The sequence below is a fragment of the Geotrypetes seraphini genome, chromosome 18 (genome assembly GCF_902459505.1).
Source record: "Geotrypetes seraphini chromosome 18, aGeoSer1.1, whole genome shotgun sequence".
NCBI classification, from domain to species: domain Eukaryota; kingdom Metazoa; phylum Chordata; class Amphibia; order Gymnophiona; family Dermophiidae; genus Geotrypetes; species Geotrypetes seraphini.
The window spans coordinates 2,403,771-2,547,949 of NC_047101.1; the positions used below are offsets into that span (position 1 = coordinate 2,403,771).

Here is a 144,179-nt window from a genome sequence, read left to right on the forward strand (position 1 = left end):
ACGGTAAAATCAGTGTGTTTTTCAAGGGATAGGTGTTTGTCTAGGGTGACTCACAGTATTTTTAGGGTTTGTTCTAGGGGGAAGTCCAATCCATTCACTTGAATTGAAGTATCTTTGATTTTTTTGTTGGGGGAGGCCAAGAAGAATTTGGTTTTGTCAGAGTTTAGTTTTAATCTATAGGATAGCATCCAGAGTTCTATCTGCCTGAGTAAGTGTGATAGAGAGTTAAGCAGCTCTAGAATGAAACTGGTTAGTGGGATGACTATTGTGATGTCATCTGCGTAAATGAAGAATTTGAGCTTGACGCTGTGCAGGAGGTTTCCCAGGGAGACGAGATAGACGTTGAATAGGGTGGGGGATAGGGGTGAGCCCTGGGGAACCCAACAGGAATTGTCCCAGCTGTGGGAGAAAGAGTTGTTCTTGATCACCCTGTAAGATCTATTTCTTAGGAACCCGTGGAACCAGTTGAGAACCTGGCTGGAGTTGCCGATGTGTGCAAGGCAGTCTAGGAGAATAGTGTGGTCGACTAGGTCGAAGGCACTGCTTAGGTCAAGTTGCAAGATCAGGGCGCTGGAACCCTGGCTGAAGTGTGAGTGCAAGTGGTCAAGTAGAGAGGCTATGATGGTTTCGGTGCTATGGCCAGCGCGAAAGCCCAATTGGTTGTCGTGTAAGATGTCGAATTTGTCCAGATATGTGGTGAGTTCTGCATTTACCGCCCCTTCTGTTATTTTGGTGACTAGCGGGATGCTGGCGATAGGTCTGTAATTAGATGGGATGTTGGGAGGTTCTTTTGAGTTTTTTATAATTGGAGTTATCAAGATGTGGCCTTGCTCTGCTGGGAAATTTCCTGCGGATAGTAAAGCGTTGACCCATGCCAGCATGTTGACTTTGAAGTGGATAGGAGCAGATTTCATGACATTTGGGGGGCAGGTGTCCAGTTTGCAGTAGGAGTTATTATATTTGTTGTAGTGTATGTTGAAGGATCGCCAGTCTATGGTTTTGAAATGGTTCCAACTTAGGTCGGTTCTGGACCCTAGGTCAGAGTTGGATTGTTTGTGTCATGGAGGATTGGAAAGTACCCGTGCGGATTGGCAGGGGCAGTTATTGACGATCTTAATTTTTGTATCTTGGAATTGAAGAAGTCTGCTAGGGTGCTGGCTGTTAAAGTGGATTCCTCCCGGGTGTCAGTGAGTGTCTCGAGGTTGTTGAGGTCGTTGACCAGATTTAAAAGGTTTCTACTGTTGTTTGTAATGTTTCCTATTTTTTGGGCGTAGAAATTTTTTCGTTTTTCCTTGGTGAGGTTTTTGTAGATTTTTACTTTTGATCTCCACACAGCCCTGTGCTCCTGAGTACCAGATTTAGTCCATAATCTTTCTGACTTTCTCAGGTCCCTCTTTAGCAGTAGTAGCTCAGAATCAAACCATCCCTCTAGATTTGTGGTTCTAATTATGCAGATTTTTAAAGGGGCAATTTTGTTTAGAATGTTAGTGCTGTCATTAGACCAGGAGGACATCAATTGATCTGTTTCTACGTTCTGTTTTGTGATATTCTCATAGTGGGACCAGAATTCTGTCGGGTCGATCTTACCTCTGGAAGTATGAGTTTTGTTATTTCTTGTTTTATTGTTTTTGTTAGTTTTTTGCTGGCAGTCAATAATGAGGTTGCATAGTCTATGGTCAGACCATAGGGAATCTGACCAGTTATCTTCTTTCCAGTAGAGTTTGGGGTTGGTTGGTTCTTTAGAGGAGAAAGTCACCAGGTTTAACTGATGACCTTTTTGATGGGTTTTGGTTGGAGGTGGTATGAAGTAGCCTAATTGGGAGATAAGTAACCAAAAATCTGATATTTCTGGATGGTCTGTTTCCTCTAGGTGAATGTTGATATCTCCACATAGTAAGTTGTATGGGCTTGCTAATGAGTTGGTTATTAAAAATTCCGCGAAGTCCTCCTTGGCTAGGTTCCATTTTTTTGGTGGGACATAAAACAGAATAGTTGTTAGAGAGGCTGTTAGGGATTTTGAAGTGAGCGATATTGATAATATCTCTAAGTTGGGCGAGGATTCAGAGTTAAGAACAGCGCAATTTAAGTGATCTCTGAAGATTATTGCTAATCCTCCTCCCCTTCCCTAGGTTCTGGCTAGCGTTAGAATCTTGAAGCCTGGGGGAAGACAGTCTTTGATAATGATGTCGTTATCTGATAGTAGCCAAGTTTCTGTGAGTAGAAAAAAGTCCGGGTTAGTTTCATTCAGCCAATCCTTGATCAGGATGGATTTGTTTCTCATCGATCTTATGTTTAGGTAGAAACCTCGTAGGTTCTGGTGGGTGGTGAGTTCGTTTGGAAAGTAGTGGGAGTAGGCTAGTTTTTTTAGTGATCATTGTTTTATAGTGCGGGACTTGGATGAAGTGCGGGGGGATGGTGGAGTTGGGATTGGGAGTTGACCTACCTCTGGGTAGTCGTGTGGCTTATAGGGTGGGAATGGTGAGAATTTGGCCTTGGCCGCGCGGTGTGAGGTATAGTGAATTGGGATTGGAGCTAGGTATAGTGGGTTGGCTGTACAGATTCTGATGCAGACAAGATAGAGTAGGAGCAACAGTGCGCATTGATGAGAGTTTGGCAGAGCCATGGCTCAGGGCTCCGGAGGAAGGGGGGGGATTATCTAGAATAGGAAGAAGAGGTCAGAGGGGGTGAGGTGGATTATAGGGGGAAGGTGGATGAAATTTGGGAGTGGGTGGGTGGCGGGGAAAAACAGTACTTGTCTGGTAATACCAGTCTTGATAGACACGTAAGGTTTGTCAGGCTGTTAGACTTATCTGGCTATACAAGGCTTAACAGGCTATTACACCTGTCTAGTTATACAGTACTTGACCGGCTATACAATACTAGTCAGGCTATGCAATACTTGTCAGGCTATACAATAGTTGTCTGGCTATACCATGCTTGTTCTTTGGTAGACTATATAGATTATTTATGAAATTTAGTGATACTTATCCGATTGGTCTGCTGGGTCTGGATCTGTAGTGCAGGGTGCCCAGACTGTGTCTGGTCCGGACGGTGAGATCTGGGACTGCCGTGGGAGTGGGCCAAATCCAGCGGGGTTGGAGGTTCAAGTTTTCCGCTGGAGGTGTCCAGTTTGTGTCAGGTCCGGTCTAGCGAAGTGGCCCTGCTGTGGATATTGGCCAATGTCACTGAGGATCTGAGTGTCTAGGGTTTGGTTTCCTGATCAAAAGCCTAGCGCTTCCCCTGCAAAAGTTAATATAGTCCCTAGCGCCGTTTATTTAATGGCGCCTTTCAATCAAAAAGCACTGTTCACTTTATAGAAAAGTTCATTCGCAGTAAAAGAACCTGAAAATAATACTCGGCAAATGCCAAAAGCATAAGATAAATGTTACCAGTCGATGGATATCATCACTCATACCAAAATCACACATGGGATCGATGTCACCAATCAATGAATATCACCACTCAACAGAGCTCTGTTTTGCCTCTTCGTCAGGAGTGGAGATTGCTTGCAAAAAGGTGAAGAAACCGACATCAGCTACTTGGGCCTGTCGATCCAAGGTTCCACAGCATACGACAATCAAAACGCTGGAACAAGAAAGGAGAGAAGAATGGCATCTTCAGGATTTAAGAACGCCTTGGAGACCCTGCGCGGACAACGCCCTCGAGTATACGTGATGACGTGAAAACCGTCATCACGTGAGAGCATGCCAAAAACAAATAAGGAGATGCGGAAACTGCTGTAGAAAAAAAGTTAAAAAGAAAAAATATATATAAAAAAATGCAAAAAAATAGAAAAAGGAGAGAGGCCCCAAAAGAGGGGTTATGACCTGTAAATCACCATCTACCAGGAGAATCAATTAGTAAAACATTTGTCTACATTTTCATTGAGTCCAATGGGGGAATATGATTGGAGGTAAAAAATCCAAAAGTTTTCCCGCTTGAGAAGGTAAGTATATCTATCCCCATCGAAATTTGTAGAGATCTGTTCTAAGATACACCAACGGAGTTGAGAAAAACTATGTTGGTAAGTCATATTGTGGGACATCATAGCGCAGTGGATTTACCTGTTTTTAAACAACTACGATGTTCAATTAACCTAGTCCTTATACTGCGAATGGTGCAACCCACATATATGAGCCTACAAGGGCAGGAAACATATATCACAAACTTAGACTCACAGGTGGTGCGAGACCTAAGTTGGAAAACTTTCTTAGTAATGGGATGGACCCACTGATTTCCAGAAAAAGACATATCGCATACAGAGCATTTGCCACAGGGGGAGTGCTGACCCGAACCTCGAGTAAACTTATGGTAAAAGCACCCTTGCTCTTTGACATCTCCCTATGGCAGGGGAAGTCTCCAAGGCCTCCTCACCTGATTTTCTCCTCCAATTCTGTTGTCATGTTTTCTCCAGGACCAGGCGCTTCTACTTATGTACCTCGCAATTGCAGTATTACAAATCCGCCTTAACCAAGAACAACTGCTTCAGGGATTGCCTGTTTGTGGTTTATGGTTTATTCAGTATTTATCCAACAAGAAAAAACCAAGAATGATAAACCCACTAATAGAAAAGTTGACTAATTAGTTGACCCACTAATTACTGTTGACTAACAATATTCGATTATGGGAGGAAAAGACCTCAAGTGTGCCAAATTATTTCTTGCCTTATGCGTATGGTGCCAGCCATCAATTGATATGATTTCCATATGCTCAGAGATGTGATGCTCTAATGGGGAGTGTTTGCCCCCCTCGTGGAGTTTTCTGTCCAGTCATAGCTTATGTTGTACTGATTTCAATCAATCTCTGCTTTTCATTATTTCTATGTTGTAAATATCCTTTTTTTCTTTTTCATTTGTATGTTTTATTTGCTTTTTCTAATATTTTATAGCCTGCCTGGAATTTAATGTATGTCAATAAATTAACAGACAAGTGAAGTAACCAATGTCACTTATCTTGAATGCAGTTAGGGGTCTCAACGTGGCCCCATTTTGAAATCTGCTTCAGGAGACCCACTTCAAAATGTCCAATGCTCTTTACAATTAGACAAAGTTAGTGGCGAAAACTTTGCTGTGTCTTGGCAAACTGGTTGTTAAACGGATCTGTGAACAACAGAAACAACTTCTTAAACCTTCTTTCAAGACTTGTTACACAGACATAAAAACTACTAAAGGCGTCAGGGGAGAGAATTGCAAAGGAATAATTACACTCCACATTAATCTCTTTCTTAAATAATTAAATGCACACTGTTTGCTTCTCTGAAGACAATGTCCTAAATCCGAGAGTTGGATGCTCTAGCTTTTGCTGGCAGGACATGTACCTTACCCAGTCCTACCGGTATAGATTTAATGAGCTTTGAGATGCCTGTGATTGTCTTGGCTGGATTCTGCAGGAAATCATTCTAAGTCTCTTTCATACACTAAGGCAACAAATTCACTTAATATGTCTTTGCTTTTCTTTAATGAACTATCAAAAACATTTCAGCAACCTAAGGGGCAAGTTATCAAAGTGACTACTTGGGAGCTAAATTAGCTGGAGTTAGTGGTAACCCCCTCCCCCAACCCAAACACAATCTTAAGAGTAGCCCACATTGATAACTTCCCCCCTAAGTACCCACAGAGGAAATAGCTCTGTCTTCTACTCGACTTCAAAGTTGGGGCAATATTTTCACTTCTCTGGCCTCTTCCCATCTCCAAAGATACTCTGTGATGTATCACACACACATTTCCCGGTAGCTAAACATGGCCCCTACGTTACCCGGCACACAGACAAACAGTGGCCACGTTACTTACATAAGCACATGTCATCTTGATGTGGCTTAAGTCTAGTTTTTGTTCAAAGGCATTATCTTGTCTGTTAATTGACGAACTGAAGACTGGTCATCCTTAACAGAGTCTAAAGTTCTCGCATTGCTCCACAACAGCTCTATCTTTTGCTGAATTTATGTGAGGTGAACTATTTTCCTTCGGAAAAAGTAGCCAATATTTGCGAATGCACTTTTGCTTTGAAAATCAGGGCAAACTCTTTAGGCAGAAAGTACCACAGACTTTGTTTCTATCTGGTCAGTTGTAAATGTCTATCAAACTCGTTACTGAGCAATCCAAAAGCCTAGTTTCACCAACCAGATGCCGCACTGAAAACATGGAACTAACTAGAAGACCGGCCACTATTTGAAACCAGGCACTCGACATGGGAGCAATGAACCACAGATCAGATTGTGAGGCATCTCCTAATGTACTGAGGGTGAATACACTCCAGGCACTGGACCATACACCAACTGCACCCTACGTAGCAAGCCCAAAGTAAGCGTTCCCCAGTGACTACAGAAGGAAGACCTGCAATTGGTTGGAAACCCATAAAAACCCATACCATGCCCAATCACTAGCCCGGGGGGAAGAACCCGCCAGTAGGAAACTACCCCAATGCCAAATCATGAACCCAGCAGTACAAGCGATCCAGCATCACCGTTGATCCCATGTAGTGTGCCAGCCAGGAACCATATCCACGATGTGATACACCCCAGTGTGGAGACTCCCGAGCAATGAAACCCACCACCCACAATGCAACATCTCCCAAGATTCCAGTTGCTGAACTGGAGAATTCTCAGCCGACAAAGCCAGCCCCCCAAACAAGAAGCCCCTTGCACCCACCAACAAGCAATGCAGCCACTCAAGAGCTGGTTACCCACCTGACCAACAGGACATAGAAACATAGAACATGACGGCAGAAAAGGGCCAAGGCCCATCTAGTCTGCCTACACTAATGGCCCCTAACTACCTCCATGAAGAGATCCCACATGCCAATCCCATCTTTTCTTAAAATCTGGCACGCTGCTGGCCTCAATTACCTGCTGTGGAAGATTATTCCAGCGATCAACCACCCTTTCGGGGAAGAAATATTTTCTGATGTCGTCATGAAATTTCCCACCCCTGATTTTCAATGGATGCCCTCTTGTTGCCATGGGTCCTTTAAGGAAAAAGAGATCCTCTTCCACCTCGATACAGCCTGTGACATATTTGAACATCTCGATCATGTCTCCCCTCTCTCTGCGTTCCTCAAAGTTTCAAAGTTTCAAAGTTTATTATTTTCTTGATTAATCGCTTTATCTAATTCAAAGCGATGTACATAATAAAAATTTAAAGAAAACATATAATACATACAATACAGACTTTAAATACTAACAATGGATAATATAAACTACATTACATTGGGAAAGAGGGGTTTAAGAAATACATTTGTTAAATAAAAGAAATACATAGGAAAAACACAAAAGGGGAAACATTAAAACGATTGGTATAAAAATAATGGAATTATTGATTTGAATATGATTAAATTAAGTATTAAAAGCATCATTGAATAAAAATGTTTTTAATTGTATTTTAAATTTTACCAAGTCTTGTTCATTACGTATAAAAATTGGAAGAGCATTCCAGGTTTGTGGGGCTGTTACAGAAAAAATATATTGTCGTCTGGTGTTTATAAATTTTAATGAAGGAACTGTAAGTAAATTTTGATCAATAGATCTTAATGTTCTAGTTGGTTGGTACGGTATTAACAATTTATAAATGAAAGCAGGTGTCTTATATAGTAATGTCTTGAACGTGAGTAGACAAAGTTTATACAATATTCGGTGGATGACAGGAAGCCAATGAGCGTTTTTTAGCAGAGGGGTAACGTGATCGAATTTTTTAGATTTAGTTATGAGTTTTATGGCGACATTCTGGATAATTTGTAAACGTTTAAGTTCAGTTTGTGTTATACCTTTAAAGAGAGCATTGCAGTAATCAAGTTTGGCTATTACTCGAGTGAGTACAGCTGCAACTTACCCAGTCGTTTCTCATACGGGAGATCCTTGAGACCTGAGACCATCCTGGTGGCCATTCGCTGAACTGACTCAACTCTCCGCACATCTTTTTGATAATGCGGCCTCCAGAATTGTACACAGTATTCCAGATGAGGGTTTCACCATGGATCTGTACAACGGCATTATGACCTTGGGCTTACGGATGATGAAACTTCTACGGATAGAGCCCATGATTTGTCTAGCCCTGGATGAAGCTTTCTCCACTTGATTGGCAGTCTTCATATCTTCGCTAATGATCACCCCCAAGTCACGTTCTGCTACAGTCCTTGCTAGGATCTCTCCATTTAGGGTGTAAGTCCTGCATGGATTTTTGCCGCCAAGGTGCATAACCTTGAATTTTTTGGCATTGAAACTTAGTTGCCAAGTCTTTGACCAATGCTTCAGCAGGAGTAGGTCCTGCGCCATATTGTCGGGCATTGAGCTTTTGTGGGGAACTGTGCTTTCATCTGTTGTGCGGTTGCCTATCATGTTGCATCATTGGCGAATAATGTAATTTTACCTCAAAGCTCCTCAGCCAAGTCTCTTACAAAGATGTTAAAGAGGATGACGTGCTTGATAACACTACTGACTAACCTCCAGTACTACCTGGCTCCATTTAGCCGAACTGCCCTACTAGCCTGACAAACTACCAAAGCAACAACACAACAGAAGCCTGAGAACGCCGGCCTGCCTGCACCAAGAAGGAAAGTCAATTCCTTGGTGCCAGAAGGCTGTATATACGAGAGAACAAATATGGAAAATACAACTGGCAGCAGAGATTCCCGAACCCCAGATTACCAATGAATCAATCACAGTCCTTGCACTGGCTAGACAAACAAATATAAGCGTTCCCCCCTTCCCCCCACATGCTTGAATGGAAATATCCCATAAGCCAGACCCAAAATGCCCAGCAGAAAATGAACCGTGGAAAGAAAGCCGTGATAGAGCTTCCCTAACACGTAGCTAAACTCTTCCCACCAACACCCACAGTACCTAAACATAGCCGACAAGGTGCATTTCTTACTCTTTTCTTCCCTTCCTCGCCATCATATTTGCAGTATATCATCTCTCCCCTTCTCCTCCTCCATGTTTAGAATTTCTCCACTCTCCTACTGTCTTTCCTCCCACCTACCCACCCACCCGTCTAGACTTACCAACTCTTTCCATCTCCCACAGTCCAACATTGCCCCCCTCTCCCTTCCCCCAAGGCAAGTCCAACATTTCTCCTCCACCTTCTGCCACCCTCCCGCTGCTGCTCGACACCAGCACTAATTTCAGAGATGAAAAGCCTTTGATTTCATGTGCTCGGGGAAGGCCCTGTTGACTCCGGAAAGAGGTTATACCAAAAGGGCTTCATGAGCGGATAGGCCCAACGTGTTAGTAAAACCATAGCCATGTCCAGCATATCCATTTCTGCTATTCTAAGGCCAGTACTTGGCAGACTTGCACAGTCTGTGTCTGTATATGGCCATTTGGTGGAGCATGGGCTGGGGAGGGTTTCAATGGCTGGGAGGGTGTACCGTGTTTTCACCCATATATCATGCACCCGTGTAAAACGCGCACACGGGTATAGCGCGCGGGGAACAGAAATTTATGTAAAAAATTTTTACTATAGCGCGCACACACGTATACCGCGCATGCCGCCCCGACTCTCCTCTCACCGCCCCGACTCTCTGTTCACCACCCCGACTCTCCTCTCACCGCCCCGACTCTCTGTTCGCCACCCCGACTCTCCTCTTGCCGCCCCGACTCTCCTCTCGCCGCCCCGACTCTCCTCTCGCCCGCCCCGACTCTCCTTTCCGAAGGACCGCTCGCACCCACACCCGAAGGACCACTCGCACCCCCAAAGCCTCCCCCCTCCCCCTCCCGCATGGAGAAGCTGCCTACTGTTGTTTCCGGATGCCAGTGAGCCCAGCTGCTATCTCTGCCGGCGGTCCCGCCCCTTCTCTGAGCCCTGCGCTACGCTGCTTCCTCTTCTGGTAGTCCCGCCCTTTCACTGACGTCAGAGAAAGGGCAGGACCGCCGGAAGAGGAAGCAGCACAGCGCAGGGCTCAGAGAAGGGGCAGGACCATCGGCAGAGGAAGCAGCGCAGCGCAGGGCTCAGAGAAGGGGCAGGACCGCTGGCAGAGGAAGCAGTTGGGCTCACTGGCATCCAGAAACAACGGTAGGCAGCTTCTGCATGCGGGAGGAGGAGGGGGGGAGGCTGTGGGGGTTCGAGCGGTCCTTCGGGTGGGGTGCGAGCGGTCCTTCAGGGGGGGTGCGAGCGGTCCTTTGGGGGGATGAATCGGACGTCGGTGGGGGGAAACTATGTAAAAAAAATTTGTACAACGCGCTCACGCGTATAACGCGCATAACGCACATGGTTATGCACGGTTTGTAAAATCGTGTATAACACGCGCGTTATATGCGTGAAAATACGGTAGATGGGCTGGAATAAGTCTTAACGGAGATTTCAGTAGTTGGAACCCAAGCACAATACCGGGTAAAGCTTTGGATTCTTGCCCAGAAATAGCTAAGAAAAAAAAATTAAAAAATTTAGATTGAATCAGGTTGGGCAGACTGGATGGACAAAGTGCTCTTACTTACTATGTTGCATAGTTTGGCGTCATCGGCGAATAATGTGATTTTACCTTGAAGCCCCTGAGTCAGGTCTCCTACGAATAAGTTGAAAAGGATCAGGCTCAAGACCGAGCCCTGCGGCACTCCATTGGTCATCTCCAACAAAACTACTTTGGCTCGGCCCAAAATTAGACCAATTACCCTCCTCCATTCCATTGTTCTCCGGCTCCACACTATAGCTTGAGTTTTCAAGCAAAGTTCTGGGCATCACCTTGGACTCTTCACTATCCTTCAATGACCATCTCAACTCTTTGGTAAAAAAATGCTTTTTTAGCCTTCATATGCTGAGGAAAGTGAGATTCTGCTTTCATCAAAAACACTTTGCCGTCCTTGTACAATCCATCATCGTCTCCAGATTGGACTATTGCAACTCTGTCTACCTAAGCCTAACTTAGAAAAGCCTCCATAGACTTCAGCAGATTCAGAATGCCGCGGCTAAGCTTATTTTTGCAAAAAGTAAATTTGACCATGTCTCACCACTCCTGTCCAAGTTTCACTGGCTCCCAGTAATCTCCAGGGTTCACTTTAAATGTGCCTGCCTAACTTTCAAGATCTTACACGGCATCCTTCCTCCCGTTATTCCATTATATTGGAATTCCTCAATTCCTAATTCCACCAAATCCTCTCAAATACTAAAACTATCCTTCCCTTCTATAAAAGGTATATCCCATGCAGGAAAACTAGGGACATCCCTCCCCTTTAGAATCACTGAGCTCTGGAATAATCTTACCTCCCTGCTCCGAAACTCAAGCTCCCTCCAACTTTTCCGTAAACATCTGAAAACTTGGCTATTCTCAAAAATGTAACACTCCCTCTCTTGTATCTTCTACCCATCTAACCCTTCTTTACACTTAATCCTATAACCCTCCATTGGAGTTCCTTTCCATCCCAGCTCCTGTAAACTGTGCGGAGCTCTACGTTTGCAGAGATGGTGCAGTATACAAACCTAAGGTTTAATTTAGTTTAGTCTGCTGAGTGGCCAGATTAGGCCTCTCTGCTGAGTGTCAGTGGGTCTCGTTGGTTCCAGAAATTCATGTATGTCCAGGTCTGGATTGGTCGATAGGAGCACTAGGCCTATGTCTAAAGCTGCAAAGATCTGGGTGTGAGAAATGAACAGAAGATTTCTGGTCTCATTCAGCAAATAACAGCTTCAATGAGGGGAGGGCATGTGTGTCTGTGTGTCAGTGGGTGGAATACATGTGTGAAGGAGTCTGTATCTGAATGGCTTACAAGTGATTGAATGTGAAAAGGTTGGAAGGATGGAGGAGGCGGCCAGAATCTAGGAGAATGTAGAGAGGTGAGGAGGGTCTGCATTCTTTCTGAATTTCTAGAGAGTTCTTTTAGTGGGAAGTATCTTAGAAGCACATACTTTTGTGCACTAATATTGAGAGATGAATTCTTAATTTGGGCTAGCCTTAAGAAATGTTCTCTTAGCACTAACTTATACTATTTTAGCATAAGTCCCATTTAATGCAATGGGATCTAGTGGGTAATAGAAGCTTCCTATTTGCTGTCACTAGCTTTCTAAGCGAGTGAGGCCACTCTTAATGTAATCCTACCTACCCAGATAGTTCTCAAGGAACCAACACTGAATTCAGCAGATATATTCCAAGCAAAGCTAGATTCAGGTTAGCAGCACCTGCTTAAAAGAACTCTGAAATAGAAGCTTGGCTTTCAAGTTTGAAATGTCTCTGAAAGACCAAGACATGAATATTTATGGTTTATGGTTTGTTCATTTATAATCTGCCTTTTTCAAGGCAAAGTACAACAGCCCACACATAATAGTACTTCACAGACATTTCAGAAAACTTAAAAAAAAAAATAAAAACCCAATATACATCATATTCAGCATAAAATCAAAATAAAATACCAGCCTGACAATAATAGCATTACAGTCACTTTTCTTATACCAAGAATCAATCTCAAGCAACCTAACACAACTCAGATTTTCACCGACCAACATTTGATGCTGTGTATTTCATACAATAAAACAGATGTCTTTTCAATAGTTTCTTAAAGACATCCAAATTATTTTGATGTTTAATGTAATTCGGGAGTCTAATCCACTCTTCTGGACCACAACATGAAAAGGCCTCCACTCTCACAGCCTGAAGGCTCAGTTCTTTCTTGATGGAATCATCAGGTCATGTTGTGTTGACGAGCACAGCTTTTGCAACTCGATGTTAGGAAATACACTATAACTTATAACACTACAAGTAGGGGGTACACAAAGAGACTTTCTAGCATCACATGTCAAACAAACAGAAGGACCACATATAAAATTCATGCAAGATCACCATCTCATAACATTCATTCTGGTTATTTAAAGAATCTTCGGAAGTTAGTGCAGTAATTCTTCTGCTAAAGTCGTCATCAATCTTTCATCATTTTTTTTAGTTTTTGTACATTTTTCTTTTTATTTATTTATAAATTTTTGAAATTTTAACAAGCATACAATCTTGTACAGAAAAGTGCAATCAAGAAAACATATCATTGATTATTCTCAAACTTACATAAAAGGTAATAAATCCAACTTAATCGTACACTAGTCCTCAACAATGGATCCAGGATTAAGGAATTAGGAGTAAATATAGTACAATAACAAAATTAACCAAATCACGTCATCTGTGCTGAAAGAGAGCTTAAATTAATTATTAAGACACTGATGTTTCTCCTTTTTCAAGGCGCTTCATGGAGAGGAAAGCAGTCAAATGAGACGGTTCAAAGAAAATATATTTGAGGGAATTATACCTAATTACACACTTACAAGAGTATCTAAGAAAAAATAATCCCCCCATCTGGGTCACACCTGGTTTTAACAATAAAAATTCCCTCCTTCTTTTCTGAGTTTCTCTCGAAACATCAGGAAAAACTTGAATATGGAAGCCAAGGAAATCTCTGGATCTATTTTTAAAGAAAAGTTTAAGAATCCAATCTATGTCTGGAGCCAAAGCTACAGTCAGTAAGAGAGTGGCTGGACTAGCCACCTCTCTATCAGGTTGTTCCAATAAAGCAGTAACATCCAAAGGATTTTCCTGTGGTCTACCATCCTCATCTTTTTTTTGAGAATCCTGATTTTTTTTATTGGGCAAATAGTACACTCTTGACAATGGTGGCAATGAACTCTCAGGAATTTTTAAATTTTCCAGAAAGTAACATTTTATCATTTCTCCTGGAGGAATTGACACAACTTTTGGAAAATTAATCAAGCGCAAATTGTTAAACCGACTATTATTTTCAAGTACTTCTAATTTTCTTCTCATATTAAGATTATCTTTCACAATCAAATCTTGGTTGCTCTTAAATATTTTTAAGTCCTTCTTTTCTTCTTGAATCTCAGTTTTTATGACTACAATGTCCTGTTTCACAATTTTAATTTCTTCTTTCTGAAATTCTAATTCTTTTTCCAAGTTCTTTATCTGAGGATTGAGAGAATTACCCAGACTAGAAACCAAATCCCATAACAATTCCAGTGTAACCTCTGGGGGTCGGATAGGGGCAAAGGAAAGTACTTGTGCAATGTTAGTTGGTTCATCTGAGTGTTTTACCTCCCCTGTGCCTTGTGGACCCTTAAGCACAGTTGTCCTGGTCGCTGGTTCTTTTACAAGGAGAAATTCCCCTTGTGCTGTTCCCTGCAGCGAGCCCTCCACTTCACTGGCCTCTCGAGAAGAAAACTCTGCCTCTTCGGACATGCTCTCCTCCCTCGGAGAGCTAGCTCCCAGCAGCAACAGCTGTAGGGGAGGCGTCCTGACTACGTGGGTGTAGTCTACAGACCTCCGACTCAATCGCAGCAAATTGATAAGGATCTGATTGTGGATATCCAAAAGTTTGGAAGGAAAGAGGAGGTTCTGCTGTTGGGAGATTTCAACCTGCCGGATGAGGACTGGAATGTTCCGTCTGCGAAATCGGAAAGAAGTAGGGAGATTGTGGATGCCTTTCAAGAGGCTCTGCTCAGACAAATGGTGATGGAACCCACAAGGGAAAAAGCGATATTGGATCTGGTCCTCACAAATGGAGAGAGTATCTCTAATGTTCGAGTGGGTGCTCACCTGGGTAGTAGCGATCATCAAACGGTTTGGTTTGATATAACGGCTAAAGTGGAGAGCGGCCGCACGATACTTAAAGTCCTAGATTTCAAACGTACGGACTTTAATGCAATGGGAAAGTACCTGAAGGAAGAGCTGTTAGGATGGGAGGACATAAGAGAAGTGGAAAGACAGTGGTCTAAGCTGAAAGGAGCGATAAAAATGGCTACGGACCTTTATGTGAAGAAAATCAATAAAAACAAGAGAAAAAGGAAGCCGATATGGTTCTCCAACCTAGTGGCTGAGAAAATAAAGGCGAAAGAGTTGGCGTTCATGAAATATAAAAAAACCCAAGAAGAGGAGAGCAGAAAGGACTACAGGGTGAAACTGAAAGAAGCCAAGAGAGAGATACGTTTGGCGAAGGCACAGGCGTAAGAACAAATGGCTAAAAATGTAAAAAAGGGAGATAAAATTTTTTTCACATATATTAGTGAAAGGAGGAAGATAAAAAATGGAATTGCTAGGCTAAAAGATGCTGGGAACAAATATGTGGAGAGTGATGAGGAGAAAGCAAATGTGCTAAACAAATACTTCTGTTCTGTGTTCACAGAAGAAAATCCTGGAGAAGGACCGAGATTGTCTGGCAAAGTTACACGAGAAAATGGAGTAGATTCTGCGCCTTTCACGGAGGAGGGTGTTTATGAGCAACTTGAAAAACTGAAGGTGGACAAAGCGATGGGACCAGACGGGATCCATCCCAGGATACTAAGGGAACTCAGAGAGGTTCTGGCGAGTCCTATTAAAGATTTGTTCAACAAATCTCTGGAGACGGGAGTGATTCCTGGGGATTGGAGGAGAGCAGATGTGGTCCCTATTCATAAAAGTGGTCACAGGGATGAAGCAGGAAACTACAGGCCGGTGAGCCTCACTTCAGTTGTTGGAAAAATAATGGAAGTGTTGCTGAAAGAAAGGATAGTGTATTTCCTTGAATCTAATGGGTTACAGGATCCGAGGCAACATGGCTTTACAAAAGGTAAATCGTGCCAAACGAACCTGATTGAATTTTTTGATTGGGTGACCAGAGAGCTGGATCGAGGACATATGCTAGATGTAATTTACTTGGATTTCAGCAAAGCCTTTGATACAGTTCCTCATAGGAGGCTGTTGAACAAACTTGAAGGGCTGAAGTTAGGACCCAAAGTGGTGAACTGGGTCAGAAACTGGCTGTCGGACAGACGCCAGAGGGTGGTGGTTAATGGAAGTCGCTCGAAGGAAGGAAAGGTGACTAGTGGAGTCCCTCAGGGTTCGGTGCTGGGGCCAATCCTGTTCAATATGTATGTAAGTGACATTGCTGAAGGGTTAGAAGGAAAAGTGTGCCTTTTTGCAGATGATACCAAGATTTGTAACAGAGTGGACACCAAAGAGGAAGTGGAAAATATGAAAAAGGATCTGCAAAAGTTAGAGGAATGGTCTAATGCCTGGCAACTAAAATTCAATGCAAAGAAATGCAGAGTAATGCATTTGGGGATTAATAATAGGAAGGAACCGTATATGCTGGGAGGAGAGAAGCTGATATGCACAGACGGGAAGAGGGACCTTGGGGTGATAGTGTCCGAAGATCTAAAGGTGAAAAAACAGTGTGACAAGGCAGTGGCTGCTGCCAGAAGGATTCTGGGCTGTATAAAGAGAGGCGTAGTCAGTAGAAGGAAGAAGGTGTTGATGCCCCTGTACAGGTCATTGGTGAGGCCCCATTTGGAGTATTGTGTTCAGTTTTGGAGACCGTATCTGGCGAAAGACGTAAGAAGACTTGAGGCGGTCCAGAGGAGGGCGATGAAAATGATAGGAGGCTTGCGCCAGAAGACGTATGAGGAGAGACTGGAAGCCCTGAATATGTATACCCTAGAGGAAAGGAGAGACAGGGGAGATATGATTCAGACGTTCAAATACTTTTAAGGGTATTAACGTAGAACAAAATCTTTTCCAGAGAAAGGAAAATGGTAAAACCAGAGGACATAATTTGAGGTTGAGGGGTGGTAGATTCAGGGGCAATGTTAGGAAATTCTACTTTACGGAGAGGGTGGTGGATGCCTGGAATGCGCTCCCGAGAGAGGTGGTAGAGAGTAAAACTGTGACTGAGTTCAAAGAAGCGTGAGATGAACACAGTAGATTTAGAATCAGAAAATAATATTAAAGATTGAACTAGGCCAGTTACTGGGCAGACTTGTACGGTCTGTGTCTGTGCATGGCCGTTTGGAGGAGGATGGGCAGGGGAGGGCTTCAATGGCTGGGAGGGTGTAGATGGGCTGGAGTAAGTCTTAACAGAGATTTCGGCAGTTGGAACCCAAGCACAGTACCGGGTAAAGCTTTGGATTCTCGCCCAGAAATAGATAAGAAGGAAAAAAAAAAAAAAAAATTTAAATTGAATCAGGTTGGGCAGACTGGATGGACCATTTGGGTCTTTATCTGCCGTCATCTACTATGGGGCTCAGCGTGACGTCCAGCCCGGGGGTATCCGCCGAGACACTCCTCTCAGCCGGCGCTCCCAACGGGCGATTCCCCAAGCGACTTGACTCTCTTTGAAGACGCCGGAAAATGTCGTCGACAGTGAGAACTGCGGGGCTCGAGCACTGGGAGGCTCCACCAACGCTCCTACCCCTTCTCTTCGGCATTATTCTGGTAGGTAAGAAAGACACTCTCCAGCGTCTTGTCAGCAACAGATAGCGGCAGCCATCTTTGTACATTTTTCTTTAGATAAATAAGTTAAATAGTTTAGTAGACTTTTAGAATTTTAAGCTGAGTCAGTACGGTGAAACATGTCGGTAGAAGTCCCCAGCCGACAGAGCTAAGCCTAAAAAGATGTGACTCAGCTTAAAATTCTAAAAGTCTACTAAATAACTTATTTATCTAAAGAACATAAGAACATAAGCAATGCCTCTGCTGGGTCAGACCAGAGGTCCATCGTGCCCAGCAGTCCGCACACGCGGCGGCCCAACAGGTCCAGGACCTGTGCAGAATCATCTATCTATACCCTTCTATCCCCTTTTCCAGCAGGAAATTGTCCAATCCTTTCTTAAACCCCTGTACTGTACTCTGCCCTATTACGCCCTCTGGAAGCGCATTCCAGGTGTCCACCACTCGTTGGGTAAAGAAGAACTTCCTAGCATTCGTTTTAAATCTGTCCCTTTTCAACTTTTCCAAGTGTCCTCTTGTTCTTTTATTTTTCGAAAGTTTGAAGAATCTGTCCTTCTCTACTCTCTCTATGCCCTTCATGATCTTATAAGTCTCTATCATATCCCCTCTAAGTCTCCTCTTCTCCAGGGAAAAGAGACCCAGTTTCTCCAATCTCTCAGCGTATGAGAGGTTTTCCATCCCTTTTATCAAGCGTGTCGCTCTCCTCTGAACCCTCTCGAGTAACGCCATATCCTTCCTAAGGTACGGAGACCAATATTGGACGCAGTATTCCAGATGCGGGCGCACCATCGCCCGATACAATGGCAGGATAACTTCTTTTGTCCTTGTCGTAATACCCTTCTTGATTATGCCTAGCATTCTATTTGCTTTCTTAGCGGCTGTTGCGCACTGTGCCGTCGGCTTCATTGTCATGTCCACCATTACCCCCAAGTCCCTTTCTTGGTTACTCTCATTCAATAATATCCCTCCCATCGTATAGTTGTACCTCGGGTTTCTGTTTCCAACATGCAATACTTTACATTTCTCAACGTTGAACTTCATCTGCCATCTCGCCGCCCATTCCCCCAATTTGTTCAAGTCCCTTTGCAATTCTTCACATTCCTCTTTAGTCCCAGCTCCACTAAATAGTTTTGTATCGTCCGCAAATTTTATTATCTCACACTTCGTGCCTGTTTCTAGATCATTTATGAATATATTAAATAGCAGCGGCCCGAGCACTGAGCCCTGCGGAACACCACTCGTGACCCTCATCCAGTCCGAGTAGTGGCCTTTCACCCCTACCCTCTGCTTCCTACCCGCCAACCAGTTTCTGATCCATCTATGTATGTCTCCGTCCACTCCATGGTTCTTCAGTTTCCGGAGTAGACGTTCGTGAGGCACCTTGTCAAAGGCTTTTTGGAAATCAAGGTATATGATGTCTATGGGGTCTCCTCTGTCCATCCGTTTGTTAATTCCTTCGAAGAAGTGCAATAAGTTCGTTAGGCACGATCTCCCCCTGCAGAAACTATGTTGGGTTGTTTTCAAAAGTTCGTTTCTTTCCAGATGTTCATCGATGTGTTCTTTAATCAGTGCTTCCGCCAGTTTCCCCGGAACCGAGGTCAAACTCACTGGTCTGTAGTTTCCCGGGTCACCTCTTGATCCCTTTTTAAAGATGGGCGTGACATTGGCTATCTTCCAATCCTCCGGGATCATGCCTGTTTTCAAGGATAGGTTGCAAATTTGCTGCAGTAGTTTCGCTATCTCCTCCTTTAATTCCTTCAGAACCCTGGGATGGATTCCGTCCGGACCCGGGGATTTGTCAGTTTTAAGTTTTTCTATCTGCCTGTGTACATCATCAAGGCTCACTTCCATGGATGTTAATTTTTCTGCTTGATTTCCATTAAAGAAAAATGTACAAAAACTAAAAAATGATGAAAGATATTATTAAGGATTGATGACGATTTTAATTACTGCGCTAACTTCTGAAGATCCTTAAAATAACCGGAATGAAAGTTATGAGATGGTAATCATGCATGAATTTTATATGTAGTCCTAAGAGCTTGAATGTAATAAAATAATTCAGTGCCTAAATCCTTAACTTGATAAAACAAACAGAAGGAAGCATTCTTCACAAAGAGCAGAATTACAATATCCTGTGGAAACCAAAGAGAATGACCCCAAAATATCCGCAGAGAAGAAAATCCAGAAGAAACCAAAAGAAACTCTGTGGAATGACGATGTTCCTTAAATGGACTTATTTGAATATGTCAACGTTCCAAATGTACACTAAAATCATCCACATAAAAGTAAAGTATTTTACATGAAAACCTTAAAATACCTAGTCCGCTAGGGACGCAGGACCCAACACGGTTCGCGTTTCGACAAAAAAGTCTTCTTCAGGGGTCCCTGAGAGTCCTATAATGATGAATACATGGAGAAGCTATCATGTGGTGAACCGTCGTGAGTGAGACACTGCTTACATTCAAAGTGAATAGGTGTTCATGTGGAATACTTTACTTTTATGTGGATGATTTTAGTGTACCTTTGGAACTTTGACATATTCAAATAAAGTCCATTTAAGGAACATTGTCATTCTACAAAGTTTCTTTTAATATCCTACGGAACCCATGGCCATACAGTGCTCTGGAGTCAAAATTAATGGGGTTCATAACTGAGGTTAAGAACAATAGATTGATCTCCCTTTCTGTAGTCAGTCCAACCCTAAAGCACGGCACATGTCTTCTTTCATATCCTTTCTGTAAGCATCACTTGCTTTCCACTCTCAGATACTGGAGATCAAGCAAGATACACCTTTCATCTAGCCCAGTTTGGAAATTCTTATATTCTTAAACAAATTAGACTTCTAACAGTCTTCAACCTTCAGAAGCAGCCAGGGCCTGAGCTGCTCCAGTCCATGGTAGGGGGGGAGAGTGTGGCATAGTGGTTAAAGCTACAGCCTCAGCACCCTGGAGTTGTGGGTTCAAACCCTCACTGCTCCTTGTGACCCTGGGCAAGTCACTTAATCCCCCCATTGCCCCAGGTACATTAGATAGATTGTGAGCCCACCAGGACAGACAAGGAAAAATGTCTGAGTACCTGAATAAACTCATGTAAACCATTATGAGCTCTCCTGAGAGAATGGTACAGAAAATCGAATAAATAAAATTATCTTTACGGAGAAGCAGCCAAGAAATGGGGAGGGGTGAAAGTTCATTAACAGATATTAAAAGAAGAAGAATGTTCATTCAGTAAATATAATTAATGTCAAGAGCTGGGCCACATGCAAACAGGATCTTGGATTCAAGGCTCAGTTGAAAAACAATACAGAGGAAATGCTGGCATTTGGTCATGAGAGGAGGATATTTACCCCCCAAAAGTAAATGCTAGAATGTTCTCAGGCTGTTTCTGGCAGTCAGTGAGATTTGTAGGAGATCTACAGCAAGTGAATAGAAAGACAGAGAAGTTCCAATAAGGACAAGTCCAAAACCTTGTCTTCGTTGAACTGAAAGAAAGCCTAACGTGGCCATGTTGGAAACTTCTTTGTCAGGGTTATCACTACCATCAAATCAAAATGTAGAAATACAAATCGAAAAGAAAGAGTAAAAGAAACAAAGAAGAAATCAAAGTACCAAATCATAAATAATTCTTAGGCAATGCATTACAAAGTTTATTAATATATGGGAGCTTATACTAAGATGAGTTATGCATCAATGTGAGCTTCCCACAAAATACGTAAACGCATCTGTCATTAAATGACCTGCCAGCACATGCTTATAATGTGTTCTATATATTTTTAATAATATTTTCAGGAGAGGTGGATGTGGAATGGGTGTGGAAATGTCATCCAACTAGTGCGCTCTGATTTGAAATGTGGACATAACCAGGGAGCACGCAGCACTTGCTAGATAGGATGCAGTAAGTTCACCCACATTATTATTTTTATAAATACTGTATCCTAATGGAAAAAAAAATCTTTATTGGCATGTGGAAAAGTCCCCCATTAAAACACATTAAGACGGTCTCCATAATGAATTATCAGCACATTAAAAATTAAAAATGTCGATATGAATCATTGAGACAACACAACCATGACTGATACAAATATAACTAGGAAAGGTTTAGAGTCAAACCTCCCATATACCACTCTCTATATATGTGATAATTCATGCAGTACTTTCCGGCCCTCAGAGGTACCACCAAACGTTCAATTTCTTTCACAACGTATGGCTTTATGTACCAAATCGTCACCGGGTCATTTTTTTTTTAGAGTAGTTTATATATATAATTTATATTAATGCTTTAGATATAAGAATTGTACTTAGCTTGGGTAGTAGGTCTGGAGGGATGGAGGGAATATTTGGTCCCTTAATTAATCTTAAAAACTCTAAACCCTCAAGTTCTTTATTTGAATAAAGCTCAGAATATAAAGCTTTATAAAAGTTGAAAAATTGTTTAAAAATAGATCCAATTTGAGAATGAGTATCACCCTTCTCATCTATAATAGCCACAATTTTGTTTTGCTGTGAGGTAATTAGTTAATAATCTTCCCGCTTTATTTGAGTTTCCATAATACAGAGCATGTTGAGAAAACAAATCTTTCCTAACCAGTTGAGAGGAAATCTCATTGTATTCATATTTAGCTTTTAAGAGGGAAGAAGAGGGTATTAAATATTTAGGTATTTGGATTCAGAAAACGCTGGACGAGACTATGAAAGTAAATGAAAAATCCTTATTGCTAAAGGTCTCAGAATTGTGTGAGCAATGGAACCCACTACATCTGTCTTGGGGGGGGGAGAGTCCAAACAGTTAAGATGATGATTTTGCCTGTGGTTTGCTACCAAATGGGTATGTTGCCAGTTTATTTTCAGGGATCCTTTTAGAAGAAGCTAAATAGCATTCTTACCAAATTGATTTGGCTAGGTAAAACTGCTAAAATTGCTTTAGTATCTTTACAAAAACCAATTACAAAGGGTGGGGTAAATTTCCCAAACTTTTATAGATATCATCAGGCCTATATACTGCGTCAGGGTATGTATTGGGTCCTTCCTGAGCTCATGGAACATCTTCCTGATTGGCTGCACGGAATACAACTTGTCAAGGAAAATACGAGAGGAAATGCAATTCTGGATTTAATTGTAAATGGACTATAAGAACCGGCGCTAGGTGTAGAAGTAGAAGGGACGCTGGGAAGCAGTGATCACAATATGATCCGCTTCAACCTGGACACAGGGGCAAAACATCGATCTAGAATGATGGCCAAGGCACTGATTTTCTGAAAAGGGAATTATGAAGGGATGAGACTTATGCTGGGGAAGAAGATTAAGAAGAGGATAAGCACTGTAGAAACACTAGAGCAAGCATGGTCGGTCTTTAAGGACACATTCACTGAGGCACAAAATCTATATATACCGTGTATCTACAAGGGATCCAAGAGGAAAAAGAATAAGGAACTAGCATGGCTCACTGTAGCGGTGAGGGAAGCGATCAGAGACAAGAAGACTTTATTTAAGGAATGGAAAAGCTCAAAAACGGAAAAAACTGGAAAAAGCACAAACAACATCAAAGCAGGCATCATAAGGCAGTAAGATGGGCCAAGAGAGACTATGAGGAAAAAAATAGTCAAGGAGGCGAAAAACTTCAGGCCGTTCTTTCGATATATTAAAGAGCAATGACCCTTTAAGGAAGCGGTGGGGCCATTGGATGACCATGGAATAAAGGGAGTGCTAAAGGAGGACAAAGCCATTGCCGACAAACTGAACACATTTTTTGGGTCTGTATTTAACGAGGAGGATACACACAACATACAGGAAGCCAACAGGCTATACGCAGGAAACGAAGACAGAAAACTGACAGAGTTGACAGTCAGTCTAGAAGAGGTATGCAGGCAGATTGATAGGCTTAAAAACAATAAATCCCCGGGACCGGATGGCATCCATCCGAGGGTAATCAAGGAACTGGAAGGGGTTATAGCTGAACTCCTTCAACTAATAGCCAATCTATCGATTAAATCAGGAAATCAGGAAGGATTCCGGATGACTGGAAAGTGGCGAATGTTACATTGATCTTCAAAAAAGTTTCAAGGAGAGATCCGGGAAACTACAGACCGGTGAGTCTGACCTCGCAACCGGGAAATATGGTAGAGGCGCTGATAAAGGACCACATCATTGATCACCTTGATGGACACGGCTTCAGCAAAGGAAGATCTTGCTTTGATGAACTTGCTGCACTTCTTCGAGAGAGCAAACAGGCAGATAGACAATGGTGACCCAGTCGACATTGTATATCTGGATTTTCAGAAGGCATTCGACAAGGTCTCACATAAACAACTACTTAGAAAAATTGCGAGCCATGGAATCGAGGGTGAAATACGTGGATTAAAAACTGGTTGGCGGATAGGAAACAGAGAGTGGGGGTAAATGGACAATACTCGGACTGGAAAAGCATCACGAGTGGAGTGCCACTGGGTTTGGTGCTTGGACCCGTGCCCTTCAAATATTTATAAACGACCTGGAAATTAGTACGACGAGCGAGGCAATTAAATTTGCAGACAATACGAAGTTATTCAGAGTAGTGAAGACGCAGAACGATTGTGAAGACCTGCAATGTGACATAAACATGCTCAAGAAATGGGCCGTGACATGGCAAATGTGGTTTAACGTGGATAAGAGTAAGGTGATGCATGTCAGTAACAAAAATCTTATACACGAATACAGGATGACCAATGCAGTACTTGGAGAGATTCCCCAGGAAAAAGACTTGGGAATACTGATTGACAAGTCGATGAAGCCGTCCATTCAATGTGCGGTGGTGGCAAAAAGGGCAAACAAAATGCTAGGAATGATTAGGAATGAGATCACGAACAGATCAGAGAAGGTTATCATGCTGCTGTACTGGGCCATCATACGCCCTCACCTGGAATACAGTGTCTAGCACTGGTCGCCGTACTTGAAGAAGGACACAGTATTACTCAAAAGGGTCCAGAAAAGAGCAACTAAAATGGTTAAGGGGCTGGAGGAGTTGCTGTACAGTGAGAGATTAGAGATATTGGGCCTGAGACAGAGAGGAGACATGATTGAAATGTTAACGATAATGAAGGGAATAGACTTAGTAGATAACGACAGGTTGGTCACCCTCTACCATTTTGCCCAGCACTGACATCAGCCTCACTGGTTTATAATTTCCCAGAACACCTCTGGAACACTTTTTAAAAATCAGTATTAGGTTGGCCACCCTCTAGTTTTCTGGTATTATGCTGGATTTTAATGAAGAATTACAAATTACCAACAATAGCTCTGCAATTTCATTTTTTACTTTTATCTGCAATCTGGGATGTATACCATCCAGTCCAGTTGATTTGCTACAGTTCAGTTTGTCAAACACGCCCATTACATCATCTAGAGTTACAGAGATTTGTATGAAAATCTCTGATTCATCAGAACTGAACACCATATCTTGCACCAGTAATGCATAGGCCAAAAGAACCAAAGTTAAAAGGGAATAGATTCTTTACAAACGTAAGGAAGTTCTTCACCCAGAGAGAGGTGGAAAACTGGAACGCTTTTCCGGAGGCAGTTATAGGGGAAAACACCCTCCAGGGATTCAAGACAAAGTTGGACAAGTTCCAGCTGAAACAGAACTTACGCAGGTAAGACTAGACTCATGGCACTGGTCATTGATCTCAGGGCCACCGCGGGAGTGGACTGCTGGGCACAATGGACCACTGGTCTGACCCAGCAGCGGCAATTCTTAGGGAGGTTCTGGGAACTTTCAAATACATCCAAAATTGAGGTTCAAACCTAGCAAAATATTAGATGTGCCTTGTACACGTCTTTCCTTTGATTTACAAATACAAGTAAATCAGGACATTACCTGTTTTCTTTTCTCACAGAAAGTCTTAAGCAGATTTAGAAGATTGGCACTTGTACAAGATTTGGTGCATGGTCAAAGTCAAATGACCTAAAAAATGATGCCAGAAGCTGAGCTGTCACCGGAGATCCTGGGCGGAGCGAGGAGGATATTCACAGTATATACATGAGCTGAGCGCAGGGCTCTCTACCTACATTCCTTTGTCTGTTGAAGCTCAAGACTCAATATACAAACAACCCAGCCATGAAGATCACAGTAGTTTTTCTGCTGGTGGCTCTGAGCTGCTGCTACCAGAGTAAGTAACCTTGAAATTATTACAGAACTTTGAGCAGAAGCCTACATATTTACTGTAAATACCCAGAAGACTTTATGGCAGACATCTCCCTCCCATGTTAGAGGGGTGCATGGGGAGACACAGGTGTTGTTTATATACTAAATGTGATTAATTGTAAGAACATTATACCCACTGACAATTTTCCACTGGGAAAGAGGTGGCTTGCAAAGAAATTGTCACAGAGAATCATTACACAGTTATGTTGGGCACATCAGTCCCACAGGCATCTTGAACTTAATTAATGAATTTGCCTTAGAATACCAAACAATACTAGCAACAACATTAAATTCAAGCTCTTCTTTGACAGGCACTACAGCTCAAGAAACTATTAATCATGTAAGTTTAAACTTTTGTTCTTGGTATTTGTTCATCTCAACTCCTGCAGAAGTAAAAAGTATTAAATTGATGTTACTATATCAGAAAATTTTGCACTTTTGCATCCACTGTGTCTACCTCTGTCTGTATTTGCATGTCTGTGTTCATTTATGTGTCTGTATCTGTGAACAAATCAAATTTTAAATAAACTTCAACTTGATCAAATGGCTCACCTTTATCCGCATATTCATTCACACCTTCAAAGAAATGCAGCAGATTGACTAAATCCATGTTGGCTTTCTTTCATTAATCCATGCATAAAATATTTTGTTATTTTGTTCTTTATAATAATCTCTACCATTTTTCCCAGCACTGACATCAGCCTCACAGGTCTATACTTTACCAGAACACCTTTGGAACACTTTTTAAAAATCAGCATTAAGTTGGCCACCCTCTATTTTCTGGTACTATGCTGCATTTTAATGAAAAATTACAAATTACCAACAATAGATCTGTAATTTCATTTTTCATTTTTATCAGCACTCTGGGACGTATACCATCCAGTCCAGTTGATTTGCTACTGTTCAGTTTGTCCAACAGGCCCATTATATCACCTAGAGTTACAGAGATTTGTTTGAAAATCTCAGATTCATCCGAACTGAACACCATATCTTGCACCAGTAATGCTTAAGACAAAAGAACAAAATCCAAAATGTTACACAAAGGAGATGAAGCAGCAAAACAATAAAAACATTGTAGATATAGCATTGAAGATATAACATTGTTGATATAGCAGTCCCCAAATGACTTTAAAACAATAATCTTAAAAACCATCCAAAAAGGATATACAGTATATAGTCAAAGGTGACACACAAGATAAAAGCCAAACACAGGCCAACTTCTAGAAAAATGCCTTCCTCAGGGGTTTTATTGGGTCCTTGGCTTTCTTAATATAAAAAACATTAACAGTCACCAATAATCTTCTTCTTTGGCAGCCACTGTGTCTACCTCTATTGATAGATGCCAATATAGTGACTCACTGCTCTCATTCTTATTCATTTAAAAAATTTTCCTAGGCGGCCTTACAAGAGTAACATACACAAAATGGAACAAACAAGGCATTTAGAAATATCTTAAATTACAGATGAGTAGTTACATCTTAAAACGCCATAGTTTCGTAGACCCTCACAGTACAGTTCATCATAAAACCAGCATTAGGCAATACATCTTTTATTGAAATGCTTCTCTAAATAGTGTAGTTTTAAGCATTTTGTGAACTTCTGAATATCAGATAGAGCCGTTAGCGGTCCAGTTAATTAGTTCCGCAGCGTTACTCCAATGATGGAAATAGCAGAAGTTCTTTTATTCTCATAATGCATTTACAATCAGGGTACTGACATTATGGTAAACCTAATCTTTTGGTGCTACTGTATCCAGAAATCTTGTTCTTTTAGCCACGGTATCTACATCTGTGTGTGTGTGCCGTGTCTGTATCTGTGAACATATATATGCCTACCTCTTTGTGTGTGTTCATATGTTTGTCTGTCTCTATTGACTGATCTCAACTTTGCTGCTTTGTGAGTTTCCTGTGAGAAATTCTTCTCTAAAATCAATGATCTCATTCTTCTATTTAGACTAACACCACAGGTGCCGGTCAAGTAAGTCCAAACTTGATTTCTTCTGATCTATTGCAAAAGTATAAAGTATTAAACTGATGTTACTTTATCAGAAAATATAGATCTCTGTAGCCACTGTGTCTATCTCTGTGTGAATTTGCATATCTGGGTTTATATCTATGTAGGAGTGGGTGAGCATATGTGTGTCTACCTCTATTGATTGATGCCATTAAAGTGACTTTGCTGCTCTAGGACTTTCACATGAGAAGTTCTTCTCTAAAATCACTGCTCTAAATCTTCTCTTTAGGCTCCTGGTGCTTCTGGTAATGTCAGTGCAAGCTTTTGTTTTTTTGAACTATTGCCGACGTCAAAAGAATCAAATTGATTTTATTGTGTAAGAAAATGTTGCTCTTTGTAGCCACTCTGTCTACCTCTGTGTAAATTTGCGTGTCTGGGTTCATAGCTGTGTCTATATCGGTGAGCATATATGTGTCTATTTGTATTGATTGATGCCAGTAAAGTGACTTTGCTGCTCTAGGACTTTCACCGTGAGAAGTTCTTGTCTACAATCACTGCTCTCATTCTATAATTCAACATCTATTTTTCGTACCCTCATTAAAGATTATCAGTACTCGTCGTAGGACAAGATTCTCAATGACCGTTCCCAAGATTTGAAACTCCATGCCTTTACACATAAGAGTGGAAACAAATTTAGAGAAATTTAAAGGGGCATTGAAATGTTTCATTTTTAAAGATGCTTCTGTACATTAATCTTACTTTTTCTTTTTTAACTTCTTTCTTCTTTTTATTCCTGTCAAAATGTATTCAGCAGTATTGAATTTGTTTCCCTTTATTCCCATTTTTTTTTTTTTTTGTTAATGTCTTCTGGCCTAAACTTTATTGTGGTTCCTGCTCTTTCCCTCTTGTTATTTGTCATTTTTCGCTTTGTATTTAGTTTGTATATGGCTTTGTTTTAATTTTGTATTCCCCCTTTTTTTACTATTGTATTTTATCTAGAATTCAAGATAGGCGTTTAATCAAATTTTAAATAAACTTCAACTTGATCAAATGGCTCACCTTTATCCGCATATTCATTCATACCTTCAAAGAAATGCAGCAGATTGACTAAATCCATGTTGGCTTTCTTTCATTAATCCATGCATACAAGATTTTGTCATTTTGTTCTTTATAATAATCTCTACCATTTTGCCCAGCACTGACATCAGCCTCACAGGCCTATAGTTTCCCAGAACACCTTGGAAAACATTTTAAAAATCAGCATTAAGTTGGCCACCCTCTATTTTCTGGTACTATGCTGCATTTTAATGAAAAATTGCAAATTACCAACAATAGATCTGCAATTTCATTTTTCATTTTTATCAGCACTCTGGGATGTATACCAACCGGTCCAGTTGATTTGCTACTGTTCAGTTTGTCCAAGAGGCCCATTTCATCACCTAGAGTTACAGAGATTTGTTTGAAAATCTCAGATTCATCAGAACTGAACACCATATCTTGCACCAGTAATGGTTAAGACAAAAGAACAAAATGTTACACAAAGGAGATGAAGCAGCAAAACAACAAAAACATTGTAGATATAGCATTGAAGATATAACATTGTAGATATAGCAGTCCCCAAATGACTTCAAAACAATAATCTTAAAAACCATCCAAAAAGGATATATATAGTCACAAGTGACACACAAGATAAAAGCCAAACACAGGCCAACTTCTAGAAAAATGCCTTCCTCAGGGGTTTTATTGGGTCCTTGGCTTTCTTAATATAAAAAACATTAACAGTCACCAATAATCTTCCTCTTTGGCAGCCACTCTGTCTACCTCTATTGATGAATGTCAATAAAGTGATTCACTGCTCTCATTCTTATTTATTTAAAAAATTTTCCTAGGCGGCCTTACAAGAGTAACATACACAAAATGGAACAAACAAGGCTTTTAGAAATATCTTAAATTACTAGATGAGTAGTTACATCTTAAAACGCCATAGTTTCGTAGACCCTCACAGTACAGTTCATCATAAAACCAGCATTATGGCAATACATCTTTTATTGAAATGCTTCTCTAAATAGTGTAGTTTTAAGCATTTTGTGAACTTCTGAATATCAGATAGAGCCGTTAGCGGTCCAGTTAATTAGTTCCGCAGCGTTACTCCAATGATGGAAATAGCAGAAGTTCTTTTATTCTCATAATGCATTTACAATCAGGGTACTGACATTGTGATAAGCCTAATCTTTTGGTGTTACTGTATCCAGAAATCTTGTCCTTTTAGCAACGGTATCTACATCTGTGTGTGTGTGCCGTGTCTGTATCTGTGAACATATATGTGCCTACCTCTTTGTGTGTGTTCATATGTTTGTCTGTCTCTATTGACTGATCTCAACTTTGCTGCTTTGTGAGTTTCCTGTGAGAAATTCTTCTCTAAAATCAATGATCTCATTCTTCTATTTAGACTAACACCACAGGTGCCGGTCAAGTAAGTCCAAACTTGATTTCTTCTGATCTATTGCAAAAGTATAAAGTATTAAACTGATGTTACTTTATCAGAAAATATAGATCTCTGTAGCCACTGTGTCTATCTCTGTGTGAATTTGCATATCTGGGTTCATATCTATGTCGGAGTGGGTGAGCATATGTGTGTCTACCTCTATTGTTTGATGCCATTAAAGTGACTTTGCTGCTCTAGGACTTTCACATGAGAAGTTCTTCTCTAAAATCACTGCTCTAAATCTTCTCTTAGGCTCCTGCTGCTTCTGGTAATGTAAGTGCAAGCTTTTGTTTTTCTGAACTATTGCCGACGTCAAAAGAATCAAATTGGTTTTATTGTGTCAGTAAATGTTGCTCTTTGTAGCCAATCTGTCTACCTCTGTGTAAATTTGCGTGTCTGTGTTCATATCTGTGTCTATATCGGTGAGCATATATGTGTCTATTTCTATTGATTGATGCCATTAAAATTACTTTGCTGCTCTAGGACTTTCCCATGAGAAGTTCTTGTCTACAATCACTGCTCTCATTCTACAACTCAACATCTATTTTTCGTACCCTCATTAAAGATTATCAGTACTCGTCGTAGGACAAGATTCTCAATGACCGTTCTCATGATTTGAAACTCCTTGCTTTTACACATAAGAGCGGAAACAAATTTAGAGAAATTTAAAGGGGCATTGAAATGTTTCATTTTTAAAGACGCTTTTGTACATTAATCTTACTTTTTCTTTTTTAACTTCTTTCTTCTTTTTATTCCTGTCAAAATGTATTCAGCAGTATTGAATTTGTTTTCCTTTATTCCCATTGTTTTTTTTTGTTAATGTCTTCTTGCCTAAACTTTATTGTGGTTCCTGCTCTTTCCCTCTTGTTATTTGTCATTTTTCGCTTTGTATTTAGTTTGTATATGGCTTTGTTTTAATTTTGTATTCCCCCTTTTTTTACTATTGTATTTTATCTAGAATTCAAGATAGGCGTTTAATCAAATTTTAAATAAACTTCAACTTGATCAAATGGCTCACCTTTATCCGCATATTCATTCATACCTTCAAAGAAATGCAGCAGATTGACTAAATCCATGTTGGCTTTCTTTCATTAATCCATGCATACAAGATTTTGTCATTTTGTTCTTTATAATAATCTCTACCATTTTGCCCAGCACTGACATCAGCCTCACAGGCCTATAGTTTCCCAGAACACCTTGGAAAACATTTTAAAAATCAGCATTAAGTTGGCCACCCTCTATTTTCTGGTACTATGCTGCATTTTAATGAAAAATTGCAAATTACCAACAATAGATCTGCAATTTCATTTTTCATTTTTATCAGCACTCTGGGATGTATACCAACCGGTCCAGTTGATTTGCTACTGTTCAGTTTGTCCAAGAGGCCCATTTCATCACCTAGAGTTACAGAGATTTGTTTGAAAATCTCAGATTCATCAGAACTGAACACCATATCTTGCACCAGTAATGGTTAAGACAAAAGAACAAAATGTTACACAAAGGAGATGAAGCAGCAAAACAACAAAAACATTGTAGATATAGCATTGAAGATATAACATTGTAGATATAGCAGTCCCCAAATGACTTCAAAACAATAATCTTAAAAACCATCCAAAAAGGATATATATAGTCACAAGTGACACACAAGATAAAAGCCAACACAGGCCAACTTCTAGAAAAATGCCTTCCTCAGGGGTTTTATTGGGTCCTTGGCTTTCTTAATATAAAAAACATTAACAGTCACCAATAATCTTCTTCTTTGGCAGCCACTGTGTCTACCTCTATTGATGAATGTCAATAAAGTGATTCACTGCTCTCATTCTTATTTATTTAAAAAATTTTCCTAGGCGGCCTTACAAGAGTAACATACACAAAATGGAACAAACAAGGCATTTAGAAATATCTTAAATTACAGATGAGTAGTTACATCTTAAAACGCCATAGTTTCGTAGACCCTCACAGTACAGTTCATCATAAAACCAGCATTATGGCAATACATCTTTTATTGAAATGCTTCTCTAAATAGTGTAGTTTTAAGCATTTTGTGAACTTCTGAATATCAGATAGAGCCGTTAGCGGTCCAGTTAATTAGTTCCGCAGCGTTACTCCAATGATGGAAATAGCAGAAGTTCTTTTATTCTCATAATGCATTTACAATCAGGGTACTGACATTATGGTAAACCTAATCTTTTGGTGCTACTGTATCCAGAAATCTTGTTCTTTTAGCCACGGTATCTACATCTGTGTGTGTGTGCCGTGTCTGTATCTGTGAACATATATATGCCTACCTCTTTGTGTGTGTTCATATGTTTGTCTGTCTCTATTGACTGATCTCAACTTTGCTGCTTTGTGAGTTTCCTGTGAGAAATTCTTCTCTAAAATCAATGATCTCATTCTTCTATTTAGACTAACACCACAGGTGCCGGTCAAGTAAGTCCAAACTTGATTTCTTCTGATCTATTGCAAAAGTATAAAGTATTAAACAGATGGAACTTTATCAGAAAATATAGATCTCTGTAGCCACTGTGTCTATCTCTGTGTGAATTTGCATATCTGGGTTCATATCTATGTCGGAGTGGGTGAGCATATGTGTGTCTACCTCTATTGTTTGATGCCATTAAAGTGACTTTGCTGCTCTAGGACTTTCACATGAGAAGTTCTTCTCTAAAATCACTGCTCTAAATCTTCTCTTAGGCTCCTGCTGCTTCTGGTAATGTAAGTGCAAGCTTTTGTTTTTCTGAACTATTGCCGACGTCAAAAGAATCAAATTGGTTTTATTGTGTCAGTAAATGTTGCTCTTTGTAGCCAATCTGTCTACCTCTGTGTAAATTTGCGTGTCTGTGTTCATATCTGTGTCTATATCGGTGAGCATATATGTGTCTATTTCTATTGATTGATGCCATTAAAATTACTTTGCTGCTCTAGGACTTTCCCATGAGAAGTTCTTGTCTACAATCACTGCTCTCATTCTACAACTCAACATCTATTTTTTGTACCCTCATTAAAGATTATCAGTACTCGTCGTAGGACAAGATTCTCAATGACCGTTCTCATGATTTGAAACTCCTTGCTTTTACACATAAGAGCGGAAACAAATTTAGAGAAATTTAAAGGGGCATTGAAATGTTTCATTTTTAAAGACGCTTTTGTACATTAATCTTACTTTTTCTTTTTTAACTTCTTTCTTCTTTTTATTCCTGTCAAAATGTATTCAGCAGTATTGAATTTGTCTTCCTTTATTCCCATTGTTTTTTTTGTTAATGTCTTCTTGCCTAAACTTTATTGTGGTTCCTGCTCTTTCCCTCTTGTTATTTGTCATTTTTCGCTTTGTATTTAGTTTGTATATGGCTTTGTTTTAATTTTGTATTCCCCCTTTTTTTACTATTGTATTTTATCTAGAATTCAAGATAGGCGTTTAATCAAATTTTAAATAAACTTCAACTTGATCAAATGGCTCACCTTTATCCGCATATTCATTCATACCTTCAAAGAAATGCAGCAGATTGACTAAATCCATGTTGGCTTTCTTTCATTAATCCATGCATACAAGATTTTGTCATTTTGTTCTTTATAATAATCTCTACCATTTTGCCCAGCACTGACATCAGCCTCACAGGCCTATAGTTTCCCAGAACACCTTGGAAAACATTTTAAAAATCAGCATTAAGTTGGCCACCCTCTATTTTCTGGTACTATGCTGCATTTTAATGAAAAATTGCAAATTACCAACAATAGATCTGCAATTTCATTTTTCATTTTTATCAGCACTCTGGGATGTATACCAACCGGTCCAGTTGATTTGCTACTGTTCAGTTTGTCCAAGAGGCCCATTTCATCACCTAGAGTTACAGAGATTTGTTTGAAAATCTCAGATTCATCAGAACTGAACACCATATCTTGCACCAGTAATGGTTAAGACAAAAGAACAAAATGTTACACAAAGGAGATGAAGCAGCAAAACAACAAAAACATTGTAGATATAGCATTGAAGATATAACATTGTAGATATAGCAGTCCCCAAATGACTTCAAAACAATAATCTTAAAAACCATCCAAAAAGGATATATATAGTCACAAGTGACACACAAGATAAAAGCCAACACAGGCCAACTTCTAGAAAAATGCCTTCCTCAGGGGTTTTATTGGGTCCTTGGCTTTCTTAATATAAAAAACATTAACAGTCACCAATAATCTTCTTCTTTGGCAGCCACTGTGTCTACCTCTATTGATGAATGTCAATAAAGTGATTCACTGCTCTCATTCTTATTTATTTAAAAAATTTTCCTAGGCGGCCTTACAAGAGTAACATACACAAAATGGAACAAACAAGGCATTTAGAAATATCTTAAATTACAGATGAGTAGTTACATCTTAAAACGCCATAGTTTCGTAGACCCTCACAGTACAGTTCATCATAAAACCAGCATTAGGCAATACATCTTTTATTGAAATGCTTCTCTAAATAGTGTAGTTTTAAGCATTTTGTGAACTTCTGAATATCAGATAGAGCCGTTAGCGGTCCAGTTAATTAGTTCCGCAGCGTTACTCCAATGATGGAAATAGCAGAAGTTCTTTTATTCTCATAATGCATTTACAATCAGGGTACTGACATTATGGTAAACCTAATCTTTTGGTGCTACTGTATCCAGAAATCTTGTTCTTTTAGCCACGGTATCTACATCTGTGTGTGTGTGCCGTGTCTGTATCTGTGAACATATATATGCCTACCTCTTTGTGTGTGTTCATATGTTTGTCTGTCTCTATTGACTGATCTCAACTTTGCTGCTTTGTGAGTTTCCTGTGAGAAATTCTTCTCTAAAATCAATGATCTCATTCTTCTATTTAGACTAACACCACAGGTGCCGGTCAAGTAAGTCCAAACTTGATTTCTTCTGATCTATTGCAAAAGTATAAAGTATTAAACAGATGGAACTTTATCAGAAAATATAGATCTCTGTAGCCACTGTGTCTATCTCTGTGTGAATTTGCATATCTGGGTTCATATCTATGTCGGAGTGGGTGAGCATATGTGTGTCTACCTCTATTGTTTGATGCCATTAAAGTGACTTTGCTGCTCTAGGACTTTCACATGAGAAGTTCTTCTCTAAAATCACTGCTCTAAATCTTCTCTTAGGCTCCTGCTGCTTCTGGTAATGTAAGTGCAAGCTTTTGTTTTTCTGAACTATTGCCGACGTCAAAAGAATCAAATTGGTTTTATTGTGTCAGTAAATGTTGCTCTTTGTAGCCAATCTGTCTACCTCTGTGTAAATTTGCGTGTCTGTGTTCATATCTGTGTCTATATCGGTGAGCATATATGTGTCTATTTCTATTGATTGATGCCATTAAAATTACTTTGCTGCTCTAGGACTTTCCCATGAGAAGTTCTTGTCTACAATCACTGCTCTCATTCTACAACTCAACATCTATTTTTTGTACCCTCATTAAAGATTATCAGTACTCGTCGTAGGACAAGATTCTCAATGACCGTTCTCATGATTTGAAACTCCTTGCTTTTACACATAAGAGCGGAAACAAATTTAGAGAAATTTAAAGGGGCATTGAAATGTTTCATTTTTAAAGACGCTTTTGTACATTAATCTTACTTTTTCTTTTTTAACTTCTTTCTTCTTTTTATTCCTGTCAAAATGTATTCAGCAGTATTGAATTTGTCTTCCTTTATTCCCATTGTTTTTTTTGTTAATGTCTTCTTGCCTAAACTTTATTGTGGTTCCTGCTCTTTCCCTCTTGTTATTTGTCATTTTTCGCTTTGTATTTAGTTTGTATATGGCTTTGTTTTAATTTTGTATTCCCCCTTTTTTTACTATTGTATTTTATCTAGAATTCAAGATAGGCGTTTAATCAAATTTTAAATAAACTTCAACTTGATCAAATGGCTCACCTTTATCCGCATATTCATTCATACCTTCAAAGAAATGCAGCAGATTGACTAAATCCATGTTGGCTTTCTTTCATTAATCCATGCATACAAGATTTTGTCATTTTGTTCTTTATAATAATCTCTACCATTTTGCCCAGCACTGACATCAGCCTCACAGGCCTATAGTTTCCCAGAACACCTTGGAAAACATTTTAAAAATCAGCATTAAGTTGGCCACCCTCTATTTTCTGGTACTATGCTGCATTTTAATGAAAAATTGCAAATTACCAACAATAGATCTGCAATTTCATTTTTCATTTTTATCAGCACTCTGGGATGTATACCAACCGGTCCAGTTGATTTGCTACTGTTCAGTTTGTCCAAGAGGCCCATTTCATCACCTAGAGTTACAGAGATTTGTTTGAAAATCTCAGATTCATCAGAACTGAACACCATATCTTGCACCAGTAATGGTTAAGACAAAAGAACAAAATGTTACACAAAGGAGATGAAGCAGCAAAACAACAAAAACATTGTAGATATAGCATTGAAGATATAACATTGTAGATATAGCAGTCCCCAAATGACTTCAAAACAATAATCTTAAAAACCATCCAAAAAGGATATATATAGTCACAAGTGACACACAAGATAAAAGCCAACACAGGCCAACTTCTAGAAAAATGCCTTCCTCAGGGGTTTTATTGGGTCCTTGGCTTTCTTAATATAAAAAACATTAACAGTCACCAATAATCTTCTTCTTTGGCAGCCACTGTGTCTACCTCTATTGATGAATGTCAATAAAGTGATTCACTGCTCTCATTCTTATTTATTTAAAAAATTTTCCTAGGCGGCCTTACAAGAGTAACATACACAAAATGGAACAAACAAGGCATTTAGAAATATCTTAAATTACAGATGAGTAGTTACATCTTAAAACGCCATAGTTTCGTAGACCCTCACAGTACAGTTCATCATAAAACCAGCATTAGGCAATACATCTTTTATTGAAATGCTTCTCTAAATAGTGTAGTTTTAAGCATTTTGTGAACTTCTGAATATCAGATAGAGCCGTTAGCGGTCCAGTTAATTAGTTCCGCAGCGTTACTCCAATGATGGAAATAGCAGAAGTTCTTTTATTCTCATAATGCATTTACAATCAGGGTACTGACATTATGGTAAACCTAATCTTTTGGTGCTACTGTATCCAGAAATCTTGTTCTTTTAGCCACGGTATCTACATCTGTGTGTGTGTGCCGTGTCTGTATCTGTGAACATATATATGCCTACCTCTTTGTGTGTGTTCATATGTTTGTCTGTCTCTATTGACTGATCTCAACTTTGCTGCTTTGTGAGTTTCCTGTGAGAAATTCTTCTCTAAAATCAATGATCTCATTCTTCTATTTAGACTAACACCACAGGTGCCGGTCAAGTAAGTCCAAACTTGATTTCTTCTGATCTATTGCAAAAGTATAAAGTATTAAACAGATGGAACTTTATCAGAAAATATAGATCTCTGTAGCCACTGTGTCTATCTCTGTGTGAATTTGCATATCTGGGTTCATATCTATGTCGGAGTGGGTGAGCATATGTGTGTCTACCTCTATTGTTTGATGCCATTAAAGTGACTTTGCTGCTCTAGGACTTTCACATGAGAAGTTCTTCTCTAAAATCACTGCTCTAAATCTTCTCTTAGGCTCCTGCTGCTTCTGGTAATGTAAGTGCAAGCTTTTGTTTTTCTGAACTATTGCCGACGTCAAAAGAATCAAATTGGTTTTATTGTGTCAGTAAATGTTGCTCTTTGTAGCCAATCTGTCTACCTCTGTGTAAATTTGCGTGTCTGTGTTCATATCTGTGTCTATATCGGTGAGCATATATGTGTCTATTTCTATTGATTGATGCCATTAAAATTACTTTGCTGCTCTAGGACTTTCCCATGAGAAGTTCTTGTCTACAATCACTGCTCTCATTCTACAACTCAACATCTATTTTTTGTACCCTCATTAAAGATTATCAGTACTCGTCGTAGGACAAGATTCTCAATGACCGTTCTCATGATTTGAAACTCCTTGCTTTTACACATAAGAGCGGAAACAAATTTAGAGAAATTTAAAGGGGCATTGAAATGTTTCATTTTTAAAGACGCTTTTGTACATTAATCTTACTTTTTCTTTTTTAACTTCTTTCTTCTTTTTATTCCTGTCAAAATGTATTCAGCAGTATTGAATTTGTCTTCCTTTATTCCCATTGTTTTTTTTGTTAATGTCTTCTTGCCTAAACTTTATTGTGGTTCCTGCTCTTTCCCTCTTGTTATTTGTCATTTTTCGCTTTGTATTTAGTTTGTATATGGCTTTGTTTTAATTTTGTATTCCCCCTTTTTTTACTATTGTATTTTATCTAGAATTCAAGATAGGCGTTTAATCAAATTTTAAATAAACTTCAACTTGATCAAATGGCTCACCTTTATCCGCATATTCATTCATACCTTCAAAGAAATGCAGCAGATTGACTAAATCCATGTTGGCTTTCTTTCATTAATCCATGCATACAAGATTTTGTCATTTTGTTCTTTATAATAATCTCTACCATTTTGCCCAGCACTGACATCAGCCTCACAGGCCTATAGTTTCCCAGAACACCTTGGAAAACATTTTAAAAATCAGCATTAAGTTGGCCACCCTCTATTTTCTGGTACTATGCTGCATTTTAATGAAAAATTGCAAATTACCAACAATAGATCTGCAATTTCATTTTTCATTTTTATCAGCACTCTGGGATGTATACCAACCGGTCCAGTTGATTTGCTACTGTTCAGTTTGTCCAAGAGGCCCATTTCATCACCTAGAGTTACAGAGATTTGTTTGAAAATCTCAGATTCATCAGAACTGAACACCATATCTTGCACCAGTAATGGTTAAGACAAAAGAACAAAATGTTACACAAAGGAGATGAAGCAGCAAAACAACAAAAACATTGTAGATATAGCATTGAAGATATAACATTGTAGATATAGCAGTCCCCAAATGACTTCAAAACAATAATCTTAAAAACCATCCAAAAAGGATATATATAGTCACAAGTGACACACAAGATAAAAGCCAACACAGGCCAACTTCTAGAAAAATGCCTTCCTCAGGGGTTTTATTGGGTCCTTGGCTTTCTTAATATAAAAAACATTAACAGTCACCAATAATCTTCTTCTTTGGCAGCCACTGTGTCTACCTCTATTGATGAATGTCAATAAAGTGATTCACTGCTCTCATTCTTATTTATTTAAAAAATTTTCCTAGGCGGCCTTACAAGAGTAACATACACAAAATGGAACAAACAAGGCATTTAGAAATATCTTAAATTACAGATGAGTAGTTACATCTTAAAACGCCATAGTTTCGTAGACCCTCACAGTACAGTTCATCATAAAACCAGCATTAGGCAATACATCTTTTATTGAAATGCTTCTCTAAATAGTGTAGTTTTAAGCATTTTGTGAACTTCTGAATATCAGATAGAGCCGTTAGCGGTCCAGTTAATTAGTTCCGCAGCGTTACTCCAATGATGGAAATAGCAGAAGTTCTTTTATTCTCATAATGCATTTACAATCAGGGTACTGACATTATGGTAAACCTAATCTTTTGGTGCTACTGTATCCAGAAATCTTGTTCTTTTAGCCACGGTATCTACATCTGTGTGTGTGTGCCGTGTCTGTATCTGTGAACATATATATGCCTACCTCTTTGTGTGTGTTCATATGTTTGTCTGTCTCTATTGACTGATCTCAACTTTGCTGCTTTGTGAGTTTCCTGTGAGAAATTCTTCTCTAAAATCAATGATCTCATTCTTCTATTTAGACTAACACCACAGGTGCCGGTCAAGTAAGTCCAAACTTGATTTCTTCTGATCTATTGCAAAAGTATAAAGTATTAAACAGATGGAACTTTATCAGAAAATATAGATCTCTGTAGCCACTGTGTCTATCTCTGTGTGAATTTGCATATCTGGGTTCATATCTATGTCGGAGTGGGTGAGCATATGTGTGTCTACCTCTATTGTTTGATGCCATTAAAGTGACTTTGCTGCTCTAGGACTTTCACATGAGAAGTTCTTCTCTAAAATCACTGCTCTAAATCTTCTCTTAGGCTCCTGCTGCTTCTGGTAATGTAAGTGCAAGCTTTTGTTTTTCTGAACTATTGCCGACGTCAAAAGAATCAAATTGGTTTTATTGTGTCAGTAAATGTTGCTCTTTGTAGCCAATCTGTCTACCTCTGTGTAAATTTGCGTGTCTGTGTTCATATCTGTGTCTATATCGGTGAGCATATATGTGTCTATTTCTATTGATTGATGCCATTAAAATTACTTTGCTGCTCTAGGACTTTCCCATGAGAAGTTCTTGTCTACAATCACTGCTCTCATTCTACAACTCAACATCTATTTTTTGTACCCTCATTAAAGATTATCAGTACTCGTCGTAGGACAAGATTCTCAATGACCGTTCTCATGATTTGAAACTCCTTGCTTTTACACATAAGAGCGGAAACAAATTTAGAGAAATTTAAAGGGGCATTGAAATGTTTCATTTTTAAAGACGCTTTTGTACATTAATCTTACTTTTTCTTTTTTAACTTCTTTCTTCTTTTTATTCCTGTCAAAATGTATTCAGCAGTATTGAATTTGTCTTCCTTTATTCCCATTGTTTTTTTTTGTTAATGTCTTCTTGCCTAAACTTTATTGTGGTTCCTGCTCTTTCCCTCTTGTTATTTGTCATTTTTCGCTTTGTATTTAGTTTGTATATGGCTTTGTTTTAATTTTGTATTCCCCCTTTTTTTACTATTGTATTTTATCTAGAATTCAAGATAGGCGTTTAATCAAATTTTAAATAAACTTCAACTTGATCAAATGGCTCACCTTTATCCGCATATTCATTCATACCTTCAAAGAAATGCAGCAGATTGACTAAATCCATGTTGGCTTTCTTTCATTAATCCATGCATACAAGATTTTGTCATTTTGTTCTTTATAATAATCTCTACCATTTTGCCCAGCACTGACATCAGCCTCACAGGCCTATAGTTTCCCAGAACACCTTGGAAAACATTTTAAAAATCAGCATTAAGTTGGCCACCCTCTATTTTCTGGTACTATGCTGCATTTTAATGAAAAATTGCAAATTACCAACAATAGATCTGCAATTTCATTTTTCATTTTTATCAGCACTCTGGGATGTATACCAACCGGTCCAGTTGATTTGCTACTGTTCAGTTTGTCCAAGAGGCCCATTTCATCACCTAGAGTTACAGAGATTTGTTTGAAAATCTCAGATTCATCAGAACTGAACACCATATCTTGCACCAGTAATGGTTAAGACAAAAGAACAAAATGTTACACAAAGGAGATGAAGCAGCAAAACAACAAAAACATTGTAGATATAGCATTGAAGATATAACATTGTAGATATAGCAGTCCCCAAATGACTTCAAAACAATAATCTTAAAAACCATCCAAAAAGGATATATATAGTCACAAGTGACACACAAGATAAAAGCCAACACAGGCCAACTTCTAGAAAAATGCCTTCCTCAGGGGTTTTATTGGGTCCTTGGCTTTCTTAATATAAAAAACATTAACAGTCACCAATAATCTTCTTCTTTGGCAGCCACTGTGTCTACCTCTATTGATGAATGTCAATAAAGTGATTCACTGCTCTCATTCTTATTTATTTAAAAAATTTTCCTAGGCGGCCTTACAAGAGTAACATACACAAAATGGAACAAACAAGGCATTTAGAAATATCTTAAATTACAGATGAGTAGTTACATCTTAAAACGCCATAGTTTCGTAGACCCTCACAGTACAGTTCATCATAAAACCAGCATTAGGCAATACATCTTTTATTGAAATGCTTCTCTAAATAGTGTAGTTTTAAGCATTTTGTGAACTTCTGAATATCAGATAGAGCCGTTAGCGGTCCAGTTAATTAGTTCCGCAGCGTTACTCCAATGATGGAAATAGCAGAAGTTCTTTTATTCTCATAATGCATTTACAATCAGGGTACTGACATTATGGTAAACCTAATCTTTTGGTGCTACTGTATCCAGAAATCTTGTTCTTTTAGCCACGGTATCTACATCTGTGTGTGTGTGCCGTGTCTGTATCTGTGAACATATATATGCCTACCTCTTTGTGTGTGTTCATATGTTTGTCTGTCTCTATTGACTGATCTCAACTTTGCTGCTTTGTGAGTTTCCTGTGAGAAATTCTTCTCTAAAATCAATGATCTCATTCTTCTATTTAGACTAACACCACAGGTGCCGGTCAAGTAAGTCCAAACTTGATTTCTTCTGATCTATTGCAAAAGTATAAAGTATTAAACAGATGGAACTTTATCAGAAAATATAGATCTCTGTAGCCACTGTGTCTATCTCTGTGTGAATTTGCATATCTGGGTTCATATCTATGTCGGAGTGGGTGAGCATATGTGTGTCTACCTCTATTGTTTGATGCCATTAAAGTGACTTTGCTGCTCTAGGACTTTCACATGAGAAGTTCTTCTCTAAAATCACTGCTCTAAATCTTCTCTTAGGCTCCTGCTGCTTCTGGTAATGTAAGTGCAAGCTTTTGTTTTTCTGAACTATTGCCGACGTCAAAAGAATCAAATTGGTTTTATTGTGTCAGTAAATGTTGCTCTTTGTAGCCAATCTGTCTACCTCTGTGTAAATTTGCGTGTCTGTGTTCATATCTGTGTCTATATCGGTGAGCATATATGTGTCTATTTCTATTGATTGATGCCATTAAAATTACTTTGCTGCTCTAGGACTTTCCCATGAGAAGTTCTTGTCTACAATCACTGCTCTCATTCTACAACTCAACATCTATTTTTTGTACCCTCATTAAAGATTATCAGTACTCGTCGTAGGACAAGATTCTCAATGACCGTTCTCATGATTTGAAACTCCTTGCTTTTACACATAAGAGCGGAAACAAATTTAGAGAAATTTAAAGGGGCATTGAAATGTTTCATTTTTAAAGACGCTTTTGTACATTAATCTTACTTTTTCTTTTTTAACTTCTTTCTTCTTTTTATTCCTGTCAAAATGTATTCAGCAGTATTGAATTTGTCTTCCTTTATTCCCATTGTTTTTTTTGTTAATGTCTTCTTGCCTAAACTTTATTGTGGTTCCTGCTCTTTCCCTCTTGTTATTTGTCATTTTTCGCTTTGTATTTAGTTTGTATATGGCTTTGTTTTAATTTTGTATTCCCCCTTTTTTTACTATTGTATTTTATCTAGAATTCAAGATAGGCGTTTAATCAAATTTTAAATAAACTTCAACTTGATCAAATGGCTCACCTTTATCCGCATATTCATTCATACCTTCAAAGAAATGCAGCAGATTGACTAAATCCATGTTGGCTTTCTTTCATTAATCCATGCATACAAGATTTTGTCATTTTGTTCTTTATAATAATCTCTACCATTTTGCCCAGCACTGACATCAGCCTCACAGGCCTATAGTTTCCCAGAACACCTTGGAAAACATTTTAAAAATCAGCATTAAGTTGGCCACCCTCTATTTTCTGGTACTATGCTGCATTTTAATGAAAAATTGCAAATTACCAACAATAGATCTGCAATTTCATTTTTCATTTTTATCAGCACTCTGGGATGTATACCAACCGGTCCAGTTGATTTGCTACTGTTCAGTTTGTCCAAGAGGCCCATTTCATCACCTAGAGTTACAGAGATTTGTTTGAAAATCTCAGATTCATCAGAACTGAACACCATATCTTGCACCAGTAATGGTTAAGACAAAAGAACAAAATGTTACACAAAGGAGATGAAGCAGCAAAACAACAAAAACATTGTAGATATAGCATTGAAGATATAACATTGTAGATATAGCAGTCCCCAAATGACTTCAAAACAATAATCTTAAAAACCATCCAAAAAGGATATATATAGTCACAAGTGACACACAAGATAAAAGCCAACACAGGCCAACTTCTAGAAAAATGCCTTCCTCAGGGGTTTTATTGGGTCCTTGGCTTTCTTAATATAAAAAACATTAACAGTCACCAATAATCTTCTTCTTTGGCAGCCACTGTGTCTACCTCTATTGATGAATGTCAATAAAGTGATTCACTGCTCTCATTCTTATTTATTTAAAAAATTTTCCTAGGCGGCCTTACAAGAGTAACATACACAAAATGGAACAAACAAGGCATTTAGAAATATCTTAAATTACAGATGAGTAGTTACATCTTAAAACGCCATAGTTTCGTAGACCCTCACAGTACAGTTCATCATAAAACCAGCATTAGGCAATACATCTTTTATTGAAATGCTTCTCTAAATAGTGTAGTTTTAAGCATTTTGTGAACTTCTGAATATCAGATAGAGCCGTTAGCGGTCCAGTTAATTAGTTCCGCAGCGTTACTCCAATGATGGAAATAGCAGAAGTTCTTTTATTCTCATAATGCATTTACAATCAGGGTACTGACATTATGGTAAACCTAATCTTTTGGTGCTACTGTATCCAGAAATCTTGTTCTTTTAGCCACGGTATCTACATCTGTGTGTGTGTGCCGTGTCTGTATCTGTGAACATATATATGCCTACCTCTTTGTGTGTGTTCATATGTTTGTCTGTCTCTATTGACTGATCTCAACTTTGCTGCTTTGTGAGTTTCCTGTGAGAAATTCTTCTCTAAAATCAATGATCTCATTCTTCTATTTAGACTAACACCACAGGTGCCGGTCAAGTAAGTCCAAACTTGATTTCTTCTGATCTATTGCAAAAGTATAAAGTATTAAACAGATGGAACTTTATCAGAAAATATAGATCTCTGTAGCCACTGTGTCTATCTCTGTGTGAATTTGCATATCTGGGTTCATATCTATGTCGGAGTGGGTGAGCATATGTGTGTCTACCTCTATTGTTTGATGCCATTAAAGTGACTTTGCTGCTCTAGGACTTTCACATGAGAAGTTCTTCTCTAAAATCACTGCTCTAAATCTTCTCTTAGGCTCCTGCTGCTTCTGGTAATGTAAGTGCAAGCTTTTGTTTTTCTGAACTATTGCCGACGTCAAAAGAATCAAATTGGTTTTATTGTGTCAGTAAATGTTGCTCTTTGTAGCCAATCTGTCTACCTCTGTGTAAATTTGCGTGTCTGTGTTCATATCTGTGTCTATATCGGTGAGCATATATGTGTCTATTTCTATTGATTGATGCCATTAAAATTACTTTGCTGCTCTAGGACTTTCCCATGAGAAGTTCTTGTCTACAATCACTGCTCTCATTCTACAACTCAACATCTATTTTTTGTACCCTCATTAAAGATTATCAGTACTCGTCGTAGGACAAGATTCTCAATGACCGTTCTCATGATTTGAAACTCCTTGCTTTTACACATAAGAGCGGAAACAAATTTAGAGAAATTTAAAGGGGCATTGAAATGTTTCATTTTTAAAGACGCTTTTGTACATTAATCTTACTTTTTCTTTTTTAACTTCTTTCTTCTTTTTATTCCTGTCAAAATGTATTCAGCAGTATTGAATTTGTCTTCCTTTATTCCCATTGTTTTTTTTTGTTAATGTCTTCTTGCCTAAACTTTATTGTGGTTCCTGCTCTTTCCCTCTTGTTATTTGTCATTTTTCGCTTTGTATTTAGTTTGTATATGGCTTTGTTTTAATTTTGTATTCCCCCTTTTTTTACTATTGTATTTTATCTAGAATTCAAGATAGGCGTTTAATCAAATTTTAAATAAACTTCAACTTGATCAAATGGCTCACCTTTATCCGCATATTCATTCATACCTTCAAAGAAATGCAGCAGATTGACTAAATCCATGTTGGCTTTCTTTCATTAATCCATGCATACAAGATTTTGTCATTTTGTTCTTTATAATAATCTCTACCATTTTGCCCAGCACTGACATCAGCCTCACAGGCCTATAGTTTCCCAGAACACCTTGGAAAACATTTTAAAAATCAGCATTAAGTTGGCCACCCTCTATTTTCTGGTACTATGCTGCATTTTAATGAAAAATTGCAAATTACCAACAATAGATCTGCAATTTCATTTTTCATTTTTATCAGCACTCTGGGATGTATACCAACCGGTCCAGTTGATTTGCTACTGTTCAGTTTGTCCAAGAGGCCCATTTCATCACCTAGAGTTACAGAGATTTGTTTGAAAATCTCAGATTCATCAGAACTGAACACCATATCTTGCACCAGTAATGGTTAAGACAAAAGAACAAAATGTTACACAAAGGAGATGAAGCAGCAAAACAACAAAAACATTGTAGATATAGCATTGAAGATATAACATTGTAGATATAGCAGTCCCCAAATGACTTCAAAACAATAATCTTAAAAACCATCCAAAAAGGATATATATAGTCACAAGTGACACACAAGATAAAAGCCAACACAGGCCAACTTCTAGAAAAATGCCTTCCTCAGGGGTTTTATTGGGTCCTTGGCTTTCTTAATATAAAAAACATTAACAGTCACCAATAATCTTCTTCTTTGGCAGCCACTGTGTCTACCTCTATTGATGAATGTCAATAAAGTGATTCACTGCTCTCATTCTTATTTATTTAAAAAATTTTCCTAGGCGGCCTTACAAGAGTAACATACACAAAATGGAACAAACAAGGCATTTAGAAATATCTTAAATTACAGATGAGTAGTTACATCTTAAAACGCCATAGTTTCGTAGACCCTCACAGTACAGTTCATCATAAAACCAGCATTAGGCAATACATCTTTTATTGAAATGCTTCTCTAAATAGTGTAGTTTTAAGCATTTTGTGAACTTCTGAATATCAGATAGAGCCGTTAGCGGTCCAGTTAATTAGTTCCGCAGCGTTACTCCAATGATGGAAATAGCAGAAGTTCTTTTATTCTCATAATGCATTTACAATCAGGGTACTGACATTATGGTAAACCTAATCTTTTGGTGCTACTGTATCCAGAAATCTTGTTCTTTTAGCCACGGTATCTACATCTGTGTGTGTGTGCCGTGTCTGTATCTGTGAACATATATATGCCTACCTCTTTGTGTGTGTTCATATGTTTGTCTGTCTCTATTGACTGATCTCAACTTTGCTGCTTTGTGAGTTTCCTGTGAGAAATTCTTCTCTAAAATCAATGATCTCATTCTTCTATTTAGACTAACACCACAGGTGCCGGTCAAGTAAGTCCAAACTTGATTTCTTCTGATCTATTGCAAAAGTATAAAGTATTAAACAGATGGAACTTTATTCAGAAAATATAGATCTCTGTAGCCACTGTGTCTATCTCTGTGTGAATTTTGCATATCTGGGTTCATATCTATGTCGGATAGTGGGTGAGCTATGTGTGTCTACCTCTATTGTTCTGATGCCATTAAAGTGACTTTGCTGCCTCCTAGGACTTTCACATGAGAAGTTCTTCTCTAAAATCACTGCTCTAAATCTTCTCTTAGGCTCCTGCTGCTTTTGGTAATGTAAGTGCAAGCTTTTGTCTTTTCTGAACTATTGCCGACGTCAAAAGAATCAAATTTGGTTTTATTGTGTCAGTAACTGTTGCTCTTTGTAGCCAATCTGTCTACCTCTGTGTAAATTTGCGTGTCTGTGTTCATATCTGTGTCTATATCGGTGAGCATATATGTGTCTATTTCTATTGATTGATGCCATTAAAATTACTTTGCTGCTCTAGGACTTTCCCATGAGAAGTTCTTGTCTACAATCACCTGCTCTCACTTCTACAACTCAACATCTATTTTTTTGTACCCTCATTAAGATTATCAGTACTCGTCGTAGGACAAGATTCTCAATGACCGTTCTCATGATTTGAAACTCCTTGCTTTTACACATAAGAGCGGAAACAAATTTAGAGAAATTTAAAGGGGCATTGAAATGTTTCATTTTTTAAAGACGCTTTTGTACATTAATCTTACTTTTTCTTTTTTAACTTCTTTCTTCTTTTTATTCCTGTCAAAATGTATTCAGCAGTATTGAATTTGTCCTTCTTTATTCCCATTGTTTTTGTTTTGTTAATGTCTTCTTGCCTAAACTTTATTGTGGTTCCTGCTCTTTCCCTCTTGTTATTTGTCATATTTTCGCTTTGTATTTAGTTTGTATTGGCTTTGCTTTTAATTTTGTATTCCCCCTTTTTTTACTCTTGTATTTTATCTAGAATTCAAGATAGGCGTTTAATCAAATTTTTATAATAAACTTCAACTTGATCAAATGGCCTCACCTTTATCCGCATATTCATTCATACCTTCAAGAAATGCAGCAGACTTGACTAAATCCATGTTGGCTTTCTTTCATTACTCATGCATACAAGATTTTGTCATTTTGTTCTTTCTATACTAATCTCTACCATTTTGCCAGCACTGACATCAGCCTCACAGGCCTATAGTTTCCCCGAACACCCTTGGAAACATTTTAAAATCAGCATTAAGTTGGCCACCCTCTATTTTCTGGTACTATGCTGCATTTTAATGAAAAATTGCAAATTACCAACAATAGATCTGCAATTTCATTTTTCATTTTTATCAGCACTCTGGGATGTATACCAACCGGTCCAGTTGATTTGCTACTGTTCAGTTTGTCCAAGAGGCCCATTTCATCACCTAGAGTTACAGAGATTTGTTTGAAAATCTCAGATTCATCAGAACTGAACACCATATCTTGCACCAGTAATGGTTAAGACAAAAGAACAAAATGTTACACAAAGGAGATGAAGCAGCAAAACAACAAAAACATTGTAGATATAGCATTGAAGATATAACATTGTAGATATAGCAGTCCCCAAATGACTTCAAAACAATAATCTTAAAAACCATCCAAAAAGGATATATATAGTCACAAGTGACACACAAGATAAAAGCCAAACACAAGCCAACTTCTAGAAAAATGCCTTCCTCAGGGGTTTTATTGGGTCCTTGGCTTTCTTAATATAAAAAACATTAACAGTCACCAATAATCTTCTTCTTTGGCAGCCACTGTGTCTACCTCTATTGATGAATGTCAATAAAGTGATTCACTGCTCTCATTCTTATTTATTTAAAAAATTTTCCTAGGCGGCCTTACAAGAGTAACATACACAAAATGGAACAAACAAGGCATTTGGAAATATCTTAAATTACAGATGAGTAGTTACATCTTAAAACGCCATAGTTTCGTAGACCCTCACAGTACAGTTCATCATAAAACCAGCATATGGCAATACATCTTTTATTGAAATGCTTCTCTAAATAGTGTAGTTTTAAGCATTTTGTGAACTTCTGAATATCAGATAGAGCCGTTAGCGGTCCAGTTAATTAGTTCCGCAGCGTTACTCCAATGATGGAAATAGCAGAAGTTCTTTTATTCTCATAATGCATTTACAATCAGGGTACTGACATTATGGTAAACCTAATCTTTTGGTGCTACTGTATCCAGAAATCTTGTTCTTTTAGCCACGGTATCTACATCTGTGTGTGTGTGCCGTGTCTGTATCTGTGAACATATATATGCCTACCTCTTTGTGTGTGTTCATATGTTTGTCTGTCTCTATTGACTGATCTCAACTTTGCTGCTTTGTGAGTTTCCTGTGAGAAATTCTTCTCTAAAATCAATGATCTCATTCTTCTATTTAGACTAACACCACAGGTACCGGTCAAGTAAGTCCAAACTTGATTTTCTTCTGATCTATTGCAAAAGTATAAAGTATTAAACAGATGGAACTTTATCAGAAAATATAGATCTCTGTAGCCACTGTGTCTATCTCTGTGTGAATTTGCATATCTGGGTTCATATCTATGTCGGAGTGGGTGAGCATATGTGTGTCTACCTCTATTGTTTGATGCCATTAAAGTGACTTTGCTGCTCTAGGACTTTCACATGAGAAGTTCTTCTCTAAAATCACTGCTCTAAATCTTCTCTTAGGCTCCTGCTGCTTCTGGTAATGTAAGTGCAAGCTTTTGTTTTTTCTGAACTATTGCCGACGTCAAAAGAATCAAATTGGTTTTATTGTGTCAGTAAATGTTGCTCTTTGTAGCCAATCTGTCTACCTCTGTGTAAATTTGCGTGTCTGTGTTCATATCTGTGTCTATTTCTATTGATTGATGCCATTAAAATTACTTTGCTGCTCTAGGACTTTCCCATGAGAAGTTCTTGTCTACAATCACTGCTCTCATTCTACAACTCAACATCTATTTTTCGTACCCTCATTAAAGATTATCAGTACTCGTCGTAGGACAAGATTCTCAATGACCGTTCTCATGATTTGAAACTCCTTGCTTTTACACATAAGAGCGGAAACAAATTTAGAGAAATTTAAAGGGGCATTGAAATGTTTCATTTTTAAAGACGCTTTTGTACATTAATCTTACTTTTTCTTTTTTAACTTCTTTCTTCTTTTTATTCCTGTCAAAATGTATTCAGCAGTATTGAATTTGTTTTCCTTTATTCCCATTGTTTTTTTTTTGTTAATGTCTTCTTGCCTAAACTTTATTGTGGTTCCTGCTCTTTCCCTCTTGTTATTTGTCATTTTTCGCTTTGTATTTAGTTTGTATATGGCTTTGTTTTAATTTTGTATTCCCCCTTTTTTTACTATTGTATTTTATCTAGAATTCAAGATAGGCGTTTAATCAAATTTTAAATAAACTTCAACTTGATCAAATGGCTCACCTTTATCCGCATATTCATTCATACCTTCAAAGAAATGCAGCAGATTGACTAAATCCATGTTGGCTTTCTTTCATTAATCCATGCATACAAGATTTTGTCATTTTGTTCTTTATAATAATCTCTACCATTTTGCCCAGCACTGACATCAGCCTCACAGGCCTATAGTTTCCCAGAACACCTTGGAAAACATTTTAAAAATCAGCATTAAGTTGGCCACCCTCTATTTTCTGGTACTATGCTGCATTTTAATGAAAAATTGCAAATTACCAACAATAGATCTGCAATTTCATTTTTCATTTTTATCAGCACTCTGGGATGTATACCAACCGGTCCAGTTGATTTGCTACTGTTCAGTTTGTCCAAGAGGCCCATTTCATCACCTAGAGTTACAGAGATTTGTTTGAAAATCTCAGATTCATCAGAACTGAACACCATATCTTGCACCAGTAATGGTTAAGACAAAAGAACAAAATGTTACACAAAGGAGATGAAGCAGCAAAACAACAAAAACATTGTAGATATAGCATTGAAGATATAACATTGTAGATATAGCAGTCCCCAAATGACTTCAAAACAATAATCTTAAAACCATCCAAAAAGGATATATATAGTCACAAGTGACACACAAGATAAAAGCCAACACAGGCCAACTTCTAGAAAAATGCCTTCCTCAGGGGTTTTATTGGGTCCTTGGCTTTCTTAATATAAAAAACATTAACAGTCACCAATAATCTTCTTCTTTGGCAGCCACTGTGTCTACCTCTATTGATGAATGTCAATAAAGTGATTCACTGCTCTCATTCTTATTTATTTAAAAAATTTTCCTAGGCGGCCTTACAAGAGTAACATACACAAAATGGAACAAACAAGGCATTTGGAAATATCTTAAATTACAGATGAGTAGTTACATCTTAAAACGCCATAGTTTCGTAGACCCTCACAGTACAGTTCATCATAAAACCAGCATATGGCAATACATCTTTTATTGAAATGCTTCTCTAAATAGTGTAGTTTTAAGCATTTTGTGAACTTCTGAATATCAGATAGAGCCGTTAGCGGTCCAGTTAATTAGTTCCGCAGCGTTACTCCAATGATGGAAATAGCAGAAGTTCTTTTATTCTCATAATGCATTTACAATCAGGGTACTGACATTATGGTAAACCTAATCTTTTGGTGCTACTGTATCCAGAAATCTTGTTCTTTTAGCCACGGTATCTACATCTGTGTGTGTGTGCCGTGTCTGTATCTGTGAACATATATATGCCTACCTCTTTGTGTGTGTTCATATGTTTGTCTGTCTCTATTGACTGATCTCAACTTTGCTGCTTTGTGAGTTTCCTGTGAGAAATTCTTCTCTAAAATCAATGATCTCATTCTTCTATTTAGACTAACACCACAGGTACCGGTCAAGTAAGTCCAAACTTGATTTCTTCTGATCTATTGCAAAAGTATAAAGTATTAAACAGATGGAACTTTATCAGAAAATATAGATCTCTGTAGCCACTGTGTCTATCTCTGTGTGAATTTGCATATCTGGGTTCATATCTATGTCGGAGTGGGTGAGCATATGTGTGTCTACCTCTATTGTTTGATGCCATTAAAGTGACTTTGCTGCTCTAGGACTTTCACATGAGAAGTTCTTCTCTAAAATCACTGCTCTAAATCTTCTCTTAGGCTCCTGCTGCTTCTGGTAATGTAAGTGCAAGCTTTTGTTTTTCTGAACTATTGCCGACGTCAAAAGAATCAAATTGGTTTTATTGTGTCAGTAAATGTTGCTCTTTGTAGCCAATCTGTCTACCTCTGTGTAAATTTGCGTGTCTGTGTTCATATCTGTGTCTATTTCTATTGATTGATGCCATTAAAATTACTTTGCTGCTCTAGGACTTTCCCATGAGAAGTTCTTGTCTACAATCACTGCTCTCATTCTACAACTCAACATCTATTTTTCGTACCCTCATTAAAGATTATCAGTACTCGTCGTAGGACAAGATTCTCAATGACCGTTCTCATGATTTGAAACTCCTTGCTTTTACACATAAGAGCGGAAACAAATTTAGAGAAATTTAAAGGGGCATTGAAATGTTTCATTTTTAAAGACGCTTTTGTACATTAATCTTACTTTTTCTTTTTTAACTACTTTCTTCTTTTTATTCCTGTCAAAATGTATTCAGCAGTATTGAATTTGTTTTCCTTTATTCCCATTGTTTTTTTTTGTTAATGTCTTCTTGCCTAAACTTTATTGTGGTTCCTGCTCTTTCCCTCTTGTTATTTGTCATTTTTCGCTTTGTATTTAGTTTGTATATGGCTTTGTTTTAATTTTGTATTCCCCCTTTTTTTACTATTGTATTTTATCTAGAATTCAAGATAGGCGTTTAATCAAATTTTAAATAAACTTCAACTTGATCAAATGGCTCACCTTTATCCGCATATTCATTCATACCTTCAAAGAAATGCAGCAGATTGACTAAATCCATGTTGGCTTTCTTTCATTAATCCATGCATACAAGATTTTGTCATTTTGTTCTTTATAATAATCTCTACCATTTTGCCCAGCACTGACATCAGCCTCACAGGCCTATAGTTTCCCAGAACACCTTGGAAAACATTTTAAAAATCAGCATTAAGTTGGCCACCCTCTATTTTCTGGTACTATGCTGCATTTTAATGAAAAATTGCAAATTACCAACAATAGATCTGCAATTTCATTTTTCATTTTTATCAGCACTCTGGGATGTATACCAACCGGTCCAGTTGATTTGCTACTGTTCAGTTTGTCCAAGAGGCCCATTTCATCACCTAGAGTTACAGAGATTTGTTTGAAAATCTCAGATTCATCAGAACTGAACACCATATCTTGCACCAGTAATGGTTAAGACAAAAGAACAAAATGTTACACAAAGGAGATGAAGCAGCAAAACAACAAAAACATTGTAGATATAGCATTGAAGATATAACATTGTAGATATAGCAGTCCCCAAATGACTTCAAAACAATAATCTTAAAAACCATCCAAAAAGGATATATATAGTCACAAGTGACACACAAGATAAAAGCCAACACAGGCCAACTTCTAGAAAAATGCCTTCCTCAGGGGTTTTATTGGGTCCTTGGCTTTCTTAATATAAAAAACATTAACAGTCACCAATAATCTTCTTCTTTGGCAGCCACTGTGTCTACCTCTATTGATGAATGTCAATAAAGTGATTCACTGCTCTCATTCTTATTTATTTAAAAAATTTTCCTAGGCGGCCTTACAAGAGTAACATACACAAAATGGAACAAACAAGGCATTTGTAAATATCTTAAATTACAGATGAGTAGTTACATCTTAAAACGCCATAGTTTCGTAGACCCTCACAGTACAGTTCATCATAAAACCAGCATATGGCAATACATCTTTTATTGAAATGCTTCTCTAAATAGTGTAGTTTTAAGCATTTTGTGAACTTCTGAATATCAGATAGAGCCGTTAGCGGTCCAGTTAATTAGTTCCGCAGCGTTACTCCAATGATGGAAATAGCAGAAGTTCTTTTATTCTCATAATGCATTTACAATCAGGGTACTGACATTATGGTAAACCTAATCTTTTGGTGCTACTGTATCCAGAAATCTTGTTCTTTTAGCCACGGTATCTACATCTGTGTGTGTGTGCCGTGTCTGTATCTGTGAACATATATATGCCTACCTCTTTGTGTGTGTTCATATGTTTGTCTGTCTCTATTGACTGATCTCAACTTTGCTGCTTTGTGAGTTTCCTGTGAGAAATTCTTCTCTAAAATCAATGATCTCATTCTTCTATTTAGACTAACACCACAGGTACCGGTCAAGTAAGTCCAAACTTGATTTCTTCTGATCTATTGCAAAAGTATAAAGTATTAAACAGATGGAACTTTATCAGAAAATATAGATCTCTGTAGCCACTGTGTCTATCTCTGTGTGAATTTGCATATCTGGGTTCATATCTATGTCGGAGTGGGTGAGCATATGTGTGTCTACCTCTATTGTTTGATGCCATTAAAGTGACTTTGCTGCTCTAGGACTTTCACATGAGAAGTTCTTCTCTAAAATCACTGCTCTAAATCTTCTCTTAGGCTCCTGCTGCTTCTGGTAATGTAAGTGCAAGCTTTTGTTTTTCTGAACTATTGCCGACGTCAAAAGAATCAAATTGGTTTTATTGTGTCAGTAAATGTTGCTCTTTGTAGCCAATCTGTCTACCTCTGTGTAAATTTGCGTGTCTGTGTTCATATCTGTGTCTATATCGGTGAGCATATATGTGTCTATTTCTATTGATTGATGCCATTAAAATTACTTTGCTGCTCTAGGACTTTCCCATGAGAAGTTCTTGTCTACAATCACTGCTCTCATTCTACAACTCAACATCTATTTTTCGTACCCTCATTAAAGATTATCAGTACTCGTCGTAGGACAAGATTCTCAATGACCGTTCTCATGATTTGAAACTCCTTGCTTTTACACATAAGAGCGGAAACAAATTTAGAGAAATTTAAAGGGGCATTGAAATGTTTCATTTTTAAAGACGCTTTTGTACATTAATCTTACTTTTTCTTTTTTAACTTCTTTCTTCTTTTTATTCCTGTCAAAATGTATTCAGCAGTATTGAATTTGTTTTCCTTTATTCCCATTGTTTTTTTTGTTAATGTCTTCTGGCCTAAACTTTATTGTGGTTCCTGCTCTTTCCCTCTTGTTATTTGTCATTTTTCGCTTTGTATTTAGTTTGTATATGGCTTTGTTTTAATTTTGTATTCCCCCTTTTTTTTACTATTGTATTTTATCTAGAATTCAAGATAGGCGTTTAATCAAATTTTAAATAAACTTCAACTTGATCAAATGGCTCACCTTTATCCGCATATTCATTCATACCTTCAAAGAAATGCAGCAGATTGTCTAAATCCATGTTGGCTTTCTTTCATTAATCCATGCATACAAGATTTTGTCATTTTGTTCTTTATAATAATCTCTACCATTTTGCCCAGCACTGACATCAGCCTCACAGGTCTATACTTTACCAGAACACCTTTGGAACACTTTTTAAAAATCAGCATTAAGTTGGCCACCCTCTATTTTCTGGTACTATGCTGCATTTTAATGAAAAATTACAAATTACCAACAATAGATTTGAAATTTCATTTTTCATTTTTATCAGCACTCTGGGTATATCATCCAGTCCAGTTGATTTGCTACTGTTCAGTTTGTCCAAGAGGCCCATTACATCACCTAGAGTTACAGAGATTTGTTTGAAAATCTCAGATTCATCAGAACTGAACACCATATCTTGCACCAGTAATGGTTAGGACAAAAGAACAAAATGTTACAGAAAGGAGATGAAGCAGCAAAACAACAAAAACATTGTAGATATAGCATTGAAGATATAACATTGTAGATATAGCAGTCCCCAAATGACTTCAAAACAATAATCTTTAAAACCATCCAAAAAGGATATATATAGTCACAAGTGACACACAAGATAAAAGCCAAACACAGGCCAACTTCTAGAAAAATGCCTTCCTCAGGGGTTTTATTGGGTCCTTGGCTTTCTTAATATAAAAAACATTAACAGTCACCAATAATCTTCCTCTTTGGCAGCCACTCTGTCTACCTCTATTGATGAATGTCAATAAAGTGATTCACTGCTCTCATTCTTATTTATTTAAAAAATTTTCCTAGGCGGCCTTACAAGAGTAACATACACAAAATGGAACAAACAAGGCTTTTAGAAATATCTTAAAGTATAGATGAGTAGTTACATCTTAAAACGCCATAGTTTCGTAGACCCTCACAGTACAGTTCATCATAAAACCAGCATTAGGCAATACATCTTTTATTGAAATGCTTCTCTAGATAGTGTAGTTATAAGCATTTTGTGAACTTCTGAATATCAGATAGAGCCCTTAGCGGTCCAGTTAATTTGTTCCGCAGTGTTACTCCAATGATGGAAATAGCAGAAGTTCTTTTATTCTCATAATGCATTTACAATCAGGGTACTGACATTGTGGTAAGCCTAATCTTTTGGTGTTACTGTATCCAGAAATCTTGTTCTTTTAGCCATGGTATCTACATCTGTGAGTGTGTGCCGTGTCTGTATCTGTGAACATATATGTGCCTACCTCTTTGTGTGTGTTCATATGTTTGTCTGCCTCTGTTGTTTGATCCAAATACAATGAGTTGCTGCTTTGTAACGTTCACATGAGAGGTTATTCTCTAAAATCACAACTGTAAATCTTCTCTTTAGCATCAAGCTGTTCCTTTTCACACAAGTCCAAGCTTTTGTTTTTCTGAAGTATTGCCAAAGTCAAAAGTATTGAATTGGTGTTATTCTATCAGAAAATCTTGCTCTTTGTAGCCACTCTATCTACATCTCTGTGTGTTTTAGTGTCTGGGTTCATATTTGTGTCTGTGAGCAAATGTTTGTACCTCTAGTGTGTACATCTGTGTTCATATGTTTGTCTGTCTCTATTGTTGCTCTATGACACTCCCATGAGATGTTCTTCTCTAATATCACTGTTCACATTCTTCCCTTTAGGGTGGAAAAGGGGTAAGTCCAAGCTTTTGTTTTTCTGAAGTATTGTCAAAGTCAAAAGTATTGAATTGGTGTTATTCTATCAGAAAATCTTGCTCTTTGTAGCCACTCTATCTACATCTCTGTGTGTTTTAGTGTCTGGGTTCATATTTGTGTCTGTGAGCAGATGTTTGTACCTCCAGTGTGTACATCTGTGTTCATATGTTTGTCTATCTCTATTGTTGCTCTATCACACTCCCATGAGATATTATTCTCTAATATCACTGTTCACATTCTTCCCTTTAGCATGACCATAAGGTAAGTCCAAGCTTTTGTTTTTCTGAAGTATTGCCAAAGTCAACAGTATTGAATTGGTGTTATTTGTGTCTGTGAGCAGATGTTTGTACCTTCTGTGTGTACATCTGTGTTTATATGTTAGTCTATCTCTATTGTTGCTCTATCACACTCCCATGAGATATTATTCTCTAATATCACTGTTCACATTCTTCCCTTTAGCATGACCGTAAGGTAAGTCCAAGCTTTTGTTTTTCTGAAGTATTGCCAAAGTCAACAGTATTGAATTGGTGTTATTTGTGTCTGTGAGCAGATGTTTGTACCTTCTGTGTGTACATCTGTGTTTATATGTTAGTCTATCTCTATTGTTGCTCTATCACACTCCCATGAGATATTATTCTCTAATATCACTGTTCACATTCTTCCCTTTAGCATGACCATAAGGTAAGTCCAAGCTTTTGTTTTTCTGAAGTATTGCCAAAGTCAACAGTATTGAATTGGTGTTATTCTATCAGAAAATCTTGCTCTTTGTAGCCACGGTACATCTCTCTCTGTGTGTGTGAGTGTCTGGCTTCATATCTGTGTCTGTATCTGTGATTGTATGTCTGTCTAAATCTCTGTGTGTGTTCATTTGTTTGTCTGCCTCAGTTGATTGATCCTAATACAGTGGGCTGCTGCTTTGTAACGTTCTTCTCTAAAATCTCTGCTCTAAATCTTCTCTTTAGCCTCATCCTCCTCAGATAAGTCCAAGCTTTTGTGTTTTTGAACTATTGTTAAAGTCAAAAGTATTGAACTGGTGTTATTGTATCAGAAAATCTTGCTCTTTGTAGCCACGGTATCTACATCTGTGTGTGTGTGTGTGTGAGTGTCTGGCTTCATATCTGAGTCTGTATCTGTGATTGTATGTCTGTCTAAATCTATGTGTGTATTCATTTGTTTGTCTGCCTCTGTTGATTGATCCCAATACAGTGAGTTTCTACTTTGTAACGTTCCCATGAGAGGTTCTGCTCTAAAATTACTGATAGTTCTTCCCTTTAGGGTGTGTGGCAGGGACATTTGGTTCGGCCAGAGTGACACACTCAGGGCCCCGTGCCACAAGAAGTAAATGTTTGTGAACTGGACTCCGCAGGTGGTTTCCACACCCACTGCTGTTTTCTTAGCTGAGTGCATAAATAAAGTTCACCACACTGGGTTTCAAAACAAAAACCAGTTCTCAGTTTAATTCATGTGGCTTCATCAAAGTCAAATTCATGTCAGATGGCAAAAATGAGCAATAATCAAAAATAGGATTCTTGTGCTTTAGTGCTCTCAATAGTTCAAATAAGAATCTAGTTTCCAGGCTCAGGCAAACTTACAAACTTTGCCATACACAGAAGAAAAAGAAAAAAAAAAGCAAACCTAGAAGATCTGGGTTTTTTCCACACACAGTGCTAATACAGCAGCCCCGTCCTGGGCTTGCCGGTGGCTCTGCTCTTCAGGAGAGAAAAAAAAACATAATCCAAAACAGAGATATCACTCCCCTTCTGTAAGGCTTCACTGCTGTAATCTTTCATAGAACAGTCCTGGGGGCAAGCAGTGCTGAAGAAACAGCTCTGATCCCAGAGGAAAAAAAATAAAACCCAAAGAAACTTTTCCTTTCCCTGGAACCCTCCCCAGAGCTCCAGTTCTCACAGGTGTGTCAATTTGAAAGACCAGTTCTGGGTTTGTAGCCACTTCCCTGGGTCACACAATCCCCAAGCATAAAACATACAAAAAGGCAAAAAACACAGGCTTTCCTTTTCCTCCTGTTCCTCAGGTGCTAGCACAACACACTCACAAAACAAAGTATAATTCTAAAAAAATTAGGAAACTTCCCACCTGCTGTGCTGGGGTTACAACTCCATGCTGTCCTCTCCCTCCAGCTCTGAAGGTGAGCTGCTTTTCCACTGCATGGGGACGTGTGAACAAGTTTTCTCCCCAGAACTCCCTGGCTCTGGGCTAACGTCTTCCATTTCCCAATCAGCCAGCTGGTGTGGGATAGCCATTGAGGGCTCCCTGCTGCTTCCCCTGCCTCTGGTTGCTATCGGAGTAAAAGGGTTTGCCTTAACATACCCCACCCTCGTAGCTGGTTGCCCCAGTCCCTTGGGTGGCGCTTGTTTGCATCGGAGTTATTGCACTGTTGTGAGCTCTGGGGCCCTGACTGCTGCTAGCATGCTGTTGTTGGGTCGACTGTCTCCTTAACCTTGTCTCTGAACAGGTTATCTCCTGTGCATGGTGCAATTGCTAGAGACTCGTGGTAGTCATCATGAAGCGCCGGGGCACAAAGCTAGGCTAAGCGCTGGGCTAGGATGGCTGCTCCCCCTGTGCGGCTGGATTTTTCAAAGATGTCAAAGGCTGCCTTGAAGAGGTGCTTGCTGCATTCCTCTAACTCATGGAGGAGGGGTGAGAGAGTCTACTGGACTACTGGTGGCGACCTGGAGGCCCTGTTTTATATTTCTCTCTATGGCCTCCTGATAAAGCTGCATCTGGATCTGGCGTTGGAGGGGGGTCATGCTGTCTTGTTTCTCTTGAGCGCCGAGGCTACCAAAATGGACTTGTGTGAATGCTGTGGTTTGTCGAATCCTGGGACCAGAAGGATGTGGTACTTCACTTCCAGTCTCTTAGATGTTGGTTGCCCTGAGGAAGAGGTCTGCCAAATCTTGTCTAAACTGAACTAAACTAAACCTTAAGTTTGTATACCGCATCATCTCCATGGAAGTAGAGCTCGACACGGTTTACAGGAATTACTAAAGAAAGGAACTCCAAAGGGAAGAAGAAGGGCTTGGTGGAAAGGAAAGAAGGAGGGGACTAAGTAGGGTGGAGAGGGAGGGAGTGGTTACATTTTAGAGAAAAGCCAAGTTTTCAAATGTTTTCTGAAGCGTTGGAGGGAGGGCGAACTTCGAAGAGGGGCAGATAAGCTGTTCCATAGCTCGGTGATCTTGAAGAAGAGGGATGTTCCAAGTTTTCCTGTATGGGAGATGCCTTTTAAAGAGGGGAATGATAGTATGAATTTGTCTCTGCAGTCCAGGAGGTTTTTGAGGACCAGAATCTCCACTGCCTGCCTCGAGTTGTCCAGGCATTGTAGGAGTCTGTCTTGGGTTCTGGTGGTCCACCCACATGGATCTGGAGAAGGGCTGTGAGTTTCTAGAGGAACTTGGGTTAGGTTAGGTCCTCATTTTTTTTTTTGGGGGGAGGGGGTTGTGGGTTGTGACTCGTGGGCATGGCTGAAGGCTGGTTTGCTGCTCCTTGTTCTGTCTGCTGATTGGCTGTTCCTCTGTTGCTTAGGTGCATGGCTTTCCACTGGAACATGCCATGCTGTTGGGCATTGGGGGAGTGTTGCCCGCTGAGAGAGGAGCTGGGTCAGCAGGAGGATTAACTGCTGCTGCTGGACCAACTCTGGTGGTTTGCAGGTTCATGTGCTGCTCCGCTTGACTGGTTGGGTGGCTCTACATACCCTGCTGACATTCTCTGGGGTCATTCCTGTGAGTGGCTGAGCCTGCAGAGAGGGGCAGGATGCACCCCTTGTCTGTGCCAGTGTCCCTGGCTACATTATCTGCTATGCCTGGAGGCAGAGGAAGAATGGTGATGGTGCCTCTTGCGTGGGCTTCTACTGCTGTGATTGTAAACTTTTCTGAGCAGGGACTGTCTATTGTAAGTTAAACTGTACAGCGCTGCATACGCCTTTACTTCTGGCTGTGAGCTGTGGAAAAGCACTTTCTGCCCAAGTTCCTGAGGCTGAGGAGTTTCAACCCCCATCATTGGGGAGGCGTGGTCTGACATGCCGCATCACTGATGACATCAGCGCCCACACTCTGTGGAGAGCTCCCCGGGACTGCCCCTGTTGCCAGGGAGGAAGGGAAAGTCTGTGCTGCAATTGGTTGCCAGCAGTTTCCATCATGGCTGGTGGTTGAGGAAGGAAGGAGGGACACTTCTGGAATTGGTTGCCAACTGCCCTGCACATGGCTGAACTCCGGAGCTTAATGGAGTTCTCAGAGAGGGAAGAAATAGGGAAAGGCAGACTCAGGTGCTGCAGAGGTTTTTCCCGACATGAGGGTCATCCCAGGGATGGGGGTGGTTTCAGGGAGGTGGTAGAGGTCTGCTGGTCCCCATGAGGGAAAGAAACATTGAGTTTCTTTTTTTCAGATCGGGAGGTTGGAGGGGCATAACCCTCATGGCTGCAGGAGTTCTCAGAAGTTTTCCAAAGCAGGCAGATAGGGGGAACCGCTATCGTCTGCATACAGGGACTTACCTTGTTCATCTGCCTGCAGGGGCTCAGGGCAGGATGCAGACAGTGGGGGAGTTGCTGGGCCAGGACATCCTGGAGGCTCCTAACCTCTGCCGATTTTACATCACCCGTTGCTGCCTTCCGATCAGGCTGGCTCGTGCAGGCTGATTTGCAGGCTTCTCTCCTTTTCATGGAGTTTCTCAATGCCCTCTTCCTCAGCATGCTTGCTCGCGAAAACAGGCTGGCACAATGCAAGAAGGGCTGGTCTTCGTGCGCCAGATCCAATCAGCGGACGTACAATTCATGAGGATCCAGTGCATTCATCCTTCTCCTGCATCCCAGGCATTTCTTTGATGATTCAGGCATCTTCAAGTGATGAGTAGAAAAGTTGTAATGGAGATCTGTAGAAAATCCCACCAATGGGAACGGGTGGAGACTAAAGACTGGGGATTATGGGGAAGCAGGAGGAAATGGGTGGTGCTCGGGCCTGCCCAGTGGGGCCCTGGACACTGCACGTGTTCAGAGAGAGAAAAAAATCTCTGTAAGCTATAGGAGAGCTTATCCGAAAATGGGAGCTGATGGGACATTACCCATATATGACTGACTCATCCTGCTTGTCCTAGGACAGGGAGGACAGGGGTAGGCAATTCCGGTCCTCGAGAGCCAGAGCCAGGTCAGGTTCTCAGGATATCCACAATGAATATGTATGAGACGGATTTGCATGCACTGCCTCCTTGAGATGCAAATCTATCTCATGCATATTTATTGTGGATATCCTGAAGACCTGATCTGGCTTCGGCCCTACCCCTATCCTAGGTAGTGGCGTACCCCTTCTTCTCTAAAATCACAACTCTAAATCTTCTCTTTAGCCTCAAGCTGTTCCTTTTCATATAAGTTCACGTTCTCTCCGAGATCTCCGAGAATCTCAGAGAGAGCGTGAACTCACAAGCCTTGAGCATGCGCAGATGCTCAAGGCCCAGCAAGAAGAGGAGGCCGATCTTCGGGCACCGGCACCAACGCACAGGACATGCAGGTGCCGGTGCGGTGCCCAGGCCCGGATGACAGTAAGAAGCGGCGGGGGGGGGGTGCCCAATCGTGATGGGGGTGCTGAATCATGACGGGGGGGTGCAGAATCACGACGGGGGGGGGGTGCTGAATCGCGGGGGGGGGGGGCGGATAGCAGGAAGGGGAGGGGGCTGGATTGCGGGGGGGAGGGTGCCGGATCGCAGTGGTGGCCTTCAGGGGGAATAATGGCGGTTCTCGTGGGGGAGGATAGAGCAGCGCCGCTGGCCTCGGGGGGTGGGAACGTATCAAAGCGAGTTTCCATTATTTCCTATGGGAAACTCGCTTTGATAAACGAGCATTTTGGATTACCTGCATGCTCCTGGAACGGATTATGCTCGTAATCCAAGGTACCACTGTATATATCTAGCATGCACACTCTCGCCGCGTGTTCCCTGATCCCTGATATGCGCGGCTGCTCGAGTTGTTCCATCTTCTCCTCTCCTGCAACTTCCTGTTTCCGGTTGCGTCAGAGGAGAATATTGAACAACTGAGCAGCGGCTTTTTGAACACGTGCGGCTGGGCGATAAAGAAAACCGGCAAACTCTGCATCTGAAGTGAGGTGCAGGGAGGGAGATGGCAGAACGCAGCGATTGGGTGGATGGGGGCTGCTGGACCACGTGATCGCGCGTGTTCCTGGCTCTTATGCTTGTCTATTTCCTTGTATAAAACTGACAAAAGATTGTAAGCCCACTTTTGCCAGCCAGAGATGAATGCCAGCTCACTACAGTTATAACTTATTTTAGAAAGAACATGGGGATAAGAGAGAGGTTAGACACATGTAAAATACCTCTGAGCATATTATCACTATACCATACGAAGTATGTTAGAGGTTTCAATTGCCCTGGACTTATGTGAACTCATGTTGCTCCCTACTCGATGGCTTTTCTCTCCCTATAGTTAGCTAAGTCTGTGTAATCTTACCTGCACTTCTGTAATGTGCTTTACATTGGGATCCCAATAAATTCAATTGGTATCTGCAGTCTGTATAAAATCTTGCAGTGTACGGTGCTGAGTATGCCTAGTACTATAGCAATGATAAGTAGTAGCAGTAGCACAAATCATGTACTTCCACAAGCCAGTTAAAGAATCTTTATCCTTCACAAACAACAATCCAGTCAATCTCCCTCTCCCATGCATGCCAATTAGTGATCAACCAGCCCTTACCCCTTGCAACTACTCCCTCCATTTCCCAGCTAGGCCTCAGACTCACTTACCTTCTTTTCTAGGGTCATAGAAGTGGGAGCCTTTCCTCCTTGCACTGTGTGGCTCTTTGTGAATCTGAGCTACACAGTGCAGGAACTCTCACAGTAGTCTCAGGTTTTCAAATCACACAACACTAACTTGAGAATCCCTGCAATGCACAACACAACACAGCGCAGCACAATGCACTGAGCAAAAGCTCCTGTTCTAGTAGCTAAAAAAAATCATTTCTTTTTATTTTTAAAGTAAGAGGGAGGAAGGTAGATAGATAGATAGGCCGCGCGCGAGGAGCTGAAGGGTGGTAGAAAGAACAGATGGTGAAGTAGGAAGGAAGTATGGTGGTAGAAAGGAATAGAACAGACATTGAAGGAGGGTGGACAGGAACAGACCCTGAAGGGAAATGTGGAAGACAGAGTGGGGAGAAGACAGATGCCAGACTATGGGGGAGCGGAGGGAAGAAGATGGGTGCCAGACAAATTGGGGGGAGGGGTGAAGGGAGAGGCATAGTAACGGAGCAAATGGCAGACGCAGAGAGAAGACACACAGTGGATGGAAGGAATTGAATGAGAAGATGAGTAAAGCAGAAACCAGACAACAAAGGTTGAAAATTTATTTTATTTATTTTCTTTTTTTTTTTTTTTTTTTGCTTTAGGATAAAGTAGTATATTAGTTGTGTTGATAAAAATTTATAAACAAAGCCCTGCCAGTTGAACATCTCTTTCTCTAGTTCAGCAGCCAGAACTTTGATTTATAAGGAAGGCATAAGCTAAATATTGCAGTACTTATATGGATGCTGCGGGGACGGTGACGGGGCGGTGAAGGGGATGGTGGTGACAGTGCCGGGCAGTGAAGGGAATGGCGGGGACGGGGTGGTGAAGGGGACGGTGGGCTGGGGACGGGGCAGTGACGGGGTCAAATTTTTTCCCCGTGTCTAAACTAAACTAAACTAAATCTTGGGTTTATATACCGCATCATCTCCGCAGATGGAGCTCGACATGGTTTACAAGGTTAGGGAAGGAACGGAACTCCAATGGAATTATATAAGTAAGAAAGAAGAGAGGTTAGGTGTGAGAGTGCCACGAAGGGGACGGGGTTATGTTTTGGAGAAGAGCCAGGTCTTCAGTGTCATTCTCTAGTTCTTCTCTAAAATCACAATTCTAAATCTTCTCTTTAGCATCAAGCTGTTCCTTTTCACGCAAGTCCAAGCTTTTGTTTTTCTGAAGTATTGCCAAAGTCAAAAGTACTGAACTGGTGATATTCTATCAGAAAATCTTGCTCTTTGTAGCCACTCTATCTACATCTCTGTGTGTGTGAGTGTCTGGGTTCATATTTGTGTCTGTGAGCAGATGTTTGTACCTTCTGTGTGTACATCTGTGTTCATATGTTAGTCTGTCTCTATTGTTGCTCTATGACACTCCCATGAGATGTTCTTCTCTAATATCACTGTTCACATTCTTCCCTTTAGGTTAAGGTAAGTCCAAACTTTTGTTTTTCTGAAGTATTGCCAAAGTCAAAAGTATTGAATTGGTGTTATTCTATCAGAAAATCTTGCTCTTTGTAGCCACTCTATCTACATCTCTGTGTGTGTGTGTGAGTGTCTGGCTTCATATCTGTGTCTGTATCTGTGATTGAATGTGTGTCTAACCTCTGTGTGTGTTCATTTGTTTGTCTGCCTCTGTTGATTGATCCCAATACAGTGAGTTGCTGCTTTGTAACGTTACCATGAAATGTTCTTCTCTAATATCACTGTTCACATTCTTCCCTTTAGCATCAAGCTGGGGTAAGTCCAAGCTTTTGTTTTTCTGAAGTATTGCCAAAGTCAACAGTATTGAATTGGTGTTATTCTATCAGAAAATCTTGCTCTTTGTAGCCACTCTATCTACATCTCTGTGTGTGTGTGTGAGTGTCTGGCTTCATATCTGTGTCTGTATCTGTGATTGAATGTGTGTCTAACTCTCTGTGTGTGTTCATTTGTTTATCTGCCTCTGTTGATTGATCCCAATACAGTGAGTTGCTGCTTTGTAACGTTACCATGAAATGTTCTTCTCTAAAATCTCTGCTCTAAATCTTCTCTTTAGTCTCGTCTTCCTCAGGTAAGTCCAAGCTTTTGTTTTTTTGAACTATCGTTAAAGTCAAAAGTATTGAATTGGTGTTATTCTATCAGGAAATCATGCTCTTTGTAGCCATGGTATCTACATCTGTGTGTGTGTGTGTGTATGTATGTATGTGTGAGTGTCTGGCTTCATATCTGTGTCTGTATCTGTGATTGTATGTGTGTCTAACTCTCTGTGTGTGTTCATTTGTTTGTCTGCCTCTGTTGATTGATCCCAATACAGTGAGTTGCTGCTTTGTAACGTTACCATGAAATGTTCTTCTCTAAAATCTCTGCTCTAAATCTTCTCTTTAGTCTCATCTTTTTCAGGTAAGTCCAAGCTTTTGTTTTTTTGAACTATCGTTAAAGTCAAAAGTATTGAATTGGTGTTATTGTATCAGAAAATCTTGCTCTTTGTAGCCACTCTATCTACATCTCTGTGTGTGTGAGTGTCTGGGTTCATATTTGTGTCTGTGAGCAGATGTTTGTACCTTCTGTGTGTACATCTGTGTTCATATGTTTGTCTGTCTCTATTGTTGCTCTATGACACTCCCATGAGATGTTCTTCTCTAATATCACTGTTCACATTCTTCCCTTTAGGGTGGACAAGGGGTAAGTCCAAGCTTTTGTTTTTCTGAAGTATTGCCAAAGTCAAAAGTACTGAACTGGTGATATTCTATCAGAAAATCTTGCTCTTTGTAGCCACTCTATCTACATCTGTGTGTGTGTGTGTGTGTGTGTAAGTGTCTGGCTTCATATCTGTGTCTGTATCTGTGATTGTATGTGTGTCTAACTCTCTGTGTGTGTTCATTTGTTTGTCTGCCTCTGTTGATTGATCCCAATACAGTGAGTTGCTGCTTTGTAACATTCCCATGAAAGGTTCTGCTCTAAAATTACTGATAGTTCTTCCCTTTAGGGTGTGTGGCAGGGACATTTGAGCTAGGCCAGAGTGACCCACTTGGGGTCCTGTGCCACAAGAAGTAAATGTTTGTGAACTGGACTCCGCCAGTGGTTTCCACGCCCAATGCTGTTTTCTTAGCTGAATGCATAAATAAAGTTCACCACACTGGGTTTCAAAACAAAAACCGGTTCTCAGTTTAATTCATGTGGCTTCATCAAACTCAAATTCATGTCAGATGGCAAAAATGAGCAATAATCAAAAATAGGATTCTTGTGCTTTAGTGCTCTCAATAGTTCAAATAAGAATCTAGTTTCCAGGCTCAGGCAAACTTACAAACTTTGCCATACACAGAAGAAAAAGAAAAAAAAAAGCAAACCTAGAAGATCTGGGTTTTTTCCACACACAGTGCTAATACAGCAGCCCCGTCCTGGGCTTGCCGGTGGCTCTGCTCTCCAGGAGAGAAAAAAAAACATAATCCAAAACAGAGATATCAATCCCCCCCTCTGCAAGGCTTCACTGCTGTAGTCTTTCATAGAACAGTCCTGGGGGCAAGCAGTGCTGAAGAAACAGCTCTGATCCCAGAGGAAAAAAAATAAAACCCAAAGAAACTTTTCCATTCCCTGGAACCCTCCCCAGAGCTTCAGTTCTCACAGGTGTGTCAATTTGAAAGACCAGTTCTGGGTTTGTAGCCACTTCACTGGGTCACACAATCCCCAAGCATAAAACATACAAAAAAGGCAAAAAGCACAGGCTTTCCTTTTCCTCCTGTTCCTCAGGTGCTAGCACAACACACTCACAAAACAAAGTATAATTCTAAAAAAATTAGGAAACTTCCCACCTGCTGTGCTGGGGTTACAACTCCATGCTGTCCTCTCCCTCCAGCTCTGAAGGTGAGCTGCTTTTCCACTGCATGGGGACGTGTGAACAAGTTTTCTCCCCAGAACTCCCTGGCTCTGGGCTAACGTCTTCCATTTCCCAATCAGCCAGCTGGTGTGGGAGAGCCATTGAGGGCTCCCTGCTGCTTCCCCTGCCTCTGGCTGCTATCGGAGTAAAAGGATTTGCCTTAACACGCATAGGAGTGATGAAGATGAAAAGTGAGGCAACTTGGAAAGTTCCACGACGACTATGAACCTCACTGAATTAATTTAAAAATATATAAGCTAGTATCTGGATTCGCTCCTTCTGTTGAGAAGGACTCAAATTGAGAGGGTTGAGTTAAAATTGTACCCACCAAATCTTGCTCTTTGCAGCCAATCTACCTACCTCTGTGTGCGTGTGAGTGTCTAGGTTCATTTATCTGTCTGCATTTGTCAGCATTTGTGTGTTGATATGTTTGTCTGCCTCTATCGATCGATGCCAATAAAGTGACTTTACTGCTCTGCTACTATTTATTATTATTTCTATTACACTGAAAGGCGTACGTGACGCTATACATTTTAACATACAATAGACAGTCCCTGCGCAGAAGAGTTTGCAATCTAATTTAGGCAGGACATTTCAGGGTTGGGGAGAGTATAGTGGGTCTAGGTATCTGACAGCGGTGAGGAGGAGTTAAGAGTTGAAAGCAGTTTCAAAAAAGTGGGCCTTTACTTTGGATTTGAACGCTGCCAGGGACGGAGCATGACGTATTGTTTCAGGCAGCCTGTTCCAGGCATATGGTGATGCAAAAAAGAAGGGATGGAGTCTGGAGTTGGCAGTGAAAGAGAAGCGTACAGATAAGAGGGGCTTGCCCAATGAATGGAGATCACGGGGGGTGGGGGGGTGGGGAGCATAGGGGGAGATGAGTGAAGATAGATATTGGGGGGCTTCAGAGTGAATGCACTTGTAAGTCAGCAAGAGGAGTTTCCCCCCTCCCACCGCTGCAGTCAGTGGGAGAGAATACGAGAGAGAGATAAAAATATATATATAATATATTAGATCATAACATATTAGATCACAACATATGAAATAATCATCAAGTCCAAGACTATTCAGTACAACCTCTTCTAAACATTACTTTAAGTAGAGTTCAAATTAGAAATGCATAAAACACATAACAGATCCATTTAACATTACAGGTGACATGAAAAAGCTGAAGAACTAAATCATTCAGTCTTGTGTCAGCAGGAAATAATAATAAGCATCATTCCAGCCTTAAAATAAATGCAAAGAAATAAAACAAACTCGTTTTAAGTCTGAATATAAAAGTTAATCTACCTATCTTACAATTTCTCCTCAAAGACTCAATTATGTAACCAGCCCCTTAAATTGTAACTTTCCTGGAAATGTCTAGTTATCTTCCGATATAACCCGCCTAGAACTGCAAGGTACAGGTGGAATAGAAGTCACTAATATAATGTATGCAATATGTAATACATTGTCTGAAGGAATCCTTGAACTCAAAATAAGAAATAATGCCAAAGGAAATAAGTTTTAGTAATCTAAGCTGTCTTACTACAAAAATTATTCAGTTCTCTATACCGTTCTCTCAAAAGAGCTCAGTTCAGTTTACCTGGACTTTATTTAGGTACCCAAACACTGTCCCTGTCTGTCCGAGGGGGTCCACAATCTGTCTAATAAGAACATAAGAACATAAGAAATGCCTTCACCGGATCAGACCTTTGGTCCATCTAGTCCGGCGACCCGCACACGCGGAGGCCAATCTAGGTGTTCCCTGATGGAGACCTAGGTGTTCCCTGATGAAGAACTTATTTACCCGTATCCCTCAATGTGATTTGCAAGGAGGTGTGCATCCAACTTGCGTTTGAATCCCATAGTGGAGGTTTCCGTCACAACCTCCTCAGGTAGAGCTTCCCAAGCGTCCACCACTCGCTGTGTGAAACAGAACTTCCTGATATTTGTCCTGGGCCTGTCGCCCTTCAATTTCAGTCCATGACCTCTTGTCCAAGTCACATTTGACAACATGAATAAAGATGCTTCTTGCTCTATTTTGTCGAAAAGGAGAGGAGTGAAAAGAAGTCATAACTTTTTTCAACTGAGGATACAAGTTCCAATTACATATTACCTATTGAGTTAAAGTTTTAACAATCTTCTTCTTTTTTTAAAAATGCCCCTTAAACAGGATCTCTAAATAGAAAGTGGGGGTGCCATAATGGCAAAAAGAGGGAATACAGAAAGGAAAAAGGTGTGTTTTAGAGGCCCTCCAGAATATTTTATAACAAAATGACTCCCTTATTGGAGGAAGATGAATTAGAGCCTGACGCAGACAGCATTTTGATAAGAAACCGGCAACATACCACGGCAGTAGTATGGGAATCCAGGTTCCATCCCACACTCATCCACCCCGTACATTTAAACCCTTGTCTTGGATTGTTACTCATAAACCCAATGCGTTTTCTACGGCTTTCATGGGAAGTCTGAGCCATGCGCTGGGACAGAATCCATTGCTGTGTTGGGTGGATAAATTACATTTTCAGAGACCAAAATATCTATTTTGCCCTTGGAAAACTAAAATACCTTCAAATAACAGAACTAACCCAACTCAGTCTAGTTCAGTGCTTAGAAGGGAAAAGGGGAACTCAAATCTTGATTTATTAAGGCTCAGATGCAGGGTAATAAATATTTACTGATAAAATATTTTCTTCTACTCATCTCAATATCATAAAATCCCCAAAGCTCATAAGGGTAGTAGCAAAGATATTATACACTCTTCATTAAATGAACACACATTCTCATAAAGAGCCCATAAAGAATCTTTGAGGCACTTAAACATAGTAACATAGTAGATGATGGCAGATAAAGACCCGAATAGTCCATCCAGTCTACCCAACCTGATTCAATTTAAATTTTTAAAAATATTTTTTCTTAGCTATTTCTAGGCAAGAATCCAAAGCTCTACCCTTGGTTTCCAACTGTGCTTGGTTTCCAACTGCCGAAATCTCCGTCAAAACCTACTTCCAGCCATTGAAGCCCTTCCTAGCCCATCCTCAACCAAAAGGCCATATACAGACACAGACTGTGCAAGTCTGCCCAGTACTGGCCTTAGTTCAATATTTAATATTATTTTCTGATTCTAGATCCTCTGTGTTCATCCCACGCTTCTTTGAATTATGTCACCGTTTTCCTCTCCACCACCTCTCTCAGGAACGAATTCCAGGCATCCACCACCCTCTCCGTAAAGAATTTCCTAACATTGCTCTTGAATCTACCACCCCTCAACCTAAAATTATGTCCTCTGGTTTTCCTTTTTCTGGAAAAGATTTTGTTATACATTAATGCTCTTCAAATATTTGAACATTTGAATCATATCTCCCCTGTCCCTCCTTTCCTTTAAGGCAGTGGTCGACAAACCATGGCTTGCGAGCTGATCTTTAGCCACTTGAGTGCAGCTCATGACTCGTCTAGAGCAGAGGTGCCCAACCTGCTTCCCTTCCCCGTAGAGAGGACGTTGAAGCGCTGGGCCGACCAACCTTAGTCACCCAACGTCAATTCTGACATCAGAGAGGAAGTTCTGGGCCAGCCAATCGCTGCCTGGCTGGCCCGGAAGTTTCTCTCCGATGTTAAAATTGATTTCAGGTGGGGAAGGGTGGTCGGCCCGGTGCTTCAGCATCCTCTTTACGGGGAAGGCAAGCAAGGCGAGCTCAGAACCCGGCAGTGGCCTGTTCCCTAATGGCGGCGGTGGCGGCCTGTTCCTTGGAGGCTGTGGCAGCCTGTTCCCCAATGGCTGTGGCTTGGGGGAGGGCATGAAAAAAGAAAGAAAGGGAGACAGAAAGAAGGGAGATGGGAGACAGAAAGACAGGGAGACAGACAGAGAGGGTACATGGAGAGAAAAAAATAGGGAGACAGACAGAAAGGGGGCATGGAGAGAGAAAGAAAGAAAGGGGCAGAGAGAGAGAAAGACAGACATACTGAAAGGGGGCAGGATGAAAGAAAGAAAAAGTTGGGGGAGGGAATGAGGTCTGGAGGAGAGGAAGCATACAGGAGGCTGAAAGAAAGGAAGAAATATTGGATGCACGGTCAGAAGAAGAAAGTGCAACCAGAGACTGATGAAATTACCAGACAGCTAAGGTAGGAAAAATGATTTTATTTTCAATTTAGTAATCAAAATGTGTCCGTTTTAAGAATTTATATTTGCTGTCTATATTTTGCACTATGGCCCCCTTTTACTAAACTCAATAGCGGTTTTTAGTGTAGGGAGCCTATGAGCATCGAGAGTAACGCAGGGCATACAGCGCAGCTCCTTGCGCTAAAAACCGCTATCTTGGTTTAGTAAAAAGGGAGGAGGTATATTTGTCTATTTTTGTATAATTATTATGAGGTGACATTGCATAGAGTCATCTGCCTTGACCTCTTTGAAAAACCTTCAGAATATGTATGATAATTAACATTTTCTCTGCCATTCAGTGTGCTTTGTGGGTTTTTTTTAAAATTTTATTGTTGGTAGATGATTTTGACTTGGTCATTTTAAAAGTAGCTCACAAGCCCAAAAAGTGTGGGCACCCCTGCCTTAGATCCTCAACCCGGGGTATTATTTTTTTTTTTTTGGGGGGGGGGGGTTTCTAATCACAGTGTTGCTGCAAAACAGACCAGCAAGTAAAACATAAATTTCTCCAGCCATATCTTATTCCCAGATATGAAGACTAGGAGCAACCTGACACAAAATATTGAGTGCTATTAAGAGATGGGCATGAGAAGTCCCTTTAAATCATCCTTACCCCGATCGGTCAAAGCCAAATAAACCCTGTGGCTTTTCTTAATATCTTTAAACAAACTTCAGTTCCTCATAATATCTCCCACAGTTGTTTCCAGTCAAACTGCTTAAAAAAACACAAACTACGGTCTTTCTCTGAGATAGAACAGAGCATGGCACCAAGCTGGTTGGCTGAAGTAATCATATAAATAGGCTTTCCACCTCAGTTCTTAATTCTATTTCAGTTAAAAATAGTCAAAGCTTTGAGAAGTGTTTCTGCATCCTCTAAAATCTTCAGAAAGGCTTCCCCAGTACAGGTGACTGGGCCATTTTATTGGCATCATTAATTAATTCATTATTAAACATACGTAGGTGGTACATCTTCCAATCACAATCCTTTCACACATTGAAGTCACATTGAAGGCTTCTTAATTTTACTTTGCTAGTAATTTCCTTAGCAACAGTGACTTAAAACCCATCACATGCTTTTTGTCACCTCTGTCAGTAGTAGAAGGAAGTGGACAACATGCTGAGGTCACGCTGACCCTTCAGACATGCAGCCTGTTTTACAAAGCCACGCGGCAACAGCCCCAAAGCCCTTTAAATCTCTAAAACAGGCCCATGGTCTCTTCTATTGCAAATATGTTTTTATAAACTGATGTGCAAATCATCTAAAGAACTACTGGAAGAAAAATATGGTTTTATAAACAAATGTGTTAGTGTGACTTTCAGCTCATTTGCAGGGCCTGTTATGTTGTGGCTCCATTTTGTTCCAAATATATATTCAGGAATAATTAATTACCCCAAGTGCATTAAAATGCAAACAGATAACTATAAGTGCACACAGGTGATTTTAACACACACCTTCTAACACTTCTCAGAGAACCGCTTTTAGCTTATGAGACCGCTGGATAAGCAAAATTTTTAGCCCACTACTGATACGGCTCAATTCTCAATCATTGCACTGGTCCCGGTAATATCTACAAATATAATATTCTCTTACTTTTTATCTTTTTAAAAAATCTCTTTTAAATACTTTTTGTCTTTTTAAGTGCTCAACTTCAAAACAGACTTAGCTTTTCATGCAGGGGCAGCATTACGTTTGTGCTGATGCGGGTTCTCTGAGGCAGCATGGCGAAACGCGTTAGAACCCGTTGAACCCCTGCATGAAAAGCTAAGTCTGTTTTGAAGTTGAGCATTTAAAAAGACAAAAAGTATTTAAAAGAGGTTTTAAAAAAAGTGAGAATTATATTTATAGCTATTACAGGGACCAGTGCAATGATTGAGAATTGAGCCGTATCAGTAGTGGGCTAAAAATTGTGCTTACCCAGCGGTCTCATAAGCTAAAAGCGGTTCTCTGAGCACTGAGAAGTGTTAGAAGGTGTGTGTTAAAAATCACCTGTGTGCACATATAGTTATATTCATTTTGTTCCAGACATTAAACCAAAATATTTCGTTCTATAAAGGAAAAATCTGTACTCTGCGAACTCTGCTGTTTATACTTTGCTGTGTGTGTGAAGGATTTCTATTATTCAGCTACAATATTAGTGTCTTTTAAAGCCTTAACTAAAATTGTATCTAATACATATTGGTTATGGGGGCCCCCCTTAAATTCTGCACAATACAACTATCCTCATCAGATGGGGAACCAATGAAGTGACTTGAGGAGAGGGGTAATGTGAGAACAGCAGCTCTCACGGAATATGAGTCGTGCAGCAGAATTTTGAACGGATGGAAGAGGTGACAGAAGGATGCGCAGGAGACCTGAGATAAGTATGTTGCAGTAGTCTAAGTGCAAGGTGATGAGCGTGACTTTCTGTGACTGTCAAATGACATGTTCTTCTATAATATTCTTCCATTGACAATCAGGGTGGTGACATTGTGGTAAGCCTAAACAAAGGGTAGGGTTAAATGGTAATTTTTCTCAATGGAGGACAGTAAACAGTGGAGTGCCACAGGGGTCTGTACTAGAACCAGTGCTATTTAACTTATTTATAAATGATTTGGAAATTGGAACGACGAGTGTGGTGATTAAATTTGTAGATGACACTAAACTGTTCAAAGTTGTTAAAATGCATGCGGATAATGAAAAATTGCAGGCGGACCTTAAAATAATTGGAGAACTGGGCAAACAAATGGAAGATGAAATTTAATGTGGACAAATGCAAAGTGATGCATATTAGAAAGAATAACCTGAATTACAGTTACCGGATGCTAGGGTCCACCTTGGGGATTAGAACCCAAGAAAAGGATCTGGGTGTCATCATAGACAATACGATGAAATTTTCCACTCAATGTGTGGTGGCGGCCAAAAAAGCAAACAGGATGCTGGGAATTGTTAATCATCCCTTTTTTAATAAGACTAAGAATGTTATAATGCCCCTGTATCGCTCCATGGTGCAACCTCATCTGGAGTATTGCATTCAATCCTGGTCTCCTTATCTCAAGAAAGATATAGTGGCAGTAGAAAAGGTTCAAAGAAGAACGACCAAGATGGTAAAGGGGATGGAACTCCTCTCGTATGAGGAAAAATTTAAACGGTTAGGGCTCTTCAGCTTGGAAAAGAGATGGCTGAGGGGAGATATGATTGAAGTCTACAAAATCCTGAGTGAAGTAGAACAAGTACAAGTGGATCGATTTTTCACTCCATCAAAAATTACAATGACTAGGAGACACTCGATGAAGTTACAGGGAAATACTCTTAAAACCAACAGGAGGAATTTTTTTTTTCACTCAGGGAATAGTTAAGCTCATCTTTTGTGAACCACCTAGAACTATTTGGTTAAGCGGTCTAGAAATTGATTTATGTTTATGTTTAAACACAGCTTCAAATAACTGGGCTTTCAGCCTGGATTTGAATACCGTCAGAGATGGAGCCTGATGTAACCAGGCAGGCAGATTGTTCCAGGCATGCATCACAGCAAGGTAGAAGGGACGGATATGGGAGTTGGCAGTAGAGGAGAAGGGTACCGACAGGAGGGACTTGTCTGATGAATGGAGTTCCTGGGGGAGAGTATAGGGAGTAATAAGAGAGGAAAGATGCTGAGAAACTGCAGAGCGAGTAAGGGGCATTTGAATTGTATGAGGAGATGACAGGGAGCCAGTGAAGCAATCTAAGGAGAGGAGTAATGTGGGTATAATGTCCCCGACAGAATATGAGGTAAGCAGCAGCATTTTAAACAGGTTGAACAGGAGAGAAATGGCTTAGCAGGAGACCCGCAGGAAGCGCAATGCAGTAATCCAGATGAGAGGTGACGAGAGCATGGATGAGGATCTTGGCAGCGTACTCGGAAAGAAAAGGATGGATTTTTAACTATATATATATATATATAAATCTTTATTCAGTTTAAAACTAACAATAAGTGTAACATAATATAGAAACCTTTTACACTTTAACAGCACTTAATATTCTATCAAATTTTATTTCATATCAAATGTTAATATCAATCCCTCCCATATATACCCAACAGTATATATGGGGGGAACCATAAGTAAATCAAAGTATCCCCCCCACTCACCTTGGACGTGTATTTTTAGCAATATTATAAAGAAATGACAAGTTTTAACAGTCTGTTGGATATGCAAGGAGAAGGAGAGCGGCAAGTCAAAGGTGATCCCCAAGGTTGAAAGCTGAAGAGCTGGGAGGATAAAAGTGTTATCCACTGATATAGATAATGGGGGAAGAGGAGAGGTGGGTTTAGGAGGAAAGAAAAGGAGTTCAGTAATGACCATGTTTAATTTTAGATGGTGATGAGACATCTAGGTAAGAATGTCAGAGAGGCAGGCCTGGATTCCTGTAGAAATTTCAGGTGTAGAGAGGTAGATTTGTAAGCCATCAGAGGTGGTACTGGAACAGGTGGGAAAAATTAGAGAACTGAGAGGAGAAAAGAAGAGGTCCTAGTGGCGGATAATGAAAGTCAGTCAGGGCTGGAGTTTGACACACCTTACAGGACATGTCAAGGGAGAAGTGAGGATGTCCAGTGTGGAGGAGACAACAGTATTATAGGAAGACTTGCTTCATTTACAGATTTACATAGTGTAGGTCTTGAGATGGGGGGGGAGGGGAGAGAGAGAGACCATGGCAAAGAGAGTACATAGGTCAATAGACTAAAGATTCCTGAAATTATTGGTGAGGATCGATCATCCCTGGGGGTCAGGGTGATAAATCATGAAGGTTATAAAATCATGGTCAGAGAGGGGAAGAGTTTAGGTAGAGAAGTTGGCAATGGAGTAGTTGGAGAGAGGGACAAGATCAAGGCGGTGGCCTTTTTGGTGTATAGGGCTGCTGGAGCACAGTTGAAAGTTGAAAGAGGATATTGAGCGCAAGGAACTTTGAGATGTAGGAGTTGGTAGTGTTCTCAGGATGAATGTTAATAATCGCCAAGGATGAGGGAAGGTGACCAAGGTTCAAGAAAAATGGAGAGCCAGGAGTCAACATAACGTAACAAATTCACTTATATACCACAGTAACCTCTCAATTCAACAAGGTTAATAACAATCAAAAGACTGTACAGGCCCACATTCAGAAAAATTTCTCAAATAAGTAGGTCTTTAGCATTTTTCTTAAAGGAAAGATTGGAGTTAGAAAAAGGTTCATCCCATGATTCATCTAGAAAAGATGAAATTCTATGGAAAAATCTTTTGTATATGTAACCTTTTACAGTAGGAAATGTAAATAATCTAAAATGCTGAGAAAAACAATTTCTGTCAGTAAATTTAAAGTGATCTTTAATTTAATCAGGTCTAAGGCCAAACAATGTCTTATAACAGATACAACCTAACTTGACTAATATTCTTGCCTCAACTGGGAGCTGACTTAGCTTCGGATGGAATTTAGTTACATGATCAAATTTTTTCAAGATGAAATCAACCGAACAGCCATGTTCTAAATGATTTGCAACTTTTTGATATTCATTTTACTGGAGGCTAGATAAATGATGTTACAATAATCCAGGGAACTCAAAATCAATGATTATACCAGTAGTCTAAATGAGGAAGGATCAAACTAGTACATTCATGTGAGCATTGGATGATAGATTTTGATTTAAATAAACCCCTAAAAGGTCAGTGAGAAAGGAAAAAAGATATTTCTCAGGGGGTCAATAAATGACTGCTATTGGGATAGGTAGGGGCAAATAGACGGACTGAGTGTACCTCAAAGGAGAAGCAGTGAGGTAGAAAAGGGATTGAAAACTACAGAAGGGGGAGAGTAACAATCCATTTCCGCTTCCACGGCCAACCGGGTGAGACATATGGGAGAAGTGGTAACTTACATTTATGACATAGGACAGCGACTGAAGCAGAGTCTTCAGGGCTGAGCCAGGTTTCAGCTAGTCAGCTAGTGCAAGTAGGTGGAAAGAATGAGAAATAGAGAGGTCATGGACATAAGCGATCTAGCTGGAGATAGAGCGAAAATTCCAGATGGCACATGAGAAAGGTAGAGAAGGAGAAGAGAGGAACAGAAATAAGATTGGAGATGTTGTGGTGTGATCTGACTAGGAGAGTTGACTAGGAGAGTTGACTAGGAGGGCCAGGATTGGGGTTGATGTCTCCAGTAGTGAGCAGAAGGAGGAGTAGGAGAGTACGGAGCAGAGTAGGAGAGGTGCAATGAAGGTGACGTAGGTGAGGTGGTCAGACAATATGGGGAGGATTGAATGAGGGGGAGAAACTGTTAGAGTTTTAGAGCTATGAAGAAGGTGGGTGAAAGAAGAGATGGGGAAGTGGTGAATTTACCGAGTGGAAACACAAAAACAGAGCCAACAACCCCGTGGTTAATTCCAACAAAAGAAAGTGGGGAGGGAACTATATACATCAACCTGTGACAGAGTTTGAGTTTCAAATCATTTATTAGAAACAACTTGGCAAATTTATTTACCACAAAAGGAAATGTCATATGGACTGATATTTATTCATTTATATATGTGTTGTATCTAATAAATGAATTTATCAAGTGGACCATGTGGATTTGAGGAATCCAGTGGTTTGTGCTTGGAAGGGGAGGTTGGTTAAGGTCAGGAACAAGAAAAGAAGGTGAAATGGGTGAGGAAGATCAGGTAGGTCTGGAGGAAGAGTCAGGTGGTGCATTGTAAGATCTGCGGGTAGGGAGGGTGGTTGAGGTACAGAGGTTACTTTGACTTAGGAGTAAAAGGGTGAGGGAATGGGATTTATATATTATATTCTTGTGGTTCCCTGTTCAAAGTGGATGATAGTAGAGGGTTAAGTGACCTGCCGGAGTTTGATATCACAGCCTTTGGGTACTTGAGGCAGAGGCTCTACCACTAGGCCAAATTAGTTTCTAGGTTGAATAGGTGATAGTCAAGAGGGTCAATTGGTTAGAGGTTTGGTTGGAGGAGCCTTAATTAGTGATGATATTTACTTGTGTGTATCAGCTGGAGGATTGACGAGGGTGATTAGTGGATGTATAAGAGTAATGTGAACCAAGGGATGGGTGGATGAGGGGCAGGTTGAGAAGATCTAAGCACAGGATTGAGAGCACACCATGGCTATGAATCCAATCTCCAAAGTTGACTCCAGAAGACAGTTCCAGAAGCAGGGGGAGGTAACTGAGTCTTTATAGTTGCCATATGTCAGGAAGAAGTAATAGTTAAAAGCACCTTTTAAAAGGTGGAGTGGGGAGATCCCAGGATTTTCAAGACCATTGGCTTGGAAATTAGCAGCTCTATAAGGAATAGACAAGCTAGAAGCCAGTAGCCACTGTAGTGCTGCCCAATTCAGGGAAAACAATTTTGATTCAATTCAATTTGGCCAGCTGAATCGATTTTTCAATTCGATTCAATTTCACAGCTTTTTAAATTTACACATTTTATTTAACCAAGGCAATATCATGTCAAAGTCAGGAACATCCAATTCTATTCTTATGTTGCATATGTGCAAAATCTCTCCCTCTCTTCTGCATGCTTCTCTTGTGCCCCTCTACCATATGCAGGATTTCTCCCTCTCACCCCTTTCTACCTCTTTGTTGTATCTCTCCCTTCCTCTTCTCCATCCCATGTCCAACAATTCTTCTTCTTTCCTCCCTCCATCCCATCCCTTTCAGTAGCAGCTTTTCATCCCTCGCTCTCAGCCCTGTGTGCAGTAGCTTTTCATCTCTCCTATCTCGCTGTGCAGAACCTCCTGACCAAACCACCACCACCACCACAATCGCCACCATTGTGAAATCTGGGCTCCCCAAAGCAACAGCAGCGGTGGTGGTGAGTAGTCAGCTGCTTGAGGCCTGCCCCAAGGCTTCCCTCTGCTGCATCATCAGTGACATGGCAGATGGAAGGCCCCGACATAGCAGGCTGCAAGCAGCCTGTTCAGAGGGCTACCTCTGCCGGACGGCCACCGCCACTGCTGCTGCTGCTTTAGGAGGTTTGGAGGAATGTCAGGTCTCACAAGTGGGGGGTGGGGGTGATCACTGAATCAATGATTTACTTGAAGAATGAATTAATTTCAATCGATTCACCAAAGTGAATCAGTGAATTGATTTGAATCGGTCAGCAGTGGTAACTGGTAGCCAGAACATTTTAAAAGGTGGGGTGGGGAGAACCGAGGATTTCCGAGACTGTTGGCTTAAAAATTAGCAGCTCTGTGAGGAGCCAGGAGCCAGAACCGGACAGGGTTGAGAGCACCCTGTGGCTATGAAAACAATCTCCAAAGTTGACCCCAGAAGAGGCATAGTCAGTTCCAGAAGCAGAGAAGAAAGAAAGAGGAGATGACTGTGCAAAATGTAAAGATAGCACATGCCAGGGATGGTGTTAGAGGAATGAAACTAGTGCAATTGCCCTTGACCCCATGGTCAGACAGAGCCACAAGCCCACTGGAAGCTGAAGGCAGCTCAACATGGTAATGATCTTTGTGGTCCCCAGCTATGTCTTACACCACTCTGGCAACAAATACAATAAAACCTGACACATTCTAATCACAAAATAAAAAAGATTATTTTTTTTCTTTTTTTAAATCTTTTGTTCTGTGTTCATTTTATTTTTCAAATCAAGTTGGTCTCAGTCTCTGATTTCTGCTTCCCTCTATCATCTCTTAGCTCACTCACCAGGATCTCCTGCCCATTTGACATTTCTTCTCTCTCCATGTTCATCCTCCATCTCCCTGGCACCCATAATTCACTGAAACACCATGGTGGGGTGAGGGAGGAAAAAGGACTGAGACTGATTTAATCCTTTGTAACTGGTGTGCACTACCTCTGGGTGGGCTTTGGGTCCTTCCGTGGCTATGCTCCCAGTACATGTGTCTGTTCTTGTCTGCATTCACTATTTGTTAGCATTTGTGTGTGGGCACAGACGTGTTCATAGGTGTCTGCATGCCTCCATTAATTGATGCCTTTGCTGACAGAACAGTGACTTTGCTCAACTCAACTGTTGTAGATTTCAAAACTGCTTCTTTTTGGTGTTATTGTATCAGCAAAACTTGCTCTTCGTAGCAACTGTGTACATGTGTGTTCATGTGTATGTATGTTTATGTATGTTTATGTGTGTCTGGTGTGTGCATGTACGAGTGTTGCTGTGTGGATATCTGTGAGCATGTTTGTGCCTCTGTTGGTTGATCCCTTTGAAGTGACTTTGCTGCTTTTCTCTAGAATCTCTCTCTCTCTTCTTCTTCCTTTGTAGCTACTGTACCTGGTTTGTTTCTTTTTTCTTGCAGGGTCACCATTAAAGAAATCCCATGGGACATTATTGCAGGTAAATCCAACTTCCTCTTGTTAGGTATATTAGCAATCTGAGCATAGGTAAAAGACAGCAATTAACAATCATTTGGCCACCTCTTTCTTTCTGGTTTTCTATCACTTTGAGGAAACATATAAACATAGAACATGACGAAAAGGGCCACGGCCCATCTAGTCTGACCACACTAATGGCCCACCCCCTAACTCCCTCCATGAAGAGATCCTACATGCCAATCCCATCTTTTCTTAAAATCTGGCACGCTGCTGGCCTCAATTACCTGTTGTGGAAGATTATTCCAGCGATCAACCACCCTTTCGGTGAAGAAATATTTTCTGGTGTCGCCATGAAATTTCCCACCCCTGATTTTCAATGGATGCCCTCTTGTTGCCGTGGGTCCTTTAAGGAAAAAGAGATCCTCTTCCACCTCGATACGGTCTGTGACAATATACTGTACAGTATATTGTTTCAAACATTCATCTTGGTCTCTGATTCCCCTCCTCTCTCTGGTCTATGAAATAATCTTTATTAAAATGATCCCACGTGTTGGCAGAAGGTGGCAGTGTTGCGTCCATGAACCACAACATTATGCAGCTTTGCAGGAGACCTGAGCTTCAAAGCCATGGCATATGAATCAACCTGCTGGCTCTGGGAGCAGCCCTGAAGGAAGTGTTTTCTCTGCGTCTGTGAGCACTGCAGAGGGATTGGGGAAAGGAGGTAGAGCAGTGGCTTTCAACCCAGTCCTCAGGGACATCCTGGCCAGTCGGTGCACCCACAATGAATATGCATGAGAGATATTTGCATGCAATGGAGAAAGGGTGTGCTAAATATATGAGGGATCTTCAAAAGATTTCCGCACGTTTAACTTTTTAAACACTAGTTATTAAATATCTCAAAAGGAAATTACATCACTCTACCACATAATCACCCTGTTTTATGATACATTTTCTCCAGCATCCTATTAACTTCTTAAAGCCATCAGAAACGAATTTTAAAAAATATGGAAATATGAAAGTGCAGAAACCTTTTGAAGAACCCTCCTATCTCTTGTATTTTCATTATGGATTTCCTGAAAACTCAACTGGCCAGGTGGTCCCCGAGGACTGAGTCCAAATCCACTGAGGTAGGAAACAAACCTGGCTCTTCTAGCAGCCTCCTTCCCCAGAACTAATCACCTCTAGTTTTTCGATGTTAGTACAGTGAAGGGGAAGGAAGGCCACATCGTTTCTCCTCACTGCACCAGATCCTGCTCCCTGCCTGCTTCTTCGGCAGGAAGCCTCGTCCACTTTTAACTCGTGCACTCTTCAGCCCTCTCTCAGCAATATTAAGGGGCACAGATGGCCACTGCGTGGTCCAGAGCCCAGCACTGCCCTGCAGAACAACAAGGCAGAGGAAGGTTCCCTCCATCTTGTCCCTCCATCCTCCGCCCGACGCCACTCCTGACGCGAGGATCGGGCCTGGCTCTGCCCACAGCAGAGTTCCAGCTCTTCCTCAGCCCTATTTGAGGGCATCTGAAAAGTTTCATCGCAGAACAGCAAGGCAGAGGAAGGAGAAAGGTTCCCTCCATCTTGCCCCTCCCTCCTCCGCCCGACGCTGCTCCAGTCCCCCCTAGAACAAAAAATAATCCTACCCATACCAAAAAAAAGAAAACCCCAAAAGAAATACAACTCACTCCAAAACTTCCTCACATACACACCAAGCAACCTACACCTCTCAACTCCACAAAATGAAGATAACAAAACAGAAGCAAATAGTCATCTTCCTGTTACTCTTGATCCTAACAAACTGGAAAGCAAAAGGAAACTTTAACTCTCCAATTCCAGTTTTAATAACAAGTAATAGAAACAACCACCCAGCAGGGAGATACCATATAAACGTGGTTGACTGCTCCTCCTGCATGCACCACAGTATCCCCCAGACTTGGGGGAGAAGACCTACAAACGCCTCCCGAAACCATACCAGGAACAAACCCACCCCCCAAGCAAACAACCTCTTCTACCCAAAAACTTCAAGTAACACTAAAACAGAATTTACATCAATAAAATGCGCATACATGAACATCAAACGGTAGCAAAAACGGTAGCAGAACGAGACTTGGGGGTAATCGTCAGTGAGGACATGAAGTCTGCCAATCAAGTGGAGCAGGCTTCGTCCAAGGCAAGACAAATCATGGGCTGCATACGAAGGGGTTTCGTCAGTCGTAAGGCGGAAGTCATTATGCCATTGTATAGATCCATGGTGAGGCCCCACCTGGAATACTGTGTGCAATTCTGGAGGCCGCATTATCGCAAGGATGTGCTGAGACTGGAGTCAGTGCAAAGAATGGCCACTCGGATGGTCTCGGGACTCAAGGATCTACCATACGAAAAACGGCTTGACAAATTACAGCTATACTCGCTCGAGGAGCGCAGAGAGAGGGGGGACATGATCGAGACGTTCAAGTATCTTACGGGCCGCATCGAGGCGGAGGAAGATATCTTCTTTTTCAAGGGTCCCACGACAACAAGAGGGCATCCGTTGAAAATCAGGGGCGGGAAACTACGAGGTTTCACCAGGAAATTCTTTTTCACTGAAAGAGTGGTTGATCGCTGGAATAGTCTTCCACTACAGGTGATTGAGGCCAGCAGCGTGCCTGATTTTAAGGCCAAATGGGATCGCTACATGGGATCTATTCACAGGGCAAAGGTAGGGGAGGGACATTAAGGTGGGCAGACTAGATGGGCCGTGGGCCCTTATCTGCCGTCTATTTCTATGTTTCTATCAGATCCCTAGGCCCAAAAACTGAGATTATAAGGGACTGGATAGAAACAGATAAACTAGGATGTCTCTTCCTCACAGAAACATGGCTAATATCAGACGCCGACCCCAGAATTACAGAAGTGTGTCCACAAGTAGTTTGCAGAGACAAAAAACGAGGGGGAGAACCAGCCATCCTAGCCCAAAACACTCTAAATATAGTCCTACAGGACAAAGCCTCCACCCCACACATGAATCTACTCGCATGCCAACTATTGAGCCCCACATTCAAAGGAACATTAACATGCCTACTTTGCTACATAACACCAGGAAAATGGAATGTAGCAAAATCAGAATTTGAAGAATTTATTCTCAGAAACTCCTTCACATCAACATACAACCTAATCCTGGGCGATTTTAACCTGCACCTAGAAGACAAATCTTCCAATCAAACAGAAAACCTCCTTGCATTCCTCAAAACCCTTTCCCACAGAATCCTGGACCCACAAACCACACACGAAAAGGGCCACCAACTCGACATAGCTGTCTTCATGTCCCAAACATCCACCACACAAGAAATACACACCACAAACGGAACTTGGTCTTGCACCCTCTGGTCAGACCACTACAGATACACCTTCAAAATCAAATGGACACAGGGCAAAACCAAACAAAATAACGAAAGCTTAACATACAAAACACACAAAAAGATCGACCCACATAAATTCTGGAACAAAGTAGACACCATGATCCAAGATGGCAACCCCATGGATTTCCTAAACCATTGGCGCACTCTAAGCACAGCCATCCTTGAAGACATGACACAACCACAAATAAAAACCAGAATCTGCAGACGCTCAGACAAATGGTTTGACAACGAACTACTACAACTTAAACGACAATGCAGATGTCTTGAAAGAGAATGGAGAAAAGACAACCAAGAACACACAAAAACAACCAGGAGAATACTGAACAAACAATACAAACAAAAGCTAGAATAAAAAAGAAAATCATACTACACCAATCAGATAGGCACAGAAATCCAAGACACCAAAAAACTTTTCAAACTACTAAAGGAACTCACAGACACCAAACCCTATCTAGCCACCAATACTGCCCCTCCCCCCACAGCAAACCAACTGGATGAATTCTTCAAAAACAAAATCTCAACAGCCAGAAACACTTTCACCGGGACCCCAAGCCATCTCAATGAAATCTCACTACCACCCTTAGAAAAAGAGGCCTACGCAGCGGACAGAAACTGGTCAGACTTACAATGGCCCAACCTAGAAAGACTCTACAACAAATAAAATCATGCAGCCTGTGACCTCAACCACTGCCCCCCATATCTGTTAATAGCAGCCAGCACTAAATTCAGCACCCACCTCATGCGGTGGATCAGTTACATGCTAACAGAAGGCAGACCTATCCAAAATCATCATAACCCCTATCCTGAAAGACCCAAAGGGAGCTATAGATCAGCAATCCAATTATAGACCTATAGCCTCCATACCGCTTTACGTCAAGCTAATAGAAGGCCTCGTAGCAAACCTTCTCACCGAATACTTAGAAAACCACAACATACTCCACCCCTCACAATCAGGCTTCAGTGGCAACTACAGCACAGAAACACTACTAGTCTCCCTCTTAGACACAGCCAAACAACACCTAAGTAAAGGCAAAAAAAATGCTACTCAAACAACTCGATCTCACAGTGGCATTTGACTTAGTAGATCACAACATCCTACTACAAACACCGGAGGCAATAGGGATCACAGGCAGAGTCTACAATTGGTTTGAAGGAATGCTCCGCTCAAGAAAATATAGAGTTAAAGCAAACAAGGAACAGTCAGAATCCTGGAACAACCCCTGCAGAGTCCCCCAAGGCTCTCCACTATCTCCAACACTCTTCAACCTTTACACAGCCACATTTGGCACATGCTTAGATGAAATAGGCATAACTTCATACAGCTATGCAGATGACATCACCATCCTCCTGCCTTTCAACCAAACCAACCCCAACACAATGAACAAACTACACACTGCACTAGAAACAGTGTCAAAATGGATGAGAGACCACAAATTAAAGCTGAATCAAGACAAAACCAATTTCTTACTTCTAGAAAAAAACAAAACCACAACCATAACAAACCTAGAAATAGACTCCATCACATACTCCATACAACCCAACCTAAAACTGCTGGGAATAATGATAGACAAAGGCTGCATCATGCAACTTCAAATCAGCAAAACTATCCAGAAGGCATTCGCAACCATGCACAACCTAAGTTATATCCTAAAATACTTCAACAACGAACAATTCAAACTCTTGGTACAAGCGCTAATCCTAGGACTCCTGGACTATTGTAACATCCTATACCTGTCATGCCCAACCAACATGCTAAAACAATTACAAACAGTCCAAAATACAGCTCTTAGACTGATTTACTCGCTGAAAAAATATGACCACATTACCACCACCTTCTGAGATTCATACTGGCTCCCAGTACAAGCACGCATACAATACAAATTTTACTGCACCCTATTCAAAGCCCTAAATGGAAACGGACCAAGATATCTGAGCAACCGCCTAAACAGGAAAAACACATCCAGACCAAGGAGAACTCATGCACACTTTACCCACCCTCCAATCAAAGATATACAAGCAAAAAAAATATACGATGAATATTAGCCACCAGAGCAACGAAAATAGAACGCCACCTCTCCAATCTGCTGACTATAACACACAACTACAAACATTCAGGGAAGAACTTAAAACCTTTCAATTCAAGAAATTTATCAAATGATCTAACTAAACCTGATCGACCCTCCACAGATCCCGACGCATACTACATCTATTAACCATGTATTCTCCCTGGAAATGCCCAGGCCAACTCTTGTTGTAAACTGCCTAGAACTGAAAGGTATTGGCTTGATAGAAGACATCAATGTAATGTAATGTACAGAGCAGGAAAGAAACCGGTCTTTATTAGAGATCTACTGTATGAACACCAGGAGCACGAAAAAACAGGAAGTAACCATGTTATCCAAAGTAAAAGTTCTGCATTCAGACCTAAACAGCACCTAATTAATGTGTTCTTGAAGCAACTCCCACTTTAATACTGAGCACGATAATCCTTTCAGAAAGATTTTGTATTTTTTTGTATTTTCACGCTCTCATCATCCTACTTCAATTTTAGAAAACTGGTAAAAACGAATTTGTTCAATTGATTTGTAAACTAAGAATCTCCACATCTCTGCTTATTCAACCAGTAACCCTAAGAACTATATAGCTTTCAAATTCTTTCATTATGTAAGATTGTATTGCTGACTTTGATTGTAACCTCTTCGCTGATTGTCTAGCACTTCTTGCTGTAAACCGCCTTGAACTTCTATGGCTTTGGCGGTATATAAGAATAAAATTATTATTACTAATTGTCTTTTCTGCTCTTCTAGAAGGTCTTGGCCTCGCTATCAGCCAATGGAATGTGCCAAATGGCTATCGTAGAATCCTCTCTGTACTCTTCTCTTCCATACAAGGGATCTTCTTCCATATCATCCAGCACTTGAAGCTTATTATCCTGTAGAGATGTCTCATGATTCAGCTGTCCCTTGTATCGCTTCCTCAATAAAGTAAAAGCATTCAAATTCCTGGTTCTACTTCCTTCATCTTTTGAGACATGAGTTATCACAATTACAATTACATTATTCCATAAGTTCTGTGTGGATTACAGAGAAGAAAGCGGGTCAACCTGAATAAAACATGAATTTTTGCAGACTGGTGAACACATTTCCCCCTTTAACCCTGGTTTATAGCGTAATAGAGAATTGGTGAGGTTCTTGTCTCAAATATGTAGCCACCCCCTTTGTTAGTGGAAAGGGCAGTGGGGTCATGTATCCTGCTTAGGAGATCCCAGAGTTTGAAATCACCCTCCCTCTCCAGGGGGCAAAACATGTCACACACCAGACTGGGCTTCCCAAATACTTATGTTTATAGCTTCATTGGGTAAGCAGCTGTAGAGATTTAAATGAAAGGTTATAGTAGACACTCTGTTTAGTCAAGCAGGTAAATAGAGCCGTCCACTCAAGATGGATGGCCTACACTGAAACATCTTGAAAGGATTTTCTTAAGAAATTTTACTCCACAGGTGACCCTTGAGGGGAAGAATTCTGGCCTAGTGTGTTTTTGTAGACAATATGATGAAACCTTTTGCCCAATATATGGCGGCAGACAAAAAAGCAAACAAGATGCTAGGAATTATTTAAAAATGGCTGGTAAACAAGACTAACGATATTATAATGCCTCTGTATTGTTCCAGGTGGGATCTTACCTGGAGTATTTATAAACAATATTCAGGGAAAAAGGTATAAAAAAAATACATCAATTATAAAAATGAAAAAATAGGGAGTGAAAAAGTTTGTGTAATCAAAAAACACTTCCCTGGATATGCAATCGTAATGATTTGATAATGCTATACATATGTAAAGATCAGCTCAGAGATTTGGAGAGGCTTTTACAAAAGGCAAAACCCCCCTTATACCACCTCACCACCCAATCATTGCTGTATCTTCCATACTTTGAAGCATAAATAGTGCCAGTTCATGCCAAATTAATATCAAATCAGTGTGAACAAATAAAAAAAATTAAAGTTGCTTAACTTAAAGCTTGGTTTCAACGGTTCGTGCTCCTGCTTCAGGAAACCACAAAGCTTAGAATTCAGCCGCACTCATCAGAATGTGCTGGGTGGCAATGGGTACTTGAAATCTTCAATGCAGCTTGAATGTTCAAAAAGATGCTCCACAATCTCTACCACTGTTCACTTAAAGCCTACTCTTGTTAAAAACTTGATGCTAAACACTGAAAAGATGAAAAACCAAAACCAAAATACTAAAGAGACAAAATACTGAAAAGGGCCAGTCACACAAATTGTAGAAAAAAATTGGACTGTAAAAGTAATTTTCATTCTCACAGCACCACCTAGTGGCGATCTTAAGCAATGTCATAGTAACATAATAATAATAATAATTTTATTCTTATATACCGCCATACCCACCGAGTTCTAGGCGGTTTACATCAGTTAGATTAGGATCTATGTTTACAAGCAGATTTACAACAATTTATCAAATGTGTAACAAATATAACCGAAATTGAGAGAGGATGGCGGGAGCTTGTAGAAGAAAGGGAAGAGAGAAGCTATTATGAGGGGGGAGAAGAGCAGGAGGGGGGAAGAAGGGGGGGCGAAGTGTTAATGTGAGCGGGTGGGGCCATTAGGGGTCTTGTTTGCTGAATAGGTAAGTTTTGAGTGATTTTCTGAAGTCGAGGTAGGAGGGGGCTCGAGTATCATTTGGGCCAGCCATGGGTTGAGCTTGGCTGGCGAAGGTTTTGTCTATCAATCTTTTAAAATGACAGTTTTATCGAGGGGAAGGCGAACAATATGTTACATAGTAACATAGTAGATGACGGCAGATAAAGACCCGAATGGTCCATCCAACCTGACTAACCTGATTCAATTTTAATTTTTTTAATTTTTTCTTCTTAGCTATATCTGGGCAAGAATCCAAACCTCTACCCAGTACTGTGCTTGGGTTCTAACTGCCGAAATCTCCGTTAAAACCCATTTAAAACCCTCCCAGCCATTGAAGCCCTCTCCAGCCCATCCTCCCCCAAACGGCCATATATACAGACACAGACCATGCAAGTCTGCCAAGTACTGGCCTTAGTTCAATATTTACTATTATTTTCTGATTCTAGATCCTCTGTGTTCATCCCACGCTTCTTTGAACTCAGTCACAGTTTTACTCTCCACCACCTCTCTTGGGAGCGCATTCCAGGCATCCACTACCCTCTCCGTAAAGTAGAATTTCCTAACATTGCTCTTGAATCTACCACCCCTCAACCTCAAATTATATCCTCTGGTTTTACTATTTCCCTTTCTCTGGAACAGATTTTGTTCTACGTTAATACCCTTCAAGTATCTGAACGTCTGAATCATATCTCCCCTGTCCCTCCTTTCCTCTAGGGTATACATATTCAGGGCTTATTCAGCATAGGACATATTCATGTTCTATTCTGAATTCCTACAAAAAGGCTTGCCATTCAAGCTCACTGTTTAAATCAGCAGGAACTAAAGTGTGTAGTTTAAAGATCCAATGTTGCTCTTTATTCCACAAGGCATGTGCATGATTGCCACCTCGTGGTAGTTGTGGTACTTCCAATACTGAAAAAGAGAGGGATTCAATCGGATGTTGTAAATCCATCCAATGCTGGACTAAAGGAGCCGATAGGACTTGTGTCTTAATTCTGCTTAGATGTTCGGTGGTTCGTGAACGGATAGTTCTCGTTGTGTGTCCCACATAAAGTTCTGGGCAGGGACATTGTATTATGTAAACTACTCCACTAGTGGTGCAGTCTGAAGAATATTTTTGCTGTGATGCCCACTGAGGCAGACATAAAGCTTGTAAAGGAACACTGTGCTTGCAAATTTTACATTTGTCACAGGTGACATGTCCTTGTATAGGCAGTCTAGAGCCTTCATCGATGGATTTATATTGTTCTTTCATTAAATGATTGTGCATATTACGCCCCTTGGAGAAAGCATAAGAACATAAGAATTGCCGCTGCTGGGTCAGACTAGTGGTTCATCCTGCCCAGTAGTCCACTCACATGGCGGCCCCAAGGTCAAGACCAGTGCTCCAAATGAGTCCAGTCTCACCAGTTTAGCATGAACTTGTCCAACTTTGTCTTGAAACCCTGGAGGGTTTTTTCCCCTATAACAGACTCCGGAAGAGCGTTCCAGTTTTCTACCACTCTTTGGGTAAAGAAGAACTTCCTTATGTTTGTACGGAATCTATCCCCTTTCAACTTTAGAGAGTGCCCTTTCGTTCTCCCTACCTTGGAGAGGGTGAACAGTCTGTCTCATTTTCCCTACTTTGGAGAGGGTGAACAGGGGTGGCTCCTGAAACACTGCTTGATGTGCTTGTTCTTGAATGCATTGTACAAATATGGTAAAACACCTACTACTGCTGGATCCGTGGCCTTAGCTGCAGATGTAAGCAACGTGTCACGTTGACCATATAGTGCTCTTTTAAATGCTTTCTTTACTATGGACTATGGATATCCCGGGTTAAGAATCTCGCTTTCATTTCTTCCACTTTTACTTGGAAGTCTTGGTTGGAAGAACAAATCCTACGTAAACGTAGGAACTGTCCTACAGGGATGTTGTCCCGTAGGTGTCTGGGGTGATGACTATCATATCGTAAAACATTGTTACGGTCAGTAGATTTTCTGTAAATTGTTGTACTAAATTTATAATTGTCCACAGAAATCAACAAATCCAAAAATGGTAGATGCTGAGGATGAAAGGCAGCAGTAAAAGTTAAAATGGAGTCACATTGATTGATCCACAGTAAAAACTGGTCCAATTCCAATCGAGTACCCAACCATAGTATGAAAATATCATCAATGTATCGCTTCCAAAATAACATCTTAGAATAATGTTCCGAGAGGTACAAAAATGTTTCCTCAAATTCAGATACATATAAGCATGCCACTGTAGGTGCCATTTTAGCCCCATTGCCATTCCTCTGATTTCAATATAAAATTTGTCATCAAATTGAAAATTGTTTTTACTTAGCGCTATGCGGGCTAATGTGACTAAAAAATCAATTCTTGCATTGGATAGTTCCAATAGATGTAAATGCTTCTCAATAATGTCCAATGCTGCTCATTGCAGTATGTGTGCGTATGAAGATGTAATATCTAAAGATACAAGTAAAGTTTGAGAAGGAACTTTTTGATACTGTTCCAAAAATAGAATCATGCTAGCAGTATCTTTAACATAAGATGCAATTTTCAGGACCTGATCTTTCAATTGCAAATCCAAAAATTCAGATAATGGTTCTAACACAGAACTGATACCTGCCACAATGCGCCAGCAAGGAGGATTTAACAACGACTTGCGAACTTTTGGTACAAAGTAAATTACAGGAAGCATTGGATATTTACAGTGCAAGAACTTATATTCGCCATCCGTAATTATGCCAGCTTCCAAAGCCTGTAGAAGTATATGCGCTATGGAAATACAGTACTTAATTTAAGAGCTGGATCATAATCAATTTCAGTATAATAAGTGCTGTCAATCAGTTGTTTCAGGGCTTCACTCACATATGCTTGAGCATCCATCACCACCAGACCTCCTCCCTTATCAGCCGGTCGAATGACTATAATAGGATCCAAGCCTAAAGTTTTTACTGCACTTTGTTGAGCCTTTGTAAGATTATATTTGACTTTGATATTTTGATTTTCCATAGCATAAGAACATAAGAACATAAGCAGTGCCTCTGCCGGGTCAGACCATAGGTCCATCCTGCCCAGCAGTCCGCTCCTGCGGCGGCCCAAACAGGTCACGACCTGTCTGTATCACCAGAAGGGGCTCCCTTGCCACCTTGGTTTCTCATTTAAGTCCTGTCTTCCTATCGAAGTCCTAACCCTCCGGTCTTGCACATGCACGACCTGGTTTGGTTTCTATACTCATTACCTGGTTAGCTTTCTATACTTGTGTTACATCCCAGCTCCTCCCTCAGTATCCCATGATCCCTTTATCCCTCAGGAATCCGTCCAATCCCTGTTTGAATCCCTGTACCGTACTCTGCCTGATCACTTCCTCTGGTAGCGCATTCCAAGTGTCCACGACCCTTTGGGTGAAAAAAAACTTCCTTGCGTTTGTTTTGAACCTATCTCCCTTCAGTTTCTCCGAATGCCCCCTCGTGCCTGTTGACCCCTTCAGTCTGAAGAATCTGTCCCTATCCACCCTCTCTATGCCCCTCATGATCTTGAAGGTCTCTATCATATCTCCCCTGAGCCTCCTTTTTTCCAGAGAGAAGAGCCCCAGCCTATCCAACCTCTCAGCGTATGGGCAGTGTTCCAGCCCTTTTACCAGTTTCGTTGCTCTCCTTTGGACTTTCTCAAGTAGCAGATATATCTTTTTCACCAGTTGCTCAAAGGCTTTAATATGAGCATCGATAAGCCCTGGGGGGCACCAAGTTGATTTGGTTGGTCCATTGGGTGTCACAAGATGAAGCAGAATCCTGAAAGTATAAATTTAATCTGAGTTTTCTGATGAATTTAAATAGATTCACAAGAGTGTCCAAAGGATCATATCCGTGAGTTGGTACGTAAGAAAGTCCTTTAATACGTACAGTTCATCAGAGCTGAGGGTTCTGCTAGACAAATTAACTACATTAGAAGATGTCATGGTTTGGGATTCTTCTGATGCGTCTGTCGAGGGTTGGTGGCTTTGGTGGTTGCAGATAAAAAAATTTTCTTCAATGGTATTTTAGAAGCATTATCACTAATGGTCACATTTCTTGCAGTGGTATTGGCATCATCTTCTGAGGAGTCACTTGATGTTTTTGTATAAGTTGGTCTTTTAGCAATTTTACGACAGTTTTTATCCATCCAAATATAAAACAAAGCCTTTCATATAGTCCATCTCATCTCAGCATAGCTTTTTAATTTTTGTCAACTTCAATTCAGCTCTAAAGGTATCAATTTTAGTGTTAAGATCCTGTAGTTGGCTGATGAACGTATCAGCGGCCAAAGTGGTTTGTAAAATATCTACTTGAGATTGGTCATCACGTGTTTGATGTTACGTCTCTGACGTGTTGATGCACAGATTTTTAAAATCAGCTGGTAGTCGGCGTTCTCCTGTTAAGGAACCTGTGGGAGCGTCTTTTTGAACATTCAAGCTGCATTGAAGATTTCAAGTACCCATTGCCACCCAGCACATTCTGATGAGTGCGGCTGAATTCTAAACTGTTTGGTTTCCTGAAGTAGGCGCACGCAACGTTGAAACCAAGAAACCAAGCTTTAAGTTAAGCAACTTTAATTTTTTGATTTGTTCACACTAATTTGATATAAATTTGGCACGAACTGGCACTATTTATGCTTCAAAGTATGAAAGATACAGCAATGATTAGATGGTGAGGTGGTATAAGAGGGGTTTTGCCTTCTGTAAAAGCCCCTCCAAATCTCTGAGCTGATCTTTACATATTGTGACAAACCCAGGTCCATTTCGGGTCTTTCTCATGACAAACCCGAATCCGTCCCGGGTTTTGCCCCAGTGAGCAGGAGGAAACACAGTGCACCTAGATGCAGGAGAGCTGATCAGGGGACGAACCAAGTAATTGAGCAAGCTGACTTCTGCTCTGACATTGATATGGAGTTAGAAGATCAGGAGGAAAAGCTACACTCCATGCAGACCTGCCCCTGCCACTGTCAGAAATCTGAAGCAATTTGAACAACTGGTTCAAACCAGGTCTAGGGAGAAACCTGCCTGTAATAGCAGGAAACAGGCTAGTGTGTGGAAAACCCTTCCCCCACCTTCTCAGAGGGAGAGTGGTTTTCCACAGGATATAACGGAGCTCCTGAGAACAGGAAGGGGGCACTCAGGAGAGTGGGAAGCTGGAGTGGGTCAGTCTCTCTCAGACTGGCCTATGACAGAGGCAGAGGAATTGTCTCTTACCGGGAAGCCTTGGGAGCAGCCAGAGGAAGAAGCCATGGAAGTACAGGCAAGCCATGCAGGCACTGAGACCCAGCCATTGGCCATGGAAATCCAGTAAGTCTGAAAATTGGATTTTTCCTGTTGCTGCTAGTGATACTGAAGTTTGTGTGAACTGTATTTAGAAGCTCTCCTTGAAAGTCAAACTTAGAGGCTTTCTGTAAAGTATTGAAGTGTGAACCAACGTTTGAGTGTTTCTTTTCCCTGGCTGGTTGCCAAGCTGAGCCAGAACGTTGCCTCCTCTCACAGCTGTGCCTAATTTCTGTAGCAACGTTTCAGAGAGGAAGAAACGTAGGCAGGCTACTGAGGTCTTGAGCAGAACCAATGATACTGTTTGAAAACATTATTTGCTTAACGCATTACTGCTCTGGGGAAGAGGACTGTGACTCACCTGATTATAAGTCCAGAAGCAGGGAACTGTTCTTAATGCAGTGCTGGTTAAGCATTAACTTCTGGAATGCATTATTTTGAACGTTTTGTTATGAGTTCATGTCGTATGAGCGTACACTGAACTGCAAGGCTGAAGCCTATACTTTTGAGTTATTTAATCAGTGCTGGAATAAAGCTATTTTTGTTTTGCCACTTCTGACTGGAACTCTTTTACCTTGCATGCTTATGAGGCAGATAGCGTGCCTGAAGTAAGACCTGGAGGATCCCTTGGTAGTAAGGGAAACGCTGGATCTGAGTTTTAGTCACGTTCCCGGGTGCTCACTGCGTCTACAGGAGCGCGGGTGTGACAATATGTATAGCATTGTCAAATCATTACTATTGCATATCCAGGGAAGAACTGTTGAGAGGCATTTTGACAATTTAAGATAACCAGGAATGTTGTAAGAGTTTCAAAGATCAAAGCACTTGCGTAGTGCTTTCAGGCGGATTTCCTGGGTCACCAGGCCGCTCAGTGGTAGAAATTAATATCTGGATTTTTGAATAAGAAACCAAAAACTGGTCTTCGTGACATTTGGAGCATTGAGATAAAGCAACAGATTACTGTGTCTCAATGGCCACGTATTTGGCCTTGGAGTTTGAAAGGTACGGTGTCTGCATCTATGAGACAATCATGGTTTTTCTTATTACATAGAACTGTTTCGAGCCCAGTTCGTTTACATAAAGTAGATAGTTCCAAATCTAATAGACGCTGGCACTGTCATCTCGAACCAGGGACGTTGGATCATTTCTTATACTATTGTCCCATGATACTAAAATTTTGGAGTTAATAATTTATTGGAGAATCCGGTGGCACTATCATATGATACCATTTTATTTGGTACATCAACGAGAGCGAAGAGTCAGCTATCTGTGAGAAGTAACAAACTTCTCTTTAGAATGACGGGGGTTGCCATGCAGCTTATTTTAAAAAATTGGAATAGACAAAATTACACATTTTGGTGGGAATCCCTTTGTTACATTTTTAAAATGGGGAGGTTTATGGCCATTCAGGAGGGAAATTACAAGAAATTTATGGATGTCTGGGAACCGTTAACGAAATACTGGAAAGATCGATCTCTTTAGATGTCCCTTTACTATGCACATCCAGGGTGGGAGGGGGGGAGGGGAGTACGTTTTGGAATTGGTTTAAGGGGTATATATTGATTGTTCTTGGCAAAGGCAAAGGTATCTATTTGTAGATTAATAGGTGGAAGAGTGGGGGGGGAGAGAAATCATTTTTCTTTTTTATAAATTTTTGTAAGTTTAATTAATGTGCTTTATTTTAATATTCTATGTAAATGTATTATTTTTGTGCACTTCTGTAGTTTAAAAATTAAATAAAGAATTTTTTTTAAAAAAGCACTTGCGTAGAGTCCCTTTTGAAATGGTCTGTCTCCTTTCTCCTCCCATTTACACCTGTTATTTGGGAATGAAACTATGCATTTGAAATAAATCAGCATTATTACACTATTTACTCCTCTGCCCTATGAAGATCCCTGCAAATATCTCAAGGGTGGTATTGAGCCTGGTTCAATCAGGATTTAAAACAAAAATACCTGCTTCCATTTGCAAAAGAAATTCAAATATTAAGTGGCATACCCAGACTTTGTGGTCAATGCTGCAGCTATGCTGATAACGGTAGTATTTAGCGGTTTCTGCAATCCGGATAACCAGTCCACATACACTTAGCACAGCCTTTATTCTGTTCCAAGCTATGTGAACACTGATCCAGATAGTGGGGCTGAAAAATGGCGTTATCTAGATAAGCGCAGGCTGTTCCCCAGCTCCTCCTCGAGACCACTCCCATAGCACTCGGGTAGTACCGTGGGGGTCAGAGGAAATATTGCTCTCACCAGAACTTATCCACGGAGCAGATCCGGCTACCCACTTGAGCCCTTTGGAATCCTGAACCCTCCATTCTTTAAACAGCTAAAAATACCTATGAGGAAACAGTTTGCATCTAATTTTACCTGCTTCATCATCAGCTTTCAGCCATGCAACCTGCCAGATAAATCACAGCAAACGTCCTCTTTAGATGCTCATGTGTACATCAATAATTCAGATTCAGAAATTGGGACAACGTAGATGTGCTTTGGACCCTTTTCCTTCTTGTATTATTAGAAGTATTTCCCCTCAAGCAATTTCTTGGTTAACATAATTGATGTCACTTATTAGATAATGGCTACTTTTCAAGTCGTATGGGACACATCGCTTTAACCCAGAGGTGCCCGATAGGTCGATCGCAATCGACTGGTAGATCGCCAAGGCAAAGTGAGTTGATCACGGAGCCCATCCCGGGCTCCATGATAGACTCACTTTGCCTTGGTGATCTACCGGGCCGATCAGCCTTCCTCTCCCCCACATCAATTCTGCCATTGGAGAGGAAGTTCTGGCCAGCCAATCGCTGCCTGGCTGGGCCGGAACTTCCTCTCCGATGGCAGAATTGACGTCGGAGAGAGGAATGTTGGTCAGCCCAATGCAGGGAAGCAGGGAGAGTTTGGGGTGGCGGCGGCGGCTTTGGGGCCTGTTATCCGATGGCGGCGGCGGCAGCTTGGGGGAGGGCAGGGAGACAGAAGGAAATAAGGGAAACAGAAAAAAAGAAAGAGGGCATGAAGAGAGAAAAAAAGAATGGGAGGCAGGGAGAAAGAAAGGGCAGGGAGAGAGGAAGAAAAAATTGGGGGAGGGAATGAGGTCTGGAGGAGAGGAAGCATACATGCTGAAAGAAGGGAAGAAAGATTGGATGCACAGTCAGAAGAAAGTGCAACCAGAGACTCATGAAATCACCAGACAACAAAGGTAGGAAAATGATTTTATTTTCAATTTAGTGATCAAAATGTGTCTGAATTTATATCTGCTATCTATATTTTGCACTATGGCCCCCTTTTACTAAACCGCAATAGCGGTTTTTAGCGCAGGGAGCCTATGAGCGTCGAGAGCAGCGCTGGGCATTCAGCACAGCTCCCTGCACTAAAAACTGCTATCGTGGTTTAGTAAAAAGGGAGGGGGTATATTTGTCTATTTTTGTATGGTTGTTACTGAAGTGACAGTGCATAATCATCTGCCTTGACCTTTTTGAAAAAACCCCGGAATAGGAATGATAATTAACATTTTCTCTGCGTACAGTGTGCTTTGTTTTTTTTAAAATTTTATTGTTGGTAGATCATTTTGACTTGGTCATTTTAAAAGTAGCTCGCAAGCACAAAAAGTGTGGGCACCCCTGCTTTAACCCAATTATTGAAGGGTTCTGATATGAACTCAGAAGTTCCACCTCACCACTGTCCAATCGCTAATATCCCCATTTTAACTAAGATGATTGAAGCTACTAACTCTCTAGTTACTTGGATAAATTCTCTGTTCTTCTCCCATTCCAACATGGGTTTTGATCAAATTTTAGCACAGAAACATTATTATTGTCACTTATCTCTAAGATTCATAGTCTATTATCTCACAATAGATATTCTATCTTGCTGCCTTTTGATCTTTCAGCAGCTTTTGATGTAGTTCATCATGATATGCTGATCTGTTTCCTTTCTGAGCTAGGCCTGGATCAGAAAGTGCTGGGATGGTTTACAAGTTTTCTAACACTACGCACCTATGAGGTATATATTGATTGATCTGCCCCATGGAAATCTGCCATAAGAACATAAGAATAACCTTATTGGGTTAGACCAATGGTCCATCAAGCCCAATAGCCCGTTCTCACGATGGCCAATCCAGGTCTCTAGTATCTGGCCAAAACCCAAGGAGTAGCAACATTCCATGCTACTGACCCAGGGCAAGCAGTTGTCTCCTTTACTTTTTAACATTTATATGAATACATTAAAGAACCTCAATTTAGCTGCTTCTGAAACAATTTTTACATATACAGCTGATATTTTTCTTCAATTAGAAGTAGATCCCAAACTGAGCAACTTTGATCATAAGCATAAGCACATAAGCATTGCCTCTGCCGCGTCAGACCAGGGGTCCATCGCGCCCGGCGGTCCGCTCCCGCGGCGGCCCTCCAGGTCCATGACCTGAAAATGTTCCCTACCTAACCTAAAAAGTCCATACCCTATTTGCTCAGTGTCCTGTGAGGTAAACCTCTATCTGTACCCCGTTATTCCCTTCGCTTCCAGGAAGTCATCCAAATATAAATATAAATTCTTCTATTTCCAAACTTCAAATGTAGGCTACCTCTGTTCAATTGGAACTTAATGCAGCCAAGACAAAATTATTTGGGTTTGGCCCAAAAATTGACTGTAACTTTGAATTCTGGAGAATCTTTCAAAATTTAATTTTCTTGTAGAATTCTGGGAATAATATTGGACTTTTCTTTATCATTTCAATGTCAGGTTAATCACCTTTCACAGAAATGATTTTGTAGCTTACAAATTTTAAAGAAAGTTAGACATATGTTTCACTAGAAACATTTTGCGGTATTGGCGCAAGCTATTATCCTAACACAATTAGATTTCTGTAATTCACCGGTACTCCACAGGGGTTAGACCAGGGGTCTGATTTAAGATCGTTTGTCTTTACTCTGTATGTTCTTGATATAAGGAATCCTTGGAACCAGTTGTATACCCTGCCTGAGATCCCTATGGCTTCTAGTATCTAAAGTAGTATGGTGTGGTCTACCAGGTCAAATGCAGCAGAGAGATCGAGATCAATTATCAGCATCCTTCTTCCTTTGCTAAGGTGCTGTCGGGCTGTGTCTAGTAGAGTTACTAGTAGTGTCTCTGATTGTGAGGGGTGAAGTAGGTTGTGGTCTTCCATGTAGTTGGTGAGGTATTGTGCAACCAGACCTTCTATTAGTTTAACATATAATGGTATTGAAGTGATAGGTCTATAGTTGGAGAGGGTATCTATTGGGCCTTTATAATCTTTCAATATTGGGGTGATTATCTCTCCTAGGTCTTGTGGGAATTGACCTTCCATGAGTGTGGTTTGTATCCATTGCATGAGGCTAGCTCTAAATTTGGGGGAGGCATTTGTTAGCAGATATGAGGGACAGTTGTTCAGGTCGCATGATGCTTGGCTGTATTTTTTGTAGAGTTGGTTCATGTCAGTCCATTGTACTGCTGGGAAGTTGGTCAAGATCTTGTCTGCTGCAATGGCTTCTCCTATTGTAGGGTTTATTATTATCTCGTCAAGGTGGATTAGTGTGTTGTTGAAGGTGGACCTGATTGTAGTGATCTTGCTTTTATAATGGTCTGCTAGATGGGTAGCTGTTGGTGGGTGGTTTCCATGTGCGGCTAGGAGTGGCTTGGTATGAGTGAAGTTTTTTACTAGTTTGGAAAGGTTTTTTTTTTTGTGTCTGGGGCTTCTAAGCCAACTAGTTTGGAGTAGTAAGCTTTTCATTTTTCCTTAAGTTTGATCTTGTATTGTTTAATTGGCGTGCGCTAGCCAAAAATCTACCACCTCCCCTCTGTGTCCCGCGTTTGGACCCCTCCCATGTCCCAACACGCTTCCTCCTAATTAGAACACTTGCGTGCCCGCTCACTCCCTCCCTCAAGACTGTACCTCTCTCGACGTCAGAGCTGCACTTCTTTGCAGAGCGCGGGCCCTGCACGCTGCACGTGGCTGCTGCACAGCCTTCCCTCTGATGTCAGCAGGAGGGCAGGAAAGGAAGACGAGCCTCTCGGCTCAAGCTGCCTCCAACCCCGTGGGATCCCTGAGACCACGAGTGAGGTCCCCACAGGATCCACGTGACCCGAAGGGGGAACCCACGGGATCCATGTTCCCGTACAGCTCTAGTTTATAGGTAGCGTTTACCCCGTTTTTATAGTTTCTGGTCAGCCTTGCTTTTACACCAGTTTTTTAAAAAAATTTTATTCTCTGCACCTAGTTTTGTCTTTAGAGGTTCAAATAGAGTTTTTTCCTATACATTCGTATGTCTTTTCCTATTCATTTAATCTTACGGTCTTCTTTAGTCTGAATTTTAAGTGCTGCAGTGCCATCTAGTGGGTAGGATTGGGTTTTTTTTCTATACATGAACGTTGTTCATTTGGACTCCGCAATCAGGGAAGGATTAATTCGTCGAGGGCCCCTAGGCACACAAGTCCACTGGGCCACTGCCTCACCCTGCCCCCCCCCCATCCTGCCCCTATTTATTTACCCAATTTCTTATTTGCTTCTTTATTTCCACTTTATTTCTGTTATTTTAAAATTCAAAACAAACAGTGCCAGTGTACAGTTTTTCTTTTATGCAACCTTCAAACATCTCTGAACAAATCCCCTCTTCCTTCCTAGACACCAATTTATATTTTGCATTTGGGTAGGAGGCATGGGGCATGGTGGAGGCAGGAAGAAAATTTAGTACCCGTCATTTTATTGGACTAATACATTTCTCAATTAGCTTTCAGAGGTTAAAACCTCTTTCTTCAGGTCAGTAAACTATGCTGCTGTTATGGTCTCTGAATTAGTAAAAAAAAAAAAAAGGATTAAAATTAGTCCAATAAACAGGATCACCTTATTTCCATTTTCTATTAATAAATGATTATCAACACAGCTACAATAATACTTTATCCTAAAGCAAAAATAAATAAAACAAGTGGAGGGGCATAATTAAAAGAAAAAAACGTCTAAAAAGTGTCCTAAATGGCTACTTGGACGATCAAAACGCCTGATCGTCCAAATACCCATAACCAAAGCTGGTTTTTAGATGTATCTAAAACCAACTTAAGCCTTTCCCCTGCCTCTAGATGCACAGAGAGAAAAGAGGCGTGTTTAGAGGAGGGGAAAGGGCGGGCCTTGGGCGGGAGGGGGGCCGACCTACACCTAGGCGTACAACAGGTATAACCAAAACCTTAAGCAGGTTGTCTAATCGGCACTTATACGTTTTTGACTTAGACCAAGTCAAAACACATCTAAGTGCCGAAAACGCAACCTGCCTACCACTCCACTGCAAGCATCGTGGCAGGAGAGATGCCTCATCTCCCCTAACGTGATGCCATCACTCCTCTACATGAACTGCCACGACCCGCAGCAGGAGAGATGCCCTATCTCTCTTGCCGCGGGTCGCGGCAGTTCCGATAGAGGAGTGATGGCATCATGGTAGGGGAGATGAGGCATCTCTCCTGCTGCGATCCATCACCCCCCACACACACACATACAACATCGGGGCAAAAGGGAGCCCAAGCCCTCTTGCCCCGCTGATTAACATTTGGCCAGGAGAGAGGCCAAGCTCTCCTGGCTCCAGCGACAACCCCCCCCCCCCCCCACGACTGGATTGGGCCAGGAGAGAGCCCAAGCCTTCCTGGCCTCGGCGACCACCCCCCCATGACTGGATTGGGAAAGGAGGGAGCCCAAGCCCTCCTGGCCCCGGCAATCACACCCCCCCCCGCGACTGGATTGGGCCAGGAGGGAGCCCAAGTCCTCCTGGCCCCGGCGACCACCCCCCCCCCCCCCCGTAACTAGATTGGGCCAGGAGGGAGCCCAAGCCTTCTTGGCCCCAGCGACCCCCTACCTACCACCCTCCACTACATTACGGGCTGGAGGGATCCCAGACCCTCCTGCCCTCGACGCAACCCCTCCCCCCAACGACCGCCCCCCTCAGAACCCCGATCACCCCCCCGCTAACCTGCGATCCCCCCGGCCGACCCCACGCCCCCCCCCCACCCTCACCCCCCTTCCCCGTACCTTTTAAAGTTGGCCGGACAGACGGGTGCCAAACCCGCCCATCCGGCAGGCAGCCAACGCCAGAATGGACCCGGATTGGCCCAGCCATCCCAAAGCCCCGTCCACAGGTGGGGCCTAAGGCTCCTGGGCCAATCAGAATAGGCACATGGCCCCTAAGATAATTTACATCCTCAATATTCCCCCGACATCACAGACCTCCACCAACATCCCCCTGACATCTCCACACACACACGGACAGAGGCCAAACAGACGGGACTGACAGAAAAGGTGGCAGTGAAAGACACACACAGAAGAACAGGGAGCCAGGGAGAGAGATTGAAAGAAAAACAAAAAACAAAACAGACAGCGGACAAGGAGGGAGACACTCAGAGAAAAAGACAGACAGACAGCGGCCAAGGAGACAGACAGCAAAAAGACAGATAAAACAATACATACAGCGGCCAAGGAGACAGACAGCAAAAAGACAGATAAAACAATACATACAACGGCCAAGGAGACAGACAGCAAAAAAAGACAGACAGACAGCAGCCAAAGAGACAGACTGAAGTAAAGAAAGACAGACAGACAGACAGCGGCCCAGGAGAGAGACACAGAAAGAAAGAAAGACATACATCTATTCTAGCTCCCGTTAATGTAACGGGCTTAAAGACTAGTCATAGAATAAACATTTCTCAGAGCACCAGGTTTGAAAATTGCAATCTCATATATTCAAATCCTTTCAGGAGTCTCATTTATATTCATTGGCCCATAAAAGCCAGGAAAAAAAAAGACTGGGAAGGAAAAAAAAAAACCCTCCCTAACAGAGAAAAACATCCCCAGTTCAAAAGGCCAGGCTAAGAAACCAATTAGATCAATCGACATTTGTAATCCAGGAAGAGTTGTGTTACAGAACCTGGATCACCAATGCTTGGCAAGAATCCTTGTTTCGCATCCCGCTGACACAAGAGGATGCTGACTGTGTTCCAGTGTTTTCTCCTCCCGACATTGCACGATGCAAAACAAGGATCCTTGTCAAGCATTGGTGTATCACTAAATAGCCCTAGAGCTGGTCTGGATGGGCGACCTTAACAGTGGGCTGGATGGCCCGAGTTGGTTGCCCATGGGGAGTCAAGTCTGTAAGGGTGGTAAATGGGGTAGTAAGGAATGGGGGGGTTGATGGGTAAGTGGGAGGGAAACTCGGCTTCCCGACGATATGGTAAAAAGTTATTGGAGGAAAGGAGAAGCAAGGCATTATGGGTGGGGGTATTTAATAATAATAATAATAATAATTTATATATATGCCGCCATACCGGGGAGGTTCTAAGTGGCTCACAGCATGAAGAAAAAAAAAATACATACATTTTCAATCAAGAACTTAATAAAATACAATAGGCAGTACATACATTGCAATAAAATTGATCTGGATAAAGATACATTTCAATAAATTGATCAAGATAGAAGTAGAAAACCTAAAAATAAAATGCAACATGGTTGAAAATAAGAGAAAAGATAAAACCATTACAATGTCAGCCTATTAAATGATAGGAGGCTTGCGCCAGAAGACGTATGAGGAGAGACTGGAAGCCCTGAATATGTATACCCTAGAGCAGAGGTGTCCAAAGTCCCTCCTCGAGGGCCGAATCCAGTCAGGTTTTTGGGATTTCCCCAATGAATAGGCATTGAAAGCAGTACATGCACATAGATCTCATGCATATTCATTGGGGGAAATCCCGAAAACCCGACTGGATTCAGCCCTCGAGGAGGGACTTTGGACACCCCTGCCCTAGAGGAAAGGAGAGACAGGGGAGATATGATTCAGACGTTCAAATACTTGAAGGGTATTAACGTAGAACAAAATCTTTTCCAGAGAAAGAAAAATGGTAAAACCAGAGGACATAATTTGAGGTTGAGGGGTGGCAGATTCAGGGGCAATGTTAAGAAATTCTACTTTACAGAGAGGGTGGTGGATGCCTGGAATGTGCTCTTGAGAGAGTAAAACTGTGACTGAGTTCAAAGAAGCGTGGGATGAACACAGAGGATTTAGAATCAGAAAATAATATTAAATGTTGAACTAAGGCCAGTACTGGGCAGACTTGCGCAGTCTGTGTCTGTATATGGCCATTTGGGGGAGGATGGGCTGGGAGGGCTTCAATGGCTGGGAGGGTGTAGATGGGCCCGACTAAGTCTTAACGGAGATTTCGGCACTTGGAACCCAAGCACAGTACAGGGTAAAGCTTTGGATTCTTGCCCAGAAATAGCTAAGAAGAAAAAATTAAAAAATTTAAATTGAATCAGGTTGGGCTGACTGGATGGACCATTCGGGTCTTTATCTGCCGTCATCTACTATGTTACTATGAGTCTTTAATAATTTCCTAAAATCTAAAGAAGAAGAAGCTTCTAACATCATTTTTCCGAGCCATCTATTCATTTTTGCTGCCTGAAAAGAGAAAGTTTTCTCCAGGAAATGCTTATAGCGGCACGATTGAATAGAAGGATAAGTAAATAGTTTTGCTCTCTGTGTATTTTTATTAGAGTGACTCCAGGAAAAATGAGAAAGGAGATAACCATTTGACAGACCAAATTCTACTTTGTAACAGATACAAGAGAACTTAAATCATATTCTAGACTCCAGCAGTAGCCAGTGCAGTTTGTGATACAAAGGAGTGATATGCTCCCATGTTTTGAAACCAAAAATGAGGTGAACAGCAGTGTTCTGGACTATCCTTAATCTCTTAACAATTTTCAAATAAGACCCTATGATGTTACAGTAGTCCAGTATACTTAAAATGGAAGATTACACCAACAACCGAAAAGAGACTTTATCAAAATATTTCTTCATGTTACGAAGCTTCCAGAGCACTGAGAAACATTTCCCAGTAAGTAAATCGGTGTGTTTCTCCAATGTAAGGTGTTGATCCAACATAATCCCTAATATTTTAATGGATTGTTCTATGTTGTAATCCATCCCATTCCTTCCTATCATTATTGTTTCTCTGAGCTTATCATTAGGTGTTGCCAGAAAGAATTTAGTTTTTCCCTTGTTCAATTTCAATTTAAAAGCCGTCATCCAAAGCTCAATCTGATTTATAATATTTGCGAGACAATTTATAAATTCAGATGATAAACAAATAAGTGGAATGATTATAGTATAAGAACAGTTGCCTCTGAAGCACAGGATTTTTCCCGATTCCTCAAAGGCAGCTTTTGGGTTTGTTCCTTATCTCTGGCCCAACTCCAGGAAGCCGGAGCAAAAGTGGTAACCCTACTTGATTACAAAACCCCCCCAAAACAAAACAGGTAATGTTTCAGGGAATAAAGGGGGGGGGGGGGAATTTCTGGCATTTCCCGCTCCTGGTGCCGTTCCTGCTTTTGAGAGAGCAGGACTGCCCTGGTGCCCTAGGCAATGGCCTGTGGGGAGCCGGTGTCAGAGGTATCGACATGGGCTCTGGGCAGACGGGCACTGGTAGGCCTTGTGTGCATTGGGCCTGCTTGGTTGTCATGTAGGAGGAGGGGGTCACGGCTGCCATAGTCTTTGCTGCTACAGTGCCAGGGGAAGGAAGCAGAGGGCTGCGGTCTCGTATGCCTTACAGGCGGAGGACCAGGTATTACGGCTGAGGAGTAGGGCTCTCCCGCTGCGCAAAGTTGGTGGGTAACGTGGTGGTCATCCAATGGCTGTCAGAAGAGTGCTACAGCTGCTACATGGGGCTGCCGAGCACTCCCAGTTCTTGCATGTGGATCTCTTCCAGGTTGCTAGGGTGGTAGGATTTAGGTGGTCTCCGCTTGGGCCTTCACTTGATTGGCTATTCTTCTGGTGTATGCTTGAGGTCTTGATATGGAACGGGGAACAGGGGCCTTGGATAGGACAGAGGGGGTGGGGGATGGCCTTGGTTGGTCGGTTCAGGCTGGGAATGTTTTTTATTCAGGCCTGTGTTTGCCTCCTGGGGTCACCCCAGGGCACTTCTTGCATTTGCTGCTGTTGTTTTGCTTTCTTTCGGGACAGGTGGTGGAGACCCATGTGATATCCCTGGAAAGTTTCCGAGCCCGCTGGTGCCAGCGATCCTCTGTGGAGTGACACGTGGCAGCAGTCGGTAGACATGGTGGTAGCTTTGGGTGTTTGTTGTCATTTGGCTTTTGGTAACTGGCTGGAGAGGATGGGGCAGCTGCTGCCACAGTGCCACTAGTTAAGTGGTACACCCTTTTGCCGGCCAGTCGGAGGACTGGGGCTGTTGTGTTGTGGCCAATATGGCTCTAATTTAGCAGAACTGGGGATTCTGTGGTGGAGATATTACAGGTGGGTGGTTTTGCGTAGAGGCATGGTGGTTTAGGGCTCCACTCTAGGCCTAGCTGGTATGGCAGAGATAGAGGTGCATTCGGGTGGGTTCTCTCTGGTGTTGGTGTCCATTCAGCAACTTTTCTATTCGCTGGTAATTACTGTGGTGGGCTTCCTCTTTCAGACACCGCTCCGCAAAGTCTATGGTGGTGTGGTTGGCAGGTGTGCACCGTACCTGTGGTGCCACCTCCACCTGGGCACACTTATGGTTTTGGTTGTCTTTGGTATGTATACCAGATCCTCAGTGATTGCTGCGGAGTGCTTCATTCCTCTCCAGAGGGCCCGGAGATTTTGCAATCACCTATGGGGCAGGCTGTCTGGGCTGATCTGCAGATCTGCTGGTCCTGTTGGGCCCAGATGCCGCCTCTTCTGTGAGGTGTCTTGTGAACATGTCCATTGGTTAGAGAGTTGGGCATGCCTTGGACTTTAGCCTGTTGAACCACGTTGCATGCGGTGGGGTCCTCAGGGGTTGTGCCAGCAATTCCCATTGGCTCCTGGGCGGCTCTGGGTTCTTCATGTTCCTGTCTAGCGAGGTAGACCAGGGTGTTTTGGGGGATCTTTCAGAGATGGTGTGTCCAGAAGGATGGCGCTGTGTGGGACCTACTACTATTAATTATTTCTATAGTGCTACCAGACGCACACAGCGCTGCACAAAATGACAAAGAAGAAGAAACAGTCCCTGCTTGAAAGAGCTTACAATCTAAACAGCCAAGACAGACAAAAAGGATGTCATGGATACAGTTAAGGAGAAAGGCTAGTCCCCTGGAAGGGTTGGAGAGCAGAGGGGAGTCCAGGACAATCAAGCCATTGTGACATCACTGATGAGGTTGGCTCTTATTGGTGGAATGAGGCATTATGACATCACAATTTCAGCTCTGCTTCCCAAAGACTGAAACTCTTCACACTACTACTATGAATTATTTCTATAGCGTTACTGGACGTACATGGCGATGTAGAGTCACAAAGAAGAAAAAAACAGTCCCTGCTCCAAAGAGCTTACAATCTAAACAGACAAACAGGATGTCATGGATACAGTAAGGGGAGCAGGGGATATAGTTAAGGGGAACAGTTAATCAGCAGACTGGGTTGGAGGGCAGAGGGTTAAAGATTGAAGGCTATATCAATAAGGTGGGTTTTCAGTCTGTTTTTTAACATGGGAAGGGGCTTGACGGATAAACTCGGGTAATTTATTCCAGGCATAGGGGGCAGCTAGATGAAAGGAACAAAGTCTGGAGTTGGCAGTGGAGGAGAAGGGTACAGCTAAGAGCGGCTTATCTGAGGAATGGATTTCTCTGGGAGGTGTATAAAGAAAGAGAAGCGAAGAGAGATATTGAGGGGCAGCAGAATGAACCCATTTTTAGGTCAGCAATAGGAGCTTCAACTGTATGCGATGGCGGATAGGGAGCCAGTGAAGTGGCTTAAGGGGAGGGGTGACATGAGCGGATGAGTCGTGGTATCCTATATGGTATTTACATTTGGCTCCTTTATCATATTTGTCCAGGGTCACAAGGAGCAGTGGGGGATTGGAACCAACCACTTCAAGGTGCCAAGACTGTAGTTCTAACCACTGCATCAGACACAATCAGATTGTAAACCACACGTCAATTCCAAAGCCAAGCTTATATCCTCTTGATTTCCAAGCAGTCATTTCTCTAGGATAAATATCAACCATGTACCAATTCCTCTTTTGGGCTTTATGTTCCTCAAAGTACATGAAAAAAAAATATATGTAGCATATTAAATCCTCTATTTTTAGGAAGAAAGAGGACATCTTGCAAGAGCAGGTCCACCGAACGCCCAAGTTTTGCAACGCCTACATTTTAGGCATTAAGTAGATGCGTTAGCACGCTCAGCAGCATGCAATTCTGAACATTTATTTTTTATTTATATACTACTTATAACCTAAGTGGTTTATCTTCAGGTACTCAAATATTTTTCCCTATCTGTCCCTGTGGGCTTACACTCTGTCTAATGTACCTGGGGCAACGGGGGATCGAGTGACTTGCCCAGGATCACAAGGAGCAGCTTGGCTTTTGAGAAGATAGCTGCGGACCTTCCCATAAAACTGACTTCGCAACAACCCAATTGCTGTATATATCATCGGATTATTAGCAATAGACAAAAGTCAACTTTCATGAAAACAAAGTCCAGCATAGTGAGCCAATGGATACATTCAGAGTGGCCATCTCATGTCATGGATCCATCCTAAAATTAAGCCAGCCGGTATGCCACTTATATACTTCTAGTCCAGTAGCCTAGCATGGTTACAGATTACCTACTCACTTTCCATTGGGTTGATGCATTCATCATATCTATTAATTGTATAGTCTGCATTTTTATCTCGGAGCCATATTGAGGCATGATGTCATCCAGTGTCAAAACTGACCTTTCTATTTCCCTGACAATGCATTCTTAACACCAAGTTCAATAATTTCTGAGAGTAGGCCCCCTCCCCTCCTGATCTTCATTGTCCTTCATTAGTAGTTTAGATAACTTTTGGTAGGACATCTTATTCTGCAGTAATGGTGCCTGGGCTTATCTTCTTGTTCTTGTTTTGGGTTTGTCGTCTTCTGGAAAGTCCTAAAATATCCAAGGCTGCTACCGTCAGCAGATGACCAATGTTGTAATAGTCGGCAGATGCTTGCCAGCTTTCTGGGGCAAAGATGAATCTCTTACAGAGCATATTGATTCTTGCTGACAGGGAGAGAGATAATTGTTCAGAAACTAGAATTCAATAGCACAATGTCTCTTTTCAAAATATAACTTTTGGGGTCTCATAGAGGTCTTCATGAAGGTCTTACTCCTGATTCTCCCTCAGTTTGAACCCACAACCTCAGGGTGCCGAGGCTGTAGCTCTAACCACTTCACCACACACTATTTTGAAGCCATGCCCACACCACGCCCAAACCTATCCCGTTAGGTGCAGATTTTTCCGACATCTATTTTGAGAATTACACCCAGCATTTGGATGTCTAAGTTCCAATTAATGCTATTTATAGTCATTAATTGGGCTTATTGTCCACTTTATTTCGATGCCTAAGTTGGTGGACATTCACATTGTTGATGCCTAGACTTAGACGTCCTTTACAGAATTTGACCCTAAAAGTCCACCAGACATTTTACCTTCTATTTTCTAGCTCCCAAATTCTGGAATGATCTTCCACCCATTATTCACAGTGAATGTTTTTTTCCCAAATTTAGAATCCTACTTAAAGCCCACCTTTTTAACCTTTGGGACCTCAGGGTCTGGTGTGTTGGGAGCAATTTCGGATGACCTGATATCTGCCTGTTCCCCTGCCTATGGTTTTGTTTGCCTCTATTTTAATTATTAAGAGTTCTTTTCTTTTAATATTTTTATATACCTTGAGCACACCTCTGGCTATATTCCAGGTCCAAGGTATAGCAGTGGATTGTACAACAGTAACTGGATGGATCTCTCTGGGCTATGAGTCGTGAGCAAAGTTTCCCTGCTCAGTGGAAAAAGGGGTCCTGATGTTTGAGACTTAGCCGTGTAGACTTTGTTGGACATGTCAGCAAAATAGCAGGTGATTCATTCCTGGACCTATGAGCTAAAAATGCCATCACCTAGCCCAAAGAGCAGCTGTGCATGCAAAGGAATAATTACACTCCCCATTAATCTCTTTCTTAAATAATTACTGTAAATGCACACTGTTTACTTCTCTAATGACAATGTCCTAAATCCGAGAGTTGGATGCTCTAGCTTTTGCTGGCAGGACATGTACCTTACCCAGTCCTACCGGTATAGATTTAATGAGCTTTGAGATGCCTGTGATTGTCTTGGCTGGATTCTGCAGGAAATCATTCTAAGTCTCTTTCATACACTAAGGCAACAAATTCACTTAATATGTCTTTGCTTTTCTTTAATGAACTATCAAAAACATTTCAGCAACCTAAGGGGCAAGTTATCAAAGTGACTAATTGGGAGCTAAATTAGCAGGAGTTAGTGGTAACCCCCTCCCCCAACCCAAACACAATCTTAAGAGTAGCCCACATTGATAACTTCCCCCCTAAGTACCCACAGAGGAAATAGCTCTGTCTTCTACTCGACTTCAAAGTTGGGGCAATATTTTCACTTCTCTGGCCTCTTCCCATCTCCAAAGATACTCTGTGATGTATCACACACACATCTCCCGGTAGCTAAACATGGCCCCTACATTACCCGGCCCACAGACAAACAGTGGCCACGTTACTTACATAAGCACATGTCATCTTGATGTGGCTTCTGAGATAATACAGTTAAATCTAGTTTTTGTTCAAAGGCATTATCTTGTCTGTTAATTGACGAACTGAAGACTGGTCATCCTTAACAGAGTCTAAAGTTCTCGCATTGCTCCACAACAGCTCTATCTTTTGCTGAATTTATGTGAGGTGAACTATTTTCCTTCGGAAAAAGTAGCTTCTATTTGCGAATGCACTTTTGCTTTGAAAATCAGGGCAAACTCTTTAGGCAGAAAATACCACAGACTTTGTTTCTATCTAGTAAGTTGTAAATGTCTATCAAGTGTTCACCTGGAAACTGCTGCCATTTTACAATGACAAAATAAAATAAATACTGTAGTTTTATTGGTGTTTCTGTCAGCTCAATCTTGCATAGAGCAGTGGTGTAGCCAGAAAGCCAACTGTGGACGGGCCTGAGCCCCAAATGGTTGGGCCTCTTCCCCTTCCCCCATCTCTGCAGCAGCTTCTCTCTCTCTCTCTTTCTTTCTTTCCCTCCCTCCCTTCCTACCCCCTTCCCCCAATCCACATAGCCTCTCTCTTTCTCTCCTTTCCTATTCCATGCCAGCTTGTGCAGCATTTCAGTTTCTTTTCAGGTCACTGGCAGTGGTTCCTGCGTGCTGCTGGTGGATGACCCAGAAGCCTTCCTTCTGACCTAGACCCACCCAATCGACTACGAATACCAGCTAGGCCCCTGTAACCAGGAACAGTCGAGAAGAACACCAACAGGCCACCCCTCTGCAGCATTCTGGAAAATGCCAGTGAACACACCGCCTTCTAAGAATGCCCCCACTGAAGGAGCAAACCATGGCAGGCAAGACCCACCACAGCTGAGTCAGCAGCCCAGGCCATGATGGCAATCAGCCAACCTGGCAAGTGGAAGAATATACAGCAGCTCTGAAAGAAGAATGTGCTACGAAATTCAAAAGCCTAGTTTCACCAACCAGATGCCGCACCAAAAATATGGAACTAACTAGAAGACCGGCCACCATTTGAAACCAGGCACTTCACATGGGAGCAACGAACCACAGACCAGATTGTGAGGCATCTCCTAATGTACTGAGGATGAAAACACTCCAGGCACTGGACCATCTACACCCTACGTAGCAAGCCCAAAGTAAGCGTTCCCCAGTGACCTGCAATTGGTTGGAAACCCATAAAAACCCATGCCATGCCCAACCACTGGCTCTGGGGGAAGAACCCAGCAGCAGGAAACTACCCAATGCCGAATCGCGAACCCAGCAGTAAAAGCGATCCAGCATCACCACTGATCCCATGGAGCGTGCCAACCAGGAACCATATCCAAGATGTGATACGCCCCAGTGTGAAGACTCCCGAGCAATGAAACCCACCACCCACAATGCAACACTTCCCCAAGACCCAGTTGCTGAACTGGAGAATTCTCAGTCGGCAAAGAAGCCCCTTGCACCCAACCAGCAAGCAATGTAGCCACTCAACAGCTGGTTACCCACCTGACCAACAGGACAACGCGCTTGATAACACTACCGACTAACCCCCAGTACTACCTGGCTCCACTTTGCCAAACTGCCCTGCTAGCCTCACAAACTACCAAAGCAACACGCAACAGAAGCCTGAGAACGCCGGCTGGCCTGCCTGCACCAAGAAGGAAGTCAATTCCTTGGTGCCAGAGAACAAATATGGAAAATACAACTGGCAGCAGAGATCCCCAAACCCCAGATTACCAATGAATCAATCACAGTCCTTGCACTGGCTAGACAAACAAATACAAGCGTTACCCCCCTCCCACGAAATGCCCCACAAACCAGACCCAAAATGCCCAGCAGAAAATAAACCATGGAAAGAAGGCCGTGATAGAGGTTCCTTAACACGTAGCTAAACTCCACCCACCAACACCTGCAGTACCTAAACATGGCCGACAAGGTACCAACCCAACATGCCACCAGAGAAAACAATACCCACTGTATCCACCCAAACAGGCTCCGAGCAGAATTGCGAGGTCCCTCCAACTGGAAACCAGTTAGAATGCAACCTGCACCCTGCAAAACAGGAGTCCTAAGTGACTTAAGCCCCAAGACAAGCTGGGTGCTATTAGCCAAGCCCATACCTCCAAGAAGGTCCCACACAGCACATCCTGCTGGACACACCATCTCCGAAAGATCCCCAAAACACCCTGGTCTACATTGCTAGACAGGAACATGAATAACCCAGTGAAGCATAGCAAATGCTACAGTCCAGAGCCGCCAGGAGCCAATGGGAATCACTGGCACAACCACCAAGGACCCCACCACATGCAACATGTTTCACCAGGCTAAAGTCCAAGGCATGCCATTCAGGGGATGCTGTAACTAACAGACACATCCACGAGACACCGCACAGAAGGGGCAGCATCTGTGCTCAACAGGACCAGCAGATCTGCCCAGACATCCTGCCCCAGAGGTGACTGCAACATATCCGGACCATCCGGAGAGGAACAAAGCACTCCACAGCAATCACTGGTAATCTGGTATACATACCAAAGACAACCAAAACCTTAACTGCACCCAGGTGGAGGTGGAACCACAGGTAAGGTACACACCTGCCAACTGCACCACCATAGACACTGCGAAGTCATAAGAAGAACACCCATGATGTGGTGGGGAAACCCACCACCATAATTACCAGTGAATAGAAAAGACAACACCAACACCAGAGAGAACCCACCCGAATGAACATCTAGCTCTGCCATATCAGCTAGGGCCAGAGTGCAGCCATAAACTACCATGCTTCCATGCGGAGCCACCTGCCTGTAATATCCCTACCACAGAATCCCGATTTCGCTTCTTTCAGTTCCATCTCTTCATATCAGAGGCACGAGTAGAAGGACGGCAGATGCTGGATCACCTGTGGCAGTTGGTGTCGAAACCATCTGGGACATGTTGAGGAGATCAGTGGTCCCTAACACATGGTCTCATTATCGAGCAGGTTGGACAGCAGCCACTACATTTTTTTGAGCTAGGGGCTGGGGCACTGTACCTAATGAGCTGTTAGTTGAATGTTTCTGGAACAGGTCTTCCAGGCGCACTGTGAAGGGAAGGTTGGAGGATCCACCTTCTTCTGTAAGGCCTTGGGGTGGGGTAACCCTGCAGCAGGCTTTTTTTTTAAAAGGATATAGGGAGGCTGCATCCAGTGGTGCCAGACAGGATATTACCAATTATCCATGGCTTGCTGCTCAGATTATTGCAGTCTTAGGAACTGTTGTCTGCTCCCCTTATGAGGAGCATCTTTTAAACTTTTCTCTGGCCTTTTTTGGGGCATTGAGGGTGGGTGAACTGCTGGCGAGTCCATCAGGAGACCTGTATGTGGTTGGGCTTAGGCTGAAACATGTGTGGGTAGAAGGAGATCAACTGAGTGTTCTGGTAGCGTGATCTAAGACTGACCAGACAGGGTGCAGACAATTGGTACAGCTACGATGGGTACCGGGAAGTGTCTCTTGCCCATTACCCTTGCTTCAGGAGTATTTGAAGGTCCAGGTGAATCGGTTCTGTTAGTTCATGTTGATGGGTCTCTGCTCACCCATTACCAATTTTTGGCTGTGCTTCGGAAGACATTGGGTAGGTGCAGGTTGGATCCAGTACAGATCGGTACCCATCCATTTCAGATTGGGGCAGTGATGAGTGCCAGGGAGCAGGTATGGCTGATTAGGATATTCAGAGTCTAGAGAGATGGCTCTCAGTGGCTTTTCGTAGTTACATCAGAGTGGGATGCACAGAGCAGGGATGTTGTAATCGGGGCATGGGCAGTTGAGTTTATGCAACTCAAACTTGGGTTATGGGGAGCACCTTTTGTTTGCATCCAAGCCTGTTGCTCTTAGTCTGCTGGCATGTGTTTTACTAACACACTGGCTGGGTTGATGGCTGTCTCAGTTATGTACTGTGTTTTGTAGAGTGATCCTTCACAGTGTGGATTCTTCATTCACTGGGCCAGCGACAGAGCATGGATTCGCCCAGGTGGATTTCATCTCAGTTTGGCACAGCATGGCATTCTAGGATCCTGATGGGATCAACAGGGCAGATGATGGTTCCAGTTGCTGCCTTTGCTGCATGGGATAAGGATTTGTCCACAGTACCCAGACGTGTTGCTGATACACCTACATGTAGGTGGGAATGAGATTGATGCGTGAACTGGAAAGAAAACTTATCAATGCTGCTCGAGATGATTTCTACACTGAGATGGTGTGGTTCCCTGACATGAGGTTGGCATGGTCTGACATCATCACCTGCCCTTGTTGTATGGGATCCAGAAAATGAACTTGGGGCTTGGAGAAGGTCAACAAGTAAATCATATCATGGGTCTTGGTTAGAGATAGTTGGCATATTCGAATGAGTCGACACGTCATGCAGAGAACTATTTTCTTGAGACAGGATGTAGAGAATGACACGGGGACAATTTTTTCCCAATCCTCGGGGGAACTCAATTTCCCCATCTCATCTTTTTGCATTGGTTGCATGAGCCACGTACGATGACAGTTTTTGGCTCGTTTCCACGCAGGAAAGATCATAAAAAGAGCGTGGAAACGAGCCAAAAACTGTCTTCGCACGTGGCTCATGCAACCAGTGCAAAAAGATAATGAACATCACACTGTTTGTGTGATGCCGTACATCAATAATAGTAATGCAATCAAAAAGATAATTTTAAAATATTTGGCTCTTTCATGGAAGAGATGGCAGCGGGCTGGTTTATGGTTTCTCCATCAGATAACCACTCTCACTTCGTTTGTTCCCTTTGTCACAATTTGCTCTACTTACTCGTTGTCTCCTTCTGCATACTCACAGTGGCTTTCTCTTACTGAGATGTTATCTTCTATGTCTATACGCTTTGATTATATGACATCCATTCACACTTTGTATCACTGGTCCAATTGGCTATATCAAAAGGTAAAGCGATATCTCTCTTTTATAGTATTCTAAGAGATCACTCTTTTACCTTTTCCTCTCATTCCATGAAACATTGGGAATCTATGCTGACAACCTCACTTTCTGATGTTGACTGGGAACTCTTTTGGTCCTCGACAAACCGACCTCTTTTATCATCCAGAGTCTCACAATCAATGTTCTTCATCATGTGGAATGCAGTATGGACACCCTTTCGGATGTGGAAAGCTAACCTAAAACAAGACTCTATATGTTGGAATTGTATGAAAGAAGCTGGGACTCTTGATCACATGCTTTTCCACTGTGCTCAAGTTTGTTCCTTTTGGACGTGCATTTGGGACACCATAAAGTCTATTACCAATTGTTCAGAAGAAATTTCCTTTGACATTATAATTCTCCGATCTCAACACCCTTGTTTTACACAGTCGAACTGTCCTCCTAAACTCATTGATGCAATGTTTGTGACTGCCCTTATGCACATCTTGAAAAATTGGAAGTCCTCTTCATTACTAAACTACACCTTTTGGTGGAATTCTTTGAGCATGTATCATAAATTTGAATCATATGCTTATGAAAAGAAAAATATAATTCGACTTTCCAAAAGTTTGATACAATGTAAATCACCCTGGAAATTCCTGGACTCATATGTTCAATCTATTTCATAGACACTCCTGTCTTCTTCTTCCTCATCTTTTTCTTTACCTTCATCTTTTTCCTCATTTTATTCTTTTTCTTTCTTTCTTCAGTTTCTCTTTCCTCTTATCTTTTCTTTTATTATTTTTTCATGAACAGTTCTAGTACTTTGGATCTTTTAAAATGATTCAGTTCTACACTGCACACTGTAGCTGAATATTTGTTATACTAAATGTTTTGTTTTATTTTTTGATATCTTGTACTTGAACTGTTTCTTATATTTTTTCAAAAAACTCAATAAAAAATATTGAACTAAAAAAAACATTGGCCCATAGTCCAGTATTATCCCGCGTTGACAGAAAAGCCCAAATTTGCTTTTTCCAGGGCTCGGAACCTAGGTGAGAAATTGAAATACAGGAGAGTAGATTATAGGAGTGGTAGATTATCTCCCCATCAATCATGTGAGCATTATCGGTTATGCCGCCATGTACTGCATCAATCATCTGTGGAGATCCCTGCCTCAAGGGGGAAGAAATACAAGTTATCCACTGGCACAAATTATGATTCCCACGAGGTTGTATATTGTGTATTATGCCCTTGTGGCTTGATATATATAGGTCAAACCAGTAGAAAGATTAAAGTGCGGATAACCGAACACCTCAGCAACATTTGGAGAGGTAGAATCTCCGCCCCCTTGGTAGCCCATTGGCTGCAGGAGTCCCATTCACTAGAAACATTGAAGTATATGGTTTTAATACACATTAAACAATATGTGGGTGACATATCAAAGCTTTTAATACAAAAAGAACAACGTTTTATTTATAATTGGAACACACTATCTCCATATGGTTTAAATTCTGAAATAGAGTGGTTAAACATATAGAGTCGTGTACTCTATGTTTGATGTCACTTCCGGGTACCAGATGAGTAGATAGGCATTATGGGATATAAAAAGAGCATCTAGCAGCATACATAGTCAGTTAGCTCCTTTTCCGGTGCCGTCCCGGTTTAGAACGCCTATAACAGGTATGAATTTGAAATTAGACTAGGTATAGTTATAAAATTTGAATGATATTAAATATTGGTCGATATGATTCAGTCTTATGTAGTTAAATTTAAATTCAGGTTTTAATAAAGGTTTTGTTTTTAAGAGTCCCCTCCTGATGAAGAGCCGAAACTCGAGTCGGGGGGCAAGGCATTAGTTTTAGCACTAATTTGCGCAACAGTTTATGCACATTACTTGAACACCGCTGGGGTTATTGTTCTTCTACCGTCCCAGCCACCTAGTTAGCTCAACAAGATAAGTGATATACTTCTTCTATCATTTATTTGATAGTTTATATCCAGTGGTTGGGCGAGGGATAGGGACAGTGAAGTCAATGATGGTCCCTATGTGTACCCCAGTTCGGTGATTACACTGAATCTAAGGGTATTAGGTCTGAGCACTTCACGATAAGTTTATTTATTTATTTGAGAGCTGTGAAAATAACTGTGATTAGTTTTGGATTCGTCACAGAATAAAACGAGTTTTCTCCCTATTAGTTTGTATATATGGTTGGTTTTTTTTCCAAACGTGTTATTTGGTTTTGTGTCATGTTATCTTTAGTTGTTGGGAAGGTAGGAATGGAGGGGGAGGGGGATAAGGAGTAAAGGGACAACCGGGCCTTTCCAGGTCCAGTTGTTAACCTTTTTACCCACTCAAACACCTTTCGTTGATTCATGGTGCTATGTCCATACTGCGTCAATATCCGATGGTGAATTTCCATAGGTTTCACTCCCTCTGCCCAAAGAAAGCGCACTATTGCTCGTTGTTCTTCAATGGTGCAATCTTGCAATGGAGCGTCCATGTTTCTGACCTGATGGCTGTGTGTGCAATGTACAAGTACATATGTTGCATTTCACTAGCTCAGTTCCAATGGCCTTTAACTTTTGATTTGCTCTCATACACCTTCAAGAACTGTAAAGGTTCAGAGAGCAGTGTCCTGTGCTGTCTGTCTACTACTGAAAGAATCTACTATTTTGCCATTGTGCCCAAATTAAAATTGATATTATCCATAATGGGAAACTAAACCAAATGAAAATTGTTGTGCTGCACACCTGTACTTCATAACAGCCTCCAGTCATTCCAACATTTACTTTTTGGGTAAATATTATCCTGCTCCCAGAATGCCAACAGTTCCTCTAGAATGCGTCTAAGCTGAGCCTCGAGTCCAAGATCCTGTTTGCATGCTGTCCTTCTCTTGACATTAATTATATTTACTGAGTGAACATTCTTCTTCTTCTAATATCTTGCCCACCCCCCTTTCTTGGCTGCTGACCCATAAAGAGGATTAATACCTGGCTGCTTCTGAAGACTTTTAGGAGCCTAATACGTGGCAGAATGTAAGAATTTCCATACTGGGCCAGATGAAAGGTCCGTCTTGCTCAGTGTCCAGTCTCTGGCGATGGAAAGCAAGTGGTGCTTATAGTAAGGGGATATGAAACAAGACCCTTTGCAATTCCTCCAGTTCCTAGGTAAACCAAGAAGAAGAGGACTTCCTTATTATATAATCATCCTACCCAGAATGACATATGGCATGGAATAAATTGGGTCTAATATGGATGTTTCCAAAAGACTTGAGGAACATATAAAAAGCCTACCACAGGCTAGCTTGAGTGTGTCTATCTTCAATATTACCTGTTCCATGTAGAGCAAAATAAGCTACTATCGTTTTCTACACAATAGATTTACTTGCGGTAAGAGACAGGCGTATCATTATTGTGGGTGATCAGATCATAGACCTTATATAATTTCCATATTATTTCAGGTCCACATCCTGACTCCAAATTTAAATCACCTATGCCTGTCTCATCCCACCTACCTAACCTGTTTTATGTAAAGAACTACATCTGCAGGTGTGTGCTTCATGAGCTGTATCACCAAAATATATTGTATAATAATGAAAAAAATAAAAAAAAATTCAAAAAGCACTAATCACAAAAGTAGTAAATATAGACCCTCAACTCATATGTGAAGAGGGAAAGCAACACTTGTCTCAAATGGTGTAACCCATGAACCAGCGCTGGTTGAGAATGTATAACTCCCAACGTCCTTCTGACAGGAGAACCAGGCGTTTCAATCTATCCAAAGCAGATCTTCCGCAGGGGGTAATAACCAGCGTTGCCCCTCATAAAACTCTTATTTCAAAACATTACCATTGTGGTTTAAAGGTAAGCGGAGCCAGGCAATGTAGTTGCTTCGAAGGACTGCGTATGAAAGAAAATCATCTCTCAACCAGAGCTATTATTAGTAATTTGTAATTTTTCTTTAAAATCTAGAATAGTATTGGAAGACTGGAGGGTAGCCAACGTGGCGCCAATTTTTAAAAAGGGAAATCTTGCCTCATCAATCTACTGTATTTCTTGGAAGAGGTGAATGAACATGTGGATAAAAGTGAGCCGGGTGATATTGTGTATTTGGATTTTCAAATGATAAAAACATAAGAATAGTCTTACTGGGTCAGACAATGGTCCATCAAGCCCAGTAGCCCATTCTCATGGTGGCCAATCCAGGTCACTAATACCTGCCAAAACCTAAGGAGTAGCAACATTCCATGCTACCGATCCAGGGCAAACAGTGGCTTCCCCCATGACTTTCTCAAGGTGGCAAGTTAAATCCGCGCAAGACAAATGCGCGCGGACAAATGAGCGCAAAGACAAGTCAGCGCAAAGACAAATGGGAGCAGACAAAGCCGGCGCTCACTTGTCTTGGCACTCACTTGTCTGCGCGCTTTTGTCTTGCATGCATCTGACTATGAACTTTTCTCAATAACAGACTATGGACTTTTCCTCCAAGAACTTATCCAAACCTTTCTTAAAACCAGCTACGCTATCCACTCTTACCACATCCTCTTGCAATGTATTCCGGAGCTTAACTATTCTCTTAGTGAAAAAAAAATTCCTCCTATTGGTTTTAAAAGCATTTCCCTGTAACTTCGAGTGTCCCCTAGTCTTTGTAATTTTTGACGGAGTGAAAAATCGATCCACTTGTACCCATTCTACTCAGGATTTTGTAGACTTCAATTATATTTCCCCTCAGCCGTCTCTTTTCCAAGCTGAAGAGCCCTAACCGTTTTAATCTTTCCTCATACGAGAGGAGTTCCATCCCCTTTACCATCTTGGTTGCTCTTCTTTGAACCTTTTCTAGTCCTGCTATATCTTTCTTGAGATAAGAAGACCAGAATTGAACGCAATACTCCAGGTGAGGTTGCACCATGCAGCAATACAGGGCATTATAACATTCTTAGTCTTGTTAACCATCCCCTTTTTAATAATCTTGTTTGCTTTTTTGGCCGCTGCCACACATTGGGCGGAAGATTTCATTGTATTGTCTATGATGACACCCAGATCCTTTTCTTGGGTGCTAATCCCCAAGGTGGACCCTAGCATTCGGTAACTGTGATTCAGGTTATTCTTTCCAATGTGCATCACTTTGCATTTGTCCACATTAAATTTCATCTGCCATTTGGACGCCCAGTCTTCCAATTTCCTAAGGTCCGCCTGCAATTTTTCACAATCCGCATGCGTTTTAACAACTTTGAACAGTTTAGAGTCATCTGCAAATTTAATCACCTCTTTCATCATTCCAATTTCTAGATCATTTATAAATAAGTTAAATAGCACTGGTCCTAGTACAGACCTCTGCGGCATTCCACTGTTTACTCTCCTTCATTGAGAAAAATGACCATTTAACCCTACCCTCTGTTTTCTATCCGATAACCAATTCCTAATCCACAACTGAACTTTGCCACCTATCTCATGACACTTTAATTTTCTCAGGAGCCTCTCGTGAGGAACTTTATCAAAAGCTTTCTGAAAATCTGAATATACTATATCAACCGGCTCACCTTTATCCACATGTTTATTCACACCTTCAAAGAAGTCAAGCAAATTTGTGAGGCAAGATCTCCCTCGGCTGAACCTATGCTGATTCTGTCTCATTAAATCATGTTTGTTTACGTGTTCCACAATTTTATTTTTTATAATCATTTCTACCAATTTGCCTGGCACCAAAGTGAGGCTTACCGGTATGTAATTTCACATATCTCCCCTGGAGCCCTTTTTAAAAATCGGCGTAACATTGTCCACCCTCCAATCTTCAGGTACTACAGACGATTTTAGTGACAAGTTACAGATCACTAACAGCAGGTCAGCAATTTCATTTTTGAGTTCTTTTAATACCCTGGGACGTATACCATCTGGTCCTGGCAATTTATCACTTTTTAACTTGTCGATTTGGCTCAATACATTTTCCAGAATCACCAGGATTTCTTTCAGTTCCTCTGCATCATCACCTTTGAAAACCATTTCCAGTTCAGGTAGATCTCTTACATCTTCTTCCGTAAAGACTGAAGCAAAGAATTCATTCAGTCTTTCCGCTATGGCCTTATCCTCACTGAGTGCCCCTTTTGCTCCTTGATCATCTAATGGTCCCACAGATTCCCTCACAGATTTTCTGCTTCTGATGTACCTAAAAAATTGCTATGAGTTTTTGCCTCTTTTGCAAATTTCTCTTCATATTCTTTCTTAGCTGTCTATATCAATGCTTTGCATTTAACTTGCCAGTGCTTGTGTTTCTTCTTATTTTCTTCATTCGGATCCTTTTTCCATTCTTTAAGGGATGCTTTTTTAGCTCTAATAGCCTCTTTCACTTCACCTTTTAACCACACCGGCTCTCGTTTCCTCTTTTTTCCATCTTTGCTGATATGTGGAATACATCTGGTCTGGGCTTCTATGATGATATTTTTAAATAACATCCACACCTAGTTTACAGTCCTAACCTTTGCAACTGATCCTTTTAACTTCTTTTTAACCATTTTCCTCATTTTATCATAGTCGCCCTTTTGAAAATTAAACGCCCCTACAGTAGATTTCTTTTGCAACGTTACTCCTGGTATCAGCTCAAATTTGATCACTTTATGATCACTGTTTCCCAGCGGGCCCAACACAGTTAACTCCTATACTATGTCTTGCATCCCACTAAGGACCAAATCTAAAATAGCACTCCCTCTTGTCAGTTCCCAGACCAGTTTGCTCCAAGAAGCAATCATTTATGACATCTAGGAATTTTACCTCCCTAGCACTCCCCAATGTGACATTTATCCAGTCAATGTTGGGGTAATTGAAATCACTCTTACTAACAACTATGTCCCAAATGGAAACACAGGGGACCTCAAAGACGCTGCAAAGCTGCACACCCCACCCACCCACCCACGGGCTCTCTCACACACACACACACACACACACAACCCGAGCACTCAAAATCAGAACCCCCCCTCAAAAAATAAACATTGCCTCCCTCTCCCCTCAAGGCAAGTCCAGCATTTCTCCTGCTCCTTCTGCCACCCTCCCCGCTGCCCGACACCAGCACTAATTTCAGTGATGAAGAGCCTTTGATTTCACGTGCTCGGGGAAGGCCCTGTTGACTCTGAAGAGAGGTTATACCAACAGGGCTTCAGGAGGGGATAGGCTCAACATGTTGATAAAATCATAGCCATGTCCAGCATGTCCATTTCTGTTGCTCTACAGCCTGGCCATGCAGCTGAAGCCTATCTGGGCCAGGTTGGGCTGTCAGGAAATGCTCTCATAAGAGCCTCAGAAGAGTTGAGATGCGGCACACACTCATGCTGCCAATGTCCGATTCAGACCGAGAAGCCTTGCATCAGAGGAGGGAGGAGGGAACTGACCAGAGGGCAGGGCAGAGCGAGATTCTATTACTCCACCAAAGGCCAAGCATGGCCGTAGGGCTAGTATTCTCTAAAGCCCCCAAATACCTTGAGGGTGTATCACTTTTGCTTCATGCCATTTGATTGGTTGTTCACAGTTTTGTTGTAACGGCTCTGTGTATATCAAACCATATAATGGATAGAAAAACTTTCAATGGTAGACCTAACAGCGGTGGTAAAGCATAGTAGCTTCTTCAGGGATCTTCAGTTTGCCTGTTGTGTAATATAACACATTTGGACCGCAATCCTCATTTGGCCCACAATTTTATATTTTATCTTGTAGTCTTATTTTTTATCTTTATATTTCATAATCAGCAATGGGGATTTGAACTTATCTTTAGTTCAGCGCCACCTCTTCTGACAAGTCCCGTTTCAATACTTCATCAGGGAAGAGAGGTGAATAATCATCTTTAGCACTGCAATGAAACCCCCCCCCCTTTTTAATTTCATATTTAAACCAAGCTAATTGCTCATTTACCAGATTAAACCACTTTTTGTCTACTTGAATGATCTTATCTTAGCTGAAAGAATTTACCAGTGTGAAAATAGAAGCTGCTGACCCCTTTTGAACTTACTATCCACAAGGACCACCCACCTGATGTCAGAGGGGAATCCCCAATCTCATTGGTTGAGCAGCTGCTTGAAGTAAAAGTGGCAGACCCTGGGGGATTCGCTGTCTACTAGTGAATCCTGCAGTCCTACCTTCTGTTTTTTGTTTTCTTTTGCTTGCTGCAGTTTGATTAGTTGAGCAGGCAAGAAAAAAAAAAAAAAAAGCACATAGGATTATGAGATTCAAAAACAGACAGGACACTCAGGATGGAGGAAAGGAGTCCGTAGCTGCAGATTGCTTCAGTCTTCAGGGGATTCACTGAATTCCCTGAAGACCCTGACCACAGGCCACTGCTTAGCTATAAATGTTCCAAAGTCATTTATTAGCTCTAGGACCTCACAGTGATGAAGGCTTAATTTTCCTTCTGTCACATATGTTTAAAGCTATATTTGCTTACCCAAAATATGGAATGGCTTTCTTGTTCGGTTGAGACAGCTCCCCTATGCCATGCAAATTGCCCCACCTTTGAAAACCAGCATTTCAATTGCTCACCAGTGTGAACTTTGCCCCCTACAAACTGCCCAAATCACCCTTTGCAGTGTCAGACAGAATAAATGTAGATCACACAGAACATACAAAGATACATAGACATTTCTACAGATTATAAGTAATTCTCAAGCTTTGATGTTATTCACATATGTATAAATTTCTGGGTTGATTTTCAAAGCAATTGAACTAGCCCAAAATAGCTCCTAGCCAGTTAAATGGTGTCTTTGGGTTAACTGCTAATTTACAGTGGCACTTAACTGCTTATCCGGAGGCTGTTATAAGGGAAAACACCCTCCAGGGATTCAAGACAGTTAGACAAGTTCCTGCTGAACTAGAACGTACGCAGGTAAGGCTAGTCTTAATTAGGGCACTGGCCTTTGACCTAAGGGCCGCCGTGTGAGCAGACTGCTGGGCACGATGGACCACTGGTCTGACCCAGCAGTGGCAATTCTAATAGTGTGGCTAGAACTAACCGTCTAGGACTTTCGAGGGAAGAGTAGGCACTTGGCTGATTATTCAGCACATAACTAGCCAAGATCATGCAGAAAAGTCAGCCCTATTTTTCTTTTTTTTTGTAGTGCTCCAGAGCTGGTTAAATGCTGAACGTTCCACTTAACTTGCTCCGCAAACCTGGAAATTCAATGCCTCTACCAGGAAGGCTTTATTCCTGACAGATCTAGTATTAAGGTATGCGCAGGGGACAAATGTGGGTGTGATAGGTTTGGTAGCGGTATTGGTTTTGATGGGTTTTACTTGCCTTATTCTTTTTTTAAGGGTTCGTTGGTGTCTTCTTTTATTTGAGATAGCAGTAATGTGATTTGTTATGTTTTCTTGTGGAATAGAGATGTGTAAAAGTGAGAGATCCGGGTAGTTGATTGATTGTAATTGTGGGTGGAGGGAGTTAACATCTTTGATGTTGCCAATTAGCAGATAGATCAGGAAAATCAGGAGGAGATTCATGTTTGCAGGGTAAAGTATTTCTTCCTAGCACAGAAGTGTAATGGTTTCCCTGTAAATTCTTGAGTTATTGTTTGTATGGCTGTTGACTGGATTGGTGTAGGTTTTGAAGGTGGTCCAAAGGGATATAGATCTTAAGCAGTTCTACGACAAGTCTCTAGTAATTACACATGCATCTATCAGTTACTCATGCATTTAACAACTATTTGTGTCTCTGATGATAACATATGCCTCAAAATTCCTAAGCAGTTCTAATTCAAGACTTCACCAATTACACATACATCTAACGGTTAAATTTTCATCTAGCAATTGTATGACTCTGATGGTAACATAGGCCTAGCAGTTACATATGCAGGCAGGCAGTTCTTAATCGCAGGATCAGGTCGATGGGCTCTCTGTAGTGGCGATGGCTGATCCCGCTGCTTGGAAATAAGAAGTTTCCGATGTTGGATGTCTCCTAATGATATAATGACTCCGATCATTTCTCCCTTTATACTAACACTGCCATTTTTATGCCAACCTTTGTCTTTGCATCGTTATTATTTTATTCTATTCTCTATGGATTTCTCCGCCTTTCATACTGATTATATAAACATTAATGGTTTTCATAAATCTTATTTCCCGTCTTCTCCAGCATATTTATTAACTACTATGCTTGGTTTCTGATAATTTTTTTCATCTATCTTATCCTTGGGGTGTGATGAATGATTTGCTTCTATTTAACCTGGCTATAGCTTATCCATTGGAATGATTTTTTACCCTCTCTATTCCTGGAAACTGCTCATGACTCCATATTTGTACAGTTATTAACTTTATATTTAACTCTGTGATTTTAGGTTTCTTTCCTTCTTTGGGCTTTTTATTTACTGAAAGTAATATTGTATTTATTAATCTTGTTTTTTCTCAATAATGCATTAATATACTAATTATTGCCTCGAATCTGATTTAATTTTGTTACAGAACATACCATACCAAACTGTAATTTTACCCACTTCTCTGTCCCACCTTACATATGTTCTCTCTATGTTATATCCTCTCATACTTTTATATATCCTCTTCTTCCTTACATTCCCTCCAACATGATACTTCCTACATCCTTTCTTCATATCTTACTCCCTCCTCCTACGCTACTCATGTAATTTCCCTTCTTATTCTGCTTCCCTTTCTCTTTTTTTGCTGCTTCTTCTACTTTTCTATTATTATTCACCACTTTCAATTTTGATTATATACTACAATACATTATTGTTAGCACTATTAATTTTTTATCTCATTCCTATTTTTAATTTAAAGCTCCCCTTTTTCACTCACTATGTTTGATTTTGCTTTTATAAAAACAAGTAGGATTTCCAATCCCATCCACAAATGTGAGACTTTCCTTTTATTTCTTCCTTATACACTCCTTCCCTAATATACTCTTTCCCTATATGATATGTTTCATATATGTTGCTTTATATCTTTAGTTTTAATTTTATATTTTGGTTTGGTAGGCTCTCATTCTCATTTGAGCATACTATGTGCTTTAGATGCACACTCATGTACTGCCCGTATTCTATATTTATAAGGAGGATTTCGTATCATAGATTTTGCGTTTTACACCTTATTACCTTGATACAAGACTTTATGCTTGTACATATTGCATCTCCATGTTTACCTACTACGTTTTCTACATTTATACAAAAATTTTACTACAGGTTGTTGCTAATCCAGAATGATCTTTCCATATATGCAATATCAGAGTGAACTGACCCCTCAAATCAGTTGTGATGTGTATACACTATATGGCTTGTACTGTCAGACACAACTTGCTTTTCTAATTAGCACTCTCAGTAATGTTTTGTTTGTTTTGTAGGACGATTGATATGTATTTTGCTTGCTGTCCTGGATTTCACCATATATCTTTATGATCTCTTGATCATACAGCATTACCACATTTTAAGCAATGTTTATATAAGATTATATCTCTGTTATATATAACCTAAGTCACTTTTATATCAGGATATATTTCTATTTACAATTACTCTTCCAGCTTTCTGGAAGTGGGTCTTTGTGGCACTGCAGTCAATGTTTGACAAACCGGTTAGTGCCTTTTTCTCCTCCCCTTCCTGGAGAGGGCTCCCTACTTTTCCTTTCATCTATGATATTTCTTACTACTGCTTTCATTGTATGACTTCTAGTAGAGTGTGCATCTTTCACTATGGAATCTGCTTCGACAGTTTTCTCATACACCAGTATGATATCACTTAAATTTGCTTCATGGAATGTCAACGGCATTAATCAATCACTTAAATGTAAAAAGATAATGGACTATCTTAGATTAAAGGATTACGACATCTTACTATTACAAGAGACCCATCTCAATTCAAGAGATTGCTCATTTCTTAAACTGCCTGGATATAATATTCATTTGTTCTCTCCTGCTTTACACAAGAAAAGAGGTGTATCCATTCTATTTAAAAACAGTACAAATGTTCAGATCATCCACCAATCTTCTGATTTAGAAGGCAGATGGATTGTCGTCACTTTAAGACTGGGCTCTATGCTTTTATCAATCATGAATGTTTATGCACCTAACATTGATATGCCCTCCTTCATGACATCTCTGTGAGAAACACTCTTAAGATGTTTCTGACCATCCTCTTTTAATTGGTGGTGATTTTAATCTTCCACTTGATACTCTCAAAGATAGACAATCCCTTTCTACATTCCGTATTCCTAAAATGTGGACTGAACTTCATTATGTTATTCAAGATTTGGGTCTCTGTGATTCTTGGAGACTCTTTAATCCGGAGGAGCGCTCCTTTACTTTTATTCTGCCCCTCACCGCTCTTACTCCAGAATTGATTTCTTCCTTATTTCAAAATCTTCTTTTGATTTGTGCATCCCTAACACATCCCATTATTCTAATCTAATCTAATCCTTAGGTTTGTACACGCATCATCTCCACGTTTGTAGAGCTCGACGCGGTTTACAGTAGGAGAAATAGGAAGGAACTACAACAGAGGGTTAGAGGTAGAAGTTTGAAGAAAATGTAGAGGACTTGGGATGCCAAGATATAAGAGTTTCCTTGATTCCTAAGTTGGAGGGAGACTTACATTTTTTGAGAAAAGCCAGGTTTTCAGAAGTTTGCGGAAAACTTGGAGAGAGCTCAAGTTCTGAAGAGGGGAGGTAAGGTTATTCCAGAGCTCAGTGATTTTGAAGTGGAGGGAGGTCCCTAGCTTTCCTGTGTGGGAAATGCCTTTTAGCGAGGGGAAGGATAATTTTAATTTGTGGGAGGATCTGGTGATATTAGGGTTTGAGGAATTCCAAGAAAGAGGGATAAAGGGAGGGAGGATACCATATAGGATTTTGAAAGCTAAACAGGCGCATTTATAGTAGACCCTGGCGATTATCGGAAGCCAGTAGAGCTTGGCCAGGAGCGGGGAGATATGGTCAAATTTACTTTTAGCGAAGATGAGCTTGGCCGCTGCATTCTGAATCCGTTGGAGTCTGTGGAGGTTTTTCTTAGGCTTAAGTAGATAGAGTTGCAATAGTCCAATCTGGAGAGGATGATGGATTGGACAAGGAGGGTAAAATGTTTTTGATGGAAGCAGGATCTAACTTTCCTCAGCATGTGAAGGCTGAAAAAGCATTTTTTTACCAAGGATTGGAGGTGGTCATTGAAGGACAATGTGGAATCAATGATGACCCCCAAGACATTGCTCGAGAACTCAAGCTGCAGAGAGGAGTCAGGAGGGTAATGGGATGGAGGTGGGTAGTTGGTCTAGTTTTGGGCCGAGCCAAAGAAGTCTTGTTTTGGACTCATTCAGTTTCATTTGCACAGTGTGGGCCCAGGATTATAGGTTCATTATACAAGAGGATATGTTCTTAGACAGGTTGGTGAGGTTCGAATCGGTCTCGAGGAGGACGAGGATGTCGTCGGCATAAGTGTAGATTGTTTCAAGGGGGGATAGGTGGAGGAGTTTTAGGGAGGACATATAGATGTTGAAAAGGATAGGGGATAGTGGAGAGCCTTGCGGGACTCCACAATTCGATTTCCAGGGGGAGGATGAGGTGCCATTCATGTTAACAATGTAAGAACGAGAGCGGAGGAATTTAGAGAACCAACCTAGGACTGTGGAGTTGATACCTATCTCAGAGAGTTGGTATACAAGAATATCATGGTGAACAACGTCGAAAGCAGCGGAAAGGTCAGATTGTAGGAGGACGGCAAACTTGTTTCAAGAGTGAAGTTGTTGAACCCTTGAAATCAGGGAAGACAGTAGGGATTCAGTGCTGAAGTTAGGACGAAAGCCATATTGATAGGGTAAAAGAATAGAGAATCTCTCTAAGTATGATGAGAGTTGGGAAGAGATGATGGACTCTAGCATCTTGGTTAGGAGAGGGATATTTGCAATTGGGCGACAGCTGGATGATATGGAAGGGTCAAGGTCAGATTTTTTCAGTAGTGGGGTCAAGGCGATATGACCCATTTCTGGGGAGAAATGGCCCGACTGAAGGGCGGAGTTTATGAGAATGGTGATAGAAGAAATAGCCTGAGCGGGAATGTTCTTGTATAGGTAGGAGGGGAATGGGTCCAAGGAGCAATTACAGGATTTCAGTTTGAGGCAGAGATTGAGGACCAGGGATTCAGATACGCGCTCAAAGGTGGTCCAGGATCTGTCAGCTGGGATAGGGTTGGAGACCATTAGGGTGGGAGTGGAATCGGTGGGCACTAGGGAGTTGTAAGAGACTGAAGGAGGGAAGGAGCATCTCAAGGAAGAAACCTTATCGTTGAAGAATTTTGCTAGAACATCGGCTGAGGGAGAGGAGGGGAGCACGGTGGAGTCTCTATTGGATCATGCTCCTATTAGTCTCCATGTTGAATTACAACACATACACCCTAGACATCATTGGAGGATGAATACTTCCCTTCTCTCCGACACTACTTTTCTAGACAAAATACGCTACTTCATTTCTGAATTTTTTCATAACAACATGAATTCTGTACCCTCATACAACACTATATGGGAAGCTTTCAAAGTGAGTCTCAGTAGAGAAATTCTTAGCTACATGTCATGGAAAAAAAAGACTGATTCTTCTAAATTAACTGCTCTGGAAATGGAAATTTCTTTATTAGAAGCGCAGCAGATCAGGACTAATGCACCACATTTGTCCCCTGATTTAATACAAAAAAAGGTTGAATATAATCTTTTATCATGCACTAAAGCCCAACAAGACTTTCTGATCTCCAAATCTGGTACATATGTGTCTGCCAATAAATCTGGTCGCTTACTTGCTAGATATTTAGCTAACCATAAACAACGCTCCAGGATTGCGATTATTGTCGGGGAGGACGGTATTCCCTTCACCAACGATACATCCATTTCCAAAGCTTTCACAGCCTTTTATGAGAAACTCTATGCGTCCTCAACTCTCTCTTCCTCTTCGTCAAGTAATGATTTATATCGTGATCTTCCTCGTCCCTCATTGTCGCAATCTCAAGCATTAAGTCTCGGTGCTCCTATAGAAGAGAATGAAATAATGGAGGCAATAAAGTCTTTATCCTCTTACAAATCACTGGGACCTGATGGGTACCCTGTAGAACTCTATAAAATACTCTCAACTGAACTCGTGCCTATGCTGAAAAAACTTTATGACTATCTTTTCTCTTTCCCTGAAGATCAGGAATGTTTTTTGGAAGCTCACATCATAGTATTGCCCAAATCAGGTAGAGATGAAACTAATGTAGCAACTTATAGACCCATCTTGCTCCTAAATACAGATTGTAAAATTTTAGCTAAAATACTGTCCTCTAGACTGGACAAAATCTTAGGGCTTCTCGTCCATCCAGATCAGGTAGGATTTATGAAAAATCACTTTATTGGAGATAATGCACGTACTTTTAATTCCTTAATAGATATTGCTCATTCCTCATCCACCCCTATGGTAGTAATTTCTCTCGATGCTGAAAAGGCTTTTGACATGGTGGAAAGGACCCATTTGTTTAACACTCTTCAATGGTTTGGCTGTGGCTCTGAATTTGTGAAGTGGGTCTAATTGCTCTATGCAACACCTTTTTCTAGATTACGAATTAATGATTCTCTTTCCACACCTATCCATCTACATAGAGGAACTCGTCAGGAACTTCTTTTCAATTTAACACTTGAGCCTTTTCTTTTAGCTATTCGTCAACACCCGGATATCACAGGCATTCCTGTCGGGTCTCTGCAAATCAAAACCCATGCATATGCCGATGACTTACTCATATTTCTATCTAACTCTGCTTTTTATATTCCAATATTATTCCAATTAGTTTCCAAATTCTCAAATTGTTCTGGATATCGTATTGATTGGGATAAATTGGAAATTATGCCTTTAAATGATAACACCTCTGTTTCAGATTGTGGTTCAATTACTTTTCGATGGGCACATTCATCTCTGAAGTATCTTGGGACCCTTTTTCACAGAGATAAGAATGTTATGATGCCTCTTAATTTATCTGCCATAACTGTCAAAGTTGATGCTTTGCTACGATGTTGGTCCCCCTTGTCTTTATCCTGGTGGAGGCGTATGGAGGCAATAAAAATGACCATTACCCCGATTGTTAACTTCTATCTCTCTATGCTTCCCAAATAAAGCTCCAAAGGAGTTCTATAAGTCTATCGAAAGTAAATTGTCTGATTATCTCTGGTGTAAAAAACTCCCCAAATTGCTTTGAAAATACTAAAATCTTCCAAGGAGGATGGTGGGATGGGTTTCCCTGATTTCTTTCTCTATCATATTGCTGCTGTGCTTTGGTATAGTTCCTTTTGGATGCGAGATTCGAAATCAGAAGATCATTATTCTGCCTGGTTCTCTATAGAACAACGACTGGTACATCTATTCCAATTTCTTGTCTACCATACATTCCCATGCAAATGATTCAAACCAACTCGGCCACTATTCATGCGATAAATCACTTTGACTCTATTTCTCATAAGAATCGTTGGCATACCACATCCTCTCCTCTTTGGTATAACTCTCACTTCCAAATTGATAATCATCCTATCAACTGGCGTACTTGGATGGACAAAGGTATCTGGTCACTAAATCAAGTTATTAAAAATGATTCCCTTCCATCCTTCTCCCAGATTATGGATAAATTTGCTCTCCATCCATCTGAATGTTTTCGATGGCTCCAACTCTCCCATTGTTTAAAAAAATGTTCACCCTCTATTTTTGTCTATCCTAAGTCATCTGCCTTTTTAACATCTTCTCAATTGGGAGTAGTCTTGGGCCATACTATGTCCCTTTTTTATAAGGAACTGCGATCTCATCTATTTCCCAGATCTAGAAAATCTACAGACATGTGGTCTACAGACACGACTTGGCGCGGTAACGACAGAGAGTGGGAACATTATTTTAGTAAGACTGTTCGCCCTACGGCCTCTTCCAGTATCTCACAATCTTTGTACTTTCTGTCCTATAAAGCTTTTTGGACACCTAATAAAATGTTTGTGCCGGCCTGAGAGACTCTAATCTCTGCTGGCATTGTCACTTGGATATGGGTGATCTACGCCACATGATTTTTACTTGCCCCGTCCTTGCCACATTTTGGTCGCAAGTCTGGCACACCATCAAGCTAATTTTACCGATAAATTCCGATCTCACTATTGACATTCTCATATTTAGAGCCTTAGCTGTTGATGATGCCCTCATTTCCGGTCAGAAATCTCTACTTAATATCTTGATTACCATAACTATACAAATGATTTTACATAATTGGAAATCTGCGGACTCACTTAACATTACATTTTGGTGAAACACAATACTCATGATACACCTATATGAATCTAAAGCAGCAGAATTCTCCAATAGACAAGTAGTTTTATCCAAGATTTGGGCTCCTATAAAGAACTTCTCCCCATAACTGTTGACATTTCCATTATTTACCTCCATTGAGTATTCCAATTTAGTTTAGTAGACTTTTAGAATTTTAACTGTCACTTATCTTTTTAGGCTTCAGCTCTGTTGGCTGGGGACTTCTGCAGACATGTTTCGCCATACTGACTCAGCTTAAAATTCTAAAAGTCTACTAAACTATTTAACTTATTTATCTAAAGAAAAATGTACAAAAACAAAAAAAATGATGAAAATTATTATTAACCCTTTCAGGACCATAAGGATCGTAGGCCAATTTTTGTGGTTTTGACGACATTTTTATGGTAAAAAGGGCTTGCAGATGCCAAAAAATTGATTTTTTTTGTGAAATATCATTATTTTTTTTTTTTAAAAATCACACTTCTGGCTTATGGACAGTGTGGCAAGTGAATCTTCTCGTCAATCTGGCAACGACGCTAATGAATGAATGTCGGAACCAGTTTGTTTACATAAAGGCAGTATCATATGGAATCCGTACATATCAAATTTAGAACTGTAGACTATCCCAATCAAAATTTATAGGATTTTAAAGTTATGGGACAAATATGTCCCTTGGTCCTGAAAGGGTTAAGGATTGATGATGATTTTAATTACTGCATTAATTCCGAAGATCCTTAAAATAACCGGAATGAATGTTATAAGATGGTGATCTTGCATGAATTTTATATGGAGTCCTAAAAGCTTGAATGTAATAAAAGAATTTAGTACCAAAATCCTTAACTTGATAAAATAAACAGAAGGAAGCATTTCTTCACCCAGCACAGAATTACAATATCCTGCGGAAACCAAAGAGAATGACCCCAAAATATCCGCAGAGAAGAAAATCCAGAAGAAACCAAAAGAAACTCTGTGGATTGACGATGTTCCTTAAATAGACTTATTTGACTATGTCAAAGTTCCAAAGGTACACTAAAATCATCCACATAAAAGTAAAGTATTCCACATGAAAACCTTAAAGGACCTAGTTTGCTAGGGACGCAGGACCCGACACGGTCTGCGTTTCAAGAAAAAAGTCTTCTTCAGGGGTCCCTGAGGGTCCTATAATGATGAATACGTGGAGAAGCTATTATGTGGTGAACTGTTGTGAGTGAGCTTACATTCGAAGTGAATAGGTTTTCATGTGGAATACTTTACTTTTATGTGGATGATTTTAATGTACCTTTGGAACTTAGACATGTTCAAATAAAATCCATTTAAGGAACAACATCATTCCACAGAGTTTCTTTTAATATCCTGCGGAACCCATGGTCATACAGTGCTCTGGAGTCAAAATGAATGGGGTTCATAATGGAGGTTAAGAAGTCCACCCCTAAAGCAGGGCACATGTCTTGTTTCATATCCCCTTCCTATAAGCACCACTTGCTTTCCACTCTCAGATACTGGGCTTCAAGCAAGATACACCTTTCATCTAGCCCAGTTTGGAAATTCTTATATTCTTAAACAAATTAGACTTCTAACAGTCTTCAACCTTCAGAAGCAGCCAGGGTCTGAGCTGCTTCAGTCCATGGTAGGGGGGGAGAGTGTGGCATAGTGGTTAAAGCTACAGCCTCAGCACCCTGGGCAAGTCACTTAATCCCCCCATTGCCCTAGGTACATTAGATAGATTGTGAGCCCACCAGGACAGACAAGGAAAAATATCTGAGTACCTGAATAAACTCATGTAAACCATTATGAGCTCTCCTGGGAGAATTGTATAGAAAATTGAATAAATAAATAAAATTCTCTTTACGGACCAGCAGCCAAGAAAGGGGGAGAGGCGGAAGTTCATTAATAGATATTAAAAGAAGAATGTTCATTCAGTAAATATAATTAATGTCAAGAACTGGGCCACATGCAAACAGGATCTTGGACTTAAAGCTCGGTTGAAAAACAATCCAGAGGAACTGCTGGCGTTTTGGCCATGGGAGGAGGATATTTACCCAAAAAAGTAAATGCTAGAATGTTCTCAGGCTGTTTCTGGCAGTCAGTGAGGTTTGTAGGAGATCAACAGCAAGTGAATGGAAAGACAGAGGAGTTCCAATAAGGACAAGTCCAAAACCTGTCTTCGTTGAACGTGGCCATGTTGGAAACTTCTTTGTCAGGGTTATCACTACCATCAAATCAAAATGTAGAAATACAAATCGAAAAGAAAGAGTAAAAGAAACAAAGAAGAAATCAAAGTACCAAATCATAAATAATTCTTAGGCAATGCATTACAAAGTTTATTAATATATGGGAGCTTATACTAAGATGAGTTATGCATCAATGTGAGCTTCCCACAAAATACGTAAACGCATCTGTCATTAAATGACCTGCGAGCACATGTTTATAATGTGTTCTATATATTTTAAAAAATATTTTCAGGAGAGGTGTATGTGGAATGGGTGTGGAAATGTCATCCAACTAATGCGCTCTGATTTGAAATGTGGACATAACCAGGGAGCACGCAGCACTTGCTAGATAGGATGCAGTAAGTTCACCCACATTATTATTTTTATAAATACTGTATCCTAATGGAAAAAAAAATCTTTATTGGCATGTGGAAAAGTCCCCCATTAAAACACATTAAGACGGTCTCCATAATGAATTATCAGCACATTAAAAATAAAAAATGTCGATATGAATCATTGAGACAACACAACCATGACTGATACAAATATAAGACATCAAAAACTTTACATGCAGAATTGAAATGAATTTTAATTGAGTCTTATATAACTATTTCCAAATATAATAGTGCTCACCAAACAAGGCCATGAATTCATACTTATAGTATAATTATTTCAATTAAAATACGGCAAATTCACTAGTAAATATTATTTGAGGTCTCAAATTAAAGTGAATCTACATTCAGTGGCTTAGAAAGGCATAACATTGTAGTGGAAATGTGGACATGTTGGGTGTGTATAAATTTATCCAATAACACAATGCAAAGATACAACTCTCTACTGGGTCGACCAGCTAGCACTCTCGATGAAAGAAAAAGCCTCAGGTTCCTGGTGAGCACACGCAAGCCCAACCACCATCATCCACCTCACCAGCAAAAAAAACTTTCATAAGAGTGACTAACACCAAGCCAGTTTCAAAAATGGTATGAACAGACTCAGATTTGGTGGGAAAATTTGAAAAACCAATCCTAAAAAACTCCACACTTCTTGTTGCTAATCAGTTCTTAGACCATATATTCTGAGCCAACCTTTCACGGTACATTAACCTCTTCCTGAGGGCAAAACGGGCTTTCGTCTAACACCAATACAGATCTGGGAAATATCAGAAGTCTTTTTGTCACATGCAAATCTTTTTTTGACTGCTTGTGTGCGCTCACCAGTAATCTGAGGCTTTTTCTTTCAACTAGGGTGCGACCCAGTGGAGGGCTCTATCTTCTCCTCTCCTCATTTTTCAGTTAAGTTTAACCAATGCCATTTTAGGGGCTTTTTAATGCACAGTTCTAGTTATTGGCTCTTGGCTAGAGAACAGACGAGGAAGAAATGTACAAGGTTGAGAGAGCAATGTCCTCTTTTTAAAGGAAAGTATGTTCTTGCCCCCATCTTCTTCCTCTTAGCAATTCATTCTGTCTCAGATAGATATACTGCACGCTTTGTGAACTTGCATTTCATAACATTACATTAGTGATTTCTATTCCGCCATTACCATGCGGTTCATGGCCTTGTGGTCAATGGCACCCTCTCTGAGACATCGGAGGTGACTAGCGGAGTGCCTCAGGGCTCAGTCCTGGGACCATCCCTTTTTAACATATTCATAAGGGACTTGACCCGAGGGCTTCAGGGTAAAGTAGCGCTGTTCGCCGACGACGCCAAACTGTGTAATATAGTGGGTGGAAGCAATACCACGGATGGTATGACGCAGGATCTGATCAAGTTGGAAAACTGGTCCACGACATGGCAGCTGGGCTTCAACGCTAAGAAGTGTAAAATCATGCATCTCGGCAGCAGAAATCCATGCAGAACATACACCTTGAATGAAGAAACACTAGCTAGGACTTCAGAAGAACGGGATTTGGGAGTGATCATCAGTGCTGACATGAAGGCTGCCAAACAAGTGGAGAAGGCCTCATCCAAGGCAAGGCAAATGATGGGATGTATCAATAGAAGCTTCGTCAGCCGCAAACCTGAAGTCATAATGCCACTGTATAGAGCCATGGTGAGACCTCATCTGGAGTACTGTGTGCAATTCTGGAGGCCACATTACCATAAAGATGTGCTTCGAGCTGAGTCGGTCCAGCGAATGGCCACTAGGAAGGTCTCCGGACTCAGGGGTCTCTCATACGAGGAAAGACTGGGCAAATTGCAGCTCTACTCTCTAGAGGAGCGCAGGGAAAGGGGTGACATGATTGAGACTTTTAAGTACGTCACAGGTCGTGTCGAGGTGGAAAACGATATATTCCTTCCCAAGGGACCCTCGGTCACAAGGGGGCACCCACTCAAACTCAGAGGAGGGAAATTTAGTGGTGACATCAGGAAGTATTTCTTCACAGAAAGAGTGGTAGATCACTGGAACAAACTTCCGGTGCAGGTGATCAAGGCCACAAGCGTGCTCGACTTTAAGAATAAATGGGACATACACGTGGGATCCCTACATGGGTCGAGCAGCACTCAGACTTAATGGGGTGGGTCAATAGAGTGGGCAGACTTGATGGGCTGTGGCCCTTTTCTGCCGTCACCTTTCTATGTTTCTATGTTTCAAGGTGGATTACATCCAAACTAAAACAAGAATTACATTTCAACTTGAAGTAATAGATTAAACGATGAGATAAAATTTTAAGGGAGAATTATGGGTTTTAGATAATGTTTGGTAACCAAAAAAATTAGAGAGTACTAAAGGTTTATAGAGTGTTGGATGTTGGGTTAGGATTGTTGTGCTGGATAGGTTTAACGTGTTTTTTGAAGAGTATGGTTTTAATTTCTTTCTTGAAGGTTTTGTAATCTGTGGATGAAGATAACAGAGTGGTGAGTTGTTTGTCCAACTTAGCTGCTTTGGAGGCTATTAGGTTGTCATAAAGTTTTTTTTGTTTGACATTTTTGGATGGTGGGTAATAGAATAGTGAATGTGTTCTTCTGTGTCTGATTGAGGAGGAATGGTAACCTATCATAATGCAGAAGTCAGAGGTTGGGAATGGGCAATTTTCTAAACCATTTCCACAATTACTTTACCCAAATAAACTGGTATGGCTGAAAATGACTCTCCGTAGACAAGGTGCACAAGATGTGCTTCTAGCAGCATTCAAAAGGGGCCTTGTTTTGGGCATGTGCCGATATAATACTGTACAATACGATGCAATCATGCCTATATACCGCTAATGCAAACAAGTTCGAAGCGGTTTGCAATTCAAAAAGACCAAGAGCATATACCTGGGAAATACATCAAGTGGTCTACAAAAATAACATTAACAACGTCATCACAATATAAATGTCTTAAATAATAGTGTGTTCAGCTTTTTCCTAAAGAAGTAAAAATGATGTGAATTGAATCAACAGGGAGCAGTTTCTCGGAGCTTGAAATGCTAAAAGTTTTTCATGAAGTATAGCTCTTTTTAAGCCTTTACCTGATGGAAACAAGAAAGGACCTTCTGTGATAGTGTCTTCTATTCTCAGTAGAGGCAACAAATTCCAAATGTGATATTTTGGAGATCTATCTGGGATCAAGTGAACAATATATTGGAAAATCCAGTGGCATTGACGTACAATACCATCCTATTTGGTACGTTAATGAGAGCTAAAACTCAAGTATCTGCTAGGAATATCAAACAAGTTTCAAGTTTATAAAAAATTTCTTATACCGTCTTATCATAACTTCAAGGCGGTGTACAAGATGTATAAAATGTATTAAAACAATGTATCACCTCGTTGCTGCTGCCGGCTCAATCCCCAACCACTCGGATTTGAGGAGCCACTATAAAGACAAACTGCAGACCTCACAGATTACCCTGAAGAATGCCACAGTATGATGGCTGAAATGTTTTTTTTTTGTCTTACCAGACATGCAAGACCCAGAAAACTGTAACAAACTTGCAGAGCTATTTTTAGCAATTAGTTATCTTTACAATCCAGTGTGATACCAGAAGACTGGGGGGTGAGCAAGGTAATGTCAATTTTGAAAAAGGGTCCTAGAGGTGATGAGATATTATAGACCAGTGAGGCTGATGTCAGTGCTGGGCAAAATGGTAGAGACTATTGTAAAGAACAAAATGACAGAATCTTATAAGAATGGATTAATGAGAGAAAACCAACATGGATTTAGTCAAGGGAATCTTGCCTTACCACTCTACTGCATTTCTTTGAAGGGGTGAATGAGCATGTGGATAAAGGTGAACCAGTTGATATCATGTATTTGGATTTTCAAAAGGCATTTGACAAAGTATCTCTTGATGCAGGGTTCAAGTTTAAGTTTCAAGTTTATTAGGATTTTATATACCGCCTATCAATGTTATCTAAGCGGTTTTTACAATCAGGTACTCAAGCATTTTCCCTCTCTGTCCCGGTGGGCTCACAATCTATCTAATGTACCTGGAGCTATGGAGGATTAAGTGATTTGCCCAGGGTCACAAGGAGCAGCGCGGGGTTTGAACCCACAACCCCAGGGTGCTGAGGCTGTAGATCCAACCAATGCGCCACATGTTAGGAGTCAACACCCAGGAAAAGGATGTAGGCGTCATCGTTGAGGATACATTGAAACCCTCAGTTCGGTGAGTTGTGGCAGCTAAGAAAGCTAATCCAATGTTACGAGTGATGAGGAGATGAAAAGAAAACAAAGATGAAAATCTTTTAATGCCCTGGTATCGCTCCATGGTGCAGCCACACATCGAATACTGTGTGTAATTCTGGTGGCTGCATCTCAAAAAAGATATAGTGGAATTAGAAAAGATAGAGAGAAGGGCGACAAAAATGATAAAAGGGATGAGACGACTTTCCTATGATGAACACCTAAAGTGGAGCCTGGAGAAGAGATGGCTCAGCAGAGACATGACAGAGGTATAGACTGAGTAGAGTAAAATGGGTAGATGTCAATCGCTTGTTCAATAATAATAATAATAACAGTTTATATACCACAAGGCCGTAAAGTTCTATACGGACTACAATAGTTAAAAATAGAACAAATTGAATAAAACTAAAAAGGTAAAAGCCAGTAATTAAAAAAGCCTAAAAAGAACAGATTATTGCCTGATAAAATTCTACAAATCAGCTACCTAAGTACTTCAAAAATAGATGTTTTTAGACATCTCCTAAAATTCCCCATAAATATCAGTAAGCAGAAGCAATTGTTCTTGTTCACTCTTTCTGAAAATGCTACGACTAGGGGGCATGTGATAAAGCTACTAAGTAGTAGATTTACCTAGTAACATAGTAGATGACGGCAGATAAAGAACCGAAGGGTCCATCCAGTCTGCCCAACCTGATTCAATTTAAATTTTTTAAATTTTTTCTTCTTAGCTATTTCTGGGCAAGAATCCAAAGCTTTACCCGGTACTGTGCTTGGGTTCCAACTGCCGAAATCTCTGTTAAGACTTACTCCAGCCCATCTACACCCTCCCAGCCATTGAAGCCCTCCCCTGCCCATCCTCCACCAAACGGCCATACACAGACACAGACCATACAAGTCTGCCCAGTAACTGGCCTTAGTTCAATATTTACTATTATTTTCTGATTCTAAATCTTCTGTGTTCATCCCACGCTTCTTTGAACTCAGTCACAGTTTTACTCTCCACCACCTCTCTCGGGAGCGCATTCCAGGCATCCACCACCCTCTCCGTAAAGTAGAATTTCCTAACATTGCTCTTGAATCTACCACCCCTCAACCTCAAATTATGTCCTCTGGTTTTACCATTTTCCTTTCTCTGAAAAAGATTTTGTTCTACGTTAATACCCTTTAAGTATTTGAACGTCTGAATCATATCTCCCCTGTTTCTCCTTTCTTAATCTAGGGTATACATCTTCAGGGCTTCCAGTCTCTCCTCATACGTCTTTTGGCGCAAGCCTCCTATCATTTTCGTCGCCCTCCTCTGGACCGCCTCAAGTCTTCTTACGTCCTTCGTCAGATACGGTCTTCAAAACTGAACACAATACTCCAAGTGGGGCCTCACCAATGACCTGTACAGGGGCATCAACACCTTCTTCCTTCTACTGACTACGCCTCTCTTTATACAGCCCAGAATCCTTCTGGCAGCAGCCACTGCTTTGTCACACTGTTTTTTTGCCTTTAGATCTTCGGACACTATCACCCCAAGGTCCCTCTCCCCGTCCGTGCATATCAGCTTCTCTCCTCCCAGCATATACGGTTCCTTCCTATTATTAATCCCCAAATGTATTACTCTGCATTTCTTTGCATTGAATTTTAGTTGCCAGGCATTAGACCATTCCTCTAACTTTTGCAGATCCTTTTTCATATTTTCCACTCCCTCTTCGGTGTCTACTCTGTTACAAATCTTGGTATCATCTGCAAAAAGGCACACTTTTCCTTCTAACCCTTCAGCAATGTCACTCACAAACATATTGAACAGGATTGGCCCCAGCACCGAACCCTGAGGGACTCCACTACTCACCTTTCCTTCCTTCGAGCGACTTCCATTAACTACCACCCTCTGGCGTTTGCCCGACAGCCAGTTTCTGACCCAGTTCACCACTTTGGGTCCTAACTTCAGCCCTTCAAGTTTGTTCAACAGCCTCCTATGAGGAACTGTATCAAAGGCTTTGCTGAAATCCAAGTAAATTACATCTAGCACATGTCCTCGATCCAGCTCTCTGGTCACCCAATCAAAAAATTCAATCAGTTTCGTTTGGCACGATTTACCTTTTGTAAAGCCATGTTGCCTCGGATCCTGTAACCCATTAGATTCAAGGAAGTACACTATCCTTTCTTTCAGCAAAACTTCCATTATTTTACCAACAACTGAAGTGAGGCTCACCGGCCTGTAGTTTCCTGCTTCATCCCTGTGACCACAAACCAAAGAAAATATTTCTTCCATCAGAGTATAATTAAACATTGGAATTCATTGCCAGAGAATGTAATGAAAGCAGTTAGCTTAGCAGGGATTAAAAAAGGTTTGGATAATTTCCTATAATCCATAAACAATTATTAAGATGGACTTGGGAAAATCCACTGCTCATTCCTAAAATAAGCAGCATAAAATGTATTTTACTTTTTGGGATTTTGTGTCCTGGGTTGGCCATGTTGGAAACAGAATAATAGGCTTCAGGGATCTTCAAGCAGTCCCAGTATAGCATCTCTTATGTTCTTATGTAGCTGCCCTCTGGACCAATCGCCACAATTATACCAGTCCTTTAAACAGAGATTTATACGGAGGCATTATCACCTCCTTTTTTCCTGCTGGTCATTCCTCTACCTATGCAGCCAAGCATCCATCTGACTTTTTCTGCCTATTTGGCTGCCTTAAGGAGGTTCTGGGTTCAAACCCTACACTACTCCCTGTGACCCTGGGCAAGTCCCTTTATCTTCCACTGTTCATCGGGCCATATACGAAAAATGCTTGAAGTACCTATATGTAAACTGCTTTGTACAAAAAGGCGGTATACAAGTCATAATCCCTTAAAATAATCAGATACGATCACCCCAAGTTCTGCTCCTCTTTCTTGCGCAGGTGCTCTACCACTCCCTTGGATTTGGGGAGCCCAAATGTACAACCCTGAATTTCTAGCATGAAATATTAACAGTGAAATTCTGGACTTTTCCTCACACTTCACAATTGTTGTCCTTGTTATCCACACTGTCCAAGGTATCTGCGCTATTGCAGTCTTTGACTGAAATACCATTTACAGCAATCAATAATACATTTTGTGCAATCAGAGGATTAATATATAACTTTTAAAATTATTTTAACCCTACATCAGATCATTTTCAGTGCCCCCCACCCCCAGTGCAAAGCTGGTATCATTGAACAGATAAGAGACTTCATTTGGAGGCAGTCAGTGAGAAGGCTTGAGAGGAACCTGCTGCGGTTCCAACACAGAAGGAAGCTCTTGGCCCTGAGAAAGGGGTTATTGGAAGACTGTTAATGGTTCTGTCAGTTTATGTGGCTCTCTCAGCACCTATTTTTCTGCTTTGAAGCAGTGGATCTCTGCCATCATCCAAAACTTGCACTCTACGCCGACCCTGTGCTCCATCCAACTTTGGAGAGAATAAGGGGGAATAAGTGCAGCTCTATGCCATAGGCTGCCCCTCTTGACCTCATTCCCTAGCTGAGTCAGGAAGGAGTAACCTACACATATACTGAAAAAAAACAAAAAGGAAAGTAGATTCTTTCTCTCTCTAGTTTTATAAACACCTGATTTTACTGAAAAATGTTGTTTCCATACAGAAAGGGTTCCTAGAATTACATATTAGTGACTAGTAAAATTAATAGCCTATGAAGATTCTGGGAACTTTCAAGTACATCCAAAATTGGGGTTCAAATGTGCCTTGTACACGTCTTTCCTTTAATTTACAAAATGCATATCAGTCAGGACATTACTTGCTTTCTTTTCTCACAGAAAGTCTTAAGTAAATATAGAGATTGGCACTTGTACAAGATTCAGTGCATGGACAGAGTCAGATGACCTCACAGATGATGCCAGAAGCTGAGCTGTCACTGGAGATCCTGGGCGGAGTAAGGAGAATATTCACAGTATATATATGAGCTCTGAGCACAGGGCTCTCTATCTACAATCCTTTGTCTATTGAAGCTCAAGACTCAATATACAACCAACCCAGCCATGAAGATCACAGTAGCTTTTCTGTTGGTGGCTCTGAGCTGCTTCTACCAGGGTAAGTAACCTTGAAATTATTACAGGCCTTTGAGCAGAAGCCTCCATATTCACTGTGAATACCTAGAAGGCTTTATGGCAGACATCTCCCTCCCTTATTAGTGGGGTGCATGGGGAGACAGAGATGCTGTTTATATGGTAAATATGATTGTTTAATTGTAGGAACATGGTACCCATTGACAATTTTCCACTGGTTACAGTTACCAGAGCAGGGGGTGGTTTGCAAAGAAATTGTCACAGAAAATGAGTACAGGATTATGTTGGCATCTTTAACTTAATTAATGAATTTGCCTTAGAGTACTGAATAATTCTAGCAGCAACATTAAATTCAAGCTCTTCTTTGA

The 144,179-nt window shown here is 40.9% G+C and overlaps 1 protein-coding gene across 30 annotated transcripts; it reads left to right on the plus strand.

The window, feature by feature from the left end:
* The first annotated feature begins 25,068 nt into the window (after positions 1-25,068).
* On the plus strand, positions 25,069-87,329 carry LOC117351583 (mucin-21-like). Of its 30 annotated transcripts, none has more exons than XM_033927040.1 (35): positions 25,080-25,315; positions 25,662-25,690; positions 27,304-27,327; positions 27,593-27,613; positions 29,753-29,776; positions 30,041-30,061; positions 32,195-32,218; positions 32,483-32,503; positions 34,635-34,658; positions 34,923-34,943; positions 37,075-37,098; positions 37,363-37,383; positions 39,515-39,538; positions 39,803-39,823; positions 41,956-41,979; positions 42,244-42,264; positions 44,396-44,419; positions 44,684-44,704; positions 46,837-46,860; positions 47,131-47,151; positions 49,294-49,317; positions 49,583-49,603; positions 51,713-51,736; positions 52,001-52,021; positions 54,130-54,153; positions 54,418-54,438; positions 56,868-56,879; positions 57,150-57,161; positions 65,111-65,116; positions 65,414-65,425; positions 65,724-65,738; positions 66,053-66,067; positions 66,338-66,349; positions 80,926-80,963; positions 87,141-87,277. In XM_033927040.1, exons 1-34 carry the CDS (start codon positions 25,264-25,266, stop codon positions 80,935-80,937), a joined length of 717 nt encoding a protein of 238 aa, XP_033782931.1. In that variant the 5' UTR covers positions 25,080-25,263; the 3' UTR covers positions 80,938-80,963; positions 87,141-87,277. The 30 variants fall into 30 exon arrangements, with proteins under 30 accessions (XP_033782963.1, XP_033782960.1, XP_033782931.1 ...); XM_033927041.1 differs by lacking the exons at positions 65,724-65,738; positions 66,053-66,067 and adding exons at positions 57,360-57,371; positions 57,570-57,581 and having other exon boundaries at positions 25,105-25,315; positions 87,138-87,329; XM_033927039.1 differs by having other exon boundaries at positions 25,107-25,315; positions 87,138-87,329.
* The last annotated feature ends 56,850 nt before the right edge of the window (positions 87,330-144,179 follow it).

Excerpts from the sequence above, each read along its gene's own strand:
- LOC117351583 (XM_033927040.1), top strand. The coding sequence starts at position 25,264 with ATGAAGATCACAGTAGTTTTTCTGCTGGTGGCTCTGAGCTGCTGCTAC. Across the intron at positions 32,219-32,482 it reads ACACCACAGGTGCCGGTCAA|GCTCCTGCTGCTTCTGGTAA; the intron begins GTAAGTCCAAAC and ends ATCTTCTCTTAG. Across the intron at positions 37,099-37,362 it reads ACACCACAGGTGCCGGTCAA|GCTCCTGCTGCTTCTGGTAA; the intron begins GTAAGTCCAAAC and ends ATCTTCTCTTAG.